Consider the following 127,776-nt stretch of genomic DNA (forward strand, 5'->3'; position numbering starts at 1 on the left):
CGGCGTCAGTCATCAGTATTCTTGGCTTAAGCCAGGGTGCAACGCACAATTGTGAGGGTCACAGACTCTTGTGCTCCCTTTTCCTCATCACTAGGGGTTCCGACTGGCTCATATTCCTCCTCCTCACTATCACTCTCTGGGGGCACTACTTCTACTTACCCATCAATAAGGAGTACTTTGGTGCCCTCTCTCGTGTCGCACTGTGAGCAAAATGACCAAACCCCTGACACTTAAAACACCTAGTGCCCCACTTCCACGTGAACTAGACCCGACAATCTCTTTACCCTTATCATCCTTAGGTCTGGGCTGAACATTAGGGGAATGTTTGTTTTGGAATCTCGTGTTAGGTTTAGCCCCAGAGGGGTTGGCCTTAGTACCGGATTCGCAAAAGTGAAACCGTCTTTCCACAGATGCTTTAAGGTATTGCTCGACATCTAACACTACTTGGTACAACTATTCGATAGTGTCTATGTCTTTAGCGAGCAATTCTCTCCTAATGTCAGGACGGAGGCCCTTTTTAAAACGAGCAAGGGTGAGTACGGGGTCTTCATCAACCTTACAGCGGGTCGAGTGCTCTTCGAATTTCTCAATATCTTCAGCAACACTCATGGAACCCTGTCGAAGAGACTGCCACTCCTCAATCAACCGCATGCGATAAGAGAAAGGGAGTTACTTCTCTTTCAGCGTTTCTTTCATTTCTCCCCAATGGACTATTGGGAGTTCCCTCGCTCTTTCTTTTTTTTTCGCTCAACCGTCGCCCAAAACCTCTTTGCTTGGCCCACAAGCTTCATCTTGGTGAATCGGACTCGTCGAGCATCTGACATATCATAACACTCAAAATAGTGGTCCATATTCGCCAACCAATTTAAACAAGCTTTAGGGTCTAAGTGGCCATCAAAAGTAGGGGCATCTACCCTAACTCCCTTGAGGAGTTATGCATCTGGGTCATATTGATCATGATGTCCCTCACGGGGTAGGTGCACAGGTACGCGCCCATGACCAGCTCCTTGGCCACCTCCATTCCTTGGTCTAACCTCCTGACCAATTACCTGAGATTGGACATCCTCCCCAGTGGTGGGGTTTGCCCTGAAGGAAGCCTCTATTTCTTCGAGGCGTTTATCTATGTGTTGTTCCAAATGCTTATTCAAGGACTCAACTTGCTAGGCTAACTTGGCCACTATTTCTTGTAGTTGCTCCATGTTTAGTGTGGGGTGCAAACCGAAACCGCGACCCGTACGTGTGGGCATACACTGACTTGCTCAACCTAAGGACCTGCTATGACAACTATATGCGTCTAAAAACTAAATGACCCTACGAGACTCTATATGAAGGAGACTACACACTGTTACTAAAATTCAGCTATATATGATGGACTGAATGCATGAAGGACTCAAACAAACTAAACCCTAAATATGTGGTGAATTTCCCTACAAGAACCCTAGGCTCTGATACCAAATTTAATGCAGGACATGAAAAATTAAATATGATATGCAAGATTTCGGGCTTAGATCCTACCAATTCAGAAACAATCACACAAATTCCACGTCCCACATGAAAATCCAAACATTCAATTAAAATGGGGAATCTATGCGGGTCCAAGCCGACACAAGATGGGACTAGACCAATGAAAATTATAAACCAAACGATGTCAAAGGGAAATAAAATCAACTACTCATGCATAAAAATCAGTCCCTAATCCAAGGGATTCCCTAATTTCAATTCAAGGAACCCTAAGGTGATAAAAAGGGGCAAATCAATTAGGGATCATGTAATCTAGGGTTAGGATTCATGAAAAATGGCTATGAGAGGATAAAAGAGGATAAAAACCTGAGCCAAAAGATGATCCAGCGTGTGGACAACAACAATGGCCTAGATGGATGTGCGTGTGATCCCAGCCGCACATATGTGGGGCCCACTATTCAAAAAAAGGCCACCTTGGCCCTGGTCAACTAGGGATGGACTCCAAAACTCCCAAATCTCAGCTCGATCCGATATACGGTTTGTGCGTGGTGATCCGCCGAAGTTTGAGCTCGCCTGCAGGCCGAAATCTGGAAACCTGCTGTAATGAAGAAATCTGATGCAACAAAAGGACAAATTTGAAGTACGGATGGTGGGGGAAGATGAAAAAAAAAAGATGATGGAAGATGGGGGTGAATTGGGATCGATGTGGCTTCGCACCACGGTAGTTAGCCCTTCGAAAAGGGAGAGCTTCGCACCCACTTTTGAATTCTTCCACAACTCACGAAGAGAGCAGAAAAATAAAGAAGGAATTTTTTATTAACTTCAATGAATCAAAAGAACTACAAGAGGTGCCTATTTATAGGAAAAATCATATACCCCAAAACTCGCACCATGTGCGCAACCTATTACTTGGCGATGAAGTAAACTAAAATTAAAACCAAACAGAGAAATCTAAAGCATTCAAAATATTCTAAATAATAACAATAAGTAAAACCTAAAATATAAAATCAATCCGACAAGTGAGTCACAATCATGAGATCCCATGATGGGATTTTCTTGACTATCGGACCCACTTTTCTGAATCAAAACTTGCCTTCTAGCTAGGAGGCCCTCCCTAGACGTCGTCATCGAGCCAGATCGATGGTGGGGTCCTCCTTCTGTGTGCGTACGTGCGTAGGGGTGGTGGTGTGCGGGCGTGTGTGTGCACGATGTCCTCATCAAAATCTTCATTCAGGGAGGTTTGCACTTCATTGGCCATCTTTACAAAGGACAATAAGCATTGAACCATTGACCATCACAAAAACAACTCTTCTTAAATAATGATTTATTAGGGAAAAAAATTGATGACCATGATATTACGAAGTAGGTTCCAACAGTGAAAAGGAAAACCCACAAATGACGCTTTATTAGAAAAAAAAAAAAAACTCAAAATCCATTAAAAAGCCAAGGCCTTAAAAAATTAAAAAAACAAACAAACAAACAAACAAACAAACAAACTCAAAGCCCATTCAAAAGCTAAAGCCTTTAAAAGAAGAACTCACCAGCGAAGAAGAAACACCCTCAATACTAGCATTAGAAAATACTTCCACAACCTCCACACAAGGGCTAACAAGACCTTTAACTCTTTCAATTAATGGGAAGCCGATTTGCATTTGTTGTCGAAGGTTCGGTTATTTCTTCCTTCAAGATAGTGCATAAGATAGCCACAATGCAAAGCTGCTCCATACAACCTTTATCTTCCAACCTGAAAGGCCCTATCTCCAAGTCACAAAAGTCTGCTGAATGGAACCCAGCATTGACCGTTTTCCATTTGTTTGAGGTTGTTTCCAATCTGGAGCAGGAAAATGAAACATCCATTCATTTGGATCAGATTGACCCCAACTGATTAGAACTTCACAACATTGACCTTGAGACAAAATACAATTCCAACATACCAATAGCAACAACTCTGAGAATGTCTGCACGAAATCATTTAAAAATATAAAATACCCGTCAAGACAACATTAAAGAAAAAAAGAGAGCACGTAACTTACTAGTAGTAGGATCAAGATACAGAATGGCACATTGGTGCAACAAGTTAAAATACCCACAGAAAGAGGGATCCACTGCTCTTAATGTCGACCACGTGGATTGATTTCATTTTCATGGCAATAATGTGTATTTTTTATTTTTTATTTTTCCTAAATGAATGTTAGGTTCATTTTACTTATTATTTTTTTTCCTAAATGAATGCTAGGTTCATTTCATGGCAATAATGTGCATTTTTTCGATGTTTTTCCTAATGTGTATTTCTTATGAGCCAAATTTCCCATCAGAACATGGAACGAATGTTCTTGTCCTTTATTTATTTTTTTTCTTTTCTTTTATGGGTTGAATGAAGAATGAATCTAGAATGACTATGTAATTGGATTAAATGTGGAAAGATTATTTTTAACATGTGAGTCAAAGGTGGGATGGATGTTGTAGACTTACCTCTTCTTGGTCATGGCTTTTAGCATACTTGCAGTGGGTTTGATTATCATCATAGGAAGAGGCTATTTGTTGGATGTGTTTTTAAGTGTAAATGCAATGAATTCTTTTCCATGTGCAAGTATAGATGGAGGGCAATGTTGGATGTTTATAGGTGCATGACAAGAGAGGATGAAGGGCAAAGTGTTCTCATTCAACTGATTCCCCTAGAGATATAGAAGTTTGTAAGGAAGACAATTCTTCAAGAGCTGCAGGGATTTTCCCATTCAACTGATTCCCATTGAGATGTAAAGATCACAAGAAAGACAATCCAATGTTGAGCGATCCAAGCCATTCTTCTCTTTGGCCATAGTATTGTGGGCTGGCTGCGGAAGCAGTTAGTGTGTTGGTGTCTATTTTCCTATTGATATGTGAATCGATGGTGGATCCCGTTGTCAATTTTTTTATTTTTTTTTTCCATTTTTTTAATAATGTGTTGTTTCTGCTCTCCAGCCAATGCACCTGAACCGATGAAGACGAAGATTGTTGCTTCTATTAAAGTTGCTCAACTAGTCAGGTTTAGCCTTTTGTTGGTTCAGTCTAAAAATATCCAGCCTACGATTCTTCCTGGTGAAGGTGTGCTCTGTCATGGCTGGCATTGGTTACCAAGGCAGGGGTGGGAGGTCTGGCAGACAATTGGAGGTTATCTCCCAATGACTTGGAACGCTCTGCGTTTGCATCAACCTCTTTGGTTTAGGATGTGAAAATGTTTGCTAGAGGGGCACCTTCTATGTTATCTGACTTGATTGAGATGTTGAGCTGACAAAGTTAGTCCTTGGCACTCTTGTGTAAGGCTTTCGTGTGCTTTCGCAAGTTTCGAATGTAAGATTTTATCACAAAAAAGTCGATCTTGGTAGCTGTTTGGGATCTGAATGTGGGATAGATTGTGGGGTGAATGAGATGTAATGGGTGGTTAATTTTGTTGTATTAGGTGTTGTTGGTATCTTGTGCCGGTGTTGTAACTCAATGGTCATATTTGATAGGTGAGGCTTGAAATTTTATTTTATTTTTATTGATGTCCACTCAAATGAATGTGTGTATTTTTAAATTAATAAAATTTCAGGTGGTGTGATGTGTTCTCACCTTTCGCCAATATATATAAAAAAAAGGCTTGAGTATCCCATCAAACATATTTCAAAGGTTTTCAAAATAAGTACATTTTTTTTTTATTGTCTCATTTATTGGAGATTACTGTTGTCTGTAATAAATTCAATGCTATGATCTTCGCGTCTATTCTACAATGTAATAGATGAAAGCTTTTTGTGATTGGAATGAGTTAATCTCTGATAGGCAAACTCGATCACAGTCACTGCGGGTGGTGTGCAATCATGGTCTCATCAGCCCCACTTTCCATTTTGCATGTCTTATTTACCAATAACCACCATGGAACAAATTCATGTTCGGTCAGCTGACATCCATAAATGGAACCAAACAGACCTAGTAACTCCGACATTGGACACACTTGTGTTTTGCCTTCAAGCAACTTTTGTCGTACATAATGTCTATGCTAAAGATTGCTTACACTTCTCAGGACTAGCCCATTATAAAGCAATTTTGAATTCATAATACAACAAAATTCTGCACCAAGCAACCACTTCATGCTTTGATTGCCTCCAAGTTTATAATAATATCCCAATTTAAGGTTGAAGATATAGTTTGCAGTAGCAGCCCATAAACAATCCTATTTGCATAATCCAGTGTTGGTGTTTCATAACAACAATTGCATATCAACAGCTCCAACACTAACTGTTGCATATCAATGGATTCACCAGCAAGTATGATCTTTGATACCTTGTTCGGCAATCTTTAGAAGACTTAAACATGTGTGAATAAAAATCGAAAACCACATCCAAGCCACAAATGCAACATCCTCAGTAATAAATACATAGCTAAGGAATTGAAATTTACATTTATTATCAGAAAATTTGATGTGCCAATGACCCATTCAAGAAATAGCTGGTTACACCTTGGAAAACAAGGAAAATTAAAAAAGAAAAGAAAAAGAAAATTAACAAAGTCTCTACATATTGCCCCAATTAGTCAACGTTAGCTGCCATCCCATCTTCCAACACCATCAGTTGCATAATCAACAACTCCAACAACAAATGTAGTCTTTGAACAAATAAAATAAAATAAAATAAAATAAAATGAAAGAAAGAAATATAATAAAGTCTCTCCAATTACTATAGTAATTCAATGGAACCAACACTGCAAGGAACCACCATCATTCTTTTGTCACCGAAGAGAATCCCGAGTTAGTGTTGAATGTCTGTTACCACTAGATATCCATGTTATGATTGCACTTGAGCATGGTTTAGGGGAATCCTCCAAAATTGGACAATTTCAAGAACAAGAGAAGGGAAATCCACATCCTATAGTAACAATCTAACAAAATTTTAATAATAAGAGGAGAAATCTACTCCATTTTCATTTCATTGAAAAGAAAGAGGGGAAAAAAAAATCATTATATTGCATATGATGATCATGCCTGTTTAATCAAAATGATTCATTCTCTATCCTAACTTCTAATTATGACTATATAAATATTGATCCCAAGCAACAGGACCAAACTATCCTCACCGGCTGTCTGGTGGAAAACAAAATCTTGCCATCCAAATTCGCTGGATTTCAACCACCCAGTGATGAGTCCTAGATGAGGACCATGCTGCTTGGGGTCCACGTTAGGTCATGGTTCAAAAATCACATAATTAGATGTGTATATGAGGGAAAACTAAGTGTTGGCTCATATTCTACAACGAAGTGGGGGCTAGGAATGTTCGCATAGTGGGGTTAGGCTGGTGTACTGATTTATTCCACACATCTACATGGGAGAACTCACTCTTGGATATCGATGCAATTCATGTAAGTCCACCACAAGTGCCAGTGTATTAGATAGGTGCAGAATCAAAGTCATGCATCAGATGGCTCTGACAATTTTTATTTATTTATTTATTTATTTATTTTGTAAAACAAATATATATGGTCCACTCAGTGGGCATTGATATTGGAAGTAGCCCCCATCTGCATGCACCCTCCATTGATCCATTTCATCAAGGGCGTTATGATCAGATATGATATAATCACAACCACACATCAATTCACATCATATAATTAGAAATAAAATCTAATGAATTACATTTATATAGAAGCATTTGTGTAACAAGTTTGATAGGACACACATAATCTAATAGAGTGGCCTATCAAAAACAGACCCTATGCACTAACGGCACACATCACTAAACCAGGTCCACATGTAGACCATTTTTATGGTCTAGGCATTTAATCAATTTCCTAAGAAAAATGGCATTGATAAGACTTCCTAAGATATCGGCGTCAACACGAACACCCTGCATGAGTGTGGACGAACTATGGCCGTCAATTGATTCTCATATCTCTCCTTCAATGTCTCGTGCTGCATATAAACAGAGAAGCTCAATCAGGTAAAGCAGATATACTAAAGGCTGTAAAAATGAGTATCTTGTTTTAGTTAATCATAATTATATATTAGAGATCATATTTTTTGGGTAAGAATAATCTTGATAACCAGCAATCATGATTGGAGATCTTTAACACAACTAACTAAAATGAGATGATATCATTTTTAGGTGTCTACCAAACAGGCCACAAGTTAAATTTGAAACTACCTTCCAGAGATCTCTTGCTTTGACCACCGTCCCTGGTGGGAGACCAATGTCATCAAAGTGAGCTATGATGTCGTATGTCCAATCTTTAGACCGATTTAGTATAAGGACGACAAACCTATAGCCCGAGAGGGGTCCAGCCCAAATCTGTAAAAAAACGGTCATATTATTCGATGTCAACTTACTAGGTTGTTCATGGATAGCAGAAGCTACGTGTTGTTGTCTCCCCCCTCATTAGATGAGCTGGTAGAGACTGTAGTGTGTGTGAGTGATCCAGGGTTCAATCCCTGGTGGAGTTGCCATTAAAAAATGAAAAGAAAAAGAAGCAGCATGTTGTTGGGGGCAGGAGACAAGGTACCTCGCCATCTCCTTCCATCCTAACCTTCTTAGCTTGAACACCAAGAGGATCTACTCAACATTAATTCCACCAAATTCTCATGTTAGACAATTCACCATTTCACAAAGAGATTTAAAAAAATCTGCAGTTCATGCTGAATGGGTAATGAAAGGTACTGTCACCAATTTTTTTTTTTTTTAACGAAAAAAGTAGAAATCGACTTCTAAAGGTACTTTTGTTTTCACAAAAAGAAAAAAACATACATTTGAAGAAAGCAATTTCTTTTCCACAGTAGAAACCAATCCACAATAGTTCTATCAACAACTGATTATGTAGAGCAAATCCTTCTCATAAAAAGAAAAGAAAAGAAAAGGTGACCCTCATGTATCATAGTCTATGTAGCTAACATACCTTGGTTAATGTGAATGATCTCCTTGTTGCTGAGGATTGCCAGTGTTTCATTACTTATGTTTCGCACATCACATCCGATTAGAAGGGGAGCCTGAAAAAGTAGAGCTAAAATGAATAAAACTAGAACCATGGAAATACATGCATCCACATGGTGGTCCGTGATATGGAAACCTCTATAATACCTTGGAAACAGCCCATAAGCTGAAGTGGACTATGTACTCATCGTTTGTCATCCCTCCATTTCCTATTTCAAGCATGTCTGGATCTGATCAAACACAAACCAGAAATGTTAGTTGATGTTTAAGCACCAAATAAGTAGAAATCACAAATTCCTCAACTGTGTAGGATTCTAACCATTCCATCCACCAGGCCTTGCAAGATCGGCATACACTTCATTCGCATCAGCTCTCGAGACCATGCTATGAAACCAAAGACATTAATCAATCATATGCTTCTTATGATTAAGAAAACTAGATAGAATCAATTCAATGAGGGATTTTAAGAGGTTTTAACCTCTCCCAGTTATCAGCAATGTCATTGGTAGTCCTCCAACTGTTTCCAACTTTAGCACCCCACAGAGCCGGGTGCATGTCCCCCCTAATCAACAGTGCAAAATAGATGAAAAAAAAAAAACAGAGAAGAAATTTAAAAGAGGTGTGACATGCTTGAATTAATAAAGAGTTACCATTCGCAGAGAGAGAAAAAGATTGGGCGGCCCGTCTTCATTAGCGCTCTTGTCATTACAGGATATCTATTCAAAGAGTGAGAAGTAAATATCATTGTTTAGAAAAGAGAGCTCCTCAAAATTGAACTTGACAGTGAGCATGGTAAGCTTACCGAACTGTTGGCCTAATGCCACCGTTCCAGCAATTATCATACTTCAAATAATCAATTCCCTGCAAAGTAGTTCATAAAACATTCCAATTAGTTAGAGTTTTCTTGATTTTAATTATTAGAAATGGACATCCTTTATTAGAAGTTTGAAAGATATTCGTGTTTTAAAATAGTAGTACAATTGGAGAATGATGCTACAAAGAAAGTGCAACTTAAAGGCAATTCTAATATGCTTACCCATGAAGCAAAGGTCATAGCATCTTGCTCTTCAAAACCAAGTGATCCTGGCATTGTCCTGCTACATGTCTGATACCTGAAAATTTTGACCCATTACAGAGAGAAATAACTATATTAAACCTTTCTACCTCTTTTGAAGAATCAGTAGCTTTATTAATGGCCTGTTTGGGATCAGGAAAATGAGAATATGGATTTGGTAAATCTGTGAACTTTCCATGGCTTTCACTCCAAATCCCTCATCCCAAACAGTGCTGAAGGAAATAAACCATCAAGGATAGATACAGATACATGGTTCTAATACGTATAAATCTCTATTAGCGTCACAACATCCTCTGCAAACATCAACCTTAAGTAGAAAAAAAAAAAAATGTAATTCACTTACCCTGCATCTGAATAGATTCCAAGCTTAAGCCCCTTGCTATGTACATAATCTGCAAGAGCCTTAATACCAGATGGAAACGTCGAATTTCTAGGGACCAAATAACCCTGAAATTCAACACCATTTTTTCATTTGGATAGTCAGTATCAACCCTTAGAACAAGTAACCAAAGAAAGAACATTTCTAAAGAATTTAAGCCCACTAAGAGATTTGAACACAAAGTTCTAAAATAAGCAAACCTCTGAGTCACGATTCAACTCAGCCCAACAATCATCTGATAAAGCAAGAAATTGCAGACGTGATTAACCATTGTTCGACGATGCAACTAGTTTATTCAAATAAAAATTTAAAATTATGTTGACAGAACAAGATACCTATGTTAACATAGTGATATCCAAGCTTGGAAAGGCCAGTTGATACCAAAGCATCAGCTGTTACAAGGGAAAATAGCAACAATATGGTAAATCAATAAAAACAAGGGAAGATAAAGTTTTAAATAAAATGTTCAAAACTCCAATTGGGTACTCGCAAGAATCACAAAATTGAGGTAAAATTCCTTTTAAGAAAAGAAAAGAAAAAAAAACAACATAGTGTTCTTTTAACTTTCAGGGTTTCCTTAATTTACATTTCAGTGAATCCAAAACCACATTATGAAATAACAGAAAAGGTCGAATAGGTTAAGTTCACCAATTTCTCTGATTGTCTTCTCGTCAATCTCGCAATAAAAGTGATTCCAACTATTCCACCTGAAAGAGAAACATGGTTACAGTTAGTATGATGGAAGAGATTCTTTTAAAGTGGGAAGAAAATATTTCATTTATAACTGCTACTTACTAACTTCAAAATGTTAAAATTAAAGTTTAATCTCTATATTTAAATTATTTTGTTTGTCGCCAATATGATATTAAAAGAGAACCCACTTTTCCTCTGTATGTGGTACAGGTAGAGTGGTTCTGAAGAGTCCATCAATGTGGATCGACCAACTGCGAATAGCCTATGGTTGGAATTATATTATATTCAACACGATCAAAAGAAAACATTTTTCCTTGAATTGACATGGGCATATGGTAGGCATTAATTGCAAAGATCACTCCATTTGGATAATACTAACAATCCACCATTAATTGCTTATGATTTAAATCACTTTAAATTGATGGTTGTAACAAATGGCACAAAATCATAGGGTTAGGATCATCTGATCACCTACTTGTATGAATTAATGGACAGTCCAGATTGACAATTGTAGTTAAAAAGCTCTGGGGAGATTGCTAATGTCCCATGAAGGTGGGGCATTAGCATTTGACCCAAGTTCAAAAAATCAATGATAGCTGCACCAACAACAATATATGATTGGAGAGTAATTTAAAACTCTGGCTGCATACTCGGGTCTGCCCACCGCCGGAAAGCGGTGACGGCGTCAGCATTCCGAAAATCTGACGTTTCAACCATTGATATAGATAGAGAGAGTCTTACCCCATCGGAGGCGTAATGCCAAGACCGTTAGAGAGAAGACTCCGTCTGACGACGGTATCATTTCCCGACCTTATGAATCTGGAAGTGGAAACGGAGAATGAGATGAAGAGAAGCAGAGATATGAGGAGATGAGAAGCTAAGTATCCCTTCATCTTTCTTTCTCCTTATCCTACGCACTACTCTACTCGTATCCCACGCACTGCTCTACTGAGACTGAGAGTCGGTGAATTAATAAAAGGGAATGTCACGCCCAGCAAATCCGCGCCTAAATCTGTCGTTATCTTATCGAAATAAACGGGAGCGGATTAGGTGTTTACCGGATAACACATTAGAGGGTGTTTTCCTGACCTTTGGGGGCTCATATTGATGTATTTTAATAAAATCCACACCGTCCATCAGTTTTTAAAAATAATTTTAACATATTTGACTAAAGAATAAGAATATCCAATACGTAAATGGAACACACCATTGAAAACAGTGGTGATTGAACGATTACTATAAAAAGCTTCCTAGTGCCCACTGTAATGTTTATTTTCCATCAAACCCGTTGATGAAGTCACAAATACATGGATGAAGGAACAAAAAAAATTACAAATATCAGCTTGATCCGAAACTTCTGTGTGGTCCACTTGAGATTGGGATCTGATTCAAATTTTATGGCCCTTTGAAGTTTTTAATGGTGGGAATTTAATTTCCACTGTGTGGTCCACTTGAGATTCGGATCTGATTCAACCTTTTTGTAAAATGCCATAAAACTATATGGAAAAACTGATTGACAGCGTGGATATAAAACAAATACATAAAGGTGGGCCCATGGCGTGAGAACCAACCACTAAGGTGTTACCCGGGTAGCCCCTGATCCGCCCCATAAGGAACGGGAAGCGGATTGGCTACTCCCCCTGCCACCAATGATGGTCGGTGCTCTATGGGCCCCACCATGATGTATGTGTTTCATCCATGCCGTCCATTTATTTTTCTAGATCATTTTATAGTATGAGACAAAAAATGAGGTATATCCCAATCTTAAAGGGGCCACATTACAAGAAAATGTGTGGAATGAGCTTCAACCATTAAAAACCTTTTAAGTGGCGATAAAAGTTTTGGATCTGGCTGATATTTGTTTTTTCCCTTCATCTCGGAATGTATGATCTAGTCAACAGATCGGATATCAAATAAACAGTACAGTGGGCCTTAGGAGGATTTTAATTGTGGATATCCAATCACTATTGTTTTCCTGTGGTGCGGTCCTCTCGAGATTCATCTCCCTCTCATTTTTGGTATGAAACTCTAAAATGATATGTCAAAAAATGGATGAGACACATACATCATAGTGGGGCCCACAGAGCACGGACCACTGCCACCAGGCTGGTGGTAGGGGGAGTAGCCAATCCGTTCTCATAAATTACATAGCTCACGGTGGGCCCCACGGTCAGGTATCTCACACCCATCTACCAGACGACGGTACTGAGAGGGTCAATACATAACAATTTCTTGTTTTTGGGAAATTACTCAGTTTGTCCTCGCCGACACTTTGAAATACTCAGATTTTAAATCAACGGTTCGATGGTCTGAATATGACCTGAATAGAGCTCTCGTGCAAATTTCACCGTATGTCATGGTGGATTATCTAAAATCAAGATGGACCACTGTATGAGAAGGGACCACCATGGACTGCAGTAATCATCATGAATCACCGTATCAGATGATCATAGACATCCAATTAATGGCCTGCAAAATGGACGATATGATTGAATTCTAATAATTTTTGAGCGGCTTTGATAATCCAAACATGGTGATTTTGAGCTGTAGGAAATTCACATTCCATGTTGCTGATGTCCAATCCAATGGTCATTAGAGGGGGACCACTTGACCCATAGTGAAATAGAATATTTAATGTTCCTGAGGAGTATAATCAATTGTTGGCAAGCTAAAATTGAATATAGATATTCAAATTTTAACTGATTTACTGTATCTAGATACGTGATTATCTTAGATAATTATGATTAAGCTTACCTTCCTTAAAGGGAGGGGGTGGTTCGAGTGGGCCCCACTCTAATGTTAATGTGAACTCGGAAGTGGATTGCGTCCTACCTTGGCCCGTCTCCAGCTGGGAACGGGCAGCAGCTTTGAGTGGCCAATCTGATGTATGTGTCTTATCCACACCGTCCATCCATTTTTTTCTTATCATTTTAAGGGTTAAACCCAAAAATGAGGCAGATCCAAGGCTCAAGTTGATCACACCAAGTAAACAGTGATGATAATGATTCTCACCGTTGAAACTTTTTTAGGGCCCACCGTAATGTTTATTTTCCATCTAACCTATCCATGAAGTTTTATAGAACTATAGGTTAGATAGATGAAGATAAAACACAAATATCAGCTCCATCCAAAACTTTTGTTGGCCCCAAGCAGTTTTCAATGGTAAGAGTTTAATTCCCATTGTGTAGTCCACTTGAGCCTTTTATATGACTCATTTTTGGGCTTATAATCTAAAATGATACGAAAAAAATGTATAGACAGTTTGGATAAGACACATACGTCAAGGTGGCCACTTAAAAATGCTGCCCGTTTCCAACCGGAGACAGGAAGGGGTTGGACGCAAACCGCCTCCCGTGAAACACAAATATCAGCTCCATCTCCTAAGAACTTTTTAACGGTGGACGTTCAATCCCCACTTTGTGGTCCATTAGAGCTGTGGACCTGCCTCATTTTACAATTATATTGTAAACTGATCTGATAAAAGCAATGAACGGCGTAGATAAAACACTTACATCACAGTGCGCCTGGGGGTAGGACGCAATCCGCATCCCTGTGAAATCCACTCAAAGTAGCGAGACTCGCTACTGAAGTGACGTCACCGAGTCATGTGGGCTCACCTTGATGTGTGTTTTGTACTGTCCATCCATTTGGAGAGATCAATTTAGGTCATGAGGCAAATAATAAGTCAGATCTAAAGCTCGAGCGGACCCAACACAGAAAACAATGGGGGCCCATCATTAAAAACTTTTAAGGGCTACAAAAGTTTTGGATGAAGCTGATATTTGTGTTTTCCTTTCTTTCATGCCTGCGCTAATTTATGAACATGTTGGTCTCAAATAAACATCATTGTGAACCTTAGGAAGGTTTCAACGGTCCGTGTTACTCTCCCCACTGTTTTCTATGGTGAGGTCTAGCACTGGATCTGCCTCATTATTTGGCTCAAGCCTTAAAATGATCTCTCCGAATAGATGAATGGTGGGAATTCAATACATACATCATTTTGAGGCCCACATAAATGGATGACTTCACTTCAGTAGCGAGTCTTGCAACTCAACCTGTCAGTAGCTAATCCACGTGCTAATCCACGTGCCTGACCTACAAGTGCTTCACCAATTGCTGAAAGTTGGGCAGGTTCAACCCGACCGACCCGTGACGACCTAACATTGGGCTTGGGCTTGGGCTATACAAACACCAACCCAATAAAACTTGAGTTGGGCTTGAGTTTAGGTCTCAGGTTGCCCAACCCAACCCGTGACCCATCAAGATATAAGTTATAAATTATAATTGAACATGGATCATCTATGTTGAATGCACAAGAAATTTGTCCACATCATTTTCGATGAATCAAGATAACAAGATATACCAAATTTCTCTCTCCCAAATATATTGCATGCTACGCAATACAAATTTTAAAGGAGTAGTCATATATTTTAGCTTGTTTTAAAAAAATGATTTCTTTATAATAAATAATTGCATATATAATTAATAAAATCATAGGTACAAAAAATAATGTGTATTGAAATATAATAATGAAAATATTAGCATGTATCCACCCGACCGAGTCTGCTTGAGTTGGACTTGGGTTGAGAATCCCCAACCTGAGGTTGGGTTGAGATATAGGATCCTTGGGTTGGGCTAAGGTTGAGCACCAACCCAACCCAACCCAACCCAACCCAACCCTCATCCCTAGCTTCACCCCTTTTCAATCATATGATCTACTTAATCTAATATGGAAATGAGGTTCAAGCACTCAAGCCTTAGCCTTAACGAGGGGTGAAGTACTTGATGGTCAGTGGATTTGGCATTAACATCACAGTGGCGCACACTTAAACCGCCCAACCCTTAAGGGAAGATAAGCTTAACCATAATTATATGGATAAACACATAGATATAGTGAATCAGTTGAAAATTGAATATCCATGTCTAATTTTAACTTGCCAGGAACTGTTCTTAATTATGCTCCTCAAGAACATTAAACATTCTCTTTCACCATGGGCCAAGTGGTCCCACTTACGTTCGCTAATAGCCACTGGACTGGACATCAACAACAGACTGTGGATTTCCTATGGCTTAAAATCACCGTGATTGGATTATCAAAGTCGCTCAATAATGATTAGAATACAATAGTACCATCCATTTTTGTAGGCCTATAATAGGATATTATCATCAAAGCCACTCAATAATAATTAGAATATAATAGTACCATCCATTTTGTAGGCCTATAATGGGATGTCTATGATCATACAATATGGTGATTCATGATTATTATTGCAGTCTATGGTGGTCCTTTCTCATACAATGGTCCATCGTAATTGTAGATAACCTGCCTCAACATAGTGAAATTTGCATGATAGCTCTATTGATCACACCACCAAACTATTACCGTTGATCCAAAATCTGAGTATTTCAAAGTGAAGGTAAGGGCAAATTAGGTAATTTCACAAAACCAAGGAATTACTGGGTATTGACCCTGCTACTACCGACCTCATGTAGGTGAGGTGTGGAATCCTTGACCGTGGGCCCACTGTGATGTATGTGATTTATATTCATGCTGTCCATTCATTTTAAAAGCACATTTTAGGACATGATCAAATGAAGCGGATCTAAATTTAAGGTGGACCATAATATAGGAAATAGTGGTAACTGATCATTAAAAACTTTTCATAGGCCACAAAAGTTTTGCAGTAATTACCCCTTATTAAGTTAGGTCACACTAAAAGAAACTTTTTAGAGGTCTAATCACAGTGTCCACGCAGCCATAGATGATTTAAGTTTTTGGCCTAAAATGGAGTGACCTACGCGATGGTTAGGGTGAATTTTACATTCACATCATGGTGAGGCTCCTAAGCTGCCACCCCTTTAGTCACACGTGCACCCAAGCCACCGCTAATAAACCTAAGAGGAACATACTCTAACGATTATTACTTAAATTAATGATATATCTCACTGAAAACTTTTCTGAAAAAGGTAATAGAGTATAAATTTTATATTATTTTATTTTATTTTATTATTTATAAAATTCACTTTATCCAAATACTTGATTTCTAAGTGGGTCGGACAAAGACATGACCATATCCATATCCACTCATATATTTAATCAAGAGTATTTTCATAATTTAGTCAACCAAAATTCATTTTACTAAAATATTAAATACTAATACATGGTACATTAAGTTCTTTGATGTTGACATGTTAAATGATGAGGTTGATATGGTGACCGATTAATATTAAAATGTATGAAGTTTTGGTTGAGATGCTTTAGATTGGTAGTTTGATATTAGCTTCCTTTTTCAAATAAATAACTTAAAAGTTTTCAAGAAAGTTACCCTGTAAATGCCTTACAATATAATCCTCAATGTTATTCCCCAAGCGAAGCCTCTAATCAAGAACAAAATAAAGACATAAAAGGTGATGCGATGCGACATAGAGGCAGCCCCATCCAGGGGTGGCGCGTCGAGTAATTCAGGTTGTGAGAGATGGGTGAGAAGAGGGAGATCGCCAAGGAGATTGGGAAAAGCCAGACCCCAAAGAACCAGAGGGCAGGAAGAGGGCTTCCATCTATTCATAGGTAACCTCCCATATGATTGTACCCAAGCAGATCTACTTGCAATATTCCAAAGATATGGGAAGGTTATCGATACTTTCATCCCGATCTTCTCGGATTCCAAGCTCCCTAGAGGGTATGCATTTGTTAGATTCTTATATGAGTCTGAAGGGAGAGCAGCCATGGGAATACTGAACGATCAAATTAAGGATAGATGGCAAAGTTGCTACGGTCAGAGAGGCGAAACCTAGGGCATTCATCCAAGGCATTCCATCCCAATCAAAGCCTCATCCCTCCAGCAACATCATTCTCCACCCATGTCTTATGTTGGGGTGGTCTGAAATGAGGGTTGGCGTCAACAACACTCCAATAGAGCAGGAACACCTAAGGGATTCGAGGAAGACGTAACCACTACGGCAGATCGGGAGGTGGTAGCCACCAAGCTAGAGGAATTAAAGCTGGGTTTGGTGGGTTTAGCGGAAGACAGTTCAACCTCGATACTGCGACTGGTTTCTGCTATCAGGGCATCTAGCTTCACGGCATTGGCAATAGATGTGGTGAGACTCTCCCCAGTAAAATTTCTCATAGTCCTTAAGATAGAGAAAGATTTTAGGGATTTCAAGGAAGATGCCTCCTTACATCTCCTAATGGCGCTCGAAGGAGTGTTCCCTTGGTCCCCAAGCAAGGTCAAAGTTGGAGAGGGCACCTGGGTGCTTTTGTTTGGGATACTGACTCATGTCTAGTTGGAGGCAATTATCATAGATCTGGGGAATTACTTCGGCAAGGTGGTCCAAATTGACACGAGCAGCAGCTTTGGCCTTTTCCATGTGTATGCCAGGATTAGGATCAAACTCCGCCCTGGAGTTACTTAAGGCAGGTTCTAAAGTTGTCGGTCGTGGAAGAGATATTCCTAGTTCATGTAGAAATATAAGCAACTTCATCATTGGAAGAGTCAGACCTAGACTAGCAGCCCAAGGGCGCGCAGCTTAGAGGTAGCCACAGAGAGTATGAGAGAGTGGGTAGATAGAACATTTGTCCCACAACCAAACCAAAGGTTAAGGTGTCCACCACCTGTTTATCGAAATGCAGACATGGATAGGTTAGACGACACTCAATCAGTTTGAGTAAATGCTATCTCCACTTTGCAAAACTGCATCTCAAATTTGGTAGTTTGCAGAAGGCCAGACGTTTGTAGAGCTGAGAAGAACCATTTAGAATATCCCTTCAGTGTCGTGCAAACAGGAACAAAGTCATCAAGAGATAGTGATATGGGTAGGCAATTTCTCAAGGATAATCAGTCTACGCTAGGTATCCTCAAGATCGATTCAGCAAAGGATATGCCTATTGAGTCCCTTGAACAGAGTAGATCTCCTCAGTCCAAGCCAGGGCCTAAACCCCTCGTGGAACAACATCAACCTCAGGAGGTCACCACCAAGGCATCCGGCTTCATGGCATTGGCAATAGACCTGGTGAGACTCTCCCCAACAAAATTTCTCATAGTCCTTAAAACAAAGAAAGATTTTAGGGATTTCAAGGAAGATGTCTCCTTACATCTCCTAATGGCGCTTGAAGGAGTGTTCCCTTGGTCCCCGAGCGAGGTCAAAGTTGGAGAGGGCACCTGGGTGCATTTCTTTGGGATACTTATTCATGCCTGGTTGGATGCAGTTATCATAGATCTGGGGAATTACTTCTGCAAGGTGGTCTAGATTGACACGAGTAGCGGATTTGGCCTTTTCTAGGTGTATGCCAGGATTAGGATTAAACTTTGCCCTGGAGTTAACTTGAGGCAGGTTCTAAAGTTGTCGGTTGTGGAAGAGATATTCCCAGTTCATGTAGAAATAGAAGCAACTTCATCATTGGGGGAGTCAGACCTAGACCAACAGCCCAAGGGCAGGTTAGAGGTAGCCACAGAGAGTACGAGAGAGTGGGTAGATAGAAGGTTTATCTCATAACCAAACCAAAGGTTAAGGTGTCCACCACCTGTTTGTCGAAATGCAAACGTGGATAGGTTAGACGACACTCAAACAGTTCAAGTAAATGCTATCTCCACTTCGCAAAACTGTATCTCAAATTCGGTAGTTTACAGAAGGCTAGACGTCTGTAGAGCTGAGAAGAGCCATTTAGAATATCCCTTCAACGCCGTGCAAACAGGAACAAAGTCATCAAGAGATAGTAATATGGGTAGGCAATTTCTCGAGGATAATCAGTCTAACCTGGGTATCCTCAAGATCGATTCAGCAGAGGATATGCCTGTCGAGTCCCCTGAACAGAGTAGATCTCCTCAGTCCAAGATACCAGGGCCTAAACCCCTCATGGAACAGCATCAACCTCAGGAGGTCACCACCAAGGCATCTCTAGCCGAATGTAGTTCCCTAGGAGGGGGCAGTAGTAGGGGAATTCATGGAAGACTCTAGGTTTGATCTTCTTGGATAGAGCTGGTTTAGGATACTTGAGGGAGATTTAGTGGCTCTCTCTCTCTCTCTCTCTCTCTCTCTCTCTCTCTCTCTCTCTCTTTGCTTTCTTTTGATTCTTGGTTTGGTGGGCCTGGCTTTCCTTTTTGCTAACAAGTCCAACCAGGCTATGTATAGATACAACTCCATGAATATAAGTCTTTTGAAAAAAAAAAAAAAGATATGTGCTCATGGCACGCATATAAATCAATATAAACCATTCAAAATATAGGCTCATGCATTCCATAACATTATCGCATGGCAATCTTATATGTCGAAGTAGTCCACTACTAAATGGCGGTTCAAATTTAAAATATCCAATACTATACCATTAACAGATAATTTATTATTTTGGAATGATTATTTATAATAATCTAATCAAACTGAACTTGGGTTCCTACTCCATCTGTAGTGAGGCCCAATATTTCAATAGTTGGGATTGGTGTACATGCACACCATAGGTATAATGGAATATCTATGCCTGAGCATTCACACAGGCACTTAGAAATTGTACACTTCGCATATACTAACCAAATTAAACCAATTAAATTGTGGAATCCGATACTAAAATCATGTTGGTTAAAAAATCATAACCTTGGATTAGCAGACACTTGTTTTTTTAATAAGACCATTAGATATTTTCATTTCTAACCATTTAATAATGTCGACCGGTCAACTGGACTAGGGTGGGCCATTCATCATGAACATGGGTAACGGGCTGGGTTGGGCTTGGGCATGCTATTGAGCACACTCAGCCTAACTAGTTGCAACCTCATTCTACTTGAAAAAGAAATTGTTTTATGCTCTAAAAGTAATCCATCGGCTATGATAGCTTGTCATTTATATACTCAGGCTACCTCTTGATGGAATTTTCCACCTTCAAATGATCACTTTTTTCCTCCTTCCATCAATCTAATATTTTTATAACATATAAGAGTACTTATCTGAGTAATTTTTATTCATGGTACATCTAAAGTAATCACTACAAGAAAATGGGTCTTTGCCAACGTTTGGGGGCAGCCCTTTGCCGGCGCTTACTAAACTAAGGCACTGGCAAAGGGTCCCTATAAATAGAAAAATAAAAACCTTATGACCATTCTCTCCCCGCCCTTGACTCTCTCTCCATGACTCCCCGCCCCCGAATCTCACCTAACTCATCATCATCATCATCATCATCATCTCTCTCTCTCTCTCTCTCTCTCTCTCTCTCTCTCTCTCTCCTACTTCTTCTATTCTCTCCCTCCTCTCCATCAAGCGCTCTCATTCTTCTCTCTCTCTCTCTCTCTCTCTCTCTCTCTCTCTCTCTCTCTCTCTCTCTCTCTCTCTCAATCTGGCGCTCATTCTCTATCTTGAGATCGAGCATCTTCAATGTTGAAACCCTAATTAGGGTTCTAAAATGGTGAAATCCTAATTAGGGATTTACAATGTTGAAACCCTAATACGGAGTAGCCCATCGATAATTGGAATGGTTATACGTTCGGATCATACCAAGTTTAGTTTTGTTCTTGGTAATGGATGCTCTAGATGATCATCTCATTTTTTATTTTTTATTTTTTGCATTTTCTTGGTGAATTTATCTTGCCATAGCAGTTGGAGCTGAATTTTTTTGTAAACTTTGTTAGATCTTGTTCTATTAAATTAATCTAGTCATATTCATTCTAGATCTTGTGTTATGTGCTTGTTGAAATTTTTATAGAAGTTTGAATTTATTTTACAATTTTGGTTGTTATTTTATTTTCTTGTTGCTGTTAGGGCTGAATTTCATTAGATTCCATTCTCTTGGATGGATCTTACCGCTGGATTGTTTGAAGCATTTTGAGTAATTTTTAGTATCAAGTTTCCTTTTATCTACAACAATTGAAATTACCGAAATGTCTTCAAATGTTTCATAAATTCTACAATGATGCTTGCAGAAATGAATACTTGAATCATTTGCAACACCTATTTTACACCAACAACATGTTGTATATGCTCAATCCAAACCGTAAATCAGGTGAGCCTAATCCTCACCATATGTACAAAATATTAGCCTGATAAAAACTCAAGTGTGTCCCGCCAATGGAAACAATGTAATTATGTGTCCATAATGTGAAAAGCTACTTCTATATTTTAATAAGTTTTTTTTATCACTCTCCTTTGAGAGGAGGTCCACATGATGAACTGTCCCATCAAAGGTGGGGCCCACATGATGGATAGTCTGGGCACGGCTTCAGTGGATCCCCGGATCCACTGAGGTGGGTGAGACCCCTGGCTTGCAGCCATACCACCAAAAATAACTGACAATCACTCAAGAAAATCCAAATTCACATGGTGGCCCATTTTATTTTTGGAATATTGATGGTTTGGTTTCATAGCATAGAGTGCAATGGTCACCAACAAACAGTTGGCATTGTTCCAATCATGTGCATCATGATTGTCATCATCTTCACCATCTCCAACCGTCCTATTTACAGTTGGTGTGGGAAGTGTGGGCTTAAATAAGCTTTGACCAAAGGTAGATGGTCCACATTCAACTTATAAAACAAGCTCTAAGGTTGGTGGCTACGATCTTCAAAATCATGAAGAATGAGATGTATGCATCACCATCATAAAATGCATGATACAATCACAACTACACATCCATCCACATCATATAATCAGCGATAAAATCTAATGAATATAAAAGCTTGTTTTCAATTGGACACAAATAATCTAATAGAGTGGCCCATCAACAATCGACCCAACATACTGCATAGATCACTAAATCAAGTCCACATGTAGAAAGTGAAAACCTAATTACACCATTTTTTATTTTTTCATCAGCATTTAATTAGTTTCCTATGAACAATGGCATGGATGGGACTTCCTAAGATATCGGTGTCAACACGAACATCTTGCATGCATGCGAAGCAATCATGGGCTCGAATTTGTTCTTGTATGTCTTCTCCAACGTCTCATGCTGCATCCATAAATCAACATAATAATGTATTAGAGGTTTTTTATTTTCTAAGAATTAAAAAATAATAATAATCATGATAACCGGCAGTGATGAGTAGAGATATCTAACACAACTATGATTTAACTAAAATGAGATGAAGTCATTTTAGGGCCTACCAAACAGGCCCCAAGTTAAAATTGAAATTACCTTCCAAAGATCTCTCACTTGGACCACCGTGTCTTTTGGGAGACCAATGTCATCCCAATGAGCTGGGATGCCATATGCAAAGAGTGCCCGATTTACAAAAAGCACAGCCATCCTATATCCCGTCAGAGGTGCAGCCCAAACCTGTAAAAAGAAAGTCACATTATTTAATGTTCACTTTAAGTAGTTTGTTCATAGCAGAAGTTATATTTTGTTTAGGGGAGGAGACAACGTACCTCACAATCTCCTATCATCCTAACCTTCTTCGCTTGAATGCCAAGAGGATCTACTCAACATCAATTCCACCAATTTTTTTATGGATACGTAGAAAAGTCAATAAAAAAAAAAGTGAGAGCTGTCTCTCAAAAGGCATGAAAATCTACACCAGTCTATGTAACTAACTTATATACCTTGGTTAACATCGATGACCTCCTTGTTGCCGAGGATTGCTAATGTTTCGTTACTAGCGCTTCGTAGATCGCATCCGATTATAAGGGGAGCCTTAGAAATAGCCCAAATGCTGAAGTGGACTATGTACTCGTCGTTTGTCATCCCTCCATTTCCTATTTCAAGCATGTCTGGATCTGATCAAACAAAACCCAGAAATATAAGTTGATATCTAAGCATAAAATAAGTAGAAATCATGAATTCCTTAATCGCATAAGTTTCTAACCATTCCAGCCACCAGGCCTTGCATACTCAGCATATACTTCATTTGCATCAGCTCTAGAGACCATGCTGTGAAGCCAAAGACATTTTCATCAATCATATGCTTCTTATGATTAAGAAATCAAGAGAAAAGCAACTCAATGAGGAATTTCAAGAGGTTTTAACCTGTCCCAGTTATCAACAATGTCCATGGTATTTCTCCAACTGTTTCCAACTTTATCGCCCCACAGAGCCGGGTGCATATCCCCCCTAATCAACAGAGTAAAACGGATGAAAAACACAAGCAGAGAAAAAAATTCAAAAGAAGTGTGACATTGTTACAGTAATAAAGAATTACCATTCGCAGAGAGAATAAAAGATTGGACGGCCCGTCTTCATCAGTGCTCGTGTCATTTTAGGATATCTATTTCAAGAATATAAGAAGTAAATTTCATAGTTTAAAATAAAAAAGAGCTCCTCAAAATTAAAATTGAAAGTGAGTATAGTATGCTTACCGAACTATCGGCTTAGTACCATCGAAGAAGCAATTATCATACTTTAAATAATCAATTCCCTGTAAAGTAGTTCATAAAATTGTTTAGTTAGTTTTGATTTTCTTGATTTTAAAAGATATTTATGTTTTCAAATTGTAATACAATTGGAGAATAATGCTACAAATAAACTTCAAGTTAATATACATACCCATGAAGCAAAGGTCATGGCATCTTTCTCTTCATAATCAAGTGACCCTGGTTGAGTCTGGGTACATGTCTTGTACCTGAAATTTTGGACCCATTATGAAGAGCAATAACCATCTTAGTCTTTTCTACCTCTATTGAAGAATCAATGGATTTATTAGATGCCTAAACATTTTAAAAGGTATAAATATCTATTAGCGTCACCATATCCTCTATTAACATTAACCTTAAGTAGAAAAAAAATGTAATGCGCTTACCCTGCAGATGAATAGATTCCGAGCTTAAGCCCCTTGCTATGTACATAATCTGCAAGAGCCTTAATACCTGATGGAAACGTCGATTTTCTAGCAACAAAATTACCCTGAAATTTGAAATTCAATTCCAATTTTCGATTGGACAGTAAGTATCTTTAGAACATGTAACCAAAGAACTAAGAGATTTGAATACAGAGTTTTAAAATGAAAAAAGCAAACCTCTGAGTCACGATTCAACTCAGCCCAACAATCATCTAATAAAGGAAGAAATTGCAAACTTGATTAACCATTGTTTGATAATGCAAATAGTTTTTGCTAATAAAAATAAAAAATGTTGCAAGAACAAGATACCTAAATTAACATATTGATATCCAAGCTTGGCAAGGCCAGTTGATACCAAAGCATCGGCTGTGTTACAATGGAAAATGGTAGCAGTTTAGTAAATTAATAAAAGCAAGGAAAGATTAAAAAAAAGTTTTAAATCAAATATTCAAAGCTCCAATTGAGCATTCGAAGGAACCACAAGATTCAGGTAATAATTCCTTACAAGAAAGGAGAAGAAAAAAATAAAATCTAGTACTACATTTCAGCAAATCCAAAACCACTTTATAAAACAATAGACAAGGTTAAATAGATTCAGTTTACCAGTTTCTCTGACTATTGTCTCGTTAATACTGCACCAGAAGTGATTCCAACTATTCCACCTGGAGAAGAAAAATGATTATAGTTACAATAATGGAAGAGATTCCTTTAAAATGGTAAGAACATATTTCATTTATAACTTCTACTAACTTCAAGATCACTCCACATTGTCCCATGAAGGTGAGACATTAATTAGCATTTCCCATAGTTTTGATTTATATGTTAAAACATTTTTGGATCGATCAAGTTGACCATACTCCGAGTAAAAGTAAACAATAATAACAACAGCGATATATGTATGAATGAAGAGTAATTTGATACTCTGGTTGCATACATGGGTCTGTATATCACAGATTGAGCCATGGCCGGAAAGTGGTGGCGGTGTCAGTATTCCGATAATATGAGAGAGAGAGAGAGAGAGAGAGAGAGAGAGTCTTACCCCATTGGAGGGGTCATGCCAACACCATTGGTGAGAAGATTCCGTCTGGTGTCATTTTCCGAACGTAAGAATCTAAAAGCGGAAATGGGAAAGGAGATGAGGAGAAGTAGAGAGACAAGGAGTTGAAAAGCTAAGTATCCCTTCATCTTTCTTTCCACTAATCCTAAACAACTTTTTACTCCTATCGTCCCTACTTCTTCACTGAGACTTCACTACATTTATAGAGAGAGGAAAGGAGAAGGGATTGCTTCAGTGAGTAGATCCGTGCGGAGATTGTTGAGTGCCGTCCCTTCCCAGGTGTCCACGTCATTTTTTGTGAATCTAGCTTACTTTTGACTTGTAATACTTCTCTAACCCCACAATGATTTATATTATAGATCCACGCCGTCCATTAATTTTTACATATCATTGTAGTGAATGAACCTAAAAATGAGGCATATCCAAAGCTTAAGTGGACCACACCGAAGAAAGCAATGAGGATCGAACGACCGGTGTTAAAACCTCCATTAACCTCTTCATAAGGTCACACAGACCTTGATGAAGGGAAAACACAAATATCAGCTTGATTAGAGTTTTATATGGCATTAAGAAGTTTTCAACGTTAGCTGTTCAATTCATGTAATGTGGCTCATTTGAACATTGGATCTGTGTCGTTTTTTTATTTGCGTTCCATAAAATGGCATGAAAAAATTGGATGAACGGTGTGTATTTAATACATTACATCAGGATAGGATAAAGAAGTTCCACATTAAAAATTAAGGAAACATTATAAGCTGTGATCTAAGAAGTTTTCAATAGTAGGGTGTTCGATCACCACTATTTCCTGAACATGGTCCACCTAATAATTGAATTTTCTTATTTTTTGGCATCATGTTTTAAAATAATATGAAAAAAATAGGTAGGCAAAGTGGATATAGAATACACATCAAGGTGAGCCCACGGTAAAAGGCCTTTCATGGTGTATGTGTTTTATCCACTCTGTCCATTCATTTTGACAGATTTTTTCAGAGAGTAAGAACAAAACTGAGGCAAATCCAAATCTTAGGTGACCCATGCCAAAGGAAAACAATGGTGATTGAACGCCTTCTTGGGCCACAAAAGTTTTGGACAAGCTCATTCTTATGTTTTCCCCTCATCCATATATGTGTGATTTAATCAACAGATTGGATGGCAAATAAATATTATAGTGGGCCCCATGATTTTTTTAACGGTGGGCATTCGATCACCATTATTTTCCTGAGGTGTGGTCCACCTGAGATTTGGATATACCTCATTTTGGGCTCATGCCCTCAAATGAGCTAGAAAAATGGATGGACGGCATGGATAAATTATACACATCGAGGTGGGGTCTACTTAGAACCGACCAGTACCCAGGTAGGTCCTCGTGTTAATCTGCCCCGTATTGTAAATTCCATTTGTGGTACGGGGTTATCTGCTATCACAGTGGACCACTGTACAGTATTACAAATAATTATCCAAATCATTCCAATCATATGATCGCAAACATCCGATTACAGGCCTGCAAAATGGATGATAATATTCTCTTTTAAGTATGCCGTTCATTTTTCATGAACTTAATCTAGTGGCTCTGATAATCTGATCAAGGTAATTTTGGATTATGTCAAATCCACGTCCCATGGTGTTGGTGTCCTGTCCAACGGTTGTCAGTGAAAGAGAGAAGTTGATACTATGGAGGAGGTTATGGTTAGAAATCAATATTCATTTACGAAAATATGTTTATCCGAAAATAACTACCTACTGTGATAGCGCAGATATAAAGAAAGTATTATTTTTAAATGATTGATAATATCCAGATATATGTTTATCCGAAAATAACTACCTACTCCCTGCATTTCGGATGTTTTTTAAAATTCAGTTGTCAATTATCCATCTCATATCAACTTAATTGATGTTTAAAAGCATTAACAAATTTTCCATGTGCCATCAATTAAATGGTTAGAATTATCCCAGTGGGACCTGCCAAAAATACTGACACAATGTTAATGTAAGTGATATGATCCTCATTTCAGTACTTTTGCCAAGAAAGGCATGGCAGCTCAATGGGCCCCGCTAAGATGCATGTTTATATTCAATTCACTCTGACCCCAATGTGGGTAACCCTTTGTTGGGCCTAAGGTTTGGAAACTCAGTTTCATCCGATATTTAGGTGGACCGACCACGTGATTGGAAACCGTGTAGAGGGCACTGCTTGCTCTCCAAATGTTACCCTTGGTGCAGACTAGCTGATTTATGAATGGATTTGATTTTTCTGTTCAATTCCTAAATTTTAGTGTGATATCTAATGGTTGGAGGTGGATTTCACATAATCATCACAGCATGCCCTATAAAAATCAAGGGTAGATATCTCTCTCCCCACTATTTTCTTTGGTGGGGCCCACTTGAAGCACAAATTAGCCTGATTGTTTTACTCTGGACCTTACGTGGGATTATATATCTAATAGTTGGAGTGGATTTCATATTCACATCACAGTCGCCCTATAAAAAAATCGTGTGAAAAAAAAAAGAAGCATAAAGAAGCTAGGAGAGATCCATGAGAGATACAATCCGAACATTAGATGTGCAATCCTACTGTAACGTGTTTACAAAACCCACACCAAAATCACTAGTTGTATGATCTAACTCTAACTCTTGACGTAGAGCTCAAAATGATTTCCATCAGTGAGGTGGACCAAATAATTGAAAAATGTATACAAGGCAATGCCCACCCTACAAACTATTTCCCTCACCGTGGCCCGCTTGAATCACGGATTGCCCTGATTTTTAGATTTAATCCTAAATTTTAGCGTGGCATATAATGGTTTGAGTGGATTTCACATAATCATTATGGTGGGCCCTATAAAAATTAATTGCAGATGTTACGCTTGTAACTGTTTGCTTTGATGTGGTCTATCTAATCACAGGCCAGATTGATTTTAGGGCCTATGACCTAACGTGGATTAGAGCTTAATTGGCATTAGGCATTTAATAGTTTGAGTGGTCTATCTAAATCATAGGTCAGCTTGATTTTTTTGGCCTAGGGCCTAATGTGGATTAGAACCTAATTTGGTACATTTAATATATAGTTGGAGTGGTATATCTAAATCATAGGTCAGCTTTATTTTTTGGCCTAGGACCTAACGTGGATACGAACCTAATTTAGTATCAGGCATTCAATAGTTGGAGTGGATTTCACATCCACTCGTGGGTGCCCATAGCATGCCATCAGTTTTTTTGGACTCTTTTAACAGTCCAATAGCGAAATGCTCGGTGGTTTATTAGAGCACACAACACAAAAGATAGCGTGTGGTGCAAAGCATAAATGTACCCACCATAATATATATGTTTTATCCATGTTGTCCATTCAAGTTTCTATATCGTGTTAGGGTAAGGGCAAAAAATGAGACAGATCTAAATCTCAAATGACTACATAGGAAAAAAGTGGTAATTGAGGGCCCACTATTAAAAACAGGTTACAAAGGTTTGGGATTAAGATAAAATTTGTATTTTCTCTTCATCAAGGACGTGTGACCTAATCAACAGGTTGGATGACAAACAAATATTATAGTGGGGCCTAGGAAGTTTTCAATTGTGGCCTTCAATCACCACTTTCCAGTGGTGTGATCCACCTCTGATATGGGTCCACCTCAATTTTGATCTAATGCCCTAAAATGAACTTTCAGAATGGATGAACGGTGTGGATAAAACACATACATCTAGGTTGGGCCCACAAAGCTTTTCCAGCACCTAGATGTGGAGTCTGTGTTGGGCCTACAGCGAAAAACTCAGGCTAACATGTGATTCATATGGGCTGCATCAAAGGAAAAAGTTGGGAGAAATGTTGACAGTTGATTTTTAGGGACCCACTGTAATGATTACCTGAAAGTCATTTGCACCATTAGATGCCATTTAAAAATTTAGTCCCGAGGGTCTAAAATCCGAAAAATCCATGATTAAGATGGACCACAACGAGGGAAATAGTTTGGAGGGTGAGTGTTGCCCTTATACACATTTCACAATCATTTGATCTATTCAAATCAAGGATGGAGAATGACTTTGAGCCCTACACCTAAAATTGGGTTACCCAACCAGGGGCTGGTGTGGATTTCAGAAACACATGACATTGGGCCCATATAACTTCATAGCCAATATGCAATTCACTTGTGCTGTGGTGGTTTTGGGTTAGTCATTGATTCTCTCCTATAAGAGTAAGTTAGACTTCTCACTTCCTTTCCATATTTACAAAAGCATAGCTCACGGTGGGCCCCACGGACAGGTATCTCGCACCCATCTACCAGACGTCGGTACTAGGAGGGTCAATACAGAATAATTTCTTGTTTTTGAGAAATTACTCAATTTGTCCTCGCCTTCACTTTCGAAATACTCAGATTTTAGATCAACGGTTCGGTGGTCTGAATATGGTCTGAATAGAACTCTGATACAAATTTCACTGTATGTCGAGGTGGATTATCTAGCATCAAGATGGACCACTGTATGAGGAGGGACTACCATGGACTGCAGTAATCATCATGAATCGCCAGATGGAATGATCACAGACATCCAATTACCGGCCTGCAAAATGGACGGTACTGTTGAATTCTAATCATTACTGAGCGGCTTTGATAATCCAAACACGGTGATTTTGAACCATGGGAAATTCACATTCCGTGTTGCTGATGTCCGATCCAATGGTTATTAGCGACGTAAGCGGGGGCCATGGTGAAATAGAATAGTTATGTTCTTTAGGAGTAATCAGTTGTTGGCAAGTTAAAATTGAATATGGATATTCAATTTTCAACTGATTTACTGTATCTAGATACGTGATTATCTTAGATAATTATGATTAAGCTTACGAGGGGGTGGTTCGAGTGGGCCCCACTCTAATGTTAATGTGAACTCGGAAGTGGATTGCGTCCTACCTTGGCCCGTCTCCAGCTGGGAACGGGCAGCAGCTTTGAGTGGCCAATCTGATGTATGTGTCTTATCCACACCGTCCATCCATTTTTCCTTATCATTTTAAGGGATAAGCCCAAAAATGAGGCAGATCAAAGGCTCAAGTTGATCACACCAAGTAAACAGTGATGAAAATGATTCTCACCGTTGAAACTTTTTTAGGGCCCACCGTGATGTTTATTTTCCATCCAACCTATCCCTGAAGTTTTATAGAACTATAGGTTAGATAGATGAAGATAAAACACAAATATCAGCTCCATCCAAAACTTTTGTTGGCCCCAAGCAGTTTTCAATGGTAAGAGTTTAATTCCCATTGTGTAGTCCACTTGAGCCTTTTATATGACTCATTTTTGGGCTTATAATCTAAAATGATACGAAAAAAATGTATAGACGGTTTGGATAAGACACATACGTCAAGGTGGCCACTAAAAAATGCTGCCCGTTTCCAACTGGAGACAGGAAGGGACGCAATCCGCGCCGCGTGAAACACAAATATCAGCTCCATCTCCTAAGAACTTTTTAATGGTGGACGTTCAATCCCCACTTTGTGGTCCATTAGAGCTGTGGACCTGCCTCATTTTGGGGGTTACATTGTAAACTGATCTGATAAAAGCAATGAACGGCGTGGATAAAGCACTTACATCACAGTGGGCCTGAGGGTAGGACGCAATCCGCATCACTGTGAAATCCACCCAAAGTAGCGAGACTCGCTGCTGAAGTGACGTCACCGAGTCATGTGGGTTCACCTTAATGTATGTTTTGTACTGTCCATCCATTTGAAGAGATCAATTTAAGTCATGAGGCAAATAATAAGTCAGATCTAAAGCTCGAGCTGACTCCACCATAGAAAACAATGGGGGCCCACCATTAAAAACTTTTAAGGGTCACAAAAGTTTTGGATGTAGCTGATATTTGTGTTTTCCTTTCCTTCGTGCCTGCACTAACTTATGAACATGTTGGATCTCAAATAAACATCATTGTGAACCTTAGGAAGGTTTCAACGGTCTGTGTTACTCTCCCCACTGTTTTCTATTGTGAGGTCTACTCCAGCACTGGATCTGCCTCATTATTTGGCTCATGCCTTAAAATGATCTCTCCGAATAGATGAATGGTGGGAATTCAATACATACATCATTTTGAGGCCCACATAAATGGATGACTTCACTTTAGTAGCGAGTCTCGCAACTCAACCTGTCAGTAGCTAATCCACGTGCTAATACACGTGCCTGACCTACAAGTGCTTCTCCAATTGCTGAAAGTTGGGCGGGTTCAACCCGACCAACCTGTGACGACCTGACATTGGGATTGGGCTTGGGCAGGATGTATTGGGTTCAGATTTGAGCTTGGGCTATACAAACACCAACCCGATAAAACTTGGGTTGGGCTTGAGTTTAGGTCTCAGGTTGCCCAACCCAACCAGTGACCCATCAAGATATAAGTTATAAATTATAATTGAACATGGATCATCTATGTTGAATGCACAAGATATTTCAGTGCCTCCGGGTCTCATTGGTCCACATCATTTTCGATGAATCAAGATAACAAGAGATACGAAATTTCTCTCTCCTAGATATATTGCATGCTACGCAATACAAATTTTAAAGGAGTAGTCATATATTTTAGCTTGTTTTAAAAAAATGATTTTCTTTACAATAAATAATTACATTTATAATTAATAAAATCATAGGTACAAAAAATAATGTGTATTGAAATATAATAATGAAAATATTAGCATGTATCCACCCGACCGAGCCTGCTTGAGTTGGACTTAGGTTGAAAATCCCCAACCTGAGGTTGGGTTGAGATATAGGATCCTTGGGTTGGGCTAAGGTTGAGCACCAACCCAACCCAACCCAACCCAACCCAACCTTTATCCCTAGCTTCACCCCTTTTCAATCATATGATCTACTTAATCTGATATGGAAATGAGGTTCAAGCGCTCAAGCCTTAGTCTTAACGAGGGGTGAAGTACTTGATGGTCAGTGGATTTGGCATTAACATCACAGTGGCGCCCACTTAAACCGCCCAGCCCTTAAGGGAAGATAAGCTTAACCATAATTATATGGATAAACACATAGATATAGTGAATCAGTTGAAAATTGAATATCCATGTCTAATTTTGACTTGCCAGGAACTGTTCTTGATTATGCTCCTCAAGAACATTAAACATTCTCTTTCACCATGGGCCAAGTGGTCCCACTTACGTTCGCTAATAGCCACTGGACTAGACATCAACAACATAGACTGTGGATTTCCTATGGCTTAAAATCACCATGATTGGATTATCAAAGCCGCTCAATAATGATTAGAATACAATAGTACCATCCATTTTTGTAGGCTTATAATAGGATATTATCATCAAAGCCACTCAATAATAATTAGAATATAATAGTACCATCCATTTTGTAGGCCTATAATGGGATGTCTGTGATCATACAATATGGTGATTCATGATGATTATTGCAGTCTATGGTGGTCCTTTCTCATACAGTGGTCTATCGTAATTGTAGATAACCTGCCTCAACATAGTGAAATTTGCATGATAGCTCTATTGATCACACCACCAAACCATTACCGTTGATCCAAAATCTGAGTATTTCAAAGTGAAGGTGAGAGCAAATTAGGTAATTTCACAAAAGCAAGGAATTATTGGTTATTGACCCTGCTACTACCGACCTCATGTAGGTGAGGTGTGGAATCCTTGACCGTGGGCCCACTGTGATGTATGTGATTTATATTCATGCTGTCCATTCATTTTAAAAGCACATTTTAGGACATGATCAAATGAAGCGGATCTAAATTTAAGGTGGACCATAATATAGGAAACAGTGGTAACTGATCATTAAAAACTTTTCATAGGCCACAAAAGTTTTGCAGTAATTACCCCTTATTAAGCTAGGTCACACCAAAAGAAACTTTTTAGAGGTCTAATCATAGTGTCCGTGCAGCCATAGATGATTTAAGTTTTTGGCCTAAAATGGAGTGACCTACGCGATGGTTAGGGTGAATTTTACATTCACATCATGGTGAGGCTCCTAAGCTGCCACCCCTTTGCTCACACGTGCACCCAAGCCACCGCTAATAAACCTAAGAGGAACATACTCTAACGATTATTATTTAAATTAATGATATATCTCACTGAAAACTTTTCTGAAAAAGGTACTAGAGTATAAATTTTATATTATTTTATTATTTATAAAATTCACTTTATCCAAATACTTGATTTCTAAGTGGGTCGGACAAAGACATGACCATATCTGTAACACCTGGTCCATTCGGTACTGTTTTTCATGCTTATGATGATTGAAGCCCTTAGTTAGACATGGATTGATCATTCATAGTACACACCCAACTGACCGGAACCCCAAGACCTTGAAACCTATCTCATATCGACCGCCCCATCGCCGCGATCGTGGAGGTACCACCCGTGCGTCGGTATGATACTTCGTTAGTGAGATACGCCATGAAGAATAATAAGTGTATCATGTGCGCATGGCACCATGTATTTTATTCCACACATGTGCACAACACATGTCATGCACACATGTACATGCCACACATGAGTGAGAGAATTTTTACCCATGTGTGTGATGTCACATACCCATACCTCTTCTCTTTCATGTGCATGAAAAGTCAACCTTTCTCCATGCCATAAACTATGCATGACATCACCACACCATGCCATCCCATGCTCCTTTAATCCACCATTAATTACAAAGCATGAATTAAGTACCATAATCCTAGCCTAAACTAATATTAATCACATTAGCTTAACTTAATCAAAATTTTATCTATTTCTTTATAAATACCCCTCCATCCCTTAGCATTTCACCATTTTTCCATAAGAGAGAGAGGAGTGATCTTGGTAGGCCATCAACTCCATCAATCCCATACCTTCCATCCATCTCAACCATCAATTCTATCCCTTCCATCCATCTCAACCCATCTAATTCATCGAGGTGAGTACACCCACTCCACTCTTAGTTTGTTTGTTTTTTTTTTTTTAATTATTTGTATAATTATTAGTGGAAATGATTTGAGAATAATGATGTGATCAATGGTGTGGATACATAAGAGAGTACATATAAATAATAATAATTAATACTTGTGATGATATGATGATAAGGATGTGATTAATAGTATGGATGCATGGAAAAAAAAAAATAATAATAAAATAATAATTTATTATAGGCTTTATGTGGGACCCATTGATAGTGGGCCCCACCAGAATGTTGTAGCCATCCAAACTGTTCAAGTATGGCAATTTGGTTAGCCACACGTTCACACATGCCCACGTGCATACACACCAAAAAAAAAGAAAAAAAAAAGAAAAGAAGGCAGGCGTCCCGCCGTTTGAAAGAAAAAGAAGGGAAGAGGTGTGGGTCCACAATGGGCCCCACTCATGATGTATGTATTAAATCCACGCCGTTCATTCAATTTTTCAGATCATTTTAGGCGTTGAGCCAAAAAATGAAGCCAATTCATTTCTCTGGTAGGCCACACCATAAAAAATCATGTGAAGACATACTAAAACATATAAAAGTACTTGCTGGGGCCCAATTGAAATTTTTTTACATTTGAAACTTGGATTGGACGCTCCACCACGTGGGACACACACAACAGATGGACTGGATCATCCTGTTGTGGGCCCCATATATGAGAAACGAAAAAAAAAACAAAACATAACTCCGACGCTGCAGCATGCATGCAGCGTCTCTATTGACGCTGGAAAGAGGTGGCCCCACCCACAGGCCCCAGCTTGATGTATGTCAAACATCAGCACCGTGAATTTGATGGGTACCCTCTTAAAAATGGGTCATGCCAAAAATCAACCGTACAAAGAACTTAAGTGGCCCACACCATCTAAAATAATATGCCGACATGGCTAAAACATATAAAAGCACTAGCTGGGCCCCACCTGAAATTTGGATGCATCTGAAACTTGGACTGACCCATCAACCACGAGGGACACACATAACAGTCGGACTGGATCGTCCTGTTGTGGGCCCCATATTTGAAAACAAAAAATATATAATATATATGCCGTAAGCGTCTGGATGACGCTTCAGCAAGCAGCGTCTGCTGCTTACGTTGGAGGAAAGCGGTGTCACGCCCCAAACCCGGAAATCGGATTCGCAGGAATCCCGATCACCGAATCCGGTGCTGACAGCCTCCGTAGTACCCCATTCTCGGCTCCTAGCGTCCATACGCCAGATTCCGATCCTGGGATCCTACAAGAAGGATTCTTTTTAATTTTTTTTTGTACATTTAACTCATAATAAGCATAACCACAAGATTACCCAATTCACAAAGGCAACATCATCATCACATATCCACTAATATAATCATTTGAGTACAATGCTGAAAGGGAAATACATATATCGAAATCAAAGCTCCAGAAGACAACTGTACGCTTCAAGCTCAACGCTGCTGCAACCTAATAATACATGCACGCATCTATCGTGCATAAGCTTATAGAAAGCTTAGAGGGTGGTGAAAGTGTGTGCACAAGGTAAGTGCCAAGTATACAATATAATGCCATAAATCAGATAATGAAATAAATAGAAATACTGACAAGATACAATATCAGAGTACGTAATTCAGATCAGCCATATAAATGAGGAGTCGAAGAGAGCCAAATATCAGATACCGAGGGTACAATGCAATGTGTAAATCCTACTAAGTCCACCTAGGTCATATAAATATAGAAACATAGTAACCCAAAATGCCAAGTACTGTGGATGTAATGTAATATATGGTGCGAATGTAATGACTATGCTAGAGTGTGAAGTCGGGATGATAGTACGTAGTATCGCAGACTGCGGGGTCCACCACAAAGGACTTCTATCCAAACCAGTCCCATACCTAAATTTGGATAGTCAGACTCAATGTGGTAAACTCCTAATCTCAGGTTAGTCGCGCGCCCAACCGAAATCCTGGTCATGCATAGGTACACGTAGCAAATAGTTACGCACCACCAGCCCGAGTGGATAGTGAAGGAATTAATGAATGAATATGCAATTCCTGCTCAATAAGTCCACATATCAGTACGGTTACTCTCTGGGGAATCACTGGGGTCTATTACACTCCAGACCAGATTGCAGCCCCATCGCACGCAACAAGTTGAGTGGAAGAGACCTCACTATCCGCCTGTCAATATCGGGCCCGACTCGTCGATAGCGGACCCATTCCTCGAGCTGGTCAAACTCAGCCTAGCATTACCCCCCTCCTCTCGGGCAGGTAAGGCCGCACCCCCTTCCAACCGACCACGACACAGTGGGAGACGCGGCCTAACGGTATACGGCCCTCATGCGTTCATGCATCCACTCGGTCTAGACGTTGGAGCAACCTCTGGAACCAAGAGGGTTTAGGGACTTTCATCCAGAGATATCTATAGCACCCCATGTATAACAGATTTTCGGTGTCCCATCTGGCCATCCACGAAATACCTGTGGAAGCTACGACCCTGATGTCACTAGGGCGTATAATAATCACAATGGCCTTGCCCATAGGCCACGAATACACCACAATAGGCCTTGCCCATGGGCCATGAATACATCACAATAGGCCTCGACTACGGTTCGCATATACATCATATAGGTCTCGACAATCGGAATTGACACTCAGAATCGGCAAATCGGTCACGACAATCGAGATTGATCGATAATAAGAATCGGTAAATCGGTCACGATAATCAGCCTCAATTGCTAATCAGAATCGGCAAATCGGTCACAACAATCGGATAGATCGACAATCAGAATCAGTAAATCGGTCACGATAACTGGGATCGATCGATAATCAAAGTCGGCAAATCGGTCACGACAATCGGATTGATCGATAATCAGAATCGGCAAATCGGTCATGACAATCGGATCAATCGATAATCAGAATTGGCAAATTGGTCACGACAACCGGATCAATCGATAATAGAATCGGCAAATCAGTCACGACAACCGGATCAATCGATCGATAATCCAAATCAGCAAATCGGTCACGACAATCGGGATTGATCGATAACAAGAATCGGTAAATCGGTCACGAAAAATCAGCCTCGATTGCTAATCAGAATCGGCAAAATCGGTCACAACAATCGGATAGATCGGTAATCAGAATCAGTAAATCGGTCACGATAACCGGGATCGATCGATAATCAAAGTCGGCAAATCGGTCACGACAATCGGATTGATCGATAATCAGAATCGGCAAATCGGCCACGACAATCGGAATCGATCGATAATAAGAATCGGTAAATCGGTCACGATAATCAGCCTCGATTGCTAATCAGAATCGGTGAATCGGTCAGATTAGGCCTAACAAGGTTTAAGGGAAGGTCACAATGAGGACATCCAACTGTCATTGCCCAATAATGTGGACATCTAACCAACATTGCTTCCAACGAGTGACCCACATAAGGCCAAACATATAGTGGGTCCATGGCCTCACACAATGGTCTCATAAATCAAGCGGGTCGCATCACATGAGCCTAATGCACATCGCTATGGACCGCCTCACATGGGCCAAAAATACATCTCAATGGTCCTCATCATATGAGCAGGAATATATCACAATGGCCTCACTAAATGGGTCGGAAACACATCTCAATGGGCCACAACGTATGGGCCGAGTATACATCTCAATGGGTCATGACCCATGGACCCCATTACATCATAATGGGCCCCAACCCGTGGGCCTCAAATACAATAAGTGGGCCACATCAATGGGCCTCATACACATCAAGTGGGTTGCATCATATGTGCTGCATTAATGGGCCTCGCCCATTGGCCTCGGATATACCACAGTGGGCCACGTCTCATGGACCTAACAAGACAAACAGATGGCCCGCACATGGGCCAAACACATCATAATGGGCCACATACGTCACAATGGGCCGCGCTAATACATTAAGGTGAGCCTCATTATATGGGCCGCACCAAAAATCATTTCAATAGTTGTAGGTATAACATGTGTATCACTATACAATCATTCCAAGGGGCACATGGCCCACTAATGATGATCAGCATTGTCCAAGCATCGTTCAGCACCGTCCAACACAATTTGGACAGTGTGGATGAAACATACGTCATGGTGGGTCCCGACAAAACAGATGGACAACATGGAGAACATATATATCACAACTGGCCCCACCATCCACGTGGACGGTGGGAATATGCAATACATCATCAAAGTAGGGCCCCACTAGCACCGTCCAAAGTTGGATGGGGCGAATATAAAATATGTACACCAAGGTGGACCCCATCATATGGGCCTAATCGGGCCACGGCATATGGGCTGGAAGTACATCACATTAAGGTGGGCCCTGCACGTCCCAAGTGGGCCCCATACACATCATCTAAGCCTCACGTGATAAACAAAACAGATAGACAGCGTGGCGGTAAACACATACATCATGGTGTGCTACACCGGCACACCGTTTAGATGAACGGTGTGGAATACAACACATCAACAAGTGGGGTCTACCCTAATGCTACTTTCCATCCAGTCTGTTCATAAGGTCACAAAGACCTGGTTGAGATGAAAAACAAATATCAAATAAATCCAAAACTTTCTTGCACCCAAGAAGGTTTCAATGGTAGGCACTCAATCTCCATTGATTTTGTAGTGTGGTTCACCTGATAGACTGTGTGGATATACAACATATTCATCAAAGGTGGACCCTATCGTCTAGCCTATAACATAAGGACGGTATAGATATAAACATACATCATGGTGGCACACATAGCAGTGGACGGTGTGGATCTCACACACTATGAGAGGTGGGTCCCACAAACTGCTGATGTCAGCAGCAACTGCTGCTACAGCAGCTAAACAGATGCACCGTGTGGATGAAATCCACATCACTGTGGGTCATGTCCAAAGGGACGGTTAGGATATAACACATATCATGGTGGGCCACGTTGGACGGTAGGCATAAAGCACAAGTAAAGGAGGCCCTTCTGGACGGTACCAAGAAAGCACCTACGTCACCGTGGTTTCCACCAAATGGATGACGGTGTGGGTATTCATGCATACATCAGTGGGTCCCATGTGGGGCCCACCATAATGTTTAGCTCCATCTAATCTGTTTAATAAGGCCACAGGGACCTGAATGAAAGGAAAAACAAAATTCATAATGACCCAAAACTTCTGTTATACCCACAAGGGTTTCAATGGCAGACGTTCAATTTACCACTGTTTCCAATGACGTGGGCCACCCGAGTTCCTGCATACCTCTGATTTTTTTTGGGACGCCCCTTTGCTAAAGGGGTCCATCAAATGTACGGTGGTGATGTTGGGTCCACTTCACGGTGGGGCATGGGTCCCAGCCCCTTTACCGTCCTAGGCGCAGCAGGACGCTGCTTCACGACCTGAACGTCAGCAGCAGGTGCTGCATCTTATGTTTTTTTTAAAAAAATTTATTTTTAAAGGTTTTTCCATGGTTTTTCATACATGGGGCCTACATAAGATAGATCCAACCCAGCCGTTGCATTCCACGGCTCAAGACAGACCCATCAAGACTAATATTCGATATGTTTTGGCAAATAGAAATGTCAAAGGAAATTTCAATGGTAAAGACCCTATTTGCTTACACTATAGCCCGCCAGATAGTCGGGTTGGATTCATTTTTCGGCTCAATGCCTAAAATGATCTGGGGAACGGGATGGACAGCGTGGATTGAATTCATACATCAAGGTGGGGTCTACCTAAGTAGCCCTCTCCAAAGCTTTGAATCAATTTAACATTTATATATATATATATATATATATATATATATATATATATATATATATACACATATATATTTTTTCATTCCAGTGCTGCCAGCACACCCCGCTGTCTACCCAAGCTCCCTGAACACGTCCAAGTCCAGGGACGCTCGACAGATGGTGCTTATACACATTTCATCACGGTGGGTCCCACATGGACGTGGCCCACGTGATTTGGGTCAATCTGATATTCATGTTTTCCCATCACCATGGGGTAGGGTCCACATGACTTGGACGGTTAGATAAAACATACATCAAGGTGGGGTCCATCCAAGTGGGCCACACATCACACAAAAATGAGAAAGAGAGAGAGAGAGAGAGAGAGAGAAACACCCACCTTGATCTTGATCTCCCCCTTTCGCTAATATGATCTAGAGCTCCAAGGAGACGATTTCAACGGTCAAGATGTTCTTACGATGGTGGAGATAAGGGGTGGGAAGTGGGCCACACATGGCTTCTCATGGGGAGGCTTGGACGATTCTTGCTTAGAGAATGAGAGAGAGAGAGAGGAAATGAGAGGGAAGTAATGGGAGAGGGATGGGTGAAAGGTGATGGGTGTACTTGTGATAAGGGAAAGTTGACTTTGGAGAGGGGTGGTTGTACTTGGGGATAGTTGCTTGTACTTGACTTGATTTGATTGATTGATGTGACGTTTCATAGAGATTCTCTCAAAATTACAACGCGCGGTATTTTTCTTGAACTGAATGCGGGCCCACGTCTCCTGGCTTGGGATTCGCCTCGGCGCGCGAGACACGGCATCGGAATCGCGACGACGGCGCGGTCGCACTGCTACAGGCCTTGGGTCGAACCGACTTAGGAATATGGGATACGACTCAGAGTCGCACGCAACTGTCGATTATAGGTTGCGAGCTGCTGAAATTCGACCGAGAGGACCGCGGAAGCGTATAGAACGGTACGAGATAGGATACGGGTCTTACAAGCGGGCCCCATCACATGCCCCACGTTGATGCATGTTGAACATCAGTGCCATGCATTTGATGGGTCCCGTTTTAAAATGGGCCACCTCCAAATTTCAGCCATACATGGAACTCAGGTGGCCCACACCATCAAAACAATAAAATAAAAATAAAAATAAAAATAAAAATAAATTTATGAAGCTGAATAAATCAGCAATTTTATGGGTCTGATCATGTGGTATATGTTATATCTAAACCATCCATCCATTTGGTGAGCTTGACCTAAGGCTTGAAAGAAAAATAAGATAGATCTAACTATCAAGTGGGTCACACGACAAAAGGAGCAAGGATTGAACATTTACCATTGGAACCCTTTTTGGGTCAGAAGTTTTGAACCAATATAAAATTTGTCTTTCCCCTTAATTCAGGTCTTTATGACCTTATGAACAGATTGGGTGGGAAATAAATGTTATGGTGGGCCCGATGAATGGTTTAACGGTGAAATCATTATCCTAATTGCTAATTGAGAAGAGGTCCAGATAATTTTTGGTTATGATTCATTTTTGGATAATTTTCTAAAATGATCTCTAAAAATAGATGAACGGTGTAGGTATAATAAATACATCACTGTAGCACACATGTAACTTTGATCTCCTTGAACCATTCGTACAACTCGAAGCTCGAGCATGTAAAATGGTCCACCTGAAATTTAGATGTATTTGAAACTTGGTTTGACCCCTCAACCAAGTGGGACACACATAATGGATGGGCTGGATTTGTGAACCACACCTCTGCGGGCCCAACAAATAATTTTGAATATTTAAGGGAGGGTAACCCTCTCAACTTGTGTGTGGTATGGCCCACTTTGATGTAGTTGTTATGCTACTTAATCCACCAGGGTTATGACATGATTTATATTCAAGATCCTCATCGTTTATTTATTTTATCAACCCCTTTAACGGTATGTTACCAAGACTCAGGCCCATCCAATGATTAGATAGCCGTTCATTATGAAATAATGTAAATTGAACTCTCATCACAAAAAAAAATTTATTATGGGCCATCCTGATGATGCATTAAATATTCAACCCATCTAGCCTATGTACCAGGCCCCCTCTAGGGCATTGTCCCAAAGATCGGTCAATCCAACCTGAATTGGACCACACAATACAAGGCTGTGAGAATAAGGACTTAACTATTGAATCCAACCTAAGGCCACCATGGTGTATCTACTTAATTCATGCGGATCATCCACTTCCTCATATCATTTTAGAGTTTGTACTAAAATCAAAGTAAACCTAAGTCTTAAGTGAGTCACATACGACCTAACCTCATGGGAAAGCCCCATGAGCTCCACCATATAGAACTCATTGTAAATTTCATTTATTTGTGGGTCCAAGAATGTTAAAGCCCATTTTAAGTGAATGCCATGTGGGCCCATCAGCGGTAGCCTTGGGCTAACCATTAGGTCTCTTCGACAAGAGTTTGTAATCTTCATGTGTTAAACATATGACAAACTGGTATTGTAATTTTTGAAGTAATGATGGTTAATCCTTTGAATGGGTTGATCGTGGACAGCCCTTGATCACTTGGTACTTTGGCTAAAGTACGACTCTAAGTAATAGGATCATGTGACTTGTGTCTAAACCCTTAAACATGTTTAATTATAACAAATATGTAAACTCTAGTGGTGTGAGGGTGTGATATACCTATTTGGTCCATTAATCATATAGGTATTTGATGTATATATAGCCACCTAATCATAGGCAATGGTGGAGTATATGTAGTATATGTAGTCATCTAATTGTATGAATGTGAAATACGTACAAGGCCACCTAACCGTATGAAATCAAGTGGCATTGATGGCCATTCAATGACGTAGGTTTGTGCTTATCGATATAGATATTGCCACTTGAATCACATATAACTAAGTTGTACACTAACCGAATGTGATGTAGAGCTATATTACCCAAGCTAATGCTATTAAGGTCCTGAATTCTATACGCTGTGATCGCTAAACCGTAAATGGTACGATGAAACGTGGCTCTTGGCCCTTAACTATGCAGCACCAAATATGAGCCATTAACTATGTGACGTGTGAAGTGGTTGTAGTATAAGACTTATCATAATTGGTGTAGCCATGTATTCGTGGCATATGAGCAAGGCCCATTGAGATATATTTCTGGCTCATATGATGAGGCTCATTGTGATGTATTTGAGGCCCATGTGTAGGGCCCACCTATTGTGTATTTGAAGCTCATGGGTCGTGAAGCCTGATGTGGTGTATTCATGGCCTATGAGCCAAAGCCCATTGCGATGTGTAGTGCACATATGATACGGCCCAATGTGATGTATATGCGGCCCATGAGTGAGGCCCAATGCGATGAATGTGCGGCCCTTATGTGAGACCCAAAGCGATGTATCTGAGGACCAATGTGGTGTAATTTCATCATGATGTATGTATTGATATTTATATGGGTCATTTCTTGGGGACAATGTTGGTTAAATGTCCACATTGTCGAAGCCGATTGTTGAGGCCGGTTATTGATACTGGTTATGAGTATATGACAGCACATCATTATCATACATGCCCATACGCATCATCTGCATGTTTGTTATGAGATGTGGTTGACCATTGCATATGTCGTTGGACAGATTGTTATGAGACTCCCTGATAGGTAAAGGTTATCTCACATGAGTGCACAGTATGCGTAGGATTGATGCATGACTGTATTTTATGACTCATGCATCTTGCATTGTGTGCCCTAGCGACATCAGGGCCGTAGCCTCCACAGGCATATCATGGATGGCCAGATGGGACATCGAAAATATTTGGTTCTAGCATACGGGCGCCATAGATGTCCCTGGGTGAAAATCCCTAAACCTCCGAGGCCAGGAGATGCCCCAATGTCGAGACCGAGTGGATACATGAGTGCCCGAGTGCCAAATACCAGGAGGTCGCGTCTCCCACTGTGTCGTGGTCGGTTGAGAGGGGGTGTGGGCTTACCCGCCCGAGGGTAAGGGGCATTACTAGGCTAAGTTTGACCAGCTCATAAATGGGTCTACTATCGACGTGCCGGATAGGTATTGGCAGACTATTGGCCAGGCGGATAGTGAGGTTTCTTACGATCACTTGGACTGTGCTGCTGGGAGAGAGACAGTGCCATTTGGAGTGTACTAAACCCCGGTGATGATCCCAGAGATGAACTGTACTGATATGTGGACTCATTGAGCAGGAGTTGCATACTCATTCATTCATTCATTCACTATTCACTCGGGCTGGTGGTGCGCAACTATTTGTTGTGTGTACCTTCGTAATGGCCAGGATTTCGGTTGGGGCGTGCTACTAACCTGAGATCAGGAGTTTACCACATTGAGTCTGACTATCCAAATTAGGTATGAGACTATTTTGGATAGAAGTTCCTTGTGATAGACCCCATAGTCTGCGATACTACGTACCACCATCCCGACTTCACTCCAGCATAGTCATTTCATTCGCACCACATATTGCATTGTATCCTTGACATCTGATATTTGGCTCTTTATAACCTCTCATTTACATGCTGATTTATATTGCGTACTCTGATATTGTATGACTCATGGACTTGTTAGTATTTTCGATATTGTATAATTATGGCATGACAATATGATGATGATGATGTGATTACGGATGCATGTAATATGGTTATGGCTATGGTATGATTTCCTTGTAGCATATTTATCTTGCCTGCTTGTAGGACACACTGCATACATGTGTGTACTCACTAGGCTTTTTGCCTAAGCCTCCTATTTCCCATTTTTTTTAGGGTTGGAGTAGCTTGGAAGACTTAGCTTTATCGATGCATTGCATCTATTCTTCGATTTGGCAATGTTGACGTTACGTATCTTTTGTAAAGCATTATACTTATAACCATCATGACTTATGATGGAGAGTGTTGCTTGGTAGTTTGATCATGGATCTTCATGCTCAGGTATTACTATGTATATATATAAAAAAAATTCAGTCAAAAATCTTCCTTGTGGTGCGCCGAACTCAGGACTTGGTGTATGGAAGTTGAGTGCCGAATTCGGGGCATCACGGAAGCTGTCCGTCCCTGGGTTTGGGGCGTGACAATATCCATATCCACTCATATATTTAATCAAGAGTATTTTCATAATTTAGTCAACCAAAATTCATTTTAATAAAATATTAAATACTAATACATGGTACATTAAGTTCTTTGATGTTGACATGTTAAATGATGAGGTTGATATGGTGACCGATTAATATTATAATGTATGAAGTTTTGGTTGAGATGCTTTAGATTGGTAGTTTGATATTAGCTTCCTTTTTCAAATAAATAACTTAAAAAGTTTTCAAGAAAGTTACCCTGTAAATACCTTACAATATAATCCTCAATGTTATTCCCCAAGCGAAGCCTCTAATCAAGAACAAAATAAAGACATAAAAGGTGATGCGATGCGACATAGAGACAGCCCCATCCAGGGGTGGCGCGTCGAGTAATTCAGGTTGTGAGAGATGGGTGAGAAGAGGGAGATCGCCAAGGAGATTGGGGAAAGCCAGACCCCAAAGAACCAGAGGAAAGGAAGAGGGCTTCCATCTATTCGTAGGTAACCTCCCGTACGATTGTACCCAAGCAAATCTACTTGCAATATTCCAAAGATATGGGAAGGTTATCGATACTTTCATCCCGATCTTCTCGGATTCCAAGCTCCATAGAGGGTATGCATTTGTTAGATTCTTATACGAGTCTGAAGGGAGAGCAGCCATGGGAATACTGAACGATCAAATTAAGGATAGATGGCAAAGTTGCTACGGTCAGAGAGGCGAAACCTAGGGCATTCATCCAAGGCATTCCATCCCAGTCAAAGCCTCATCCCTCCAGCAACATCATTCTCCACCCATGTCTTATGTTGGGGTGGTCTAAAATGAGGGTTGGCGTCAACAACACTCCAATAGAGCAGGAACACCTAAGGGATTCAAGGAAAACATAACCACTACGACAGATCGAGAGGTGGTAGCCACCAAGCTAGAGGAATTAAAGCTGGGTTTGGTGGGTTTAGCGGCAGACAGTTCAACCTCGATCCTGCGACTGGTTTCTGCTATCAGGGCATCTAGCTTCACGGCATTAGCAATAGACGTGGTGAGACTCTCCCTAGTAAAATTTCTCATAGTCCTTAAGATAGAGAAAGATTTTAGGGATTTCAAGGAAGATGCCTCCTTACATCTCCTAATGGCACTCAAAGGAGTGTTCCCTTGGTCCCCGAGCAAGGTCAAAGTTGGAGAGGGCACTTGGGTGCTTTTGTTTGGGATACCGACTCATGTCTGGTTGGAGGCAATTATCATAGATCTGGGGAATTACTTCGGCAAGGTGGTCCAGATTGACCCGAGCAGCAGCTTTGGCCTTTTCCATGTGTATGCCAGGATTAGGATCAAACTCTGCCCTGGAGTTAACTTAAGGCAAGTTCTAAAGTTGTCGGTCGTGGAAGAGATATTCCTAGTTCATGCGGAAATATAAGCAACTTCATCATTGGAAGAGTCAGACCTAGACTAGCAGCCCAAAGGCGCGCAGCTTAGAGGTAGCCACGGAGAGTATAAGAGAGTGGGTAGATAGAACATTTGTCCCACAACCAAACCAAAGGTTAAGGTGTCCACCACCTATTTATCGAAATGCAGACATGGATAGGTTAGACGACACTCAATTAGTTCGAGTAAATGCTATCTCCACTTTGCAAAACTGCATCTCAAATTCGGTAGTTTGCAGAAGGCCAGACGTTTGTAGAGCTGAGAAGAGCCATTTAGAATATCCCTTCAATGCCGTGCAAACAGGAACAAAGTCGTCAAGAGATAGTGATATGGGTAGGCAATTTCTCAAGGATAATTAGTCTACGCTAGGTATCCTCAAGATCGATTCAGCAAAGGATATGCCTGTTGAGTCCCTTGAACAGAGTAGATCTCCTCAGTCCAAGCCAGGGCCTAAACCCCTCGTGGAACAACATCAACCTCAGGAGGTCACCACCAAGGCATCTGGCTTCGCGACATTGGCAATAGACCTGGTGAGACTCTCCCCAACAAAATTTCTCATAGTCCTTAAAACAAAGAAAGATTTTAGGGATTTCAAGGAAGATGTCTCCTTACATCTCCTAATGGCGCTCGAAGGAGTGTTCCCTTGGTCCCCGAGCGAGGTCAAAGTTGGAGAGGGCGCCTGGGTGCATTTCTTTGGGATACTTATTCATGCCTGGTTGGATGTAGTTATCATAGATCTAGGGAATTACTTCTGCAAGGTGGTCTAGATTGACACGAGTAGCAGATTTGGCCTTTTCTAGGTGTATGCCAGGATTAGGATTAAACTCTGCCCTGGAGTTAACTTGAGGCAGGTTCTAAAGTTGTCAGTTGTGGAAGAGATATTTCCAGTTCATGTAGAAATAGAAGCAACTTCATCATTGGGGGAGTCAGACCTAGACCAACGGCCTAAGGGCAGGTTAAAGGTAGCCACAGAGAGTACGAGAGAGTGGGTAGATAGAAGGTTTATCCCATAACCAAACCAAAGGTTAAGGTGTCCACCACCTGTTTGTCGAAATGAGGACGTGGATAGGTTAGACGACACTCAAACAGTTCAAGTAAATGCTATCTCCACTTCGCAAAACTGTATCTCAAATTCGGTAGTTTACAGAAGGCTAGACGTCTGTAGAGCTGAGAAGAGCCATTTAGAATATCCCTTCAACGCCGTGCAAACAGGAACAAAGTCATCAAGAGATAGTAATATGGGTAGGCAATTTCTCAAGGATAATCAGTCTACCCTGGGTATCCTCAAGATCGATTCAGCAGAAGATATGCCTGTCAAGTCCCCTGAACAGAGTAGATCTCCTCAGTCCAAGATACCAGGGCCTAAACCCCTCGTGGAACAGCATCAACCTCAGGAGGTCACCACCAAGGCATCTCTAGCCGAATGTAGTTCCTTAGGAGGGGGCAGTAGTAGGGGAATTCATGGAAGACTCTAGGTTTGATCTTCTTAGATAGAGCTGGTTTAGGATACTTGAGGGAGATTTAGTGGCTCTCTCTCTCTCTCTCTCTCTCTCTCTCTCTCTCTCTCTCTGCTTTCTTTTGATTCTTGGTTTGGTGGGCCTGCTTTTCCTTTTTGCTAACAGGTCCAACCAGGCTATGTATAGATACAACTCCATGAATATAAGTCTTTTGAAAAAAAAAAAAAGATATGTGCTCATGGCATGCATATAAATCAATATAAACCATTCAAAATATAGGCTCATGCATTCCATAACATTATCGCATGGCAATCTTATATGTCGAAGTAGTCCACTACTAAATGGCGGTTCAAATGTAAAATATCCAATACTATACCATTAACAGATAATTTCTTATTTTGGAATGATTATTTATAATAATCTAATCAAACTGAACTTGGGTTCCTGCTCCATCTGTAGTGAGGCCCAATATTTCAATAGTTGGGATTGATGTACATGCACACCATAGGTATAATGGAATATCTATGCATGAGCATTCACACAAGCACTTAGAAATTGTACACTTCGCATATACTAACCAAATTAAACCAATTAAATTGTGGAATCCGATACTAAAATCATGTTGGTTAAAAAATCATAACCTCAAATTAGCAGACACTTGTTTTTTTAATAAGACCATTAGATATTTTCATTTCTAACCATTTAATAATGTCGACCGGTCAATTGGACTGGGGTGGGCCATTCATCATGAACGTGGGTAACGGGCTGGGTTGGGCTTGGGCATGCTATTGAGCACACTCAGCCTAACAAGTTGCAACCTCACTCTACTTGAAAAAGAAATTGTTTTATGCTCTAGAACTAATCCATCGACTATGATAGCTTGTCATTTATATACTCACGCTACCTCTTGATGGAATTTTCCACCTTCAAATGATCACTTTTTTCCTCCTCCTTCCATCAATCTAATATTTTTATAACATATAAGAGTACTTATCTAAGTAATTTTTATTCATGGTACATCTAAAGTGATCACTACAAGAAAATGGGTCTTTGCCAACGTTTGGGGGCAGCCCTTTGCCAGCGCTAACTAAACTAAGGCACTAGCAAAGGGTCCCTATAAATAGAAAAATAAAAACCCTATGACCATTCTCTCCCCGCCCTTGACTCTCTCTCCATGACTCCCCGCCCCCGAATCTCACCTAACTCATCATCATCATCATCATCATCATCATCATCTCTCTCTCTCTCTCTCTCTCTCTCTCTCTCTCTCTCTCTCTCCGCTACTTCACAACACAAACTCTCTCCTTATGCCAAGCAAGCGCTCTCTCTCTCTCTCTCTCTCTCTCTCTCTCTCTCTCAATCTGGCGCTCATTCTCTATCTTGAGATGGAGCATCTTCAATGTTGAAACCCTAATTAGGGTTCTAAAATGGTGAAATCCTAATTAGGGATTTACAATGTTGAAACCCTAATACGGAGTAGCCCATCGATAATTGGAATGGTTATACGTTCGGATCATACCAAGTTTAGTTTTGTTCTTGGTAATGGATGCTCTAGATGATCATCTCATTTTTTATTTTTTATTTTTTGCATTTTCGTGGTGAATTTATCTTGCCATAGCAGTTGGAGCTGAATTTTTTTGTAAACTTTGTTAGATCTTGTTCTATTAAATTAATCTAGTCATATTCATTCTAGATCTTGTGTTATGTGCTTGTTGAAATTTTTATAGAAGTTTGAATTTATTTTACAATTTTGGTTGTTATTTTATTTTCTTGTTGCTGTTAGGGCTGAATTTCATTAGATTCCATTCTCTTGGATGGATCTTACCGCTGGATTCTTTGAAGCATTTTGAGTAATTTTTAGTATCAAGTTTCCTTTTATCTACAACAATTGAAATTACCGAAATGTCTTCAAATGTTTCATAAATTCTACAATGATGCTTGCAGAAATGAATACCTTAATCATTTACAACACCTATTTTACACCAACAACATGTTGTATATGCTCAATCCAAACCGTAAATCAGGTGAGCCTTATTCTCACCATATGTACAAAATATTAGCCTGATAAAAACTCAAGTGTGTCCCGCCAATGGAAACAATGTAATTATGTGTCCATAATGTGAAAAGCTACTTATATATTTTAATAAGTTTTTTTTAATGGCCTTTTCACTTCTATATACTTTTTCTACTTTCTCAGTCATTGTCTATGTCAAAGGAGCTTCTCACTCTCCTTTGACAGGAGGTCCACATGATGAACTGTCCCATCAAAGGTGGGACCCAAATGATGGATAGTCTGGGCACGGCTTCAGTGGATCCCCGGATCCACTGAGGTGGGTGAGACCCCTGGCTCGCAGCCATACCACAAAAAATAACTGACAATCACTTAAGAAAATCCAAATTCACATGGTGGCCCATTTTATTTTTGGAATATTGATGGTTTGGTTTCATAGCATAGAGTGCAATGGTCACCAACAAACAGTTGGCATTGTTCCAATCATGTGCATCATGATTGTCATCATCTTCACCATCTCCAACCGTCCTATTTACAGTTGGTGTGGGAAGTGTGGGCTTAAATAAGCTTTGACCAAAGGTAGATGGTCCACATTCAACTTATAAAACAAGCTCTAAGGTTGGTGGCTACGATCTTCAAAATCATGAAGAATGAGATGTATGCATCACCATCATAAAATGCATGATACAATCACAACTACACATCCATCCACATCATATAATCAGCGATAAAATCTAATGAATATAAAAGCTTGTTTTCAATTGGACACAAATAATCTAATAGAGTGGCCCATCAACAATTGACCCAACATACTGCATAGATCACTAAACTAGGTCCACATGTAGAAAGTGAAAACCTAATTACACCATTTTTTATTTTTTCATCAGCATTTAATTAGTTTCCTATGAACAATGGCATGGATGGGACTTCCTAAGATATCGGTGTCAACACGAACATCTTGCATGCATGTGAAGCAATCGTGGGCTCGAATTTGTTCTTGTATGTCTTCTCCAACGTCTCATGCTGCATCCATAAATCAACATAATAATGTATTAGAGGTTTTTTTTTTTTTCTAAGAATTAAAAAAAAAAAAATCATGATAACCAGCAGTGATGAGTAGAGATATCTAACACAACTATGATTTAACTAAAATGAGATGAAGTCATTTTGGGGCCTACCAAACAGGCCCCAAGTTAAAATTGAAATTACCTTCCAAAGATCTCTCACTTGGACCACCGTGTCTTTTGGGAGACCAATGTCATCCCAATGAGCTGGGATGCCATATGCAAAGAGTGCCCGATTTACAAAAAGCACAGCCATCCTATATCCCGTCAGGGGTGCAGCCCAAACCTGTAAAAAGAAAGTCACATTATTTAATGTCCACTTTAAGTAGTTCGTTCATAGCAGAAGTTATATGTTGTTTGGGGGAGGAGACAACGTACCTCACAATCTCCTATCATCCTAACCTTCTTCGCTTGAATGCCAAGAGGATCTACTCAACATCAATTCCACCAATTTTTTTATGGATATGTAGAAAAGTCAATAAAAAAAAAGTGAGAGCTGTCTCCAAAGGCACAAAAATCTACACCAGTCTATGTAACTAACTTATATACCTTGGTTAACATCGATGACCTCCTTGTTGCCGAGGATTGCCAATGTTTCGTTACTAGCACTTCGTAGATCGCATCCGATTATAAGGGGAGCCTTAGAAATAGCCCAAATGCTAAAGTGGACTATGTACTCGTCGTTTGTCATCCCTCCATTTCCTATTTCAAGCATGTCTGGATCTGATCAAACAAAACCCAGAAATATAAGTTGATATCTAAGCATAAAATAAGTAGAAATCATGAATTCCTTAATCGCATAAGTTTCTAACCATTCCAGCCACCAGGCCTTGCATACTCAGCATACACTTCATTTGCATCAGCTCTAGAGACCATGCTGTGAAACCAAAGACATTTTCATCAATCATATGCTTCTTATGATTAAGAAATCAAGAAAAAAGCAACTCAATGAGGAATTTCAAGAGGTTTTAACCTGTCCCAGTTATCAACAATGTCCATGGTATTTCTCCAACTGTTTCCAACTTTATCGCCCCACAGAGCCGGGTGCATATCCCCCCTAATCAACAGTGTAAAACAGATGAAAAACACAAGCAGAGAAAAAAATTCAAAAGAGGTGTGACATCATTGTAGTAATAAAGAATTACCATTCACAGAGAGAATAAAAGATTGGACGGCCTGTCTTCATCAGTGCTCGTGTCATTTTAGGATATCTATTTCAAGAGTATAAGAAGTAAATTTCATAGTTTAAAATAAAAAAGAGTTCCTTAAAATTGAAATTGAAAGTGAGTATAGTATGCTTACCGAACTATCGGCTTAGTACCATCGAAGAAGCAATTATCATACTTTAAATAATCAATTCCCTGTAAAGTAGTTCATAAAATTGTTTAGTTAGTTTTGGTTTTCTTGATTTTAAAAGATATTTATGTTTTCAAATTGTAATACAATTGGAGAATAATGCTACAAATAAACTTCAAGTTAATATACATACCCATGAAGCAAAGGTCATGGCATCTTTCTCTTCATAATCAAGTGACCCTGGTTGAGTCTGGGTACATGTCTTGTACCTGAAATTTTGGACCCATTATGAAGAGCAATAACCATCTTAGTCTTTTCTACCTCTATTGAAGAATCAATGGATTTATTAGATGACTAAACATTTTAAAAGGTATAAATATCTATTAGCGTCACCATATCCTCTATTAACATTAACCTTAAGTAGAAAAAAAAATGTAATGCGCTTACCCTGCAGATGAATAGATTCCGAGCTTAAGCCCCTTGCTATGTACATAATCTGCAAGAGCCTTAATACCTGATGGAAACGTCGATTTTCTAGCAACAAAATTACCCTGAAATTTGAAATTCAATTCCAATTTTCGATTGGACAGTAAGTATCTTTAGAACATGTAACCAAAGAACTAAGAGATTTGAATACAAAGTTTTAAAATAAAAAAAGCAAACCTCTGAGTCACGATTCAACTCAGCCCAACAATCATCTAATAAAGGAAGAAATTGCAAACTTGATTAACCATTGTTTGATAATGCAAATAGTTTTTGCTAATAAAAATAAAAATTATGTTGCAAGAACAAGATACCTAAATTAACATATTGATATCCAAGCTTGGCAAGGCCAGTTGATACCAAAGCATCGGCTATGTTACAATGGAAAATGGTAGCAGTTTAGTAAATTAATAAAAGCAAGGAAAGATTAAAAAAAAAGTTTTAAATCAAATATTCAAAGCTCCAATTGAGCATTCGAAGGAACCACAAGATTCAGGTAATAATTCCTTACAAGAAAGGAGAAGAAAAAAAATAAAATCTAGTACTACATTTCAGCAAATCCAAAACCACTTTATAAAACAATAGACAAGGTTAAATAGATTCAGTTCACCAGTTTCTCTGACTATTGTCTCATTAATACCGCACCAGAAGTGATTCCAACTATTCCACCTAGAGAAGAAAAATGATTATAGTTACAATGATGGAAGAGATTCCTTTAAAATGGTAAGAACATATTTCATTTATAACTTCTACTAACTTCAAGATCACTCCACATTGTCCCATGAAGGTGAGACATTAATTAGCATTTCCCATAGTTTTGATTTATATGTTAAAACATTTTTGGATCGATCAAGTTGACCATACTCCGAGTAAAAGTAAACAATAATAACAACAGCAATATATGTATGAATGAAGAGTAATTTGATACTCTGGTTGCATACATGGGTCTGTATATCACAAATTGAGCCATGGCCGGAAAGTGGTGGCGGTGTCAGTATTCCGATAATATGAGAGAGAGAGAGAGAGAGAGAGAGAGAGAGAGAGAGAGAGAGAGTCTTACCCCATTGGAGGGGTCATGCCAACACCATTGGTGAGAAGACTCCGTCTGGTATCATTTTCCGAACGTAAGAATCTAGAAGCGGAAATGGGAAAGGAGATGAGGAGAAGTAGAGAGACGAGGAGTTGAAAAGCTAAGTATCCCTTCATTTTTCTTTCCACTAATCCTAAACAACTTTTTACTCCTATCGTCCCTACTTCTTCACTGAGACTTCACTACATTTATAGAGAGAGGAAAGGAGAAGGGATTGCTTTGGTGAGTAGATCCGTGCGGAGATTGTTGAGTGCCGTCCCTTCCCAGGTGTCCACGTCATTTTTTGTGAATCTAGCTTACTTTTGACTTGTGATACTTCTGTAGCCCCACGATGATTTATATTATAGATCCACGCCGTCCATTAATTTTTACATATCATTGTAGAGCATGAACCTAAAAATGAGGCATATCCAAAGCTTAAGTGGACCACACCGAAGAAAGCAATGAGGATCGAACGACCGGTGTTAAAACCTCCATTAACCTCTTCATAAGGTCACACAAACCTTGATGAAGGGAAAACACAAATATCAGCTTGATTAGAGTCTTATATGGCATTAAGAAGTTTTCAACGTTAGCTGTTCAATTCATGTAATGTGGCTCATTTGAACATTGGATCTGTGTCGGTTTTTTATTTGCGTTCCATAAAATGGCATGAAAAAATTGGATGAACGGTGTGTATTTAATACATTTCATCACGATAGGATAAAGAAGTTCCACATTAAAAATTAAGGAAGCATTATAAGCTGTGATCTAAGAAGTTTTCAATAGTAGGGTGTTCGATCACCACTATTTCCTGAATATGGTCCACCTAATAATTAAATTTTCTTATTTTTTGGCATCATGTTTTAAAATAATATGAAAAAAATAGGTAGGCAAAGTGGATATAGAATACACATCAAGGTGAGCCCACGGTAAAAGGCCTCTCATGGTGTATGTGTTTTATCCACTCTGTCCATTCATTTTGACAGATTTTTTCAGCGAGTAAGAACAAAACTGAGGCAAATCCAAATCTTAGGTGACCTATGCCAAAGAAAAACAATGCTGATTGAACTCCCACTATTAAAAACTTCTTGGGCCACAAAAGTTTTGGACAAGCTCATTCTTATGTTTTCCCCTCATCCATATATGTGTGATTTAATTAATCAACAGATCGGATGGCAAATAAATATTATAGTTGGCCCCACAATTTTTTTAACGGTGGGCATTCAATCACCATTATTTTCCTGAGGTGTGGTCCACCTGAGATTTGGATATACCTCACTTTGGGCTCATGCCCTCAAATGAGCTAGAAAAATGGATAGAAGGCATGGATAAATTATATACATCGAGGTGGGGTCTACTTAGAACCGACCAGTAGCCAGGTAGGTCCTCGTGTTAATCTGCCCCGTATTGTAAATTCCATTTATGGTATTGGGTTATCTGCTATCACAGTGGACCACTGTACAGTATTGCAAATAATTATCCGAATCATTCCAATCATATGATCGCAAACATCCGATTACAGGCCTGCAAAATGGACGATAATATTCTCTTTTAAGTATGCCGTTCATTTTTCATGAACTTAATCTAGTGGCTCTGATAATCTGATCAAGTTAATTTTGGATTATGTCAAATCCACGTCCCATGGTGTTGGTGTCCTGTCCAACGGTTGTCAGTGAAAGAGAGAAGTTGATACTATGGAGGAGGTTATGGTTAGAAATCAATATTCATTTACGAAAATATGTTTATCCGAAAATAACTACCTACTGTGATAGCAGATATAACGAAAATATGATTTTTGAATGATTGATAATATCCAGATACATGTTTATCCGAAAATAACTACCTACTTCCCTACATTTCGGATGTTTTTAAAAATTCAGTTGTCAATTATCCATATCATATCAACTTAAATGATGTTTGAAAGCATTAACAAATTTTCCATGTGCCATCAATTAAATGGTTAGAATTATCCCAGTGGGACATTCCAAAAATACTGACACAATGTTAATGTAAGTGATATGATCCTCATTTCAGTACTTTTGCGAAGAAAGGCATGACAGCTCAATGGGCCCCACTAAGATGCATGTTTATGTTCAATTCACTCTGACCCCAATGTGGGTAAACCTTTGTTGGGCCTCAGGTTTGGAAACTCAGTTTCATCAAATATTTAGGTGTACGGACCACATGATTGGAAACCGTGTAGAGAGCACTGCTTGCTCTCCAAATGTTACCCTTGGTGAAGACTACCTAATTTATGAATGGGTTTGATTTTTCTGTTCAATTCCTAAATTTTAGTGTGATATCTAATGGTTGGAGGTGGATTTCACATAATCATCACAGCATGCCCTATAAAAATCAAGGGTAGATATCTCTCTCCCCACTATTTTCTTTAGTGGGGCCCACTTGAAGCACAAATTAGCCTGATTGTTTTACTCTGGACCATAGGTGGGATTATATATCTAATAGTTGGAGTGGATTTCACATTCACATCACAATGGCCCTATAAAAAAATCGTGTGAAAAAAAAAAAAAAAAGCATAAAGAAGCTAGGAGAGACCCATGAGAGATACAATTCCGAACATTAGATGTGCAATCCTACCGTAACGTGTTTACAAAACCCACACCAAAATCATTAGTTGTATGATCTAACTCTTGACGTGGAGCTCAAAATGATTTCCATCAGTGAGGTGGACCAAATAATTGAAAAATGTATACAAGGCAATGCCCACCCTACAAACTATTTCCCTCACCGTGGCCCACTTGAATCACGGATTGCCCTGATTTTTAAATCTAATCTTAAATCTTAGTGTGGCATATAATGGTTTGAGTGGATTTCACATAATCATTATGGTGGGCCCTATAAAAATTAATTGCAGATGTTATGCTTGTAACTGTTTGCTTTGATGTGGTCTATCTAAATCACAGGCCAGATTGATTTTTTGGCCTATGACCTAACGTGGATTAGAACTTAATTGGCATTAGGCATTTAATAGTTTGAGTGATCTATCTAAATCATAGGTCAGCTTGATTTTTTTGGCCTAGGGCCTAATGTGGATTAGAACCTAATTTGGTACATTTAATAGTTGGAGTGCTATATCTAAATCATAGGTCAGCTTTATTTTTTGGCCCAGGACCTAACGTGGATTCGAACCTAATTTAGTATTAGGCATTTAATAGTTGGAGTGGATTTCACATCCACTCGTGGGTGCCTATAGCATGCCATAAATTTTTTTGAACTCTTTTAACAGTCCAATAGGGAAATGCTCGCTGGTTTAGTAGAGCACACAACACCAAAGATAGCGTGTGGTGCAAGGCGTAAATGTACCCACCATAATATATATGTTTTATCCATGTTGTCCATTCAATTTTCTATATCGTATTAGGGTAGGGGCAAAAAATGAGGCAGATCTAAATCTCAAATGACTAAATAGGAAAAAAGTGGTAATTGAAGGCCCACTATTAAAAACAGGTTACAAAGGTTTTGGATTAAGATAAAATTTGTATTTTCTCTTCATCAAGGACGTGTGATCTAATCAACAGGTTGGATGACAAACAAATATTATAGTGGGGCCTAGGAAGTTTTCAATGGTGGCCTTCAATCACCACTTTCCAGTGGTGTGATCCACCTCTGATATGGGTCCACCTCACTTTTGATCTAATACCCTAAAATGAACTTTCAAAATGGATGAACGGTGTGGATAAAACACATACATCTAGGTTGGGCCCAAAAAGCTTTTCCAGAACCTAGATGTAGAGTCTGTGTTGGGCCTACCGCCAAAAACTCAGGCTAACATGTGATTCACATGGGCTGCATCAAAGGAAAAGGTTGGGAGAGATGTTGACAGTTGATTTTTAGGGACCCACTGTAATGATTACCTGAAAGTCATTTGCACCATTAGATGCCATTTAAAAATTTAGTCCTGAGGCTCTAAAATACGAAAAATCCATATTTAAGATGGACCACAATGAGGGAAATAGTTTGGAGGGTGAGTGTTGCCCTTATACACATTTCACAATCATTTGATCTAGTCGAATCAAGGATGGGGAATGACTTTGAGCCCTACACCTAAAACTGGGTTACCCAGCCAGGGGTTGGTGTGGATTTCAGAAACACATGACATTGGGAGCATATAACTTCATAGCCAATATGCAATTCACTTGTGGTTTTGGGTTAGTCATTAATTCTCTCCTATAAGGGTAAGTTAGACTTCTCACTTCCTTTCCATATTTACAAAAGCATAGCTCACGGTGGGCCCCACGGACAGGTATCTCGCACCCATCTACCAGACGTCGGTACTAAGAGGGTCAATACAGAATAATTTCTTGTTTTTGAGAAATTACTCAATTTGTCCTCGCCTTCACTTTCGAAATACTCAGATTTTAGATAAACGGTTCGGTGGTCTGAATATGGTCTGAATAGAACTCTCGTACAAATTTCACTGTATGTCGAGGTGGATTATCTAGCATCAAGATGGACCACTGTATGAGAAGGGACCACCATAGACTGCAGTAATCATCATGAATCACCAGATGGATTGATCACAGACGTCCAATTACCGGCCTGCAAAATGGACGGTACTGTTGAATTCTAATCATTACCGAGCGGCTTTGATAATCCAAACACGGTGATTTTGAACCATGGGAAATCCACATTCCGTGTTGCTGATGTCCGATCCAATGGTTATTAGCCACGTAAGGGGGGCCCATGGTGAAATAGAATAGTTGATGTTCTTTAGGAGTAATCAGTTGTTGGCAAGTTAAAATTGAATATGGATATTCAATTTTCAACTGATTTACTGTATCTAGATACGTGATTATCTTAGATAATTATGATTAAGCTTACGAGGGGGTGGTTCGAGTGGGCCCCACTCTAATGTTAATGTGAACTCGGAAGTGGATTGCGTCCTACCTTGGCCCGTCTCCAGCTGGGAACGGGCAGCAGCTTTGAGTGGCCAATCTGATGTATGTGTCTTATCCACACCGTCCATCCATTTTTCCTTATCATTTTAAGGGATAAACCGAAAAATGAGGCAGATCAAAGGCTCAAGTTGATCACACCAAGTAAACAGTGATGATAATGATTCTCACCGTTGAAACTTTTTTAGGGCCCACCGTGATGTTTATTTTCCATCCAACCTATCCATGAAGTTTTATAGACCTAGATGAAGATAAAACACAAAATCAGCTCCATTCAAAACTTCTGTTGGCCCCAATAAATTTTCAACGGTAAAAGTTTAATTCCCATTTTGTGTCGACTTGAGTCTTTATTTGACTCTTTTGTGGGCTTACAATCTAAAATGATACGAAAATAATGTATGGACAGTTTGGATAAGACACATACATCAAGATGGACACTCAAAAATGCTGCCCGTTCCCAGCCGGAGACTGGCGGGGGTTGGACGCAATCCGCGTCCTGTGAAATCCACCCAAAGCAGCGAGACTCGCTACTGAAGTGACGTCACCGAGTCATGTGGGCTCACCATGATGTATGTTTTGTATCCACACCGTCCATCCATTTGGAGAGATCAATTTAGGGCATGAGCCAAATAAAAAGTCAGATCTAAAGCTCGAGCAGATCCGCGACAGAAAACAGTGGGGAGAGTGACGCCCACCAATAAAAACTTTTAAGGGCCACAAAAGTTATAAATGAATCTGATATTTGTGTTTTCCTTTCTTTCACGCCTGCGCTAACTTATGAACATGGTGACTCTCAAATAAACATCATTGTGAACCTTAGAAAGGTTTCATGGTCTGTCTTACTCTCCCCACTTCTTTCTGTGGTGGGGTCTACTCAATCTGCCTCATTATTTGGCTCATGCCTTAAAACGATCTCTCCAAATAGATGAACGGTGTGAATACAATACATACATCATTTTGGGGCCCACATAAATTGATGACTTCACTTCAGTAGCGAGACGAGTCTCACAACTCAACCTGTAAGTCTCTAATCCACGTGCCTGTCCTCCAAGTGCTGACCTACAAGTGCTTCACCTATGGCTGAAAGTTGGGCGGCTTCAACCAGACCAACCATGAGACAATATTGGGTTGGGGCTTGGGCGGGATGTATTGGGTTCATATTCAGGCTTAAGCTGTATAAACACCAACCCAATAAAACTTTGGTCAGGCTTCAATTTAGATCTCAGGTTGCCCAACCCAACCTGTACCCCATCAAGACATAGGTTATAAATTATAATTGAATGTGGATCATCTATGTTGAAGGCACAGAAAATTTTAGTGCCATTGGATCTCATTGGTTCACATCATTTTCGATAAATGAAGATAACAAGATATACCAAATTTCTCTCTCCCGATCCCCAGACATGTTGCGTGCTACACTTTACAAATTTTGAAAGAGTAGTTGTCATATATTTTAGGTTGTTTAGAAAAAAAATGATTTTCTTTACAATAAGTAATTGCATATATAATTAATAAAATCATAGGTACAAAAAATAATGTGTATTGAAATATAATAAACTAATATAATAATGAAAATATTAGCATGTATCCACCCGGCCGAGCCTGGTTGGGGTTGGACTTGGGTTGAGAATCCCCAACTCGAGGTTGGGTTGACTTGGGATAGGGTTGAGGTATAGGATCCTTGGGTTGGGCTAGGGTTGAACACCAACCTGCCCAACTTTCAGCCCTAGCTTCACCCCTTTTCTAACATATGATCTACTTAATCAGATATGGAACTGAGGTTCAGGTGCTCAAGCCCTAGTCTTAACAAGGGGTGAAGTACTTGATGGTTGGTGGATTTAGCATTAACATCACAGTGGCGCCCACTCAAACCGCCCACCCCTTGAGGGAAGATAAGCTCAACCATAATTATATGGATAAAAACATAGATACAGTGAATCAGTTGAAAATTGAATATCCATCGTCTAATTTTGACTTGCCAGGAACTGTTCCTGATTATGCTCCTCAAGAACATTAAACATTCTCTTTCACCATGGGCCAAGTGGTCCCACTTATGTTCGCTAATAGCCACTAGACCGGACATCAACAACATAGAATGTGGATTTCCTATGGCTTAAACTCACCGTGATTGGATTATCAAAGCTGCTCGATAATGATTAGAATACAATAGTACCATCCATTTTGTAGGCCTATAATGGGATGTCTGTGATCTTACACTATGGTGATTCACGGTGATTATTGCAGCCTATGGTGGTCCTTTCTCATACAGTGGTCCATCATAATTGTAGATAACCCGCCTCAACATAGTGAAATTTGCATGATAGCTCTATTGATCACACCACCGAACCATTACCGTTAATCCAAAATCTGAGTATTTCAAAGTGAAGGTGAGGGCAAATTAGGTAATTTCACAAAAGCAAGGAATTATTGGGTATTGACCCTGCTACTGCTGACCTCATGTAGGTGAGGTGTGGAATCCTTGACCGTGGGCCCACTGTGATGTATGTGATTTATATCCATGTTGTCCATTCATTTTAAAAGAACATTTTAGGACATGATCAAATGAAGCATATTTAAATTTAAGGTGGACCATAATATAGGAAATAGTGGTAACTGATCATTAAAAACTTTTCATAGGCCATACAAGTTTTGCGGTAATTACCCCTTATTAAGCTAGGTCACACCAAAAGAAACTATTTAGAGGTCTAGTCACGTTGTCCACGCAGCCATGGATGATTTAAGTTTTCGGCCTAAAATTGAGTGACTTACGCGATGGTCAGGGCGAATTTTACATACACATCATGGTGAGGCTCACCTACGCTGCCACCCCTTTGCTCACAGGTGTACCCAAGCCACTACTAATAAACCTAAGAGGAACATACTCTAATGATAATTACTTAAATTAATGATATATCTCACTGAAAACTTTTCTGAAAAAGGTACTAGAATATAAATTTGATATAATTTGATATAATTTTATTTCATTTTTTAATTTATAAATTAAATTCACCTTGTCCAAATACTTGATTTCTAAGTGGGTTAGACAAAGACATAGCCATATCCATATCGACTCATATATTTAATCAAGAGTATTTTCATAATTTAGTCAACCAAAATTCATTTTACTAAAATATTAAATACTAATACATGGTATATTAAGTTCTTTGATGTTGACATGTTAAATGATGAGGTTGATAAGGAGACCGATTAATATTACAATGTATGAAGTTTTTGTTGAGATGCTTTAGATTGGTAGTTTGATATTAGCTTCCTTTTTCAAATAAATAACTTAAAATTTTTCAAAAAAGTTACCTTGTAAATGCCTTACAATATAATCCTCAGTGTTATTCCCCAAGTGAAGCCTCTAATCAAGAACAAAATAAAGACATAAAAGGTGATGCGATGCGACATAGGGACAAAGCCCCATCCAGGGGTGGCGCGTCAAGTAATTCAGGTCGTGAGAGATGGGTGAGAAGAAGGAGATCGCCAAGGAGATTGGGGAAAGGAACAGGGCTTCCATCTATTCGTAGGTAACCTCCCATTCAATTGTACCCAAGCAGATCTACTTGCAATATTCCAAAGATATGGGAAGGTTATCGATACTTTCATCCTGATCTTCTCGGATTCTAGGCTCCCTAGAGGGTATGCATTTGTTAGATTCTTATATGAGTCTGAAGGGAGAGCAGCCATGGGAATATTGGACGATCAAATTAAGGATAGATGGCAAGGTTGCTACGGTTAGAGAGGCGAAACCTAGAGCATTCATCCAAGGCATTCCATCCCAGTCAAAGTCTCATCCCTCTAGCAACATCATTCTCAACCCATGTGTTATGTTAGGGTGGTCCGAAATGAGGGGTGGGGTCAACAACACTCCAATAGAGCAGGAACACCTAAGGGATTCGAGGAAGACATAACCACTACGACAGATTTGGAGGTGGTAGTCACCAGGCTAGAGGAATTAAAGCTGAGTTTGGTGGGTTTAGCAGTAGACAGTTCAACCTCGATCCTGCGACTGGTTTCTGCTATTAGGGTATCTGGCTTCGCAGCATTGGCAATAGACGTGGTGAGACTCTCCCGAGTAAAATTTCTCATAGTCCTTAAGACAAAGAAAGATTTTAGGGATTTCAAGGAAGATGCCCCCTTACATCTCCTAATGGCACTCGAAGGAGTGTTCCCTTGGTCCCTGAGCAAGGTCAAAGTTGGAGAGGGCACCTGGGTGCGTTTGTTTGGGATACCGACTCATGCTTGGTTGGAGGCAGTTATCATAGATCTAGGAAATTACTTCGGCAAGGTGGTCCAGATTGACACGAGCAGCAGTTTTGGCCTTTTCCATGTGTATGCCAGGATAAGGATCAAACTCCGCCCTGGAGTTAACTTAAGGCAGGTTCTAAAGTTGTCGGTCATGGAAGAGATATTCCTAGTTCATGCAAAAATATAAGCAACTTCATCGTTGGAGGAGTCAGACCTAGACTAGCAGCCCAAGGGCGCGCAGGTTAGAGGTAGCCATAGAGAGTACGAGAGAGTGGGTAGATAGGAGGTTTGTCCCACAACCAAACCAAAGGTTAAGGTGCCCACCACCTATTTATCGAAATGCGGACATGGATAAGTTAGACAACACTCAATCAGTTCGAGTAAATGCTATCTCCACTTCGTAAAACTACATCTCAAATTTGGTAGTTTGCAGAAAGCCAGACGTTTGTAGAGCGGAGAAGAGCCATTTAGAATATCCCTTCAACGCTGTGCAAACAGGAACAAAGTCAGCAAGAGATAGCGATATGGGTAGGCAATTTCTCAGGGATAATCAGTCTACCCTGGGTATCCTCAAGATCGATTCATCAGAGGATATGCCTGTCGAGTCCCCTAAACAGAGTAGATCTCCTCAGTCCAAGATACCAGGGCCTAAACCCCTCGTGGAACAGCATCAACCTCGGGAGGTCACCACCGAGGCATCTCTAACCAAATGTAGTTCCCTGGGAGGGGGCAGTAGTAGGGGAATTCACGGAAGATTCTAGGTTTGATCTTCCTAGATAGAGTTGGTTTAGGATACTTGAGGGAGATTTAGTGGCTCTCTCTCTCTCTCTCTCTCTCTCTCTCTCTCTCTCTCTCTCTCTCTCTCTCTCTCTCTCTCTCTTTTGATTCTTGGTTTGGTGGGCCTACTTTTCCTTTTTGCAAACAGGTCCAACCAGGCTATGCATAGACACAACTCCATGAATATAAAAGTCTTTTGAAAAAAAAAGAAAAAAAAGAAGATATGTGCTCATGGCACGTATATAAATCAATATAAACCATTCAAAATATAGACTCATGCATTCCATAACATTATCGCATAGCAATCTTATATGTCGAAGTAGTCCACTACCGAATGGCAGTTCAAATGTAAATTATCCAATACTATACCGTTAACAGATAATTTCTTATTTTGGAATTATTATTTATAATAATCTAATCAAACTGAACTTGGATTCCTGCTCCATCTGTAGTGAGGCCCGATATTTCAATAGTTGGGATTGATGTACATGCACACCATAGGTATAATGGAATATCTATGCATGAGCATTCACACAGGCACTTAGAAATTGTACACTTCGCATATACTAACCAAATTAAACCAATTAAATTGTGGAATCCGATACTAAAATCATGTTGGTTAAAAAATCATAACCTCAGATTAGCAGACACTTGTTTCTTTAATAAGACCATTAGATATTTTCATTTCTAAACATTTAATAATGTCCACCTGGTCAACTGGACTGGGGTGGGCCATTCATCATGAATGTGGGTAACGGGCTGGGCTAGGCTGGGCTTGGGCATGCTATTGAGCACACTCGGCCTAACTAGTTGCAACCTCACTCTACTTGAAAAAGAAATTGTTTTATGCTCTAGATCTAATCCATCGACCTTGATAGCTTGGCATTTATATACTCAGGCTACCTCTTGATTGAATTTTCCACCTTCAAATGATCACTTTTTTTTCCTCCTCCTTCCATCAATCTAATATTTTTTTAACATATAAGAGTGCTTAACTGAGTAATTTTTATTCATGGTACGTCTAAAGTGATCACTACAAGAAAATGGGTCTTTGCCAACGTTTGGGGGCAGCCCTTTGCCAGTGCTAACTAAACTAAGGCACTGGCAAAGGGTCCCTATAAATAGAAAAATAAAAACCCTATGACCATTCTCTCCCTGCCCTTGACTCTCTCTCCATGACTCCCCACCCCCGAATCTCCCCAAACTCATTATCATCATCTCTCTCTCTCTGCTACTTCACAACACAAACTCTCTCCTTATGCCAAGCAAGCGCGTGCTCTCTCTCTCTCTCTCTCTCTCTCTCTCTCTCTCTCTCTCTCTCTCTCTCTCTCTCTCTCAATCTGGCGCTCATTCTCCCTCTTGAGATCGAGCATCTTCAATGTTGAAACCCTAATTAGGGTTCTACAATGGTGAAATCCTAATTAGGGATTTACAATGTTGAAACCCTAATACGGAGTAGCCCATCGATAATTGGAATGGTTATACATTCGGATCATACCAAGTTTAGTTTTGTTCTTGGTAATGGATGTTGTAGATTATCATCTCAGTTTTTTTTTTTCTTTTTTCTTTTTTTGCATTTTCATGGTGAATTTATCTTGCCAAAGCAGTTGGAGCTGAATTTTTTTGTAAACTTTGTTAGATCATGTTCGATTAAAATAATCTAGTCATATTCATTCTAGATCTTGTGTTATGTGCTTGTTGAATTTTTTATAGAAGTTTGAATTTATTTTACAATTTTGGTTGTTCTTTTATTTTCTTGTTGCTGTTAGTGCTGAATTTCATTAGATTCCATTCTCTTGGATGGATCTTACTGCTGGATTCTTAATTTGAAGCATTTTGAGTAACTTTTAGTATCAAGTTTCCTTTTATCTACAACAATTGAAATTACCGAAATGTCTTCAAATGTTTCATAAATTCTAGAATGATGCCTTGCATAAATGAATACTTGAATCATTTGCAACACCTATTTTACACCAACAACATGTTGTATATGCTCAATCCACACCGTAAATCAGGTAAGCCTTATTCTCACCATATGTACAAAATATTAGCCTTATAAAAACTCAATTGTGTCCCGCCAATGGAAACAATGTAATTTTGTGTCTATAATGTGAAAAGCTACTTATTTTAATAAGCTTTTTTTTAATGGCCTTTTCACTTTTATATACTTTTTCTACATTCTCAGTCATTGTCTATGTCAAAGGAGCTTCTCACTCTCCTTTGACAGGAGGTCCACGTGATGAACTGTCCCATCAAAGGTGGGGCCCACATGATGGATAGTCTGGGCACGGCTTCAGTGGATCCCTGGATCCACTGAGGTGGGTGATACCCCCGGCTTGCAGCCATACCACAAAAAATAACCGACAATCACTCAAGAAAATCCAAATTCACATGGTGGCCCATTTTATTTTTGGAATATTGATGGTTTGGTTTCATAGCATAGAGTGCAATGGTCACCAACAAACGGTTGGCATTGTTCCAATCATGTGCAGCATGATTGTCATCATCTTCACCATCTCCAACTGTCCTATTTACAGTTGGTGTGGGCAAGTGTGGGCTTAAATAAGCTTTGACCAAAGGTAGGTGGTCCACATTCAACTTATAAAACAAGGCACTAAGGTTGGTGGCTACAATCTTTGAAATGAAGAATGAGATGTATGCATCACCATCATAAAATGCATGATACAATCACAACTACACATCCATCCACATCATATAATCAGCGACAAAATCTAATGAATATAAAAGCTTGTTTTCAATTGGACACAAATAATCTAATAGAGTGGCCCATCAACAATCGACCCAACGTACTGCACAGATCACTAAACTAGGTCCACATGTAGAAAGTGAAAACCTAATTACGCCATTTTTTAATTTTTTTCATCAACATTTAATTAGTTTTCTATGAACAATGGCATGGATGGGACTTCCTAAGATATCAGTGTCAAACATCTTGCATGCATGCGAAGTAATCGTGGGGTCGAATTTGTTCTTGTATGTCTTCTCCAACATCTCATGCTGCATTCATAAATCAACATAATAATGTATTAGAGGTTTTTGTTTTTTTTTTTGTAAGAATTAAAAAAAATATATATCATGATAACCCGCAGTGATGAGTAGAGATATCTAACACAACTATGATTTAATTAAAATGAGATGAGTCATTTTGGGGCCTACCAAACAGGCCCCAAGTTAAAATTGAAATTACCTTCTAAAGATCTCTCACTTGGACCACCGTGTCTTTTGGGAGACCAATGTCATCCCAATAAGCTGGGATGCCATATGCAAAGAGTGCCCAATTTATAAAAAGCATAGCCATCCTATGTCCTGTTAGGGGTGCAGCTCAAACTTGTAAAAAGAAAGTCACATTATTTAATGTCCACTTTAAGTAGTTCGTTCATAGTAGAAGTTATATGCTGTTTGGGGGAGGAGACAACGTACCTCACAATCTCCTATCATCCTAACCTTCTTCGCTTGAACACTAAGAAAATCTACTCAACATGAATTCCACCAATTTTTTATGGATATGTGGAAAAGTCAATAAAAACGTGAGAGTTGTCTCTCAAAAGGCACGAAAATCTACACCAGTCTATATAACTAACTTATTTACCTTGGTTAACATCGATGACCTCCTTGTTGCCGAGGATTGCCAATGTTGTGGGTGCCCATAGCATACCATAAATTTTTTTGAACTCTTTTAACAGTCCAATAGCGAAATGCTCATGGGTTAGTAGAGCACACAACACCAAAGATAGCGTATGGTGCAAAGCGTAGATGTACCCACCATAATATATATGTTTTATCCATGTCGTCCATTCAATTTTCTATATCGTTTTAGGGCATGGGCAAAAAATGAGGCAAATCTAAATCTCAAGTGACTACATAGGAAAAAAGTGGTAATTGAAGGCCCACTATTAAAAACAGTTTACAAAGGTTTTGGATTAAGATAAAATTTGTATTTTCTCTTCATCAAGGACGTGCAACCTAATCAACAGGTTGGATGACAAACAAATATTATAGTGGGGCCTAGGAAGTTTTCAATGGTGGCCTTCAATCACTGCTTTCCTGTGGTGTGATCCACCTCTGATATGGGTCTACCTCACTTTTGATCTAATGCCCTAAAATGAACTTTCAAAATGGATGAACGGTGTGGATAAAACACATACATCAAGGTTGGGCCCACAAAGCTTTTCCAGCACCTAGATGTGGAGTCTGTGTTGGGCCTACAGCCAAAAACTCAGGCTAACATGTGATTCAAATGGGCTGCATCGAAGGAAAAAGTTGGGAGAGATAGTGACGGTTGATTTTTAGGGACCCACTGTAATGATTACCTGAAAGTCATTTGCACCATTAGATGCCATTTAAAAATTTAGTCCCAAGGCTCTAAAATCCGAAAAATCCGTGATTAAGATGGACCACTGTGAGGGAAATAGTTTGAAGGGTGAGTGTTGCCCCTATACACATTTCACAATCATTTGATCTATTCGAATCAAGGATGGGGAATGACTTTGAGCCCTACACCTAAAATTGGGTTACCCAGCCAGGGGTTGGTGTGGATTTCAGAAACACATTACATTGGGCCCATATAACTTCATCGCCAATATGCAATTCACTTGTGCAGTGGTGGTTTTGGGTTTAGTCATTAATTCTCTCCTATAAGGGTAAGTTAGACTTCCCACTTCCTTTCCATATTTACAAAAGCATTCGTAAATATGCAAAACGTCAAAAGCATTTTCTGATACTAGTATATATTAGGAGAAATTTTCAAGTAAACGTCCATACCTGTTAAAGTTGAGTTTGTACCCAAAATATCCCTGTTTGTAGTATCCAAAAAGGTCTTTTGACTTATCATATTTACCAAAATATTCTGCAGGGAAAGTGGATGAAAAGTCTAACATACCCTTGCCAAAATCATCTCCGTGGAAGGAACTTAGGACTACAATAATGGACGGCTATATGGGTCCTAACTTTTGTTTCCTAAATCTAATCCAATCACCCATTGCTAAATCCAATTTTAGATGTAGATCTCAAAAATCAGTCCCATCCGTAATTTAGGAAGACCATACTATTGAAAACAGGGCGATGCCCTCCCTCCAAAGAATTTCCCTCTGTGTAGCCTACCTGAATCACACATCGTCCTAACTTTTGATCCCACGGTATAAATGGTTTATTTTTTTGGCATGTAATGGTGTTAGAGGATTTCAGAACCTGCTGGCATAATGCACGCTGAAAGGTGGGAGTCCGTGGTCTCATGAACTACTACTATACTACTATTTTGACTTTGTTTTTGTTTTGCTAGTAGACAAATGATTTCCGGTCATCATCCTCACGATGGTCTATGAACATGCGGTGTCCAAGGAAGGAATAGCTGTGGACTTTGCTAAGGTGACCGCAGTTCAGGACTAGAAGCAGCTCGGTTCGGTTACTGAAGTGAGGAGTTTCCTTGGCCTGACAGGTTACTATCGTTGATTCATTATGGACTTTTCTAAGATGGCTAGACCGTTGTCTAAGCTCACTCGGAAATATCTTAAGTTTGCCTGGAATGAGAAGGCAGAAGCAACCTTTCAGGAACTGAAGGACAAGTTGACGTCCGCACCCGTGTTAGTATTGCCAGAGCAGGGGGTCAAATATACGATATACACTGACGTGTCCCATGTTGGTTTGGGTTGTGCTCTTATGCAGAAAGACAGGGTGATTGCTTATGCATCGCGATAGTTGAGGAAACACGAGAAAAACTACCCAACGCACGACCTGGAATTAGCGGCCGTCATATTCGCATTAAAGCTCTAGAGACATTACCTCTACGGAGGGGAGTTCGAGCTCTTTTACGATCACAAGAGCCTCAGGTACATATTCACACAGAGAGACTTGAATTGAGGTAATGGCGACGGATGGAAACCTTAAAAGACTTCAATTCGAGGTCTCCTACCATCCTGGCAAGGCCAACCTTGTGGGAGACGTGTTGAGCCACAAGAAGACGGTAGAATTTGTGACTTCACTGATGATAGAAGAATGGAACATGGTCGAATTTGTGCGAGATTTTGAGCAGAAGCTTACGGTAGAGGAGCCGTTCGAGAGCGTTGCACATATTTGTGTGCAGCCATTTATCGATGACCGAATCATTATGGCTCAGGAGGAGGATGAATGGTTGGTGAAGATGAGAAAATGAGCTAGTGATGATGAAGACTCTGAATGGAGAGTTGGTTCGGATGGATGTTTATGTTATTGTGGCGGCTTATGTGTCCTAAATCTTCATGACTTGAGAAGGGAAGTTTTTGAAGATGCTCACAATTCGAAGATGGCGATCCATCCTGTTAGTACGAAAATGTATCGAGACATGAAGCGTTCATACTGGTGGGACAACATGAAGGCCCACATAGCAGATTTTGTGTCTCATTGTCTTACATGCCAGTAGGTCAAGGCCAAACATTGCCGACCTCCTGGTTTACTTCAGCCCATGCCTATAACTGAATGGAAATCAAATTTCATCTCTATGGATTTCATTTTAGGGTTACTAAAGACGAGGAATAGACATGACTCCATTTGGGTGATTGTGGATCGATTAACGAAATCGGCTCATTTCCTCCCGATTAGAGTTTTAAACTCAGCAGATGATTTGGTCAGACTGTACATCAAGGAGATAGTACATCTGCATGGAGTGCCTATGGAGATCGTGTCAGACCGGGACACGCGATTCACATCTATCTTCTAGACTTATATCCAAGAAGCTATGGGTGTGAAACTGAAGTTGAGTACCGTGTTCCACCCATAGACGGATGGGTAGATGGAACCGGTAAATCAGGTGTTGGAAGATATGTTGCGGATGTGTGCTTGACTTCAAAGACAGCTAGGATGACTGTCTTCCCTATGCTGAGTTCGCTTATAACAATAGCTTCCAAGCGAGCATTGGCATGGCTTCCTACGAAGCACTGTATGGGCGTCCATGTCGAGCACCGTATTATTGGGCAGAGGTTGGCGAGAAGAGTTTGATTGGCCCAAATTTAGTACAGGCGACCTCAGAGAAGATCGACATTATCAAGCATCGACTTCTTGCGGCATAGAGCAGACAGAAGAGTTACACCGATACGAGACGGTGACAGCTAGAGTTTGAGGTTGAGGACCACGTGTTTCTGAAAGTTTTCCCAATGAAGGGAGTCCTTCGCTTTAGTAAGAAAGGGAAGCTTACGCTATGATTTATTGGTCTGTTCCAGATTCTAAACCAAGTGAGTGTGATAGTGTACTGCCTTGCTTTGCCCACACCACTCGCAGGCGTGCACAACGTATTTCATGTATCGATGTTGAAGAAATACGTTCATGATCCTTCCCACATTATCAAATGGGAGCAGGTACAATTGAGTGAAGATGCTATTTATGTACTGCGACCGATGCATATTCTAGACAGGAAGGAGCAGGTGTTATGCAATAAAGTGATTCCACTTGTGAAGGTATTGTGGACTCACCACATTGAGGAAGAGGCTACTTGGGAAACAGAAGCCGAGGTCCGTAAGAACTACCCTCAGATTCTCGAGGAGTACGAAAAGGTACTAATTTTAAGGACAAAATTTTTCTTTAAGGGGGTAGATTGTAACGTCTCGGAAAAATCCGTACAAAGACCTGAGTACCACCTCAGGCAGAAATTGCTAAGAATTAAATTCTGTAAAAATTAGACGAAAATTAAATAAGTACTAAACTAAATTATTAGTGGAATTAGCATGAACCACTTTCTATACAAACTACAAGACCCAAAACTATTAGAATCACTAACTTAACATTTCATAAAAACCTAAGATCAGTCTCAAAACCCAGTTATTCCCGAGAACGCATTGAAACTCTGTATCGAACCTGGACCGCGCATCGAAAGTCCGATGACCGCGAAACTATAAGGTTATGACCACCTTACTGGGCTTGACAACCATTGCGGGAATCGAGCCCAAATAGCATACAGAAACACACAACTTGAGCCTGGAACGAAGTGTGTGAGAAACACGAATATCTTTAGAAAATGAACTCAAACTTAAGTGAATTGGGCCGTTCGCTTGCGAGCCAAATTTAAGGTTTCAGACCGTCAGATTCTAACCCAACTATACCCTTGGGTCAGGAAAATTTCCCTACACATGTCAGTGTACTTGTGGCCCGATCGAGTGACGATGACCATTGAACTGAAACAGGTCCTCCACGGTTAATCCACTAACCCGATCGGATCAAAATCTTAACCTATCATAGATTCATTGTCAGGAAACTTTCTCCAGACCGTATACAAGTAATGGACCTCCAGATAAGCTCTGTTGGCCCGAAACAGCCACCCCTTGGCTATATCCTAAGTATATCATGGCCCTAAGGCCATTGACATCACTTTTAGGCCTATATAGTGCCCTAAACCCACTCCTCTCTCATTCCATACAAATTTTCTCTAACCCTAGGAGAGAAAAGAGAGAAAAGAGGAGAAAAGAGTGAAGATCGAAGGGAAACCTTTGGAGTTCGCTGCAATACTCCTGTTCTACTACTCCACTCATCGAATCGCCTTTACGTCTAGCTACTTAACTCATTTCAACTCCATTTTTAGGTAAGAAATTCTAAACCTAATCTGTTTTAGGAATCCAAATAGAGAAACCGGTAAAATAGCTAACCTATTTCAATATTTAGGTAGCCGCTGTGCCGTAGACAAAGACAAAGTGTACGAACCGAGTTCGTAACGAGCGTACTGACGAACGATGTGGACTATAAACGTTTACGTTATGGTTTTCAAGGCTTTCAATGTCAGTTAATGATTTATGACTGACTTGATTGTTGTCACAAGTACTTGGATACGATGTTTTCCATGTATTACACATATATGAACTATGTTGAAATACAATACATTCCATGTGTTTGTTGAAATGTTTGAATGAAAGTGAAATCATGATTTTTGCTTGCCGTGACTATTAATCTAGAATACATAATTGTTATATGTATGACAACTCCCTTTGTGAAGGGATTTGCCCTAATATACATTATAACTAAGTTATATCATGTATGTCGAAATGTGTAGCCTAAGTGTTTGATAAAATGTCTGAATGAGTAAGTGTTTGATGAATTGTACTTTATAAGGGTATTGAGATAAGATTCTCAACTACCTTAACTATATGTATAAATTTCTTCATGTAACTTAAATCCAACTACGTGATTTATGTATGAAATGCACATGTATGATAATATGTTCATTGTGTTTCATAAAATGCTCAAATGATTGTAGTGTTTGAATTGTTTGTTCAATACTATTATGACTATCATATGTGATTACCTGTTGCATTTGAGTGTGATTGGGACTACCACGTAGTACAGGCAATTGGTAATGATTTTCGATTGAGTGGTTGAACCAGTCTCGCCATAAGGGATACGTTCGATGAATCCGAGTCATACGGTGATTATCGACAGTAGTTAAGCCACGAGGAGTGCGTATACGCTCCATGTCGTTTAATTTAGCGTATGCTCATACCAATCAAACTTGTCAAGTAACCCGATTAGTCGAATGTGTGTTTACCATGTATGGACGCTACTGCTTGAACCTAAGGTACCACTTACCAATGTAAAGCCCATTTAACCTTGGTATCGCGATCCACTAAGATTCATGAGCCGGGCATGATGGTGTATGGGACACCGTGGTCGAGCTGTCGGCCTACGCTAGGGTGATGAGCCTTCCCGTAGTGACCAGTGAGCAACCCAAACTCATGAGTCGAATATGGTGGTGTATGGGACACTGTACTCGAACTGTCGGCCTACAATCAGGTGACGAGCTTCTCGTAATGACCTCGAGTATAAAATAAGCCTACGCGGATGGTGATGAGCCTCCCGTAGTGACCTCGAGTATAAACTCACGAACTTGCCCATTCACTACTTTCAAATCAGGGGTGATGTTGCCCTATAACTTGCATATCGTATGTGACTAACTAGGATTGACAACCCTAGATGGATCATTGTTTGGATAAATCATATAAGGGGAGGTACCTTAGCTTCCCGAATCTGCTATATGAATGAGCCTAAATAAAAACTTAGTTAACACGACCATGCACCACATTGCATGTGCTTTGGCAAGGAAGTGCACAGTGGGAGTTGCATGCGCGATTGTGAGATGAAGTCGCTGAGGGAGTGCAGGAGAGGGCATGCATCATTATAACATATCATTCCTGTATTAACAAGAGTACTTAGGACATAATTGTTGTACTGCTTGACTGAATTGATAACAAGTTAACCTTTGCCTTGTAGCTCCACTGAGTTGATCACTTACTCCCACTCTGGGATGGTGTTTTAAAACACCAACCAGACTATGTTTTAGCTGCAGATGATGACGAGGCTTATGAAATGGAGCCTGACTTCTACGACGATGAGGAAGAGTTCTCCTATATGCAACTATCAGGTGGGTCTACGTAGACCATGTACTGATCGACGGGATTACAGGGATACGGACTAGTTGGACATTACACTTTGTCATTTTGTACATTTTGGAACAAATATGTATTTATTTAGCCCAGTAACACACTCATACTCCGGAGGTTGTAAAACACGCATATACTTTATATATCTATCATAGTCTTCCGCTTGCTTAATTTAATCATCTCTGGAGTATGATATGCTGATTTAGTGCAATTTCATTCATGTTTAATGCACTAATATAGACAACATTTAAACATCATTATCTATGTTACATAAGTGATGCGATGGATCTCGGGAGTTGAGCCTTTGCTTAACCCTCGAAATTCGGGATGTTACAAGATTCCTGGCAAAATTTCAGCCAAAAAAGAGTAGTTTTTATCTGGTTTTGGTGCAGTCCACTATATAAAATCAATTCACCGTTAATCTTGCATTTTTCAATGATCCACATGTATACACTTTTATTGGGCTAAAAGTCCACCTAGGAGAGGGTCACGCATACCCCAGAGATGCAATGGACGGCTCGGATCATCAAAATGGATGATGGGTGGGCCCCACTAAGATCAACCGGTGGACGCTTGTCCGTCCTCTAGTTCCAGCGTGAGAAGGAGACGGGTCAAGGCAGCTTTGAGTGCCTTGACGTTTTGGTGCGGCGCTGGTGTTGTGTACGCTGTGTACACGCACAGTACATGTGGGGTCCAATGTGATGTATATATGAAATTCTCTCCATCCATCCATTTTGTCACCTCATTTAAGCTGTTGAGACCAAAATTGAAGCATATTCAAATATCAGGTGGGCCCCAAATCAATGATTTAGTGGTTGATCTGTCTGTTGGGCCACTTGCACGAGGATCCAATGGCTGGAATTTGACTTGCAAGGTTAATTTATGGTCCTTAGGCCATATATAAAGTTTCAAACCGAACGGATGGTGGGAACCCTGTGCTCTTGCATTCTGAACGATTTTCAGGCCCGTTTAACGTGAGTGGCGTGATTTTCTCATATCTCTGGCATGTAATTTCCTCGATCTTGGTCTCCTAGGGTCTGTCCCTTGCCTTAGTGATTTTAAAGCATTAAATCCATGCTTTTAGTGGCCTTTTTCAATCACGGTTCCTAAATACACCTTGCAACACAAACACGATTAAAATATGCTGTTAAATAGTATCATGTTCATAAAATCAGGTAAGAACTGGGTCTAATATGCAATATTCACCTCAACAGTCTTCGTAGTCAGTCATGTAGTTCGAATAGTCAAGAACTCCTTTAAAAGAATTTTATTCTCCTAACCTGGGGAAGTTTTTTTTATTGTAAAAGCCCATACAGCAGTAGAAAACACAATAATAGAATCGTGAGCACATTTTTCTCTTTTAAAAAGGAAGGTTGCTCTTAGTCAAGTGGGTCGGGTTTGGCCAACGAGTCTTATTACGCAGCTCGATTGATTGGTTCAGCTCAGTCGTTGGGTTTTCTTACTCAGCCCATCTTCCTCAAGTATATGTTCTGGCTTAGTGTTTAAGGAAGTGTACCAATGGAAGTGACTTTTTGGATGTTGGTTGGTATGACGGTCTTGGTCTTGATAGTCTTCTTTCTTTCTTTTAGCGTTAATGGTAGAGGGCTCCCCTTTTTCAATTCGCTTCCTATCCTTAGCTGAGTTGTTTCCTTCTCGAGCAGCTCTTCGTGAACTAAAGAACTCATCGACATTGGAATATTTTTGAGCTCGCTTAAGTAGGTCGCCGAGGGTAGTCTGTTGATTCTTACCAATGGAGAAGATGTACTTTCCTCGTTTAAGGCTAGCTATCATGGTGGTCAGAATTATCTGGTCGGAATAATCGTCGACTTGGACAGCTTCAGTGTTAAAACGAATGACGTAGTCTTTTAGTAGCTCATCTTTCTTCTGAGTGATTGTGAGAAGATAAGTTAATCGCTTTCTTTTGTCTTTCCTTCTAATGAATTTAGTGATGGGGCCTTGCTGAGTTGCCTGAACAAACTGATGGATTTCGGTTTTAATTACTGAAACCATTTTCTTACAGTCACTGTCAAATTCAGGGAGAAGGCTCGACATATAACCGAGCTTGACACACTGTGAAGCTCCATCTATATCCTGAACAATTCTAAATGATCAACCAGGTCACAAGACCCGGAGTAGAAGGCAAGTTGCAACATTCAAAATTTAGGCGAGAGTTGGTCTCCCATAATGTCATCGGTAAACGACGACTCAGTCTCCTCCAGTATAGCCTCGACTAAGGTCGGTATTTGGATGCAGTGGACTTGGTGGATATCATTGATCTGACCTCATAGTTCCTTGAGTTCTACCTTCCTGAAGCTCTCGTTCTTAGCTACCGCCCCGGGAGCCTTTCCACACCTCTTCTTCTCTAATATGTGATGTAAGTTGGAGTTGACGGGCGTGGCAGTTCCCAAGGTGTGGGAGGGCGCATGGGTCGGCTATCTAGGATGTCGTTTGGTTCTCTATGAGTCAATCGGTGCTTGAGGTGGTGCAGATACCTCGGTGGCTGCTCGTGCATCTATCTCCTGGTCGGGAGGTGGGTTTTGTCTCTCCAAGATCTGCATTATCCAGTTAATGTTACCAGTCAATACTTCGACTTGATGTTTTAGAGAGACGAGCTGACCTCCTCGATTTTAAGAGTACTATGCAGGACCTGCGGGTGTAGAATCAGCCTGAAGTTGTGAGATCGAGTATTTGTGGTCCGCAAACTGCTCCACTTTTGGGGGAGCAGCTGCTGTGATCATGACCTAGGCCCTCTTCTTACTTTTCACCATTGTAGAATCACTGTAGAAGATAGGAATGACTTTGATATCATTCCCACAAACGGTGTCAAATTGTTGATACAAAAATCTGGTCGATCCTTCCTCTCCTCCTGCTAGCTGAAGTACTTGTGATTTAATGGAAAATAAGGGAAGACATTGTTTTTTTTTTTTTTTTGAGGGCGGGGGGGCGGGGGAGGTCTCCATAAAGTGTAGAAGAATCAAGATATTTTTTTTGTGTACCTTTACTCATGGCAACGGGTGTATTTATAGGCTTTTGAGGGTAGTGGCATATATGGCAATGTCTCTTGGATGGTGATTGCATATTATGGAAGAGATCTTCCTCCGGACATGTCGTGGTTGACTTCCTAATATCCTTGGCGAATTTTTCGGAGGATAATCCTATTTTAATCTATTATAAGTATATTTATATTCCAAGGTGGTGGTTAATATCCGAGGCTGAGGTTGGTAGCCAAGATCAAGGTCGATATCCGAGACCAACCTTTGAGGTCGAGGTCTTTGGTCGAGATCGACCTCCGAGATCGATGTTGATACCCAAGGCCAAGGTGAATTTTTAACCCTCAAGTAATCCATGGTCTTCAAGTCTATTACATCTGGTCAGTCCATTTTTAGCCATAATAATTATTAAACTTGATTAGCCATTAGCATATTATTTATATTAATATCAGTTCTTATAAACAAAACTACAATTATTAAATATTAGTATTTTATTTATCACTTTTAAATATTATCATTGATAGTAGATCATACTATTTATTACCATCATATTTGTTATTATTAACATATTAGTTAATATTAATTATATCATTAATGTTAATGGTAATTTTGTAGTTACGAATATTATTAACATTATGATCAATTGTACATCAATTAGAGTTCAAATCCTAAAATCTAAGCCTAGACCTAAACTCTAGAGTGAAACCCTAAACCTAAGTAATCCAAACTCTAGGTTATGATCTTAACCATAAATAGTACTGTGTAAAACGTGGATCTAACCATACAATTTCATAATTCGTGATAGGATTCGATTATAAAGGCGCACACATTTCCTATCAACATTGGTAGGCGATTCGACTCGTAAGGTGTTGACTTTTCTTCTTAGATTTTTCATTTTTATATTAGCTTAAGTGATAGTTTTTCTTTTAATATTGATTGATAATTGGTAGTTATTTTTCATGGTTACCTATGTTAGTTATTGGAATTGATCCTTAAATCATATGCTCAATATTTATCTCGTATAAACACTTACATGTTACTATCTTCTCATACTTGTAGATTGTCTATGAAACTTAAATTACTATACATCAATTAGTGAAAACTCCACTTGTATATGTATATCTAGATTTGAGATGTAACTTGATTGACTGTGATTACAATCGACCCTCGAACTAGCAGCCATTTTGTCTATTGGATTAAATAGAATTTTATCGTGGACTTACAATCTTATAGATCGTTTGTGCCTATGTGACTTTTGGAGATAATCTATTTTTATTGCATCCATTGATGAAATATTTGCCCTATGTGGCTTTGATTTAATATTTACCCTATGTGGTTTTGATTTAATAATTGACCCATGTGGCTTCAATTGAATATTTATATTATGTAGCTTAATAAATTATTTTCGTATAACCTTAGGATAGTAAGTTTCACTAAACTATAATTAACCACTAGTTGAGGAGGTTACTATTAAACATCCTAGTGTTGGAGTCCTATGAGTCGGGAATGATGGTATGGGACACTATCCCGAGCTGTTACCCTATGTTGGGTGATGAGTCTCTCATAGTGAATATTGAGCTTTCTTAAATTGGCTGTTTGCAATTAGAATAATAGCATTTGGGCTGAGCATGCATTCATGGCATATAGGCAATGACAGATGGCTAATTCTGATTGATGTAGCACGTATTCTTTGTCATGGTATGTTTCGTTAGCTCTTAAACTACTAACAATCGACCCAATTTGTATGAGCTAGTCACTACGCATGTACTTGATGTATTTTCATTGATGACTAGCGACTTGCATGTGAGTTTCACCCCAATCATGGGTTTTTCCTGAAAGCCAACTAGATGAGTATCCTTAGTTGTTGTGCATTCACGCATCCATGTATTTAAATAAAATTGCATCATGGGTATTTTTTATGTTTTCTTGTTTAAACTATACTTAACTAATATTGTGGTGTGTAATCTTGAGGGGAATTCATACTAAGTTTGCCACTCATTCTTTGAATATATAACCGTACAGGTAGTGCATGTGGTTTAAATGATTCTCATGTTTAGATTAATGAGTAGCAAGGTAAAATTATCAGGGATGCATAGTTGTATCTACCCATGAAAAGTTGTATGATCTTGCAGCTCAAGTCTAGTTGTATTTTTATATATTTTATGTGTTAAATTGCTTCTTTCCTGCATTCGTCAGCATTAAGACATTGGTTTGTATAAACACTATGAGCAACCGCTTGTATAATTTAAATGTGTATGTAGACTTTCCTTTATGCTTGATTTGTTTATCTTCCGTTGAACTGCTAACTCTGAGTGAGAGAGAGACACACACACATTTGACATTTGTTTCTCTTTCTATATATATATATATATATATATATATATATATAAGGAGTGAGAGAGAGATAGAGACACACACGTGAAATTTAGGCTATCTTTAAATGTTAGCACTCGACTTTTTAAAAAACGAGCACTAAATTAGGGTTTCGAGAACCGGAGTGTGACACCTACCCACCTCAGTGGATCCAAGGATCCATCAAGTTGTGATGGGATTGTCCATCATGTGGACCCCACCTTTGATGGGGACAACCCATCATGTGGGGCCTTCTTTGGTAAGGATCGTGAGAGAGAAGCTCCTTTGACATAGACCATTCAAAGAAAAGTAGAAAAAGTATTAAGTGAAAAGGCCGTTAAAAAAGTATTTAAAATAAGTAGCTTTTATTAATAATTTACTTTTACGATGATGCTTATGAAACTAACTTAAATGTAAAAAGTAGAAGACTTGAAATCAGTTTTTTAACATATTTGATGGTATCCAAAAAGGCCCTAATTCCAGTCTTCATTTATGCAAGCATCATTGTAGAATTTATGAAACATTTAATGACATTTCAATAATTACAATTGTTGTAGATAAGCTAAACCGTAGAAAAAAAAAAAAGGAAACTTGATAATATGGCAGTGTGATGGATGATACATAGGAAATTAGAAATTACTCCAAATGCTTATATGGCACTCAGATCATTCAAACTAAACTCTAAAAAATTGTGTCATGTCACTTTGGATGGACCATGAATAAAAATTACTTAGATAAGTACTCTTATAGGTTATAAAAATATTAGATTGATAGACATTATTGAATGGCTAAAACGAAAAAAATTGCAAATCGAGGTTACAATTGTTCAAAATGCTTACATGACACTCAAATAATTATTTAAACTAAACTATTAAAATTATGTTCACCAGTTTATATGTATCATTAACAAAAAATTACTCTTCTTAGATTATAGAAATGTTAAATTGATCGATATTATTGAAATAAAAAATATCCAATGATCTTCTTTCAAAAAATAGTGTTGATGAATCTGAGGTCATGAAGTATACGAAGTATACGCACATGAAGTTAGGAATTACACAAAATATTTCAAATAATTCAAATTAAATGGTTAAAATTATTTGTACCAGTTTGGATATGACATGAACAAAAAATAAAAATAAAAATTACCCTTGTTAAGTTATGGAAATGTTAGAATGATGGACATTATTGAATAGTTAGAAATAAAGGTATCTAATTGTTTATTTAAAAAAACAAGTGTCCACAAATATAAGATTAAGATTTTTTAGCCAAACTGATTTTTGCACTGTAACTTAACTACAGTGGATTCCACAATTTAATTGGTTTAATTTGGTTAGTAATTGCAAATTATACAATTTCTAAGTGCCTGCGTATCAAGTGTTATATGCAACTGGAGTATCAAATAATAGTAACAAAAAGATAATAGAGATAAGAAAGCAAATGGATATATACTGGTGGATAAAATTATCTTTCAATTTTCATTTTTAAGATTTCAACATTGACGCTTGCGCATGGTATGAAGGTGAATTCTCATGTACAAATCTATTGTACATGTAGAGTGCATATACATCAATCCGAATCATTGAAATATCAGGCCTCACTATAGGTGGGGCAATAACCCAAAATCAGTTTAACGAGACTATTATAAATAGTTCACAACGAGGAATTATTTGTTAATAGTAGACTGCTGGTTGTTTGACATTTGAACAGTCATTCAGTGGCAGATTACTTAGATAGGATCGTCTATGTGATAATGTTATGGAATACATAGGCCTACATTTTGAATGGTTTAGATTGATCTATGTGCGTGGCATGAGCATATATCTGCAAATATATGTGCAGATATATAGGCATATTCATGAATCAAATAACTCTTCGTGGAAACAATTTTGATTTGGAGCGAGTGATGAGTATATTTTCTTATCTAAATTTCTCATTTCAAGCGGAACATTACAAACCTCTGATTGGTGGACAACTTTTTTGTTGAAATATGACTGCAAAATGTATTTTGTTTTTAACCATCCATTTAATGTCCACTAGTTTGGTAGTTAAATAATCAAACAAACATATTTTGGTATATTATATATGTAGATTAGATCATAATTTGAACAATTTAATTTCAATCGCTTGTAAACATCGTTAGTAATTTATATGGTCATTGCACTTAGGCCTACAATGTGCCAAATAATGCAATTTCCATAGGTTTGGATTCTTATATCATCTATAAAAATAAAAAATAAAAAAAAATTAATAAATTAAAAAGTCTAATATAGGCATAATATGGATATTATTTAAAGAAGTTGGATATAAGTCGGTTAACCAAAGATTTAGCTACTATCTAATTTAAACATTTAAAAATAAGTTAAAATACTTAATAAAATTATTAAAAATAAAAATTTTATAATTAGCTAATATCAAATTACCAATCTGAAGCATCTCAACAAAAACTTCATACTTTGTAATATTAACTGTCACCATATCAACCTTTTCATTTAACATGTCAACATCAAAGAAATTAATATATCATGTATTAGTATTTAATATTTTAGTAAAAAAAATTGTGGTTGACTAAATTATGAAAATACCATTGATTAATTATATGAGTATGGATATGGATATGGTCATGTCTTTCTCTGACCACCTTAGAAATCAAGTATTTGGATAAAGTGAATTTTATAAATAAAAAAAAATAAAACGTTTAGTTTATTTAAAAAATTACTCTGATACCTTTTTCAAAAAAGTTTTCAGTGAGATATATCATTAATTTAAGTAATTATCGTTGGAGTATGTTCCTCTTAGATTTTCGGTGCACATGTTAGCAAAGGGGTTGCAGCTTAGGTGAGCCCCACCGTGATGTTTATGTGAAATTCACTATGACCGGTGCGTAAGTCACTCTATTTTAGGCCGAAAGCTTAAATCATCCATGGCTGCTATAGACAGCGTGATTGGAATAAATGTACAGGAAAACATTTATCCTCCACCTGAGATTTAGGTATGCTTTATTTGATCATGTTTTAAAAATGAGCTTTTAAAATGGATGGACAACATGGATATAAATCACATACATCACAATGAGGCCCACGGTCAAGAATCTGACACCTCACCTGCCAAAGTTCGGTACTAGCAGGGTCAATACCAAATAATTTCTTCATTTTGTGAAATTACTTAATTTGCCCTCACCATCACTTTAAAATACTCAGATTTTGGATCCATGGTGACGGTTCGGTGGTCTGATCAATAGAGCTCTCATGTAAATTTCACTATGTTGAGGCGGGTTATCTACCATCACGATGGATCACTGTATGAGAAAGGACGGTAGACTACAATAATCATCATGAATCACTAGATCGGATGATCACATACATCCGATTACAGGCCTACAAAATGGACAGTACTATTGTATTATAATCATTATTTAGTGTTTTTGATAATCCAATCATAGTGATTTTGAGCCATAGGAAATCCACATTCAATGTTGCTGATGTCCGGTGCAATATGGTCATTAGCGAACGTAAGTGGGACCACTTAGCCCTTGGTGAAATAGAATATTTGATGTTCTTGAGGAGCATAATCAGTTTTTGGCAAAACAAAATTAGTTATAAATATTCAATTTTCAACTGATTCACTATATCTAGATATGTGTTTATCCATATAATTATGTATGGTTAAGCGTACGTTCCCTTAACGGGTGGGCAGTTCGAGTGGGCCCCACTGTAATGTTAATGTGAAATCTATGTTGACCGCAGAGTGCTTCACTCCTTTTCAATCGATGGAAGTAAGGTTCAAGTCCTAGTATATAACAAGGGGTGAAGCACTTGATGGCCAGGATGGATTTTACATTAACATCACAGTGGGGCCCACTCAAACCGCCCACCCCTTAAGAAATTGTACACTTAACTATAATTATCTTCATAAACACATCTGTATATAGTGAATCAGCTGAAAATTGAATATATGTATCTAATTTTGTTTTGCCAAAAACTTATTATGCTCCTCAAGAAGATCAAATATTCATTTTCACCATCGGCCAGGTGGTCCCACTTACGTCCGACCGGACATCAGCAACATGGAATGTGGATTTCATATGGCTCAAAATCACTGTGATTGGATTATTAAAGCCGCTCAATAAGAATTAGAATACAATGGTACCGTCCATTTTGTAGGCCTGTAATCAGATGCCTGTGATCATTAGGGCTGAAAGTAGGGCGGGTTGGTGCACAATCCTAGCCCCACTCAAGGTTCCTATACCTCAACCCTAACCCAACCCAACCCAACCCAACTTTGGGTTAAGAATTCTCAACCCAAGCTCAACCCAAGTGGGCTCGGTCAAGTTGTTCGGGTTGGTCGGGTTGATACACGCTAATATTTTGTTATTAAATTAATCTATTATATTTTCAATACGTGTATTAATTTTTGCACCTATAATTTTATTAATTATTACGTAGTTAGTTATGATAAAGAACTACGTTTTTTCTTAAACAAACAAGCTAAAATATAGGATAACTATCCCTTTAAAAGCTGAATTGTGTAGCACACAATCTATTTGGAAGAGACAAATCTGGCGTATTCTATTAGCTTAAGTCATCATAAATTATGTGGGCCAATAATACACGACGGTATTGAAATTTCTTGTGTCTTCAACTTAAGCAATCAACACTCAATTATAATTTACAAATAACTTATATATTGATCGGGTTCGGGTTGGGTTGGGCAAACCGAGACCTCAACCCAAGCCCGACCCAAGTTTTATCGGGTTGCTGTTTGTACAGCTCAAGCCCGAGACCGAACCCGATGCATCCTGCCCGAGCCCAACCCAATGTCGGGACGGTCATGGGTCGGTCGGGTTGAACCCGCCCAACTTTCAGCCCTAGTGATCATCCAATCTGGTGATCCCTGACCGTGGGACCCACCGTGATGTATGTGATTTATATCCACACCCCCCATCCGTTTTGAAAGATCATTTTAGGGCATGATCAAATGAAGCAGATATAAATCTCAGGTGGACCATAATATACGAAACATTGGCAATCGACCATTAAAAAATTTCGTGTGCCACAAGAGTTTTGGATCAAGCTTATATGTGTGTAGTCTCCTCATCCAGGTCCCTGTGACCTTATCAACAGGTTGGATGGCAAATAAACATTCCCGTGACCCTATGAAGTTTTTAATGGTGGGGATTCAATCACTAATGTTTCCTCTGCTATGGTCCACCTAAGATTCGGATATGCTTCATTTTTTGGATCATGCCCTAAAATGAGTTGAAAAAATGGATGGATAGTGTGGATGTAAGGTAAATACATCAAAGTGGGCCCCACAGTTAGAGATCCACTGACCTCAGTTGGTCCGGGAATACACCAAACTGCGCCCCCTTTGGCCGGTGGTAAGTAGGCCTGATATATATGTTTTATCCACGCCGTCCATCCAGTTTTTCTAAAACTGAAGCAATCTAAATCTCAAGTGGACCACACCACAGGGACAGCAGGAAAACAGTAGGGATTAAATGTCTACCAATAAAAACCTTATGGGGTTCCAAAAGTTTTGGATTAAGCTGATAATTTTCTTTTTTACCTTCATACAGATCTGAGCGCTTTAATCAATCGGTTGGATGGCAATTAAACATTACTGTGGGCCCTGGGAAATTTTTTTTTAAGGTGGGAGTTGAATCACCACTGTTTTCCTGTGATGTTGTACACCCTAGATTTGGATTAGCTTCATTTTTTAGCTCATGCTCTAAAATGAGCTAACTAAATGGATGTACGGCGTGGATACAACACATACGTCATGATGGGCCCACTGAGCATGGACCACAGGTGACGTCGGTACCCGTGGGCCAACCTTGATGTATTTGTTTTATATCCAAGCTGTAAATCAGTTTTTTCAGATAGTTTTAGGGCATTTTACAAAAAATTGAATCAGATACCAATCTCAAGTGGACCACATAATGGAAATTAAATTCCCACCATTAAAAACTTAGCGAGCGCCATAGAAGTTTTGGATCAAGCCGATATTTGTATTTTTTTTTCCTTCATCCATGTCTTTGTGACTTTATCAACAGGTTTGATAGAAAATAAACATTACGGTGGGCCCTTGGAAGCTTTTTACAGTGATCATTCAATCAACACTGTTTTTAATAGTGTGGTCCACCTACGGTTTAGATCTACTTATTATTTTTTCACTTATTATTTTTTCACATGTAATAAAATTATCTTTAAAAACTGATGGACGGTGTGGATTTACATAAAATACATAAATGTGAGCCCCAAAGGTCAGGAAAACACCCACTAACGTGTTATCCGGTAAACACCTAATCCGCCACCGTTATTTCGATAAGATAACGACAAATTTCGGCGCGGATCTGCTGGGCGTAACAATCCCTTCTATAAATTCACCGACTCTCAGTCTCAGTAGAGCAGTGCGTAGGATACGAGTAGAGTGGTGTGCGTAGGATAAGGAGAAAGAAAGATGAAGGGATACTTAGTTTCTCATCTCCTCATATCTCTGCTTCTCTTCATCTCATTCTCCGTTTCCACTTCCAGATTCATAAAGTCAGGAAATGATACCGTTGTCAGACGGAGTCTTCTCTCCAACGGTCTTGGCTTGACGCCTCCCATGGGGTAAGACTCCCTCTATCACATCAGATTGTCGGAATGCTGACGCCGTCACCGCTTTCCGGCGGTGGACAGAGCCGAGTATGCAGCCAGAGTATCAAATTACTCCCTAATCATATATTTTTGTTGCTGCAGCTATCATTGTTTTTTTGAACTTGGGTCCTGTCCACTTGAAGACCCGAACGAGTCTTAAAGTATAGGAAATGCTAATGCCCCAGCTTCAGGGGACATTAGCAATCTCCCCAGAGCCTTTTAACTACAATTGTCAATCTGGATTGTACATTAATTCATACAAGTAGGCGATCAGATGATCCCAACCCTATGAATTTGTGCCATTTGTTACAACCATCAATTTAAAGTGATTTAAATCATAAGCAATTAATAGTGGATTGTTAGTATTATCCAAATGGAGTGATCTTTGCAATTAATGCCTACCATATGCCCTGTCAATTCAAGGGAAAATATTTACTTTTGATCGTGTTGAATATAATATAATTCCAACCATAGGCTATTCGTAGTTGGTCGGTCTACATTGATGGACTGTTCAGAACCACTTTACCTGTGCCACATACAGATGAAAAGTGGGTTCTCTCTTAATATCATATTGCCGCCAAACAAAATAATTTAAATGTAGAGATTAAACTTTGATTTTAACATTTTGAAGTTAGTAAGTAGCAGTTATAAATGAAATATGTTATTCCCACTTTAAAAGAATCTCTTCCATCATTCAAACTATAATCATCTTTCTTTTTCAGGTGGAACAGTTGGAATCATTTCTATTGCAGTATTAATGAGACGATAATCAGAGAAACTGGTGAACTTAATCGATTCAACCTTGTCTCTTATTTTATAATGTGGTTTTGGACATTTTATTTAAAACTTTTATCTTCCCTTGTTTTTATTGATTTACCATATTGTTGCTATTTTCCTTGTAACAGCTGATGCTTTGATATCAACTGGCCTTTACAAGCTTGGATATCACTATGTTAACATAGGTATCTTGTTCTATCAACATAATTTTAAATTTTTATTGGTATCAAATAGTTGCATTGTCGAACAATGGTTAATCAAGTCTTCAATTTCTTGCTTTATCAGATGAATGTTGGGCTGAGATGGATCGTGACACGGAGGTTTGCTTTTTTCATTTTACAACTTTGTGTTCAAATCTCTTAGTGGGCTTAAATTCTTTAGAAATGTTCTTTCTTTGGTTACTTGTTCTAAGGATTGATACTGACTATCCAAACCCAAAAAAAAAAAATGGTATTGAATTTCAGGGTAATTTGGTCGCTAGCAAAACGATGTTTCCATCTGGGATTAAGGCTCTTGCAGATTATGTACATAGCAAGGGGCTTAAGATTGGAATCTATTCAAATGCAGGGTAAGCACATTACATTTTTTTTTCTACTTAAGGTTGATGTTAGCAGAGGATGTTGTGACACTAATAGAGATTTATACCTATTAGAGCCATGTATCTGTATCTGTTCTTGATGGTTTATTTCCTTCAGCACCGTTTGGGATGAGGGATTTGTGAAATCCATGGAAAGTTCACGGATTTACCAAATCCATATTCTCATTTTCCTGATCCCAAACAGGCCATTAATAAAGCTATTGATTCTTCAAAAGAGGTAGAAAGGTTTAATATAGTTATTGCTCTCTATAATGGTCTAAATTTTCAGGTATCAGACATGTAGCAGGACAATGCCAGGATCACTTGGTTTTGAAGAGCAAGATGCCATGACCTTTGCTTCATGGGTAAGAATATTAGAATTGCCTTTGTTGTAGTTTCTTTGTAGCATCATTCTCCAATTGTATTACTATTTTAAAACACATCCTTCAAACTTCTAATAAAGGATGTCCATTTCTGATAATTAAAATCAAGAAAACCCTAACTAATTGGAATGTTTTATGAACTACTTTGCAGGAAGTTGATTATTTGAAATATGACAATTGCTGGAACGGTGGAATTAAGCCAACAATTCGGTAAGCTTACCATGCTTACTGTCAAGTTCAATTTTGAGGAGCTATCTTTTCAAAACAATGATATTTACTTCTCACTCTTTGAATAGATATCCTGTAATGACAAAAGCACTAATGAAGACGGGCCGCCCAATCTTTTTCTCTCTCTGCGAATGGTAATTCTTTATTAATTTGAGCATGTCACACCTCTTTTAAATTTCTCTGTTTTGGCTTTTTTTTCATCTGTTTTTCTCTGTTGATTAGGGGGGACATGCACCCGGCTCTGTGGGGTGCTAAAGTTGGAAACAGTTGGAGGACTACCAATGACATTGCTGATAACTGGGAGAGGTTAAAACCTCTTGAAATCCCTCATTGAGTTGATTTTATCTAGTTTTCTTAATCATAAGAAGCATATGATTGATTAATGTCTTTGGTTCCACAGCATGGTCTCTAGAGCTGATGCGAATGAAGTGTTTGCTGACTATGCAAGGCCTGGTGGCTGGAATGGTTAGAATCTTAATTCTACTTATATTATATGCTTAGACATCAACTTATATTTCTGAGTTTTGTTTGATCAGACCCAGACATGCTTGAGGTAGGAAATGGAGGGATGACAAACGACGAGTACATAGTCCACTTCAGCATATGGGCTATTTCTAAGGTATTACAGAGGTTTACATATCACATATCGCCATGTAAATGAATGCCTTTCTATGATTCTATTTTTATACATTTTATCTCTACTTTTGCAGGCTCCTCTTCTAATTGGATGCGATTTACGAACCGCTAGTAATGAAACGTTGGCAATCCTCAGCAATAAGGAAGTCATCGATGTTAACCAAGGTATATATGTTAGCTACATAGACTAGTGTAAAAAATAAATTTAGAGGGTCACCTTTTCTTTTATTTTCTTTTCTTTTCTTTTTCTTTTACTTGTTGATGAGAAGATTTGCTCTACATATTCAGTTGTTGATGGAACTATAAGTGCTTGTTTGGATTGGTTTCTACTGTGGAAAAGAAATTGCTTTCTTCAAATGTAATTTTTTCTTCTTTTTGTGAAAACAGAAGTAGCTTTAGAAATCGATTTCTACTTAACAGTTTTTCGCAAAAAAAAAAAAAAATTTGGTGACGGCTCTAACTTCTTTACCTTTCATTACCCATTCAGCATGAACTGCAGTTTTTTTTTTTTAAAATCTCTTTGTGAAATGGTCAATTATCTAACATGAAAATTTGGTGGAATTAATGTTGAGTAGATCCTCTTGGCGTTCAGGCTAAGAAGGTTAGAATGGAAGGAGATGGCGAGGTACCTTGTCTCAAACAACATGTAGCTTCTTTTTCTTATTTTTTAATGGTAACTCCACCAGGGATTGAGCCCTGGATCACTCACACACACTACACTGTCTCTACTAGCTCATCTAATAAGCGGGGGAGAATAACATGTAGCTTCTGCTATCAATGAATAACTTAGTAAGTTGACATTGAATAATATGACTCGTTTTTACAGATTTGGGCTGGACCCCTATCGGGCTATAGGTTTGTCGTCCTTATACTAAATCGGTCTAAAGATTGGACATACAACATCGTAGCACACTTTGATGACATTGGTCTCCCACCAGGGTCGGTGGTCCAAGCGAGAGATATCTGGAAGGTAGTTAGTTGTGTAAAGATCTTTAATCATGATTGCTGGTTATCAAGATTATTCTTACCCAAAAAATATGATCTCTAATATATTCTGGTTGCATGCTTTAGCATAATACACACACATACATACATACCTGTTAATTTGTTATATAAAATTGAAAATACAGTCACTGATGACCATTACAATCTGGTGTCACAGCCATTGTAGGTGCCGTAACGTGTAACGATTCCCATCATTAAAATAATGTTCCATTACATAACCATTTTTGAATACCTTGTGCATTCACACAATAAACAAATTGGCTGGTAGATCTGCTTTACCTGATTGAGCTTCTCTGTTTATATGCATTGGAATTTTTTGTTTGTTTCAAGTAGCTTATGTTGATTTATGGATGCAGCACGAGACATTGAAGGAGACATACGAGGATCAAATGACAGCCATAGTTGGTCCACACGCATGCAGGGTGTTCGTGTTGACGCCGGTATCTTACAACACTCCATTACCTTAGGAGGAAGTCTCATCAATGCCATTTTTCTTAGGAAATTGATTAAAAGCCTAGAAGATAAAAATGGTCTACATGTGGACCTGGTTTAGTGTTCAGTGCCATTAGTGCGTAGGGTCTGTTTTTGATAGGCCGCTCTATTAGATTATGTGTGTCCTATCAAACTTGTTTGACAAATGCTTCTAAATTTAATTCATTAGATATTATTTCTAATTATATGATGTGAATGAATGTGTGGTTGTAATTATATCATATCTAACTTCAGTTGGATCATAATACTATTGATGAAATGGATCAATAGAGAGAGAGAGAGAGAGAGAGAGAGAACCCTGCAGTTTGCAAAACAAACTTCCACTCCAATTCCATTGATGTTGGAAGTTGCCTACTTCCACTCCAATTCCACTGAGTGAACCATTTTGCAAATAATAATAATAATAATAATAATAATAATTTTCAACCCATCTGATGCATGACTTTGATACTGCACCTATCTACTACACTGGCACTTATGGTGGACTTACATGAATTGCATCGATATCCAAGAGTGAGTTCCCCCGTGTAGATCTGATCAGTAGACCAGCCTAATCTTTTGGCCAGATCTGATCGGAGTACTTCAGAAAGTATGAAAAAAAAAAAAAAAAAGGTGGGTTCAGACACCAAGATCTCTTGTTCTTATTATAATTATAAGATCGTGATTTGATCCGCACATTTTGATTTCTCCTTCGACCATAATAAAAAATGAAAAGTGTTCAATTGGAATATGAAAATGTGACTGAATTGGTCCTAGTTACTCTTCGAAAGAATTGAGCCGTATGAGGTGAAAATCTCATGTACGTCTGTTGGGGAAGTTGTATGCTTGGCAATTGTATCATGGAAATAGCGCATCGCGGTGATTATACCAAGGGGCACGAACACCAGCCTATTGATATAAAGTGCCTTATCCATGCCCATTAGTTTAGCGGGCCCACCATAATACGTAACATGTGGCAAAGGGATGGTAGACCTCTTCCATAATACGCATGAAGTTATAAATTACTCAAAATGCTTATGTGGTGCTCAAAAACTTCCACTTATTAGGTTACAATAATGTTAAATTGATTGACATTATTGAATGTTTAAGATGGTCTTGTTTAAAAAATAAGTGTCCATCAATCTGAGGTAACTTATTTTTACCATCCTGATTTTTGTATTGTAACTTAAATAAGTGGGTTCCACAATTTACTTGGTTTGAGCATGTATACAAAGTGTATATAGACTGGTGAGAAGGATGTATTGTGGCAAACCCCACCACCTGATGAGGAGCTAGGATTTTGCATGTACATGCGAGTACAGTGGGCGAGAAAGCTGTGGCTACCCACGCAAGGCAGATGGGCTGGGCCTGGCCCAAGAATATTTTGTAATTTTTAACAGGGTCGGCCTGATAGACCCGCTCCAACCAGTTCAAAATCCAGGCTGAATGATCGCCAGACATAGGCTGTTCGTTTGGTGGGCCGTCTTGGTGAAGGCCCAAAAAGCAGGCCAACCCAATTTTAAGGTGGTCCATGTATCCACATTGAATGCGAATATTGATTTTTCATCCAATTTTTCCAAACACATGCAGCCACTTGATAGCAAAATTTTGGGGGCCACGGCACATATTTGATAAGGCCAACCAGATGGACGACCTCACAGATTCAACTTTGACATGTGCAAGGGCATGTGCTATTATCTCAAAAGAGCTGTTTGTTTTTAAAAGCTGTCTTGTGCCTGGCCCACCTAAAAGATAGCAGACCTAATGGAAGGTGGAGGAAAAAAAAAGTCATCAGTAAAACAATTTCCATTAAGAGGTGAGCATCAGCATAGATGACAAGCTATCACAGTCGACGGATTAGATCTAGAGCATAAAACAATTTCTTCTTGAGTAGAGTGAGTAGAGCTTGAGCATAGATGACAAGCTATCCCAGCCCATTACCCGTGTTCATGACTAATGGCCCACCCCGGTCAAGTTGGTCGGGTCCAATCATCAACTGGTTCACCATTGCAAAGAAATCATGTAACTTCAAAGACACTTGTTAGTGACAGTCCCAATCAACATACATGTGTAGTTTCCTAAGAACAATGGCATGGATGGGACTTCCTAAGATATTGGCGTCAACACGAACATCTTGCAACCGTGTGAAGCAATTGTGGCCGTCAATTTGTTCTTGTATATCTTCTTCAATGTCTCATGCTGCATCCATAAATCGACATAAGCTACTTAAAAAACAAACAATTCCAATGCATATAAACAGAGAAGAACAATCAAAGCAAATCTACCAGCCATTTTGCTTATTACGTGAATGTATTATCTATACTAAAGGTTGTAAAAGTGAGTTCATCTTGTTTTAGTTAATCATCATTATATATTAGAGGTCATTTTTTTTGTAAGAATTAAAAATAATATTTGATAATCAGCAATCATGATTAGAGATCTCTAATACAACTATAATTACATTTTTAGGTGTCGATTTAACAGTCCCCAAGTTAAAATTGAAACTACCTTCCAGAGATCTCTCGCTTGGACCACCGTCTTTGCTGGGAGACCAATGTCATCCCAGTGAGCTGTAATGGGATATTCCACAAGTGCCCGATTTAGTAAAAGGACGACAAACCTATAGCCCGAGAGGGGTCCAGCCCAAATCTGTAAAAAAAAACAGTCACATAATTCAATGTCCAATTAAGTAGTTCGTGGACAGTAGAAGCTACATGTTGTTTAGGGGACAACGTACCTCAGAATCTCCTTCCATCCTAACCTTCTTCGCTTGAACGCCAAGAGAATCTACTCAATACCAATTCCACCAAATTCTCATGTTATATACCATTTCACAAAGAGAAATAAATTTGCAGTCAGATCCAACTGTCCAGCATGTTTGCTTGATGCTTAATGGGAACGAAAGGAAAATGGTAGAAATCGCATAGCAACTTTTGTTTTTGCAAACAGAAGAAAACGATTTCTTTTCAATAGTAGAAACCAATCCAAATATGCCCTTATAGTCCTATTGACAACTGAATATGTAGAGCAAATCCTTCTCACCAAAGTAGAAGGAGAAAAAAGAACAGAAAAGAAATGGTGATCCCTCATGTATCATAGTTCTTTTACACTTTTACATCACTCTATGTAGCAAATATACCTTGGTTAATCTCAATGACTTCCTTGTTGCCAATGATTGCCATTGTTTCCTTAGTCATGTTCCGTACATCACATCCGATTAGGAGGGGAGCCTGCAAAAGTAGAGCTAAAATGAATAAATGTAGAACCACGGAAAGGCATCCATCCACATGGTGGTGCATGATATGGAAACATCTATAATACCTTGGAAATGGCCCATAAGCTGAAGTGGGCTATGTACTCATCATTTGTCATCCCTCCATTTCCTATTTCAAGCATGTCTGGATCTGATCAAACACAATCCAGAAATATAAGTTGATGTCTAAGCACAAAATAAGTAGAAATCACGAATTCCTCAATCATGTAGGATTCTAACCATTCCAACCACCAGGCCGTGCGAGATCGGCGTACACTTCATTCATGTCAGCTCTTGAGACCATGCTATGAAATCAAAGACATATTAATCAATCATATGCTTCTTATGATTAAGAAAACTAGAGAAAATCAAAGGATTTCAAGAGGTTTTAACCTCTGCCAGTTATCAGAAATGTCATTGGTAGTCCTCCAACTATTTCCAACTTTAAAGCCCCACAGAGCCGGGTGCAAATCCCCCCTGATCAATAGAGCAAAACAGATGAAAAACACAAACGGAGAAGAAATTTAAAAGAAGTGTGACATGCTTGTACTAATAAAGAATTACCATTCGCAGAGAGAGAAAAAGATTGGGCGGCCCGCCTTCATTAGTGCTCGAGTCATTACAGGATACCTATTCAAAGAGTAGGAAGTAAATATCATAGTTTTAAAAAATTTTAAAATAAAAATAATAAAAGAAAAAAGAAAAAAGAGCTCCTCAAAATTGAACTTGACAGTGAGTATAGTAAGCTTACCGAACTGTCGGCTTAGAATCATCGTTGTTGCAATTATCATACTTCAAATAATCAATTCCCTATAAAGTAGTTCATAAAACTATCCAATTAGTTTGGGTTTTATTGATTTTAATTAACAGAAACGGACGGCTTTTATCAGAAGTTTGAAAGATATTCATGTTTTCAAATAGTAGTACAATTGGAGAATGATGCTACAAAGAAAATGCAACTCAAAGGCAATTCTAAGATGCATACCCATGAAGCAAAGGTCATGGCATCTTTCTCTTCATAACCAAGTGATCCTGGCATTGTCCCACTACATGTCTGATACCTAGAAATTTTGAAGAATTACAAAGAGCAATGACCATCTAGTCCTTTCTACCTCTTTTGCCTGTTTGGGATCCGGGAAATGAGAATATGAATTTGGTAAATCCATGAACTTGTCAAATTCATGAATTTATTTTGAATTTGGGATTTGACAAATCCCAAAATCTCCAAGTCTTAAAATTTATGGGGGATTTGGATTTGACCCAAATGCATGGATTTATGGGGGTACAGATTTGGATAACCCTGATAATAAACAAAGAGGGGAGATTTGAAATTCATGGATTTCACAAATCCCTACTCAAAATCCCTCATCCCAAACAGCTTAAGGAAATAAACCATCGAGGACAAAGAGATAATGCATCCTTCATCTATTAGCATTGCCACATCCCCTGCTAACATCAGCCTTAAGTAGGGGAAAAAAAAAAATTGTAATGTGTTACCCTGCATCTGAATAGATTCCAAGCTTAAGCCCCTTGCTATGTACATAATCCGCAAGAGCCTTAATCCCAGATGGAAACGTCGACTTTCTAGGGACCAAATTACCCTGAAATTCAATTCCATTTTTTTGTTTGGATAATCAGTATCAGTCCTTAGAACATGTAACCAAAGACAGAAAATTTCTAAAGAATTTAAGCCCATTAGGAGATTTGAACACAAAGTTCTAAAATGAAAAATGCAAACCTTCGAGTCACGATTCAACTCAGCCCAACAATCATCTGATAAACAAGAAATTGCAGACTTGATTAACCATTGTTCAACAATGCAAGTAGTTTTTACTAAAAAATAAATAAATTATGTTACTATAACAAGATACCTATATTAACATAGTGATATCCAAGCTTGGCAAGGCCAGATGATACCAAAGCATCAACTGTCACAAGGGCAAATAGCAACAATATAGTAAATCAATAAAAACAAGGGAAGATAAAAGTTTTAAATCAAATGTTCAAAACTCCAACCGAGTATTCGAAAGAATTGCAAGATTCATGTAACAATTCCTTTTAAAAAGAGAGGGAAAAAAAAAAAAAAACAATCTAGTACTCTTTTCAGTTTTAGAGTTTCCTCAATTTACATTTCAGCAAATCCAAAACCACATTATGAAATAAGAGACAAGGTTGAATAGATTCAGTTCACCAGTTTCTCTAATTATCTTCTCTTCAATCTTACAATAAAAGTGATTCCAACTATTCCACCTGAAAAAGAAACATGACGGAAATTCTTTTAAAGTGGTGAGTAAATATTTTCATTTATAACTACTACTTACTAATGTCGAGCGGATCACGGACACTTTCATGTCCAAGATGGACCAGAAAAGGATCTATCGCAGGCGGAAGTGATTAGGACCGTCAGAGCCCTAAAACAGGCATATCTCGCAAACCAGAATGAGTTATTCGACCTACCATATATGATTTTGGGGTAAGAGAAGTTAGAATGAGTTATTCAACGTACCATATATGATTTTGGGGTAGGAGAAGTTACTTTAGCCACCCAACCCCGCTGTGCCGGGTTGCCCACACCAAATTTGCAAGATTTCATCAGATTGATGATCGAAAATCTTTTTTAATTTCATTTTTACTATTTATAGTAAGTTTTAGTTCGATCATAACTCCTGATCCTTTGAGCTTAGAAAATAGTACGCAAACCCAAGTATGCAACCAGAGTATCAAATTACTCCCCAATCATACATTTGTTGCTCAGTATACAATCCGTGATACACAGACCTGATTTCAACCCACCGAGTTTTAGAACAACGGTATATAGTAAAGATTTAGGAGAATAACGTGGTTAGGCCAAATTAGACACTTACTATTTTTGACCTCATCACGTCCATCACAGCGTCACTTACTAACTTCGAAATGCTAAAATCAAATTGTAATCTCTATATTTAAATTCTTCTGGTGGGCGCCAATATGATATTACGAGAGAACCCACTTTTCATCTACACATGATATGGGATACATTGTATTTGAACAGTCCATCAATGTTGACTGCCCATGGTTGGAATTATACATTATTCAACACGATTAGAAGAAAACATTTTTCCTTGATTTGACGTGAGCATATGTTTGTCGACAAAAACCATTGATTCCAAGGTAGGCATCAAATGACTCCATCACCTTAAAACTGATGATGGTGACGATGACGACCATGATCAAAGAATGCTAATGTCCCGAAAGATTTTAATGCCACATGACACAACCAATTGTTAACTTGGACCATTCATTCATTTCTTTATACAGCTAGTGGCATGCAATGGTGCAAAGATCACTCTATTTGGATGATACTTACAATCCACCATAGATCACTCTAAGTTGATGGTTAAAACAAATTGCACACAATCAAAGGGCTAGGATCATCCAATCGTGTGAATTAATGGACGGTACGGATTGACATTGGTGGGAGATTAGCATTTCACATACTTGTCTTGAAATCTTTACTATATACCGTTGTTCTAAAACTCGATGGGTTGAAATCGGGTCTGCATATCACGGATTGTATACCGAGCAACAAATGTATGATTGAGGAGTAATTTGATACTCTGGCTGCATACTCGGGTCTGCATATTACGGATTGTATAACGAGCAAAGGCCGGAAAGTGGTGTGGTGTCAGCATTCCGACAATCTGACGTGTCAGCCATTGAGATAGATAGAGAGAATCTTACCCCATTGGAGGCGTGAGGCCGAGACCGTTGGAGAGAAGATTTCGTTCGAAGACGGTATCATTTTCCGACCGTATGAATCTGGAAGCGGAAACGGAGGAGATGAGGAGAAGCAGAGATATGAGGAGATGAGGAGAAGCAGAGTATCCCTTCATCTTTCTTTCTCCTTATCCTACGCACCGTTCTACCTGCTACTCTCTTATCCTACGCACTGCTCTACTGAGACTGAGAGCCAGGACATTTTAGAGAGTAAAAAGCAGAACATATTACCCCGCCGATCAGATCGTGTCGAAATTGTCGTTATCTTATCGAAATAAGGCACGCACCGACATTTCCACTGGTCGGTGCTCAGTGGGGCCCATCCTGATGTAAGTATTTTATCCACGCCGTCCATCCATTTTTTCAGATCACTTGAGCTCACGATACCAAAAATGATGATAGATCCAAATCTCAGGTGGGCCACACCACAGGGAAGCACTGGTGATTGAACGGATACCATTAAAAACTTCTTGAGGACCACAAAAGTTTTGGATCAAGCTGATACTTTTTTTTACCACATCCAGATCTTTGTGACCTAATGAACAGATTGGATGGCAAATAAATATTACGGTGGGCCCTATCAATTTTTTAATGGCAGGCGTTCAATCACCATTGTTTTCCTGTGATGTGGTCCACCTGAGTTTTGGATCTATCTCATTTTTACAAAAATTCTCTAAAATGATCAGGAAAAATGGATGGACGTCGTGGATAAAACATATACATTAAGGTGGGCCCACAGAGAACCGACCGGTAGCGAGGTTGTCACTGGCAGGTTCAATGTGTAGAGTCGATATCTCCTCTTCCTCTTTTGTAAAATTACCCAATCTACCCTTGACTTTATTTTAAAAGACTCACGATTTTGGATTGGCCAATGAAAGGAAAGGCTCTCGTTCAAATCCCACTGTTTGTCGCATGTGGGTTATCTACAGTCACATCGGAACACCGTAAAGAAGGCGGCTACCGTTGATTGCACCTAATCATCCTGAATCATCCAGATCAGATGATCACAGACGTCCTGTTACAGGCCTACAAAATGGACGATAATGATGTCTCGTAATCTCATCGTCCATTTTTTAATGACCTTAATTAAGTGGCAATGATAATCCAAGGATAGTAGTGATTTTGGGCTATGGCAAACCCACTTCCATGGTGCTGCTATGCTGTCCAACGGTCATCAGTAACCCTAGGTGGAACCAGCGCTGAGGTGAAAGAGACATTTTGATGGTCCAAAGGAGTGTGATTAGTTTTGGCTACCGACATAAGGTGCTGTAATTTACCGCATTGAGTACAGGTAAGAAAGCAATACAATAATTGCACTTCTTGAAAATGAAGTGCATCTATGCTGAGGTTTTACCGTGTCGACAGCTGAAGTGACGTCATCAACTAATGGCCCCACCATGATGATGTATGTGTTGTATCTATATCGTCCTTCCATTTGTAGAGGGAATTTTAGGGCATGAGCCAGGGAATGAAACGGATCCAAAGTTCAAGTGGACCCTGCCACATAAAACAGGGGGCAGTAACGTCCACCGTTGAAACCTATGTTTATTTGTGATCTAACTTATTCGTAAATTAACACAAACATAGAAAAAGGGAAAAACCAAATGTCAGCTTGATGGGAAATTTTTGTAGGTCCTGAAAAGTTTTTAATGATAGGCGTTTAATCCCACTGTTTATTTAGCTTTGGATCTGCCCCCGTGCATGCTTTAAAATTATCTCTTGAGATGATGGATGATGGACAATGTGATACGACAAATAGCACATACATCATGGTAGGACCTACAAAACTCGGTGAGGTCGCTTCAGTAGGCACTCGGCTACTGTCGGGGTCAGAAGCCAACCCGTGGCCAACTGGATGATGCTAACTGCATCAACTAATTTCCTGTGGCCCATCAATTGAATGGTCAGGATTATCCTAGAGAAATTATCAAATACAAAATAAGCCCTAACTTAATTACATATTAATGAAAATAATCATCAAGTATATTTTACTTAGGAGTTGTGGCTCAAGTGGGCCTCATTATAATGTTTATGTGAAGTCCACCCTATCATCTAGTGTGCATCACCCCTTTGTTAGACTGAGGCCCAAAGCTCGGCTCTATTACTCACTCAAGTGGACTGCTAAGGTCTGTTTTAATCGTATTTGTGATGCAGAGTATATTTACAAGCATGGGCTGGAAAGGATGTTAAAAGCAGGGATTTAAAGCTCAGGCATTACCAAGGGCAAGGGACGGACTCCAGGGGACAAAGATCGAAGAAATTACACACCAGGGACCCGGAAAAATTGAGAAACCGAAGCTCAAGACCAAGAAAAATGCTGATTAGGAAACTTAATCTCCCACCCCAACCTAAAATCTACATTGTCCTCAATGTAAAAGAAATAAGCATGCAATGCACATGCGACAAAATAAGTAAATGAGAAGTGATGGGAAGATAATACCTGAAAGAATCAAGAGGCTTTCCATAGCTATTTACATAAAAGGGGTCAGTATAAGAGAGAAACCAACAAAAGTCAAGACAATAACAAAAATAAAATCCTACCTATACCACTTTCGTAGGTGCTCTCGATTGCATTTAGCGTATGCAACAAACCTTTAAACCCCTAGGTTGCCCTTAGTGGACGAGTTGTAGCCTCGTGAGGGTTTGCAGTAATGTTACCCACAAACATTGAACTAACTAATGATAAAAATGACATGAAATGAAGAACTGGGTTGCCTCCCGGGAGCGCTAAGTTTACCGTCTTCACCCAGACAAATAAGCAACTACCCTAGTCCTAAGAAAACAGAAACCTACCTATACCTCCATCGGACTAGGAGATCAATCGTAAACAGGATCAGTCAGAGGTATGGACATGTCCTCTGAATCAAATTTCTCGATAAATGGTTTCAATCGATGTCCATTGACTTTAAACTCCTTGCCATTGTCGGGATCTTTTATCTCAACGGCCCCATGCGAAAAAATAGTAACAATAATGTAAGGGCCGGTCCAACGAGATCGAAGCTTACCCGGAAAGAGATGTAATCGAGAATTGTACAAAAGGACCTTCTGACCAGGTGTGAATGATTTTCGCAAAATGTGTTGGTCATGAAATGCTTTCATCTTGTCCTTGTAAATTCTCGAATTATCGTACGCATCATTTCGGATTTCCTCAAGTTCATTCAATTGAAGTTTGCGTAGCGAGCCAGCGTTGTCTAGATTGAAATTAAGATTTTTGATCGCCCAATACGCTTTATGTTCTAGCTCCACATGCAAGTGAGAAGCTTTCCCATAGACAAGTCTAAAGGGAGACATTCCAATAGGGGTTTTAAAGGTAGTACGGTATGCCCATAAGGCATCGGTCAATTGGATTGACTAATGCTTATAATCAGGTTTAACCGTTTTCTCCAGGATATGTTTGATCTCCCTATTAGAAATCTCAGCTTGTCCACTTGTCTGTGGATGGTATGGGGTGCTCACCTTATGAGAGATACCATATTTCTTCATTAAGCTCTCAAATGGTTTATTACAAAAGTGTGAGCCCCCATCACTAATGACGGCTTGAGGCGTTCCAAATCGAGAAAGGATGTTTTCTTTTAAGAATTTAATGACCGTGCGATGATCATTAGTTCGACACGGAATCGCTTCAACCCATTTAGTGACATAATCCACGGCAAGCAAATGTACAGATTTCCAAACGATTGGGGAATGGTCCCATGAAATCGATGCCCCAAAGAATCAAATGCTTCAATGATAAGGATGGGATTCAAAGGCATCATATTTCGATGGGACAATGCTCCCAATTTCGACAACGCTCACAAGCTTTGCAAAACTCATGAGTGTCCCTAAACATAGTGGGCCAAGAAAAGCCACACTGCAGAATCTTGGCCTTGATCTTTTTGGCAGAAAAATGACCACTACAGGCCTGAGACAGAAGGAGATGACGCTCCGATGCTCATCGTTTGGTACACATCTCCTTAGGATTTGGTCCGGCAATATTTAAATAAATAAGGATCATCCAGAAAAATTGCGTACCTCGGTAAAGAATTTCTTCTTATCTTCAATGTGTCGGCGTGAAACCCGTAGCAAGATAATTAGCAATATCGCGAACCAAGGTGAATGGAAGACTTTGAACAGTTTGTTCATCCGGGAACATGTCGTTGATATGGGTTGTCTCAAGGGGATCGGAGGTATTAAGGCGAGAAAGGTGATCGGCCACAACGTTTCTACTCCTTTTTATCTTTAATTTCCAAATCAAATTCTTGGAGTAGAAGAATCCATCGTATCAAGCGGGGCTTAGAATCATTCTTAGAAAGAAGATACTTAAGTGCCGCATGATCTGTATAGATAATGATCTTAGATCCGATCAGTAGGACCTAAATTTGTCCAAGGCGAACACTACGGCTAAGAGTTCCTTTTCCGTAGTCGAGTAGTTCACTTGGGTAGGATTTAGAGTCCTACTCGCGTAATGAATGATGTAGGGCCCTTATCTTTTCTCTGGCCTAGGACCGCCCCAAGAGCATAATCAGAAGCGTCGCACATAAGCTCAAAAGGAAGGCTCCGGTCGGGTGGTCGCATGATAGGTGCGGTGGTTAACGTGCCCTTAAGCTTGGTGAAAGCTTCCTAGCATTGCTCAGTCCACTCGTACGGAGCATCCTTTTGAAGAAGATTACATAAAGGACGAGAGAGGAGACTAAAGTTCTTTATGAATCGCTTGTAAAATCCTGTGGTCCTAAGAAGGATCGCACGTCTCTGATGTTCTTGGGTGGAGGTAGGTTAGAGATAAGATCAATTTTTGCCTTATCTACCTCGATTCCCTTGGACGAGATGATATGCCCAAGGACAATTCCCTTCGAACCATGAAATAGCACTTCTCCCAATTAAGTACCAAGTTCTTTTCTTCACATCTTTTCAAACACACATTTAAGACTTTCCAAGCACTTGTTGAAAGATGGACCGTAAACAAAGAAATCGTCCATAAAGACCTCTAGATATTGCCCTACCATATCGTAAAAGATACTAAGCATACATCGGAAAGGTGGCAGGGCATTACATAGTCCGAATGGCATCCTTCGATAGCAAAGGTGCCGTAGGGACATGTAAATGTGGTCTTTTCCTCGGTCTTCAGGGGCTATCTTTATCTGGTTGTAGCCCGAATACCCGTCAAGGAAAGCGTAATAGGAATGACCAGCTAATCTTTCCAAGATCTGATCAATGAATGGTAAGGGAAAGTGGTCTTTCCTCGTGACGGTATTCAACTTCCTGTAGTCAATGTACATTCTCCAACCAGTAGTGACTCTAGTTGGCACGAGTTCATTATTAGCATTGGCTATGATGGTGATTCTGGACTTCTTAGGGACCACTTGAGTTGGGCTCACCCATTGACTATCAAATATAGGGTATATGATACCCACGTCCAATAATTTAAGAACCTCGGCCTTAACCACTTCCTTCATGTTTGGATTTAGTCTACGTTGTGGTTGTCAGGAGGTCTTCATATTATCCTCTAGATAAATGTGGTGAGTACATATCGAAAGGTCAATTCCCTTAAGATCCGCAATTGACCATCCCAGGGCTCCTTTATGCTCAATGAGAGTAAATATGAGCGTACTCTCCTGTTCTTTCTCCAGTTGGGCAGAGATCACCACCGGATATGTCTCATCTTGACCTAAATAGGCATATTTCAAATCAAAGGGCAAAGGTTTTAGGTCAAGCTTCGGCGGCTTGAGGTTAGACGGTAGAGGCACTACATCGGTTTGTGGTAATTCTTCAAATTATGGCCTCCACCGGTTAACTTCAAGTACCGGTGCATTATCAAGCAAGGTGCACGTCTCCCTAAGCATGTCATCATCAAAATCATGGGAGTGGGCCAGGCATGTCTTTAGATGGTCGGAGGATAAGGTCAGAGGTGTCGTATCTTCCACGAAAGAGTCAATCATGTTAATGTCGTGGAAATCGTCATCATCCTCTGCGTTGCTGCCGTTATTGAAAAAATGTTTGACTCCAATGTCAAATTTTCAAAAGACATAGTCATGACACCATTCCTGCAATTGATAATTGCATTTGACGTAGCAAGGAATGGGCGACCAAGAATGACAGGAATTTGAGTGCTCATGTTATTGATGGGTTCGGTGTCCAGGATGATAAAATCTATAGGGTAGTAAAATCTATCAACTTGGACCAACACATCCTTAATTATCCCTCTAGGTAAACGAATAGAGCGATCAGCAAGTTGTAGTGTGGTTAGGGTGGATTTTAATTCACCCAAACTTAACTATTTGTATACCGAGTAGGGAATCAGATTGACGCTCGCTCCTAAGTCAAGAAGTGCGTGATCAATTCAATGGTCTCCGATTACATATGATATGGTTGGGCTACTGGGATCTTTGAATTTCTGTGGTACGTCTTGCTTTAGGATGACACTCACTTTCTCGGTCAAGAAGATCTTCTTTTGAATACTCTGCCGTCGTTTGGTCGTGCATAAGTCTTTCAGAAATTTGGCATATGAAGGAATCTGTTTCACGACATCAAGTAGAGGAATGTTAACTTTCACTTGTTTCAACACCTCTAGGATATCCTGGGAGTTAGAGAGAGGTTTTAGTGAAACCAATCGTTGGGGGAATGGAGCAACTGGCTTCTCTAGAAGTTTCGGTTCTAATTTTTGTGGGGCATCACTAGCTCCATCATTGTTGTCCTCTTCTGGTTCTTGAGGCTTTTCGGGCCTAACCGGAAGAGTTTTATCAATGATCTTTCCACTCCTAAGAGTGGTAATGGATTTAGCGTGCCCCATCTGATTTGAAAAACTGGGATCATTAATCTCATACTGCAGTTTAGGATTGGGGAGAGGTTGTGCAGGAAGCATCCCTTTTTCTATAACCGTCATATGAGAATCTATCTTTTGCATAAAATCTGTAATTCCCCGCATAGCCTGAGCCAGCTCTTGTATGGAATTGTGAACCGGTTCGTCTTGAGGTTTCACTTGATTTGGATTTTGATTGAAGAAACCTGGAGGAGTAGCCGTTTGTCCATTCCTCCAACTAAAGTTTGGATAATTTTTCTAACCAGGATTGTATGCATTGGAGTTAGGTCCAGTAAAAGGTATTTGATAGTTGTTTACGGCATTAGCTTGTTCATTCAATACTCCTCGAAAGGCGAGTATTGTAGGACAATTTTCAGTTGTATGAATGTTGCAATCACAGATGCCGCAAACACTTTCATTAACCCTATCCTTCTTTCCTTCCATGGCCTCAATTTTTCTTATGAGCGTAGTCACTTTACACTTGAGATCATCCTCTTCTTTTAAGAGATACAATCCACCTTTCTCCTTTAATTGAGTCGGCCTAGAAGTGGTGTTCGACTTTGGGTAATAATCCCATGATTGTGTTTTTTCAGCAAGACTATCGAGGTAATCCCATACCTCGTCAATATTTTTATTAATGAATTCTCCATTACACATTGTCTCGACCATTTGGCCCATGGAAGATGTCAATCCATCATAGAAAAAATTTGTAATGCGCCACGTTTCAAAGTCGTATTGTGGGCATGAACTGGCCCAATCCTTGAACCTTTCCCAACATTGGAAGAATGTTTCATCTTCCTTTGGGCAAAGTTTATGATTGTTTTTCCGAGGGTAATCGTTTTATGATGTGGGAAGAATTTTTTATGAATTCCCTCTGCATGTCGCTCCATGTGCTAATGGATCTAAGACGCAGTGAATGTAACCACGTCTTAGCTTTCTCTTTTAAGGAAAAAGAAAAGAGTTTCAGCCTAATTGTATCCTCAGATACATTAGGAAAACATAATGTAGCTATAATCTCATCGAACTCTTTCAAATGTAAATATGGACTCTCTGATTCAAGTCCATGGAATTTGGGAAGGAGTTGGATAACTCCTAGCTTAATGTCCATTTGTCCTGTGTTTTTAGGAAAAATCATGCATGAGGGCGTACTCACTCCCACCGGTTGTAGATAATCTCGTAAAGTATGAGGTGGGGGTGCCTGATGCACCTCATTCTCATCTTGGGTATCCTCTACCCTGGGTGGAAGTAGAGGAGGCTGGTCTTCAGCCATAACTTCAATTAACTCAGGGGATTTCGAGTGGTGTCTAGTCCTGCGATGGATAGTCAACCCCTCAACCAATCCTCCTTTAGTCAAGAGACGTTGAGTGTTGTCACGGGCCCACTTGGGCATGAAACACTCACAGCCCTCAATCAAATTCACAGCCTAATCCTAAGAAAGAAAAGAAAATCTAGAAAGAAGGAGAGAGAGAGTTGGAAAGAAATTAACAAATTGAAGCCCCTAAGTTAAGGACCTGCAAAAGAAAACAAACAAGTCAGTTCTAAAGAGAATGTCTAGAATTAGAAAATCCTTAAAAAGGAGGATAGAAGTAAACTAGTTTCTAAAAAGAAGAAAATCCTAAACTAAAAAAGTAAATTAAAAAGAGATATGAAAAATAGAAAGTAGAGAGAAAGAACTTACCGAATTAGAAATTTCTATCTTAAAGGCCTACACAATAAGAAAGTTAGTTTCTAAAAAAAATTCTAAAAATAAATTAGGAAACAAATTAGATTCTAAAATTAGAAAGTTACCAAAAATAAAAGTAGAAAGTTAATTTCTAAAAAGGGAAAGAAATAACCTAGTTTCTAAGAATAAACTATTTCCTACAGATGGGAGGATACTAGAATTAGAAAATTTCTAAAATTCAAACCCTAATTCTAAAAATAGAAAAAGTAGAGGAATTAGAAAAGGATTACCAATTTAGAAGTTTATGTCAGGATCCTACAAAACAGGAAACAAGTTAGTTCTAAAAATCAAATAGAAATAAAAATCTAAAACTAAAGTTAGTAAAATCCTAATCTCAAACTAATTCTAAAACTAATTAATTTCAAAGAATCGTAACCGTCAGTCCCCGGCAACGGCGCCAAAAACTTGTTCACACCCCAAGTGCAGGGTTGTGATGTAGTAATAAACTCGGTAAGACCGAGGTCGAATCCACAGGGACTGATACCTGTACGTTATCTGAAAATAACCAGATCTAGAACTAGACTAAGATGTGATCTAAACCAAATAAAATTTAAGGAATAATTATGGAATAATTATCTAAAACTTTAAGGAATTCAGAGGAATGAAACTAGGAATTCAGAGGATCCACTTGTAGAGATCAGGGAGATCTTATGCCTGTATTAAGATTCATGGAAATCAAACTGAACCTACTTGATTTAGTTTTCATGTGATGAAAGGAATATGAATCCAGAATGGATTCTATCATCAAACCATGCCCAGGAGACGAGGCAAACAACAGAATTAAACCAATTACCAACCAATCGGATGATTGTGAAGGTTAGGAAGGATACCGTCATCCGGCCATGCCCAGGAGACGATGGCGAACAACAGGGCTTCCTGACGTCACAATCAAAATATGGAAAAGGAAATACTTAAAGCCATTGCTAACCCATTGTAATGTCAGTCACAACAGGCCATTCGAGACTACAAATATTCTCATAATAAAATTAAATCAAAATTCAATTCGGTGTAACTAAAAGGCATAATAACAGTCTCCCATCACGCTACAGCTTCACCTCTTAGCCCTAGCTAAGAGGTTCATCAAACATGAATGGCTTGAACTCAAAGCAAATAAAAAGAAAAGAAAACGAAAAATAAAAGAAAAATAAGAAAAACTTAAAGCGAGAGAGAGAGAGAAAGATGAGAGAGAAAAGATAAGAACTTTTTCTTATTTTTCTTTATTTTTCGTTTTCTTTTCTTTTTATTTGCTTTGAGTTCAAGCCATTCATGTCTGAACCTCTTAGCTAGGCTAAGAGGTGAAGCTTAGTGTGAGAGACTGTTATTATGCCTTTTATTTAGCCGAATTGAATTTTGATTTAATTATGAGAATATTTGTAGTCTTTAATGGCTTGTTGACCGACATTACAATGGGTTTGCAATGGCTTTGAGTATTTCCTTTTCGTTATTTTGATTGTGTCGTAGGAGCCCCGTTGTTCGCCATTGTCTCCTGGGCATGGCCGGATGCGGTATCCTTCCTAACATTCACAATCATCTGATTGGTTGATGATTTCTGTTGTTTGCTCTGTCTCTGGGCATGATTAGATGATAGAATCAATTCAGATACATATTCCTTTCATCACATGAAGACTAAATCAAGTAGGTTCAGTTTGATTTCTATGAAGCTTAATGCAGGCATAAGATCTCCCTAATCCCTACAAGTAAATCATCTGAATCCCTAGTTTCCTTCCTCTGAATTCCTTAAAGTTTTAGATAATTATTCCACAATTATTCCTTAAAATTCTATTTGGTTAGATCACATCCTAGTCTAGTTCTAGTTCTACTTGGTTTCAAATAACGTACAGGTATCAGTCCCTGTGGATTCGACCTCGGTCTTACCGAGTTTATGTGAAGTCCACCCTATCATCTAGTGTGCATCACCCCTTTGTTAGACTGAGGCCCAAAGCTCGGCTCTATTACTCACTCAAGTGGACTGCTAAGGTCTGTGTTGCCCTCCAAACTATTCCTTAGATTTTAACCTATTGAATCAAATGGCCTTTTCTTTTTCTTTTTCTTTTTAAATTATTTTTTTTTTTGCCTAGTGCCTAAATTTTAATATAGAATCTAATGGTTGGAGTGAATTTCATATAATCATTGCAATGGGAACAGCAAGAGTCAAGGGTGGACATCTCTCTAGCACTTTCTTTGGTGTGGCCCACTTGAATCACAAGTCAGCTTTATATTTTAGCCTTGGATTTAACATGGGATGACATCTAATGGTTAGAGTGGATTTTACATGCACATCATGGTGGCCCCATAAAAATTTATGAGAATCATCCTTCTCCGAAACCTTAAAATTAAAATAACCAAGATTTCCACTCATATATTAGGAAAGAAAATTTACTAGACACTCACACTAGAGTGAGAAATCTACTTCCATCATTAGATGTACAAAGTCCGCAAGCCATGATTTTTGGCCTCGACTAGTCCAGGGTCCGCTCGACTAGTCCAGGGTTATGCAGATTCCGTGCGGATTTTGCATGGACTGCGTAAATTGGAGGCGGTTTCAAAGAGGTGCGGAAGAAAAGTTGTCTAAACTATAAATAGGGGTCCCTGGTGCTTTTCTAGAGTATGTTAAGGCTTCCTAAAGTGATTCTAGAGAGAGAAAAGAGAGAGAGAGAGAGAGAGAGGAAGCTTGTGGAAGGGAGGATTCTGCTCGTAGAGGTTATCTACTGCGCAGTCGACGTCTCAGCGCTTATACGTCCTCGTGATCGGTGAGATCTCTCTATTTTCATTATTCTCTTATTGTTCATCCACTCCTGCGTGAGTGAAGAAGGTTTAATCGAAGCGATGTGTGCTTGTGATCAGTTGTAACATTCTACTTCATAGTGGATTGTTGCTCTGGGCTAAGTCCCGTGGTTTTTACCTCTCCGAGGGTTTTCCACGTAAAATCTCTTGTGTCATGTAGTTTATGCTTTGATTTATTTCATTGCTTTATCATATCCCATAATTCTGGTATTTTTTGGGAGGCGAGATCCTAAGATTTTGTGCAACGCTCCCAACAAAGTAGTATCAAAGCGTCCAGGTTAGTTGAATAGAGTGGGATCAGTTCTGAATTATGAAAGGTAGCTCATCAAGGAAGATCAGTTTCAATAATTCTAACTGGACCATATGGAAGGCTAAGATGGAGGACTTGCTTTATTGCAAAGACTTATATGCTCCAATTCTAGGCATATTAGCAAAGACAAAGGATATGTCAGATGATGATTGGAAGAAGTTAGACAGGAATGTAGTGGGGTTTATTAGACAATAGCTGGACGATTCTGTATTCCACCATGTGTCTATGGAAATCTCAGCCACTAACCTATGGCTGAAATTGTAAGGGCTGTATGAGAGGAAGACAGCCGATAGTAAGATTTTTCTGATAAGACTACTAGTGAATCCCAAGTTCAAAGATGGTGGTTCCGTGGCTGAGCACATGAATGAGGTCAGCAACATATTGAACCAGCACTCTGTTATGAAAATGGTCATGGACGATGAACTACAGACTTTACTATTGCTGAGCTCATTGTCTGACAGTTGGGAGACATTAGTTATGTCTCTGAGTAACTCCGCGCCAGACGGAAAGGTGTCTATGGAACAGGTAACTAGTTGTCTCTTGAATGAGGAGACAAGGAGGAAGTCCCAGGGGTCTACACAACAAGAAGCACTTATGACATAAGATCGGGGGAGAGGAAAGAACAGAAAGGGCGAGAAAGCCTGAGATAAATTAAGAGGCAAGTCAAGTGTCAAGAATGATGTTGAATGCTAGAATTGTGGTAAGAAGGGCCACTACAAGCATGAATGTCATAAGAAGAAGAATGACAAGAAAGGAAAATGAAAGGAGAAGGAAGATGAATCAGATTCCACTGTGGTCGCTTCAGATGACGATGTTGTAGTTATTCTTTTGGCAGATCATGATGTTTGTCTCATGGCTACGAGTCAAGATACTAACTGGGTGATAGATTCGGGAACCTTATTTCATATGACTCCACGCAGGGATTTCTTCACAAGCTACAAGTCAGGTGACTTTATGACCGTGAAAATGAGAAATTCTGGTATATCGAATATCGTAGAGGTCGGTGATATTTATGTGAAGACCGATGTGGGCTACACATTAGTTCTCAGGGATGTGAGGCACATTCCAGACCTTCGCCTTAACTTGATGTCGATGGGAATGTTGGATGATGATAGCTATGAAAGTTGATTTGTTGGTGGGCGATAGAAGCTCATCAAGGGTTCGTTGATCGCAATCAGAGTAAAGAAGTATTGTACCCTTTACAAGGCAAGTGTCAGTGTGTGCAAGGGTAGGTTGAACCCAGTGAAAGATTAAGCTACTAACATCTTGCACAGGCGTCTAGGTCACATAAGTGAAAAAGGGCTCCAGCTACTAGCAAAGAAGTGGCTCCTTCCAGATGTGATAGGTATACCTCTCAAAACCTGTATTGACTATTTATCAGGGAAACAACATAGAGTTTCATTTCTTAAATCTGCTTTTCATGTTAATAAAATGCATGCATTAGATTTGGTGGTACTCTGATATTTGTAGTCCTATGAGGAAAACCTTGGGTTGGGCATTGTATTTTGTCACTTTTATAGATGATGAATCTAAGAGGGTTTGAGTTTATGCTTTAAAATCCAAGGACGAGGTCTTTGGTGTGTTTAAAATATTTCATGCTATGGTCGAGAGAGAGACAAGTATATCATTAAAGTGCATCCGCACTAACAATGGTGGTAAATACGTTGGTGACTTCCATGAGTATTGTAAGTCCCTGAGTATATGACATGAACAAACGATTCCTAAGACCCCCGAACATAATGGTGTGGCTACGCGAATGAATCGCACCATTGTAGAGAGAATCAAATGCATGTTATCCCATACAAAGTTGCCCAAGATGTTCTGGGGAGAAGCAATGCACACGGCAGTGTATTTGATAAATAGGTCTCCATCAGCCTTATTAAATGGAGAAGTACCTGAGAAGGTGTGAACTGGACAAGATCCATAGTACAGTCATCTCAGGGTGTTTGGATGCAGGGCATCCGTTCACGTACCAAAGGACGAGAGGTCTAAGCTCGATACAAAGATCAGACAATGTGTGTTCTTGGGGTACGGTGATGAAAATTTTGGCTACAGATTGTAGGATCCGACCGAGAAGAAGCCTGTCAGGAGTAGAGATGTGGTCTTCTTTGAAGATCAATGTATAGAAGACATTTATAAGCCAAAGAAGACCCAGCCTAGTTCAGGTGAGCTAGAGGACATGGATCCGGTTATTCTTCCTATGGTGCCTGATGACGATGGAGTACAGCAAGGTGTATAATACGAGGGAGTTCTTACAGAAGATGGACCAAGGGAGTAGCTCTCACTTGATCCACCTGTTGAGCCACAGGTGAGGAGGACATTTAAGGACAGACACCCATCCAAGAGGTACTTGCCGCTTGAGTACATTACTCTCACTGAAGGAGGACAGCCAGAAGATTATTCTTAGGCCCTAGTCAATGAGCATAAGTGGTAGTGGTTGAAAGCTATGCAAGAGGATATGGAATCCTTACATAAGAACCACACCTATGATATAGTGAAATTGCCTAAGGGCAAGAAATCTCTGAGCAACAAGTGGGTGTTCAAAAAGAAGATATTCGCAAACGAGGTTCAAGGCCAAACTTGGAGTGAAAGGGTTTGGTCAGAGGAAAGGTATAAACTTTGAAGAGATATTCTCACCAGTGGTGAAGATGACATACATACGGGTGTTATTTGGGTTGGCGGCTAGCATGGATCTGGGGATAAAGCAGCTAGATGTTAAAACTATTTTTCTCTATGGTGACCTGGAAGAAGAGATCTACATATACCAACCAGAGGGGTTCGAAGTCAAGGGCAAAAAACATATAGTGTGTAGGTTAAGGAAGAGCTTGTATGGGCTGAAACAAGCCCCAAAGCAATGGTACAAGAAGTTCAACTCGTTCATGTTAAAGCACGGATATGACAGAACGGAGTCGGACCACTATGTGTTCATGCGCAAGTTCTCATATAGTGATTTCTTAATTCTGCTGTTATACGTTGATGACATGCTCATTATGGGTAAAGACATCAAGAAGATTGATAGATTAAAACAGGAGTTGAGTAAGTCATTTGCGATGAAAGACTTGGACCCAGCTAAACAGATCTTAGGAATGGAGATAACCCGTGACAGAAGCAGCAGAAAGCTTTGGTTGTCACAAGAGCGATATATTGATAAAGTCCTAGACCAGTTCAATATGCATGCATCGAAGCCGGTCAGTACTCCATTGGATGCTCACTTTAAATTGAGCGACAAGTAGTGTCCAAAGACGAAGGCAGAGGTGGATGAGATGAGGAAGATACCCTACGCGTCAGTGGTAGGAAGTTTGATGTATATTATAGTGTGTACGCGCCTAAACATAACATATGTGGTTGGTGTTGTCAACCGGTATCTTGTCAATCTTGGTAAAGAACATTGGGCAATGGTGAAATGGATATTGCGGTATCTAAGAGGCTCATCCAAGTTGAGTCTATGCTATAGTAATGAAAAACCTGTATTAGAAGGCTACACAGATGCAGATATGGCAAGTGACATAAACTCCAAGAAGTTTACATTGAGGTTCATATTCACTTTTGTAGGGGAAACGGTCTCTTGGCAAAGCAAGCTACAGAAGGTCGTAGCACTGTAAAGAGAGGCATGTAAAGAGATGTTTTGAATGAAAAAGTTCCTACAGGAACTTAGCCTAAATCAGGAGCAGCATGTGGTCTATTGCGATAGTCAATGTGTTATACACTTGAACAATAAGCCAAGTCATCACTCTAAGTCGAAGCACATAGAGATTTGGTATCACTGGATTAGAGATACTTTGGAACAGAAGGTGTTACAACTTGAAAAGGTCCACACGGACGATAATGGGTCAGACATGATGACCAAGGCATTGCTTAAGGGTAAGTTCCAGGTTTGTAGAAACCTAGCTGGCTTGAAGAATGCGAATTCCTCCTAAGTCGGAAAGGGAGAGATTTGATGGAGTTTTCCTCCTTAGTTCAGAGGAGAGGTTGTGCAGCGCGGATGTCCTAAATCTTGCTGGACTGCACTACTCGACCGGTCAAAGGGGCCTTCTCGACCGGTCAAGGGTCGCTCGACTCAAAGTCAAGCAAGCCATGATTTTTGGCCTCGACCAACCGAGGGTTCGCTCAACCAGTCGAGGCCCTAGCTCGACTAGTCGAGGGTTACGCAAATTTTGCGTGAATTTTGTGCGGACTGCGTAAATTGGAAGCGGTTTCGCAGAGGTGCGAAAGGAAAGTTACTTAAACTATAAATAGGGGTCCCTAGGGCTATTCTAGGGTATGCTAAGGCTTCCTAAAGTGATTCTAGAGGAAGAGAGAGAGAAAGAGAAAAGAGAGAGAGAAAGTTTGTGGAAGGGAGGATTATGCTCATAGAGGTGATCTACTGCGCAATCGACGTCTCAACGCTTCTACGTCCTCGTGATCGGTGAGATCTCTCCATTTTCATTATTCTCTTATTATTCATCCACTCCTGCATGAGTGAAAAAGGTTTGATCCAAGCGGTGTGTGCTTGTGATCGGTTGTAACGTTCTACTTCATAATGGATTGTTGCTCTGAAATAGGTCCCGTGGTTTTTACCTCTCCGAGGGTTTTTCACGTAAAATCTCTTGTGTCGTGTGGTTTATGCTTTGATTTATTTCATTGCTTTATTATATCCCATAATTTTGGTATTTTTTGGGAGGCGAGATCCTAAGGTTTTGTGCAACGCTCCCAACAATATTTTACTAATATATAAGACATTTTCATAATTTACTCAACTAAAATTTTTTACTAATATATTAAATACTAATACCTGATATATTAAATTTTGCAATGTTCTTTGGTGTGCATGAGTGTGTAGCAGGTGTGAGTGCGTAAAAATAAAAAATAAAAAATCTGCGATGTTGACTAATATTAACATGGATGGTGAGGTTGATACAGTGACTATTCATATTATTAATTTTATCTTTTGTCAAAGTAGGTAAGTTTTTGTTTATATGCTTCAGATTTGTGATTTGATATAAACTAACTAATTACTTTATAACAATTAGTTTTTGTTTTTAGATATTTTTATTAATTTTATTAAGCATTTTAACTTATATTTTAGTTTTGCTAACTAGATAAAAGCTAGATATTTGGTTACTCCACTTACATCAACTTCTCAATAATATCTATATCTGGCCTATATTAGATTCTTGTCTTATAAGTCAGATATTAGATATTACAATATCTGACTCATGTTGGACCCATTTGTAGACCTAAGCGTGTTGAATGATTACATGGGCACTTATAAATTACATATGATGTAAGTGATTCAAATTAAATTGTTTAAAGTATAGTCCAATCTAGATGTATTATGTACCAAAATATGCTTAATTATTTGATCATTCGACTACCAAATCGGTGGACATTTAGTGGATGGTTGAAAATGAAATACATTTTGCAATCATATTTCAATAAATAAAAAAGTTGTCCACGAATTTTTGGTACAACTAGTAAATATGGCACATGCAACTCTCACATTAAATGAAGAATTTAGATAGTGGAAGGAACTCATTACTCTAGAAGAAGTAACTCTGTATTAACCATTGCTGGATTATTAAGTTACTCGGCCAAATAAAAATGGTTGTTTAAATGGATAGCTTTGATAAAAACAAGCATTTTTTTAAAGACAAGATTCTCTTAAAATCAAAATTGTTTCTATGAGGAGTTAGTTGACTCAAGAATATGCCTATCTACACACATGTTTGCAAATATGTGCTCATGGCATGCACAAAAATCAATTTAAATAGTTCAAAATGTAAGCCCACACATTCCATAACCTTATCACATGGATGATCGTATGTGTCTAAGTGGTCCGCCACCAAATGACAATTCTGTTGGGGGATCGTAGAAGCACATAAAGATGAATATAGGATAGCAATCCAATAGCACCAAGCAAATACAGAGAACACAACGATTTAACATGGAAAAACTCTTTCGAGAAAAAATCACGGTATAAAGTGATAGATGATGACTATAAAGCAGAAATTATAAAATAAAGAGCTTACCTGATTCAAACAACCTCAAATCTCACCCTTGCTATACCCTTTGAACCCCTGGACGATTTAGAAACCCTAGAATCCTTTGATACACTCTCAATTCTGATTGTACTCCAATATATAACCTTTGGAGGAAGCACAATCAAAATAGGAAACAAATCCCGCAAATTCGCAGTTTTGCAAAAATCTGCGCAAAATCTGTTGATGGCATCAAACACTCATCGATGGCATTGAAACTAATCCTTCAATAGCATCGAACTAACACCTCAACTGTTCAGAGACAAAACATGATTTTTTCAAAATTCTCAATGGAACACCCATCGATGGCATTGAACTAATCCTATTGATGGCATCGAGCACTCATTGATTACATCGAAAAAATGCCCAGTTAGTCCAGCGACCAATTGAAGAAAATTCAAAAAATATCGATGGATCAAGCACTGTTTGATGTGACCGAATGTGACATCGAACAGACTGTCGATGGCATCGACAGACCCAGTAATAGACTCTATTTAAGACATCTATTACAATAGGTTCAATTGTAAAATAGCCAATAGTCTAATAAGCTTAGCTTGGGTTCTTGTCTCATCTGTGGTAAGGCCTGATATTTCAATGGTTTGGATTGATGTACATGAATGACACATATATAATGGATCTATGCATGAGTATTCACCCTCAGAACATGCATAAGCATCAATGTTGAAATCGTAAAAAATGAAAATTGAAAGATAATCTTATTGAGTAATATTTATCCACATGCTTTGTTATCTCTATTATGTTTTTTTTAGCTATTTAATACTCAAACTGCATATGACATTTGATACGCATGGTACTTTGAAATTGTACACTTCGCATATACTAATCAATTAAACCAATTAAATTGTGGAATCCATTGTAGTTAATTTACAATAAAAAATCAAGTCTGATAAAAAAATCATAACTTGGGATTTGCGGAGGCATGTTTTTTAAATAAGACAATTGGATATTTTTGTTTCTAATTGTCCAGTGATGTCCATGAATCTAACTTTCTATAACTTAATAAGAGTAATTTTTTGTTTATGTTACTTGTAAACTGGTGCACATAATTTTGATGGTTTTGCTTGACTTATTTGAGTGCCACATAAGCATTTTTAGAACTCCCTATGTGTACATTTTCATATACTAACTAAATTAAACTGATTAAATTATGGAACCACTGTAGTTAAGGGTAGGAAAATCAGGTTGGTAAAAAATTTGTTACTTTAGATTGGTGGACACTTGTTTTGTTGGGAAAATATAAATTGAAATATTATAAAAACAGAAAATGATAAGGTAGAAAAATAACTTGAAATCATAAGTACATATCAGGTATGTTTTCTTCAAAGCGTTATTTGCCTCTTCTCGTTGATACGAGCCTGCTGCCGGGTTTTACAAAACAATTTTTAAGAAACACTAAAAAATTGAAAATTTCAAAATAAAGTGTGATTGTTTTTATACATATAGAAATGCACATTTTCATTTGAACTTTTTTGGTATAATCATTTCAAAATCCCATCAAATGAAGCCAGGTAGTGGTGCCAACACCTGGTGATATCTCATTGGTATAGGCGTGCCAAAAACGGGTGTAAACACATGATGTATCTCACTTGAGTTTTGAATCTCCTTTCTTGTTTGGGCTCATGTTATAAAATGATGCCTTTGCAGATGGACGGAGTGGATATAACTCAAACATCATGGTGGGCCCCACAGTGCTTGGGGTTGCAAGAATCCCCTCTGATCCTGTTCAACTCCTCGGCACCAGCAATTCAAACTCGATCCTACGGTCAAAATTCAAAATAGATGGGAACCTTCCAACCCAAATTCTCTACTCGGATCCTCTAAGAAATGACACTATCAATCCCCGTGATTAGAAATTTGGGGTGACCATGTCAAAAGCAATTAAGATTTTTCTATAATCTATCCATGGCAAGGCAAAACGAATCAAAGGTCTTCATTTGTGCACGTTATTTGCAGCTGGGCATCCACATGCGCCATACACGAGTGGCCCCACATGTGTCCCATTGCACATGTGTGAGAGATTGAGGGCTTTGATCAAGCATGTGTTCCTAGTCCACTACTCATTTTGGCCACACCTGTTCAATGAACGCCTACAATCAGTTTCCCTTCACTCAACCATCGATTTGTTTGTACACGTGTGGCCTATCTAACTAGTGGACTAGCGATTCCACCATCAAGCCTGCTCGATGAACGGCTGGGATCCTGCACACGCGGGCCCTATAGTCATGTGCTGATGTAGGGCTGCGTTTGCCACACCTCGTAGCAACACTTTTCTACAAAGATGTGGAATTAATCAACTGTCTTGTGGCCCTGGTTAAATCAAATCCGGACAAAAGGCAGCCAAGTTGGAATAGGTATTGTGGCACTCTATTCCAAAAAAATAAAAAAATCAAGATTCCATCACTTCAAGAAGTACACATTTGCATCAAAGCGAATCCGTCGGATTCTCATGACTTGTTGTGTAGCTGCACAATGTGATTGGACCACTTACATTGCATGATGTGGGTGGACCACATGGATTTCGTGGAGAAACACATGGTGTTGTTCAATGAGTGGAATCATAATGCATAATAAAGGGCGTCGAAATGAAACATGTCATCATCTGAAAGTGCCTTAAATCATAAAGTATATATTATACAAAATCTAATCCAACCCCAAATTAAAGCCAATGGAAGTTGATAGAGACGTGTATTGGCAAATCTCTCATTGTTTGAATATTGTTTTGAAATTGCTTGGAATGAGAAGTTGGGAAGCTTATTAAGAACCCATTTGGATGAGTCCTATAAAGATGGTATTTGGTGTTTAGAGTTGTGTTTGGATGCACTTTGCAAAACTCCACCTAACAGGTAAAATGAAGTATGATTAAAACCTCTTTTGCATAAGTTCTCAAACAGGCCCTAATAGGTTTTTTTATTGTGATCATTTTCCATCCTTACAAGGGATTGCAAATTTCTCTTACCGATTCAGTAGTTTCGTGCTAAATGCTGAAGGCTATTGCTTGGTGGATTTATAAATAGCTGGACGCTTGGGTTTGAGGTTGTAGTTCAATGGCTGGCGTATTAAAGAAAAAAGTGCTTGGATTAGTCAACCATGTGTTTCCCGTGAGTTTCCTTTGAGTTCGCCAATGGTTACTTTATCCACTTTAAGAGTTTGATTTATTTTACTTTTCTAGAAGACATTGATAGCTTCTTTGTTTGATTTGAAATTTTCAAAAAAAAATAATAATAATAAAATAAAATAAAGAAAACAAAAGTGCCTGTTATGATTATTTAATTTTCCAACTGATTTTTCCTCTAAGTTAGTCTCATGCACATATACAAATTATAGAGCATAATATAGTACTTTTCACAAAGGTTAAAAGGATAAATACTTTATAAACACTTCAAATCCTTCTCCTTATTTGATGTGAAACTAATTATTACACTTTAAAAAAGTGAAAGAACCATTTTTCTATTTTAATCTTTTTTTATTTGTTTATTTTTTAAATTAACACTTGGTACACATACCAATATTTAATACTATCACTATAAGCCCATGCCACAAATCAAGAATTGGTCCATTCTTTATCAGAACATCAAAGTTTTCTATTTCACTTTTTGTTTGTTTTTATTCTTTATTCTTTTTGCTTTTTTTTTTTTTTGGTTAGTTTGTGTGGAGCTACCCTGATTTGTAGATGCCATCCAAGCCACACACTAAGTGAGCCTTGCCATGATGATAAGATGCCCCAAAAATCAAGATAATCCAAAATTAAGTAGGTGATACCATAGAAAACAAAGGGCAATCATCCAAAAACCTTTAATTTCATTTGATAGTCCACTGTATGGTTTGATCAGCCTAAACTTTAAGATCCATTTTTATAAGGGGGCAACTTTATTAAACTAGTTGGATGATATACAAACCACACACACCATGGTGGCCCCACATGTAAAGTGTTGTAGAATAAGTCTATTCCACATGTAAAGAAATTGTCATCCTTTTTTATAGTTTTGTGAATTAAAAAAATGTTAATTAGTAATTACTAATTAATTTAATTGGAGTATTGGGCATATTATAATATGCATGCATGCATGTATCTATTATATAATATTCATCATCATCACCAAAGCCTACTCCCGACCAACTACGACACTTACACTGAACCTATTATACTATTTCATTGAATACATATAATATTATATAAATTGGTTTGGGTCAGGTTTGTATATGGATAGGTATATACCGACACTTAGCTCAATTATTAATCGGATTTAAATTAATACCCAAACCTTCTCCCCTTGCCCATTAGTTACACCAAACCTAGCTATGATGGACGTTCCGATACCCATTGGGCAACTTTGTTATTGCCACCCTATTTATCAATTTTTCTAGAAGATATTAATTTTCGCATTTTTAGTGGATTACCTTGGAAATGAAAAATGAATTATGTCCTTTCTTTTTTTTCCAAGCTACATCAAAGTAGAATTATGTGAAAATTAGCTTCATTTCATTTAAAAATATAGTATTTTTCAATATTTCCATTGTAAAAAGTAGTAAAATTTGATCCTTATGATTACAGTTTTTATATCTAAATAATATCTTGATTTCTTTTAGAAAAAGCTAGCCCATGAGCATTTTCAAGATGATATGAGACAATTTTGTTGTTGACTATTAACCTTTTAACATTTTTATGAAAAACTAACTAAACCACGTGTACTACTATTGACCTCTCTACATTCCACCAAATTGAAAAGATTTGGTAGAGGTTTTCTATATCTATATTTAGGATTTACCTTACACAACACATGCGCTGAGATATTTTTCTTTTATTCACCTTACACAACACATGCCCTAGGATATTGCAAAAACCAAACATGGCCACTATGGAATTTACCAATGAAGGGTTGTACCATTTTTAGGGGTGGCAATGGATTGGGTGCACCCATTTATTAATTGGCCCAACCCACTCCTAAACCAAGTTTGGGCCAAGTCGTTGGGGTAGGGGTGGATCAGGTCAAAAAGTTAGCTCATTTAGATGAACAAGTTGGGCTCGGGCATATATCGAATCGATATAGGCCAAGCCAATTACCCCACCTACAACTTGAAATAAAAGTATCCATTTATAGGCATGTGATTGCTCTTCTATAAGTATATAGATGAAAAGAAACACACGTGTCATTAAGTGAGCTCCATAAACATGAAACTCTACAAATTTTAAAAAATCCTACATAAACATGAAACTCTACAAATTTTAAAAAATCCTGATACAAGTAATTAAAATTAGTATATGGGTGGGATTTCAGGGGTTAGTTGAGTCCTACACAACTAAAATTAATTAGGTGGAGTTGGGTCAGTTTTCAAGTTTACAAGTAGGTCAGGTCAGGCAAAGACACCAAGTAATAGATAATAGAGTGGGTTAGGTCAGATTTCTTCACCTATTTATTAAATGGGTCGGTCTTGGGTAGATCCCAACTTGAACCAAACCGGACCTATTGCCTGGCCTCACCATTTCCATGGAGAGTTATTTGACACTCAAGCACAGGGCAATGGTTTTAAACTAATGCATTCAACGATTGTACATGGCATGAATGTAAGCATTTTAAATAAGTTACACATAGAGATAGAAAGATTAAAAAATTATAATATCTAGCCAATAAACATTTATTTTTCATTTTAACTGTCCATTAAATAGCCACGTGTGCATCTGTTAGGACATCACTCTAGTGTAAGTTTCATGACCTATCTAAAGTAGGACCCACAATTTGAATGGCTTGATTTAGTTGAATAAAGTTTACATGTACAGCCTCTAGTAATGTAACGGCTGGCTTTTGAAATCGATTCATCACCTTTCAATGCACGGAGAGTCGCTAACAAAAGATGCATTATCCGTAGGGTGGTACACGAACTAGACTCGCTAGACTCAACTCGGTTCGAAGCTGAGTTTGAGCCGAGTCGAGCTGATTTTTTGAGCTTGAAAATGAGTTCGAGCCGAGTTCGAGCTTGCCCCAACTTGAACTCGGCTCGACTCGGTGCAGGGTATATATAAGCCCTTTTTTAAAAAACCCTAGTCCCTCCCTTACTCAGTTACTCCATTTCTCTTACCGGAACGAACCCTAGCCCCTTCCAATCTTCCTCCCTCTCTCTCTCTAGTCTCTCCCTCCTCTCTCAAGTCTCAACCCTCTCCCTCTTCCAGTCTCCCTCCTCTCTCAACCCATGTCCGGCACCGCTCACAGCTCACCTCACCTGACCCAAGCTCTCTGCCTCTCCCTCTCCCTCTCTCAACATGTCCGAGGCCCCTGCCCTCAAGCTCTCCCTCTCTCTGTCCAGTTGCTCGTTCAACTGTCCGGCGCCCCCTGCTCAACTGTGTCGCGGCCACTGCCCTGTCCAGTCGCCGGTGGGCAGCAACTCTTTGCCTTTGTTTTAAAATTTTATGAGTTTTCTGACCATCCATTTTTTATTTGTGCAAGATCTATGTTGTTCATTAGATGTGCCCATCGTGTATCCTGGCCTCAACTCGGCTCGAAAAACAAACTCGAACTCGACTCGAAAGCTCGAGCTCAAACTCGGCTCGAAAGCTCGAACCTGGCTCGAACTCGATTCGAACTGGTCCAATTGCTGACCAAGCCGAGTCAAGCAGGATATGCTGGCTCAGTCATCGAGCCAAGCCAAGTTCAAGCTGGGTGTGCTGGTGACCAAGCCGAGCCGAGCCGAGCCGAGCTAAGGCCACCTCGACTGGCTTTGACTGGATGTACACCCCTAATTATCCGTGGATAAAGAGAGATTCAAAAGAGCCTGGGCCACACGGTGAGGAAAGCCACTGTCTCTGCATGGAGCTTTTCTACGGTGCATCACGGCATATTGCTTTTTTTACGTTCCCGTGGACGGTGGCTGTTCGATCTAGGTTTATGTTTCACTGATCCAAACCGTTTATATGATGATCCTCACCATGGATGGGGATAAAGATCTCTCATATTAGACTCTCTCATTTAACTCTTTCTCCGTTTTTTTTTTTTTAAAAAAAAAAAAAAAAAACTCTTTCTCCGTTGAATATGAACCTTCCCCTTTGATCGTTGTTTAGTGCTCCAGAGATGGGATCTCCCAATCTTGAATATTTTTTCATGTTTCACCAATCTGTCCTTAGGTCTATCATGTAATATCTTCGGATCATTGCAAGATGACCCTGAATCCAACGGCTATTTCTCCAACGTTGCTTTTGGAACTCTACGGCAGGATGTATTGTAGCAAACCCCCCTCTAGAAAGCATCTCTATTAAAAATAAAATAAAATAAAATAAGATCCTCACGGAGAGGATTCTCTGATCACCTTGCTTTTTCTATATGATCACATCCATTTTGGGCCCACCTGATGAGGAGCTGGGGTTTTCGATGTATATGCGAGTTCGGTGGGCGAGCAAGCACTGGCTACTCGCGCAAGTTACTAAAGCAGGCAATGGACCGGGCCTGGCCCAAGAAAAATAGGAAATTTTACTGAGGTGGCCTGATAGACCCGAAACCCGGGCCCAACGATCTAAACACATCACAACCGCACGTGTACTCCAGACCTGGGCTATTCATCTGGTGGGCCCCAAAAACCTGGCCAACACGGTTTTAGGTAGGCTGCGTTTCTACATTGAATGCGAATATTCGATTTTAAGTCATCCACTTTTTCCAAACACGTGTAGCCCACTTGCTAGTAGAATTTTGGGCCACGGCACATATTCGGTAGGGCCCACCAGATGGACGACCTAACATAGATTCCATCGTTGACATGTGCAATGGTAGGTTGTCTTATACCAAAAGAACTGTTTGTTTTGATCCTGTCCTACTTTCGCACTTTGAACCGAAAAGCTGTCATGAGCCTGGCCCACCTAAAAGATAGAAGGCCCAATGGAAGGTGGAGAATCAAAATGCCATTCGCACTGGAAAATTCCTTCAAGAGGTGGGCGGATTAGGTCTAGAATATAAAACAATTTCTTTTCCGAGTGAGTTTGCAACTGGCTAGGCTGAGTCTGCTCAAAGGCATGCCCAAGCTCAGACTGGCCCATTAGCCGTGCTAATGATGAATGGTCCAGCCCGGCCCCGTTGGTCCGGTCCAATCATCAACTGGCTCACAGAAAGGAAATAGGTTTAAAGACACTCATTAGATCTGGGGTCATGTTTCAATGATCTAAACCGTTTATATGATGGGCCTCATTTGATGAAGGATACCCAAAAAAAAAATTTGGCGGTCAAACTGACCAAGACAAAAGAGCCGCCCAAGGTTGCGAACTTGTCGGGTATACCCTTTCCTGGACCCGATTCCAGTTCTGTCGGGTTTGAATATGGGTAACATATGTAAAGTACCGGATCCTAACTTGTTTCATTCGGGTCATGGTCTTTTTTTACTCCCCGACTTGTCCTGACTCATTCGGGTTCGAGTCAGACTCAGCTCGTGTTGGGAGTAAATCAGCACACTTGTCCAACTCAGGAATGAATCGGGAGTGTGGTTCAATACAACTAGAGCTGTACACAAACCAAGTTAGCTGGGTTAACTTGCTCGACTCGTCTCAGCTCAAAATTGGGTTCGAGCGAAGTCGAGCTTTTTTTTTTACCTCAGAAAAATTTCAACTCAACTCGGCTTAGAACGTAACTCGAACTTGACTATGTTCAAATTGATTCGACTCCAACCAGGTTCACTTAGTATAAATATTTTGTATATATTTATATATTTAAATAAATAATATATTATATATTATATATTATTTATATTATAATATATAATATATATTATATATGTTAAAAATTATAAAATCTAAACTTGAACTTAGCTCGTAGGCTCGAATTCAAACTCAACTCGAAAGATCGAGCTCAAGCTCAGCTTGACTTGACCTGAGCTGCTGACCGGGCGGAGCTGAGCTGCCCAGTCAAGCTCAAGGATTGAGCCGAGCCAAGTTCGAACTAGGTTAGCTTGCTAGCCGAGCTGAGCCAAGCAGATACATTCCTTTTATATGGATTTTAAACGATTATGTTTTAAATAGAGAAAAATGTTGTGTATTCGGGTACTCAATAGGGAACCCGAGTTGTGTAGCAACCTTACCCCATTTTTAATCGGATCTACATTTCCGAGCCCAATCTGGTCCTGCATTAATTGGGCCGAGATTTAAATCAAGTTTGTTACTTCGGGTATTCATGGGGCCCATCTAAAATCCCCTGATTGGGTGTAGGAACTAAACGGGCCCACATATGTTTTGATGCAAGGTGGGCCAAGTTACAAAAGGCACAGATGGCTCATAGTCAGATGAGTGAGTCCCACCAAAGAGAGCCAATCAAAGCACATGTTGATGCCTTCCACCATAATCACTAGGGCTGATAATGGGCCACCACATGGCCCGGTCCGAGTTTTTTCTAACCCAACCTGCAAAGTATAGCCCTATTCTCAAGCCCGGCATGAGCCTGTGTGGGCCAAAACAAATAGGCCCAAGCCCAGACCGTGATAATAAAGTATGTGCATAGAGGGAGATCGGATTCTTATTTAGTAAACTCTGTTGGGCCCACCATGAATGTATGTGGTTTATCCATGCCGTCCATCTGTTTTTAAAGCTCATTTTATCGGTTGAGGCCAAAATTAAAGCATATCCAAAGCTCAAGTGGACCACACCACAGGAAACAGTGGGAATAATGATTTCCACCGTTGAAACCTTTCTAGGGCCCACAGTGATGTTTATTTTTCATCCAACCTGTTCATAAGATCATATAGACATGAATGAAGCTAAAACACAAATATCAGCTTATCAAAAACTTCTGTGGCCCCCGAGAATTTTTCAACGGTAGATGTTCAATTCACACTGTTTCCTGTGGTGTGGTCCATTTGATCTTTGGATATGCATAATTTTTGGGATTAAGCAATATATTTATCTGGTAAAATGGATGGACGGAGTGGATAAAATACATAAATCACGTTGAATCCCACAGAGTGTACTCAGTACGCAATCCACTTCCCACAAAGGAGCAAAGGTCAGTAGAGGATCAATTCGATCGTGAATGCCATTCTTTGAATGGCTTAGATTGCCCTATCATTATGATATTGTCCCATCTAAACTCCACGTCATCCAAAATGATCGTCGTTTGGTCCACTTGGGCCCACATAAGTTCCAAACTCTAGACTGGGTTGGTCATTCATCAGTCCGGCCTATTTCCAACATTCTCATGATTCTCGTAGTCCAGGCCCGGTCCGGGTCTGCGAATAGAGCCCTACCCAACTACACACACGTGCACGTACCATTACGGCACATGCAAGGCATATCCAAGCTTTCCGTTTGGTAGGCCACACTGTTTAGACCTTCTTGCTGAAAATCAGGCAGGGTCACTGAATCTGGCCACAATGTACAAAACAGTGGCTAAAAACAGTTCTTTTTATATTTTTACCAACACATGGTTTGTTTTGTGCACTGGAGACCACCTCATGAACAGGTCGGAACTATCATGGATTTCCAAACGTAAGATTCTGACCACTTGTCCACATTGGCCCACTAGGATCGTCTGATAGGTGGCCTACGTTCCATCAATTAGTTAAACTTTTAATTCATGGGTGATTTATTAGTTTTATTGGTACCATAAGTCTACATTCAAGATCGATTATTGGAATGGCATAAATGTAGAATAGAACACATCCATACGACAAGCCACGAGTAAGGCTAAAATGATCTTAGCCCAGGTCTGGCCCAGAACTGATGTGGCTAAAATGCTGGCCCAAGCCTAGTAATAAGTCCATTCTCGATCCATAGACGAGCCAGGGTCACACCTTGCCACCCCCACATATTACACCAATAACCGATGTAGCTACAATAAAGATGGGGAAACATATGAAAGTGGAGCCACATCCTCGTGATCGTTGGACAGTTAGAATGGTAAGTGGGTTCATGTGTAAAGGTGGAGAGATGGCTCTGCCATATTCCGATTCTGCCCGCTCCACCGTACCGTCTCCCTTCAAGCCTCTTTGTATTTGTAATAAGTATTGAAAGTAAATAATGTTTATTAGAAAACCTTATTTTCACAATATTTTTAAAGAAAATTTAGAGCTATTTTAAAGTTCTTTGTTTGGCAAAAAAATTTTTTTTAAAGAAAAAAGTTTATAGTAGTTATAGTATGCTGGATTAATATATTTAGCAGGTATAGAATGCTCAAAAATGAACACCTATATATATATAACATACACAATGTATATACGACGTTTAAAGTTAAATTGTAATATATGTGGCACATGTGAGGTGCTAGAAGCTATATGGTAGTACATGTTTCATAAGAAACATTGATGTATTAGACACGCGGACACTTAAAACTAGGTGATAGCACTTGTGCACAACAGCACATTGGTATATATAACATATATGGAGCAATTGAAGATGGACAAAAGCACATATGTCCCATTGGCATGTGGGGTGCAATGGATGTAAATTGCCAACAACCCCTGGTTAAAAGAGGCCTCTATAATCTTTGTCATTGAAAAGGCACCATGTGTGTGTATTAAACGTGGGACCTGTAATGAAAAACAAAAATTTCTCTATATGAAATGACGTTATTGCCGTGTATATTATGGTGCTTGCATTTAACACATGCAAATGATAATATAACGGTATTATTTAAATCACATAACTTGTAATGGCAATGTTCATCTTCATGCCATTACACGGACGACTAAATGCAGGGGTATAAGACCAAATGGCACGTTGGCTCATGTGATGTTGTAATGATATTGTCCAAATCTTGTAACTTATAATGGCAATGTCTATCTTCATGCCATTATAAGGATTGTCAAATGCGAGAGTGACATAAATCAAATGGTACGTTGGTGTAATATGACATTGTAATGGCATTCTCCAAATCACGTAATTTGTAATGGTAATGTCCATCTTCGTGACATTATAAGGACTGCAAAATGTAAGGTGATGTAGCTAAATGTGGTCACAATGGACTGCAATAGACAACTTAAAATACATTAAATTCAAAATAACATATTTTTCTTAAGGTAATTCAAAAACCAAAATAAAGCTTGATAAGTATATATTGTAACACCTATTTTTTTCTAAAATTAAATTAAATATAAATTGTTTCTAAATTCAAGCAAGAGAGATCCGCTGATCTAATCTTATCTCTCATTATCTCAACTCTCCCTCGTATCTTGTAATCTCTAAACAAATCTTCTCTATTAAAGAGGGAGTGCGTGAGAGCGAGAGTCCTATTAAGACTAAAAGAACCAAAGAAAGAAAATTGTTGAAAAAAAATGAGAGAGAAAGTAGGAGAGAGGTTTTTGGAATTCACATATTCAAGTTAGTATAATGATCTTCTCTTTATTTTCCTTTTGTAGCAGTTTAATTCGCTATTGATTTACATATTAGACGGATTGGATTAATCAGACATACATTATGTACTTCTAACTAGTACAAGTGAAAGGTACACTGATGCGCATGACTTTAGGGCTGATGTGTAAAATCTGAAATTTTTCATGATGGACAGCGATCGATGTGATCTGTACAGTTTACATGTTTTCTAAAACTCAATTATGCAATGATTTCAAGAATCAGACATATTCAACACCTCAATGGACCGTACCGATTATATGTTTACTAAGGTTCTTCCTTAATTTAAGGAAATTAAATTAATACTGAAAGAGTAATTCTCTGCGCAAGCTACAACTTGACACAGAGAATTATATAACTAATCTGAAACGAGTAACTAAATCATCACTGTTCATCAAAATTTTAAGAACAAAATTAATTAAAATTTTAAATTTTAGACCGATCGAACTATTGGATGAGTCACATCAATTTGAGAAAATTGTAAACAATTAATCATATGGTGATTTATTGTATGGAACCATTAGATGGTTAAGAAAT

The 127,776-nt window shown here is 39.1% G+C and overlaps 3 protein-coding genes across 8 annotated transcripts; 1 reads left to right on the plus strand and 2 right to left on the minus strand.

Moving 5' to 3' along the window:
• Positions 1 to 7,080: 7,080 nt before the first annotated feature.
• Positions 7,081 to 97,501, minus strand: LOC131242865 (alpha-galactosidase 1-like). 6 transcript variants are annotated; one of them, XM_058241793.1, is made up of 15 exons: positions 97,267 to 97,501; positions 95,738 to 95,796; positions 95,418 to 95,474; positions 95,285 to 95,319; positions 95,044 to 95,147; positions 94,532 to 94,607; positions 94,298 to 94,356; positions 94,111 to 94,176; positions 93,940 to 94,023; positions 93,787 to 93,851; positions 93,615 to 93,697; positions 93,433 to 93,523; positions 51,405 to 51,454; positions 7,614 to 7,757; positions 7,081 to 7,381 (listed from the first exon to the last, which is right to left on the minus strand). In XM_058241793.1, exons 1-15 carry the CDS (start codon positions 97,416 to 97,418, stop codon positions 7,289 to 7,291), a joined length of 1,218 nt encoding a protein of 405 aa, XP_058097776.1. In that variant the 5' UTR covers positions 97,419 to 97,501; the 3' UTR covers positions 7,081 to 7,288. The 6 variants fall into 6 exon arrangements, with proteins under 6 accessions (XP_058097776.1, XP_058097777.1, XP_058097780.1 ...); XM_058241794.1 differs by lacking the exons at positions 51,405 to 51,454; positions 93,433 to 93,523; positions 93,615 to 93,697; ... (8 more) ...; positions 95,738 to 95,796; positions 97,267 to 97,501 and adding exons at positions 7,969 to 8,018; positions 8,359 to 8,449; positions 8,541 to 8,623; ... (8 more) ...; positions 10,496 to 10,554; positions 11,282 to 11,499; XM_058241796.1 differs by lacking the exons at positions 7,081 to 7,381; positions 7,614 to 7,757 and adding exons at positions 50,857 to 50,985; positions 51,172 to 51,312.
• Positions 22,332 to 25,482, minus strand: LOC131244323 (alpha-galactosidase 1-like). The gene is made up of 14 exons (XM_058243950.1): positions 25,337 to 25,482; positions 24,901 to 24,959; positions 24,607 to 24,663; positions 24,475 to 24,509; positions 24,259 to 24,362; positions 24,006 to 24,081; positions 23,819 to 23,877; positions 23,662 to 23,727; positions 23,490 to 23,573; positions 23,329 to 23,393; positions 23,066 to 23,239; positions 22,892 to 22,941; positions 22,659 to 22,799; positions 22,332 to 22,472 (listed from the first exon to the last, which is right to left on the minus strand). Exons 1-14 carry the CDS (start codon positions 25,480 to 25,482, stop codon positions 22,380 to 22,382), a joined length of 1,209 nt encoding a protein of 402 aa, XP_058099933.1. The 3' UTR covers positions 22,332 to 22,379.
• LOC131241966 (alpha-galactosidase 1-like) lies at positions 62,617 to 90,378 on the plus strand. The gene is made up of 16 exons (XM_058240322.1): positions 62,617 to 63,173; positions 86,112 to 86,189; positions 86,939 to 86,997; positions 87,122 to 87,178; positions 87,279 to 87,313; positions 87,458 to 87,561; positions 87,860 to 87,935; positions 88,105 to 88,163; positions 88,250 to 88,315; positions 88,404 to 88,487; positions 88,582 to 88,646; positions 88,718 to 88,800; positions 88,892 to 88,982; positions 89,393 to 89,442; positions 89,644 to 89,787; positions 90,179 to 90,378. Exons 1-16 carry the CDS (start codon positions 62,617 to 62,619, stop codon positions 90,287 to 90,289), a joined length of 1,719 nt encoding a protein of 572 aa, XP_058096305.1. The 3' UTR covers positions 90,290 to 90,378.
• Positions 97,502 to 127,776: the final 30,275 nt, after the last annotated feature.

The sequence above is a fragment of the Magnolia sinica genome, chromosome 4 (assembly GCF_029962835.1).
Source record: "Magnolia sinica isolate HGM2019 chromosome 4, MsV1, whole genome shotgun sequence".
In the NCBI taxonomy this organism is placed as follows: Eukaryota; Viridiplantae; Streptophyta; class Magnoliopsida; order Magnoliales; family Magnoliaceae; genus Magnolia; species Magnolia sinica.

Excerpts from the sequence above, each read along its gene's own strand:
- LOC131242865 (XM_058241793.1), bottom strand. The coding sequence starts at position 97,418 with ATGAAGGGATACTCTGCTTCTCCTCATCTCCTCATATCTCTGCTTCTC. Across the intron at positions 94,608-95,043 it reads GGAATCTATTCAGATGCAGG|GTATCAGACATGTAGTGGGA; the intron begins GTAACACATTAC and ends CAAAATTTCTAG. Across the intron at positions 93,524-93,614 it reads GCTTATGGGCCATTTCCAAG|GCTCCCCTCCTAATCGGATG; the intron begins GTATTATAGATG and ends CTACTTTTGCAG.
- LOC131244323 (XM_058243950.1), bottom strand. The coding sequence starts at position 25,482 with ATGAAGGGATACTTAGCTTTTCAACTCCTTGTCTCTCTACTTCTCCTC. Across the intron at positions 23,728-23,818 it reads GGTACTAAGCCGATAGTTCG|ATATCCTAAAATGACACGAG; the intron begins GTAAGCATACTA and ends TTCTTGAAATAG. Across the intron at positions 23,574-23,661 it reads TTTTATTCTCTCTGCGAATG|GGGGGATATGCACCCGGCTC; the intron begins GTAATTCTTTAT and ends TCTGTTGATTAG.
- LOC131241966 (XM_058240322.1), top strand. The coding sequence starts at position 62,617 with ATGTGTTATGTTAGGGTGGTCCGAAATGAGGGGTGGGGTCAACAACAC. Across the intron at positions 87,179-87,278 it reads ATATCACTATGTTAACATAG|ATGAATGTTGGGCTGAGATG; the intron begins GTATCTTGTTCT and ends TTGCTTTATCAG. Across the intron at positions 88,488-88,581 it reads ATTGCTGATAACTGGGAGAG|CATGGTCTCTAGAGCTGATG; the intron begins GTTAAAACCTCT and ends TTGGTTCCACAG.